This window comes from Triturus cristatus, chromosome 1_2 (assembly GCF_964204655.1).
Source record: "Triturus cristatus chromosome 1_2, aTriCri1.1, whole genome shotgun sequence".
Taxonomy (NCBI): domain Eukaryota; kingdom Metazoa; phylum Chordata; class Amphibia; order Caudata; family Salamandridae; genus Triturus; species Triturus cristatus.
The window spans coordinates 390,666,566-390,810,744 of NC_140580.1; the positions used below are offsets into that span (position 1 = coordinate 390,666,566).

General features: G+C 44.5%; 1 protein-coding gene across 2 annotated transcripts; it reads left to right on the forward strand.

The window, feature by feature from the left end:
- The first annotated feature begins 3,056 nt into the window (after positions 1 to 3,056).
- RPP30 (ribonuclease P/MRP subunit p30) lies at positions 3,057 to 120,618 on the forward strand. Of its 2 annotated transcripts, XM_085614965.1 has the most exons (11): positions 3,057 to 3,251; positions 33,727 to 33,782; positions 34,174 to 34,230; positions 47,148 to 47,222; positions 47,470 to 47,541; positions 60,800 to 60,889; positions 77,721 to 77,837; positions 79,234 to 79,263; positions 85,472 to 85,509; positions 88,002 to 88,081; positions 120,407 to 120,618. In XM_085614965.1, the coding sequence occupies exons 1-11, from the start codon at positions 3,170 to 3,172 to the stop codon at positions 120,517 to 120,519; spliced, it is 810 nt and encodes a 269-aa protein (XP_085471091.1). In that variant the 5' UTR covers positions 3,057 to 3,169; the 3' UTR covers positions 120,520 to 120,618. The 2 variants fall into 2 exon arrangements, with proteins under 2 accessions (XP_085471091.1, XP_085471092.1); XM_085614966.1 differs by lacking the exon at positions 47,148 to 47,222.
- The last annotated feature ends 23,561 nt before the right edge of the window (positions 120,619 to 144,179 follow it).

Below are 144,179 nucleotides of genomic sequence, written 5' to 3' on the forward strand. Positions count from 1 at the left end.
TCACGTTGATCAGGGCCGCCAGAAACAGGTTTTGTGGATTTCCTGCCTTATCTAGGGTGTGGGTAACACTGCTTGGTCCTAACCTATTGGGAGTCCACGCGCAGCTAGGACAGACAAGTTCTTCAGTTAGAGGAGAGGATTGAGTCTGATGGCTTTGACTGCCGACTTTGGAGCTGGGAAACCAAGGTCCGAGCCTGGGGCTCACTTAATCTCCCTGTTTTTGGGGCAAAAAAATGAATGTTTCCTTGTCTAACGTGCCCGGTGCTCATGTAAAGCGCTCCAATACCATTGGGTCGAGGTCGCACTATATAAAATCTGCACAGTAGAAAAATTAAAAAACATACCCGGGGAACAGTGCAATGAGCATTTCCTTATGGGGCAAGGCGGAGCAGAGATACCTTGTCAAAGGTGATCAAATGCTTGACTGCTGGAGGAGAACCTGCATAGTGGCTGGTGCTGGACACTTCTGGGACGCTCACGGGTACAGACGGGCTTGCCGCGTGCCTACTGCTCACGTCCGTGCCACGGCTCGCTTTGTAGGCATAAGGGCTGGACGACTAGAGTGCACACTAGCCAAGATGGCGCCGCTAAAAAGTCTCTGACCGGAAGAGGAGGAAAGCAGATACCCTCACTTCCCTTGTCAAGTACCCTGACTTTGAAAGGTACGCTCATGTCAATGTTACAATACAACAGTCACCGGGGGTGACCATTCCTAGCACGAATCCTCAGCAACAGTAGAAGGACTGTGACCATAACTGACAACACAAGTTCCGATCCGTACAGCCAATGGTCTCGGAAGCGGAACGTGTTTGCAAAATAAACGGGAATCAGCGGTGACGGCCCCGAAGCACTAAAATTAACAGACAGCGACGGGTGGAAGGTGGTGGGGGGGCGGCATGGGGATCTTAAGTGACAGCAACAGGCGCTTAAGCACAGAAAAATACAAGAAGCTGCCAAAATTGTGCAAGAAGGGTCCCGCAAGTGGTGCAAGCAAATCTGGCACCGTTGCAGGAAAGCATGTCGAGCCTACAGTAGGAGAAACTCATGAAAGAAAGTAGTGCTCCCAGACTATAAACATAACCTACCGTTTAACAACAGAAGTTAAAGGGCAAGTCCTCATGGAAGGTTTCAAATGAAGACAAGGCAGCACTAAGGAGGGACTAACAAGCCTATTAACGAACCAGAAGCCAGCATTTATCAAGGACAATGACACAAGCCAATTAAAATATGGGTGGAGAGTGGGCGGAGCTTCAAGTCCCCACCTGAATACAGCATGCCTCTCAGAGCAGCGCATGGGCTCGACCTAAAACGAGCATTGGCAATGCAATAGGTCTCGCATTTACAAGAGTTTGAGCTATTGGCAATACAATAGCTTAAACTCTTTAAACTCTCGCAAATGCGAGACCTATTGCATTGCAAATATTTGTTTACTAGCGCCCATACGACGCTTTCACATTTAAGGAGGCCGCGCCCCTTTCTTTAGAAAAGCAAAAGCCGCGTCTAAAGAAAGGGGCGTGGCCAACATTAAAGTGAAACTGCGGCATGCGGCGCATTGACAAAAAAAGGCATCTGTTTGTCAAGTTGACAAATAGATAATTTTTTTTGTAAAAGCACCTAGGCCGCGCTTTCACTTTAATAGCGGAGCGCACCCTTCGTTAGACACAGCTTGTCAAAAGAAAGGGGCATAGGCTCCATGAATGTGAAAGCACCGCACGGGTGCTAGTAAACAAAACAGAATAAAAAAATTAAAGTACGCACGTCTGCTATACTTAACCCCTTCGCTGCGGCGCGAATTCCGCCGCAGCGCTGGGGGGGTTTGGAGGAGGGGGGGGTCGACGGCGCCGCTGTGCTCATGACGAAACCACGCCATCATGAGTCACGGGTGAGCTGTGCTCATGACGGCGTGGTTCCGTCACGACTCCACCCACTGCGCTAATCGCCCGCACAGGCGGGGAATTAGCGCCGCGTGGGAGGAGCGGCCGCCAACGGCCGCAGCATGACGGAACCACTCCGTCATGAGCACAGCGCACCCGTGGCTCATGACGGAGTGGTTCCGTCATGAGCGAGGAAGGGGTTAAACGAAACCACCATTAGTAGGTCAAATGAAGAAAGAAAGAAATGCGGCCACTATAGTTAAACAGGACCGCCATTACTAAGTAAAATACAAGCGGGTGGCGTGCTGCGACACAGTGGCTGAAATAGGAGCAAATCATTAGACTAAATAGAGCTCACCGCCAAGATAAAACAGACCTTGTCACTAGACAAGTAAAAGATCCAGTCCACATGGGAGATAACAAATGCTGACAAGGCGGTACCAAGGAGAGACTAACAAGCCTAATAACCACTGGGAAGCCAGCCTTTACGAAGGCCATTGACACAGCCAATTAAAAATTATGGGCTGGGCTTTCAATGCATTTTACTGTTCCTATTGTGAAGCGCTCTGACACCTTCGGGTAAAGTCCGCGCTATATAAAAACGCATAAAATAAATAAATACAAATAAAAAGCCATACTCCACTACTGCATGTCTCACAGCAGCCATGCGCTGCCCAGGCTCGCCGATGCGCTGCCCATACTCGACCTAAAAAGATGTTTATATCACCGCCACCGTACCCACGCCTACAAAACGCACGAAGCCGACGTCAGTTAAAGTGACTGTTTCCTCGAACATACTCTATTTCGAGTGTATTTAAGCGCATCAATTATACGTTCGGACAAGATGCCTTAACTTTCATAACAGACTATCAGCGTAAAGAACTGGGAGTCGCTTTATTGTACATTTGAGTGTAAATGTTCAAGCTACTTTTATGTTAAGTGACTGTTCTTTCCTATACTGCACGGCGCACAATGTTGAATCAGTTACATTGCATATATTTGTGTCTAAACATTTATCTTATAAACATATGATAAAGATTTCATTTGTTTACATATTTTTCTCGTACTTTTTCTGATCTCATATAGGTCTACAACACAGAAAAATTTCCAAGATGGCCACCAAACTATTCGTCTTCTTGCGGGAATCACGGGGGCGTGTCCCTTTCAAAAGCGCATGTGCGATGTGGACCAAGGAAGTTGGGTTCGAATTAGCTTTCGAATCTACGGATTACTCTACAGCGCAAGCGTGGCACTGTGCATTCTGGGCGTTGTGGTTGGTTTCTCTGTAGATCAGCATGGCCGTGTTTGCAGATTTGAACATTTTGCGTGTGTCTGATCTGAAGTGTCTCCAGAGGCTGGTGGAGACAGCGGCGCACCGTGAGTACCGATCATGAGTTACAGCATAACCGTGTTCCAATCCTTAAAGGGCCCACGGTCTCTCAGTGGTGTTCGTACACATATCTTCCAAATTACGAGTTATTTTTTCTGCAAATAACAGTATGATTTTGCAGAACAATGTTGCTGTATTTGTTCCTAAAAGCACACCCTTTGGGAGGATTGTCGAAAATTTGGCATGTAATATATGCCTGTTCGCTGGCTAAATTGTGAAATGGTCTGTGGTGCAATCTTACATTCCTGGCAGTGGCTGTACAGTATCCTGTCAACCAGCGGTCTTGCCAATGAAGGTAAAGTAAGATGTTTTAGAAGGTGAGCCCATTAAATAAATGCATGTAGAATGAGCAGTGTTTGGGTGGTGATATATGTGTTGGAAAAGACAATGACCATATTGACTGACGTCTATGGAAGCATTTTCCTTTTCACAAGTAATAAGCGCTATATAATGCAGATTTTCCACAGTTTTAATGTATAGAAAATCATGATTTTATTAAAGGCACTGAGGCTAATATTATGCATAGTTCCTTTATTACTACTCAAACAGCAGCAACATCACATGGAATTAGAATACGAATAAACACTCTAGAACACTGAACATGCTTATATCCCCTGAACAGGCAGCCATCTTCCTCTTTGTAGCTGCGAAGACCCAAGGGGCATATTAACAAGCAAGGCGATAAAATTATCGCCGCTTTAGCGGCAGAAAACTGCCGCTAAAACGGCGATAATGGGCTTGATAATATGCTCTATGGAATTCCATTTGAAGCCCATGTTAAATGTGAAGGATGTCTAACATGGGCTTCAATTGGAATTCCATAAAGCATATTATCAAGCCCATTATCGCCATTTTAGCGGCGATAATGTTATCGCCTGGCTTGTTAATATGCCCCCAAGTCCCCTAAAACATACTCCTTCTTCTTCAAAATTCTTCCGTCTTTAACGCCAAATCTCTTCTTCTTTGTTAACCTATAAAACAAACAAACTTATTAACAATCATGGGAGGGCACAGTGGAGGGATAATATTAGCCTCCGTGCCTTTAATAAAATCATGATTTTCTATACATTAAAACTGTGGAAAATCTGCATTTTATAGCATGTTCAAGGTTCTTCTAAAATCGAATCCAACACATTTTCCACAGGCTTAAAGTAAAATTTTCTGAAAGTATTATCATTAGACCAATCAGCCGATCTCATAATATCATTCAAACTAAATCCTCTCATGAATGCCTTACTCGCCATAGCTCCTCTTACTGAATGAGCTCCAAAAACACTAATATCCACACCAGCCTTAATTATCACTCCCCTTATCCACCTTGCTAAAGTGGGTGTTGATACAGCCTTATAAGGTCTAACATATGAAATTAGTAATTGTGAACAGTTTTCTGATCTCAAACCCAAGGTTCTTTTCTCATATTCCTGTAAACAACTTACCACACATAAAACTCTATCCCCCTCAAAAAGAGGATAAAAACTTGTTTTAGACATAGTCTTTGTTCTTTTCCTAATCTCAAAACAAACCCCTTCTGGCTGAAAAAACCTTGAATTCACCTCCAAAGCTCTTACATCAGAAACTTTCCTAAAATAAACTAGACACAAAAGCATAACCAATTCCCATGATAAGAGTTTCAAATCTAGACTAGAATTTGTTCCCCAACTCCCTTAATACTACTGAAACATCCCAAAGTGATGAATACTTTGCCCTTGGAGGATGCATAATACGCACATTTTTAACAAGTCTTTTAATCAAAGCATGCTGACCAACAGGAATTCCATTTACCAATGCATGACCTGCTAAAATCGCCGACCTGCTTGAATTTACTGTACTATACGCCAAACCCTCTTCAAACTGTTCTGACAAATAATCTGCCACCTCTACCACAGGTGCCGATATGGGATCCAAACCCCTCTTAATACACCAATCATTCCATTTTCTCCATGCTGAACCATATGACCTTAAAGTCCCTCTTGACCAGGATTTAGAAACAAGATTCTCTGCTCTCTTTGATAATCCATGCATCTGCCATATTCTCCTGAAATCAACCAAGCTATTAACCGTAACTGCCCTGACACCACCATTTCGTGAACATTCCCCTGAACATCTAGTAGAATTTCCCTTATGTTTGGCAAGACTACAGGATCCTCCACCAGAAGATCCATTACATCCAGAAACCACACCTGAGCTCTCCAAAAAGGGGTTATCAGTATCAACTCTGCTTGCTCCCTCCTGACCTTGTTCAGGACTCTCTGGATCATTGAAAAAGGAGGAAACGCATAATTCCTTCCCTCTTTCCATATCTGTAGAAATGCATCCACCCCTTTTGCCTCTGGATCTGGTCTCCAACTGTAGAAATCATTCAACTGAGCATTCAATCTGTCTGCAAAAAGATCCACCTTCAGCGGACCCCATAACCTTTCCAAACTCAGAAAAACTTCTCTCTTCAGTCTCCAATTGCTTATATCCCTCAGGTATCTTGATTACCAATCCGCTTCTACGTTGTTCAGCCCTGGTATAAACTGTGCCTGAACCTTTATCTCCCTTTCCAAGCAAAACTCCCAAAACTCCTTCGCTAGCTCTGCCAACCCCCTTGACCGTGCTCCCCCCATTTTGTTCACATACCGAACTGCTGACAAATTGTCCATTTTCAAAAGTACACAACACTTCACCTGATCTTGTACAAAACTCTTTATCGCAAAAGATCCTGCCAGGAGCTCCAAGATATTTATATGCATCTTTCCTTCTTCCTTCGACCACTGCCCCCCCCCCCCCGTTGCAACCATTCCACACCTTGCACCCCATCCGTGCATGCTCGCATCCGACTCTATCTCTATCTCTGGCATCTCCCCAAAAATTGCCCTTCCGTTCCAAGCATCCAAGCTCATTATCCACCAATCCAACTCTTCCTGAGTTTCCTGATTCATTCTCACTTTCTGTGAATATCTCGCATCCTTCCTTAAATGGTATGCCTTGAACCTCTGTAATGCACGATAATGCAGAGGAGCTGGGAAAATTGCCTGAACATATATCCTCCTCCAAAACTTGCTCCATAGGGTCTTGAGCCTCTTCCAAAATTGCTTCTGGTGAAGCCTTGTCCTCGGCCGGAAACCGACCCCGCGTTCGCCCTGCCGTTCCAAAAACCTTTCTAATGTCTTTCTGGACCTTTTGTAAGCTATTGAAGGTGCCTACATATCTGGCCATGTCCTTCACGAAATCATCTCCGAAAAGTAAGCCTTCGCTTTCCTCACCCAACTCCTTGCCACCCAATTCTGCAAGCTTTGGGTCTATTTTAAAAAGTATACTCTTTCTCCTTTCCAAGCACAAAGCTGCATTCGCGTTTCCAAGTAAACAGATCGCCCTTTGCAGCCACTGGCACATCTCAATTACATCCACACCAGTGTTACTGCTATGTGCTTCCTCACACATATCAAATACCTTTGTCAGCGGGCCCAAGACGTCCAAAAGCCTGTCTTGGCAACCTTTTAAACCCTTGTCGAGTCCTCTCCTTGGGTCCCTACCACCTTTATTTATAAAGGCCAGCATCTTCTGATCTAATTCAGGTGTATATGCCACCTTACTATTTAGACTAGGCCTTGGGCACTCTGAACGTAGCCTTGTTCTTACCTCTTTAGGTATCTCCCTCCTAATCCAAAATGTTATATACTTGGCTACATGATCAGCCGGAGTCCACTGTGGTGATAATGGATGCTGAATCAACAGCGGATCAAACATATCCTCCCCTTGAGGATCCACAAATTCTCCTATTTCCATTTTAATTTCCTTTTCATCATATTTCCTTTTCTTTATAGGGACCTCTTCAACATCGGAATCCTCCAGGCTAGAACTACAAGTTAGTTCCACATCACCTGAAGATGAACTCGAATCACAGGACACCGCACTGTGTTTCCTCTTTTGCGCCTTTATAGCGCTTATTTTGGCCTTTATAGCCTTTTCCTTTCGAACCTTATGTTCATCACCAATTATTTTCTTACTTTTTTTCTACATTTTTCCTTTTCTCCTTCTTTTTTCCACTAACACCAAACCTTCCTGCCACAACCTCGACATCCTCAGTCGTCCAATAATTCTCTTCCTCACCACTTTTTTGTCTATTATCTCTTTTCCTTAAACTTTTCTCAAAAGTATCCTCTATTTTTTTATCAATTGATGCTGACAACTCATCAAATATTATCTCCATATAGGACTTCATCTTTTCCTCCATATTTCCATCTGCACTTTCCATTTTAATTTATTATTTCCAAATAATTTCACCAATCAAATAAATATCCTTCTATTTATATTCCTCCCTCAGAAACTCCCAAATTTACACCTCACAATCAACTCCTAACCTCTCTGACCAAAACTCGACCTTCGCGTGTGAAAAAAACTATCACACTCTGACAGAAACTGTCATCACTTTACTATTCCGACTTCCCTAAATATGGCCGAAGTATCTCCTTTGATTTCCACTGCTCATTCCCCAAGCTCTCAAAATGGCCGCCGTACGTTGCGCTTGTACGGCGGCACCAATTAACCAATTCCTCATTTCTTTACTAAACAAACGCGATCTTGCGCAACCTGCAATGCGCTTGAGCGCCGTAACTCTGCACGCACTGATGCGCGCACAGCCACACTCACCTCGATTCCTCTCGTGCTCAGCCCTTCTGTGCTCGCGCACGTAACGGACTCCTCTTCTTCAAAAACGGTAACCTTTCTCAACACTAAGCCTACCTTCCATGTATCTGCGTACAAACATCCTCATTAATTTAAACTTATTCTGATCCTCTCCCTCCATGCCTCATACACGCTTAATTACCCAACATATTCTTTCATCAAAACGCTCTGTTTTTTTTAATGAAATAACCCTCTAGGCTCACCTCACAACTTAAAACTTTATACTGATATCTGTAAACTTAACATTACTATTCAATATCCCAAATCTTCTATTCTCTTAATAATACAGCTCACGCAAATGTACTTATCTTGTTGTTCGAGCAGCAACAAAAGAGGAAGATGGCTGCCTGTTCAGGGGATATAAGCATGTTCAGTGTTCTAGAGTGTTTATTCGTATTCTAATTCCATGTGATGTTGCTGCTGTTTGAGTAGTAATAAAGGAACTATGCATAATATTGGCCTCCGGGCCTTGCTATAAAAATACAATTACAATACAACACACCATGAGTGAAAAGAGTTTTATGCCATTTCCCTGGCATCCTGGAGACCATCAAGATTGTTCTGTTTTGGTATCCCCCGAGTTTTTCTGAAAAGTGTCTACCAGCTAGCACTTTGTTTATTATGGTACATCACTGTGCATATACACAGGGCACGAGCTGAGGGCACACGCGGGTGGACGGCGTCCAAACACTATTTTTACAGGGTGAATGCCGTCCACCCTGCCAAGAATTTGAGCCCCAATTGAATAATGTGCTGATCTTGGCCCGGTGTAATTTGCAAACACCGGAACACTTTCAGTAGCGCCTGCACGTTGTCTGCTTTCCATCTGCAGTGTGCAGGCGGGGACAGGGCTTTCTTATTTAAGACTCTTGCAAGGCCCATAGCAAAGGCCGAATTTGAGGGGTCATTAGGCCTTTTTTTGTGAGTCTCTTGGCTGGGAGCAGTCAGGAGCCTCACGCCTAGATGAAAATGAAGCGGCGGGCAAACAAAGGTTAGTAAGCACTTCACACATACTTAAGAAAGGCTGCTTTTCACTTTGATTTCACTTTGTTCAGTCCCTGTTTAGGAGATATGCATGCACTGTAAGAATGTCAGATGTGTCGGGCTTTCCCAGTATTTACACACAGCAAATTGCATCTAAATAGAGCTTACTACACCCGAGGAGGCCTTGAAATAATTTAAGTACCACTCTTTTTTTTTTTTTTTCTTGTGGAGCCCCATCATCCCAATGCAGGGTGTCTGTGTTTTACATCAACACGCACATATTACATGTACAATACATTATATAAGTTTGTAAATGAATGCACAGGATGTGTTACATAAAACTGGGGGATTGTGAGGTGTAGAAGTCACATAGCTTCCATAGCTCACTGTGCTATATTCTCGCAATGCGCTCAAACATACACATGATAGAATTGCTAAACATATTTTAATTTTTTACTTAACAGAGTTTTATATAGCGCAAACTCGACCCAAATCGGGTATCAGAGCGCTGTACATAGCACCAGTTGCATTACACGAGGAAACATTCATTTTTTAGGTCTCGCCTGGCGTAGGCTGCACGCATGCGCAGTCTCGCTGGCAAGATTTAATGAGATGTGGTATTTTCTGTATGGGGCATTAAGCCCCGCCCCTCTTTTCCATTGGCTGGCGTCACCGTTTATGCTAAACAGTGGCCAGCCATTGGAAAAGAGGTGTCGGTGATGTCTTTGTTCGGCTTTCTGAGCCGTCCCATTTGGACGGCCTCGCCTGCTTTCCTTCTGCTGCAAAAGGTTTCTTATCTTTATGGGGCCAAACACATGGCCCCATAAAGATCAGAAAGAAAGCAGGCCGTCCAAGTGAGACGGCAGAAAAAAAGCCGACCGCTTACAGACTTGTTTTTCATTGGCAGCGCTGTCCACACGCTTGTTTTTAATTTTTTGTTTAGCTTTTTTTCTGTCACCCCCAAAGCTGAAGCTGGACATGTGCAGGGCCGACAGCATTCTCTTCTGACAGGCCTCACCAGGTAATAAGTAGGGCAAAACATGTTCTGCAGTGCGAATTTTGACAACAAAACTTTTGCGAACCTTTAGTTCTCACACACGTGCATGGCAGCGGCAGAGGAGGACTTGGAGAAGGGGAACGCACACTTGGAAGGGATGAAGGGGGGTGGGGTGGGAGAAGAAAACTTGTCACCACTTTGACTTGCCATCCCCCAGGTCCTCGCCGACATGTCATAACAGAGCTGCCATTTTATGGCGCTGTCCGCAGCTTTCCCAGCCATGGCGCTGCCAGCGATCTTTGTCTGACGCCACCGGGCCAAGATCAAACACCTAGTCAAGGACCCCCCCCCCCGCCGCTGCCTTGCAGGCCGTTTGCCTGTCAAGCCGCATCAGGGGGTGAGCGCCGCCGGGAGCACGGACCCATCCCCTCGGGTGCTTGTTCACAGGGCTGGCGGTGCGCTGTGTGCACGGTGGAGGCCAGAGTTAAGGATCTCGCAAGTGGGCGGCAAACGGCTTCCCAGGCTGTGCAGGATAAAAGTTATTTGCATGGTTCTCGTCCGTCGTGTGTTGTGTGACGTTTGAGCCGATCAGGGATGGGGGAGGGGTGTAATCACACAGAATTAATATCTCCCTCTCCCTCATCCCACTCCCTCTTAAAACAAAGACATAAGAGTTTCAGTGCCACGGCGGGGGCACGGTTCAGATGTCACTGCACGCACACACAGGAGGAACACACAGGTAGCGGTTGCAGCTGGAGCCGAGGAGCTGAGTGCTCCTCACTGAAGGCCCGCAGCGGCACATTGAGGCACTTGCACTCTCCCTCCGTGGCACAAAACCCGAGGGCAGGCCAGCCGCAGCGGGGAGGCGCTCACCCAGGTGGTTGTGCAAGGACACCAGCCCTCCTTCTATCTGTCTGTCTGTCTTTTGTGTCCATTTATGTTGCTGTGTGTCTGTCAGTTTATACCTGCTGTCATACTTCTCAGCCTGTTTGTGTATCATTATGCCTGTTTGCTCTGTCTGTCAGTCGGCAGTCTCCATCACTCTACACTTGCCATTGGCGTTTGTTTTGTTATATATGTAGCATGCTTTTGCAAGCGGCCGTTCTCTTTGTAAACACATGTATATGGTCCACAGACAGGTGTAATCCCGGGCGATGTTCACCACGGCGCTGGTTTGCACAACTCTCTTAGAAACTAAAGTACCGTATTGTGTTTCACATCTACCAATCCGACTCTACATCAAATTGTAAAACCGTTATTTTGCCAAACTGTTTTCTCACGAGAAGCCTTTCGCAATAAGACACATTTCTCTTCTGCTTGGATCGTGAAAAGATTGTGCTTAAATCGCCATTCAAGCTTCTGTGTGGTATATCACACGTACTGTTTTTCCCACTAGGATATTTCAGAAGGACCCTGTCCTGCTAATACATTTATTACAGATGACGGTCCCCCTGGTGCTTAGCCCTGACAGCTGTTTGTTTAGTGCTCTTCGCTTTGATGCACGTACGTGCATGCAAGGCACCCGCAGCAGGCTAGTGCAATGCACGCACAGCAAGCTGGTCAGTAGAATTTACGATTTAAATAGAGGTCGATTCAACATGGCTTCTGGTGTTATTAAAGCATCGCTCAAGGCAGACCTGGAGCAACACTGGCAGACCGATCTAATGACACAGCCATGCACTGTCGGGCTGGGGCTTCTATTGTCGGACTAACAGAACATGTATGGTTTCTCTAGAAAGTGTTACCATTGATAATGGCCTTTTCATTGGTTATGCAGCATTGGGAAATTATCTAATGGCAATGTCTACTAGATCACCCCTTACTGCTGTTTGGGTTAATATTGTAAAACATTCAGAAGTAGAATTCGTAAATTCGTTGCTTAGAACTGTAGTGAGCTAATAGTGAATAATTAAATCTCCACCTACCAACATTTTGCCCAACTACATCATATTATGCACTGGTGATAAATGGGGCGAGGTTGGAGACGTTGCATAGTGCCGATTTTAGATTTAATCAAATTATCAATTAGAATTTAAAAAGAAAAGTAATCAAAGCTGGTCTGAAATCCATGAACAGGCAAGACGAACATGTATTTCCTTACTCCCAGATTACTAAATCTCTGCGAGTGAGAGCGTTTTCTACTTTCAACTGCACACCTGAAAGCTTTGGTCATGACTATATTTACATTTAGAATTGCAGTGTAAAAGGGGGCCTACGTTTGATTGTAGTCTCCTGCTAAAATCAGATAATCTCAGGTGCAAAATGAGGAATTTAATTGAACTGCATCATGTACATACGAGACGATGGATGCAATTTGCAGGTGAGTAAAAACATACCCCGGGGCCACTGGAACTGTGCAGGGCTTTCCGCATAATTATATTAATCATTATTGGATCAAGAGCTGGTAAAAACCCGGCAACATGTGTTGGTGCACAGTGGAAGGCCCTTTGCAAAGGATGTCTAGTCACCTTTCTGTTGTTTATTGCTATATTTGGTTTAAACTATGCCCAGGGAGAGTTAAGAAGTTTTAAAAATGACAAAGTAATGGAGTAATACCTTCAATTCGAGCCAAATCAAGTTTGTTTTCATGGTTAAATGGTTGGTTAAAAGCATTGCGTACCATTGAAACCAAATCAAGGACATTCGGAATGTTAAAACTGCTCAAAACAGTTAAAAAAAACTATTTACATTTTTAACATTAAACGGTGCATTCTAGGTTTGTGCAAAATATCCTGCAATTAAAATACTATTACATAAAAAGTAATTTCAAATTAAGCAAGAATTTGTTTTCATCCTGACCGAGGGGCCAGAGTGCTCATGGTTTATATTCGTATCGTAACTTAAGGTGCAAGTCCGTGGTGCAGCTAAAGGTATAAATCTAGCTAGCTTGAAGTACCTGATCATGTGTTTTGACCTATAGATATGTTACATTTTACTCTGGGCCCTACATTTTTTTTATTTTTAGTAATTTCTTTAAATAGCGGCATTAAAAACTTTATCCCCTTGCAAGCTAGGGGTACAGACGTGCCACTTAACCAAGTAGGCACCACTTCCCTGCATGAGCCTATTTCCAGGTTTCTGAGGATTAGTTTTAGGAGAATTTTCCTTTTTGTGCCAAGGGTACTGGAGAAACAGAAGATGTGGGCTAGTGACTCTTGATTATATCAGCAAAGTTGGATTTTGTGACTGATGTTTCCAAACGGGAATAAGATCTTTTGTCTCCATGTTGCCAAAATGAAATAACTAATAACATGAACTGGTGCTTTAATACCATCTAAAAAATGCGCTGCCAGGTACTTCTGGGGGTGTAAGTTGTTATAAGAGTTTTTCACTGGCCAGGCGTGTCACCTTCACACAAATATATTCTTATCTATTTGGCGAGATGAGATCCGAGTTGACATATTTAGTGCTTCATTAAATGCAGATTTTCAAATGCTTGCTGCCCAGGCTTCTTGCATACCTAGATCATAAATGGCCTGATTTAGATGATTTCCCCAAAAGCCTTTTAAGTTGCTGTTACTCAATTTCCAGCCAGCATAGAATGTTAATGGATCGCCTTTCAGAAGCTTGTAGTCTCCGGCACAGTTTGATAAACGTGCTCTTACACTGGCATGCTTGATTGTTCACGCCAAACTCAAGGCGTACTTGGGCTGATGAAGCTCACTTTGGGATATTAAACAAAGATTTATAAACTTTTGTTTGGATTTTGTTAAGAGTGGCTATTTCCCGACCATGCATAATTCCATACCATAGGACAACATTGGCGCTAGCCGAGCAGACATTACCGTGAGCAGTTGGGTGAATGACGGACAGATCAGTTTCTATTATAATGTTTTGAACCCATAAATTAGCGACTGTGCTTTTGCCTATATAGCATCTAGTTAGTATTTGCAGGTCATATGGAGTAATGCTATCAGAAAATGTGCTGTATTATGCTGCATACCTTGCCTTTCCTTGCTGCATAATTTAGTCAACCCTGTTGTATAATTTGGTCCTCAACTGCCACATAATTCCAGTGGCCCTGAAAATACTTCTAGCTGGCTATGTGGCACCATAGGATGAATGCCACTGCTGATATATGTTGCGATGTGTAGGCTAGGACTTGGAAGCCTCAAAAGGTTGACTCAGCTTTACATATGGGATATAGTACCCTTTAACCTGTATTATATGGATATTGCAAGTCATCAAGGAGTTCCATGACCATATTGAGGAACGAAGCTGAAGGCTGAGTTCCTTTATAAGGTTATGGAACTTTGAGGTGACTTACAATATCCTTATCAGGTACGGCCGGGAGTTCTTTTTTCCTTAAAATACAAGGTCACAACTTCACCTTTACCACAAACCACTTAAATCCTTGGTGCGTAGTGTGAGAAGTTGGCCTGGTATATGCTGTCCACTTATTAAAGTGGGCACCTTGCACCAGTCCAAACAACCCATATAGTGATTTAAGAGGTCAAAGATAACCTTAGAAAGCTACCCAAGTGGTAGCTGTGGAGAGCAACCTTCAGGCTTAGCCTTGAAGGAATGTTAAGCAGCTTGTTTTACCAGAATGCAATCTTGTTGGTTTGGTTACATGAAAGGAGAACCAGACAGTAGTTATAACAAGCATTTGCAATGCAATTGGTCTCGCATTTACCAAGTTTAAGCTATTGGCATTGTAAATGACCATGCCTTTTATTTATGTTTTAAAAACGAAAACACAAATAAAAGGCATTGTTATTTGCAATGTCAATTGCTCAAAATCGCGTAACTGCGAGACCTAATGCATTGCAAATGCTTATTTTGTTAGGCACGGGGATATTAAGTGATTTGCCCAGAATCACAGGATGCTCAGTGTCATTGCCGAGACTCAAACCCAGTTCACTGGATTCCGGGTTGACGGCCCTAGCCGTTAGGCCAAGTCCTCTCCCCACATATATGTGCAGGCTTTAGATCTGATGCCACTTCTTGTGATGTCACTTCCTGTAAAGTTGTGGCTTGTGATGCCACTTTCTACGATGTCAATTCCTGTGATGCCATGTGTGATGTTGCATGCCGTAATGTCTAACTAGGTTAGTCCTCCCACTTCTTTTTTTAAGACGCGTGCCCTACATATTCACTCCCAAGCTGCGCATTTGCTAAGTGACTTTTTGTCATGTTCGATAGGACTCTCTACCAAACCCTGGTTGTTTAGGTAACAGACACCGCCATACATGTAAGAAGACCCACATACATCAAATGCTTTACATTCTGGTTTCTGTAAACATGTATCTCTAAAGATAACATTGAAACAAGAAAAGAATGACTGATCTGTCACTTGTAAATGAGGTAAGTCGTCGGTTAAATGGGAACCTTCAGATAGTAAAACACCAAACGTCCTCTGACAGTGTTCGCCCTGCCCCCCTGAACTTTCGTGGTAGAATTTACCCAGACACTGAAGGCTCATGGTACAGTGTGATGCATAGCGATTACTATTCCTGATGAGGGACAGAAGGGCTTAGGTATAGGTAGCACTTTTCTCCATGGGAGCCCAGTGTAAGTAATTTAGTCATGCACAAGGCTTACAGTTTGTTATGCTGTGTCAGGCATTTCGTAATATACAATTCATAAAAATGTATTGTGCAGTCCCTTTATAGATTGAGGTTAAAGTTGTGTGTGTTTAGTTAAATGGGATGTTTCGTGCTATTGGGAAGTTTTACATGATAATGTTTTTATTGCATTGGAATTTATATTGCTCCTTCCACCCCTGGAGGTGCTGAAGTGCTTTGCGGAGAGGTAGCATGCTACTCCATGGGATACTTATAACCCTTGATTCATTTGTCATAAATACTGAATTACAGTTAGCAATGTTGTTTGTCACACAGTTGTCATAATTTGTAAGTAGTTTGTCATACCGAAGCAACATGAGCAGCACATAGCACGCATGGGTTAGAGGGAGCCATACAACGCTATTGGGCCCATGAGTGAGTGACAGAGGAACTGTTGATTCATAATGAGATGTAACATCGTTAGGTTTATTGTTACGAATGTTGATACTAGTTGTTTTCTGGGTTGTACACGAGGAATATTTTTGTAGGTCATAAAGATTGTGGGTATTTTTGCTCTAATTGGTGTTACTTGCCGTCGTTGCATGAGCAGACATTCTAGCCGAAGTCCCTAACATGGGAATCGTTAAGGGAGTGTGACCCCCTTACTTCAGTCACCATTAACAAGAGGATGCCTGGACGAGTCAGCCTAGTGACCATTTCAGGAAACTGCAATGCTTAGACCAGAAACATTTCTTCACAAATACAATTAGCTAATGCTAGTGACTATCGTTTAAGAAGCATTTCAAAACATAGCATATGTAAGGAAGTGTTTTTGTAGCAGCTAATCACTTTTAAATAGTCCATTGTCAACATTTACACCCAAAAATAATGTCCATGTTCACATATCACAATCCAAAACGTACACTAAAAACGACTTTTGTGCAAGGAAAAACGCATGTATAATCTCAAAATGTTACGCACAAAAATGGATTTAGCAATCAAAGGTATTACTGCTTTTTTCAGTGCAACCAGATGAACAGCAATAGTCACCCAGTCCACACAGGGAGCAGGGAAAACCCAGAAGAGGTTTGAAAGCAAACTGATAATACTGCAGAATGTGCTCAGGAATGCACCAGATGCATCTGTTGTGAAAACCCAAGTATGTCCCAGCAATCAAAAAAAAGGAAGAAACATTTCTTCTTTGATTCATAGAATATTTGGTGGTCTGATAGTATCTTGAGGGCGACCAATTGTCTGGTCAATAAGGCCCATAGTGGGGACAGATACTGATGTCCAGTAGTCCACTGGCTATTTGATAGAGGCAGTGGCTGGTCAGGTTTAATTACTTCATGAATGTCCCTCTGTGGTCAGCCAGACCTATGTTTAAAAAGCCCACTTGTTGTAGTCCAATCTTTCCTGTCCTTGGGGCACCCTATTGGACACCGAGTATCCAGCTAGAAAACTGGACTAGACTGAGGTGTTTAGAAGGTTGGGACACTTAGGAGGGTGATTCAAACAGTTCTGGAATGAGAACGACTACCTCCATCCATTAGACAGGACTCTATCTCAGGTGTTAAAGTCATGATTCCCAGAGGTGTGTGGGAGAAGTGAGTAAAGGCATACCTTGGGCACAGGGAGGGTTGGGGACACTGCAGGCTCACCCTACTCGGTGTTACAACTTCTCCTGAATCCCAAATGGTGTTGTGCTCGGTGTTGCTTTTCCTGAGCAGTTGGCACTGTGAGCTTGTGCATCCGCGGCTCTCTTAGTTTACTATGATGACTCCACTTTGTTCCTTCCAGTCATCTTGGACCCACTGTGCAATCCAGGCAAAATCATTCCTCCCAATTGGCACAGTCCAGTTCCTTTCCAGACATGTAGCTCTCCTTCTCCAAATGGCTCACAGCAAGTCACCTCTGCAGGTTGGCCTCCCGGACCTCATATCTCATCTGGGAAGGAAAGTGGCAAGGCAGCAGAATTTCCACTCCTGGTTCATCTGTCTCCTTTCCTGCACTGGAGTGTAGGATTGCAGTGTTTGTCGTGGCCAGCTAGGTGGAGTTAGAACACTTTCAGTCAGTCCACAAAAAGGGGTCTGTTTACCCTACAAAATGTGTAACCTGCTTTCCAGTAAATGTCCCGCTTTCACATGTAAGATCACTGAAAACCTCCATGTTCTTTTACTGTCAATGTTTTTTGTGTATTTGGGCTGTTGGCCGTAATTTATGGCACATGTTGTTTGCGGTCATAACCACAACTAGCAATTTATAGTAGTTTTATGCATCTTGTTTTTAAGTCAATTTCTTAGTTTTTTGTGATGTGTTGCAGCGGAAGCTTTCTACTCCGATTCCACCCAGCTATCCTACAGGGCCCATACGGCCACACATATAGGATATTTACTCCAATTCTATACTTCACCTCTTCTGAGGCAATAGTCCTCTGAGGCAATAGTCCTCTGATGGATCCTTCTTCATCTTATTGAGAGGCGAGAGTTCGAAATGTCCCACTGTTAGCAATCCAATGAGGACCATCAATTGGTAGCCAACTCGCAAATACAAACCAATAGCTCTACTGTGGCCACACAGAACAAGAGCAAACAAACCAGATGTTTTGAAAATAATCTATGACTCTCCCTATTGTGCATTTAGGAATCCGATAATTGTAGGCAATGTTTCTGTGGAAAGAACATTAGGACACAATAAAAGACTCGAACCATTTTAGATACTTTGGTTATTGTATTAAAGATCCAAAATCAATGCATATAAGTAATATTTCAAGAAGCTCAGTCATAAGTCTTACAGCTCAAAATATAAAATCACCATATAGTCAAAGTAAATATATTGTTCGAGATTCCTACCACTAACAAAGGCAGGAGGATGGTTCACAATGGCCAAGGGGATCAAGTTAAAGTTCACTAGGAAAAAGTCCAGGGGCATGGGCTACGGGGGAAGGAGCACAAATCAGGAAAGTTCAAGCATGGTCTCTCACCAAACTGCTTCAAATCGTCCAAAAGGCAAGTTCATCAGTATGGGCAAAAAGGCAAAGGGCTCGATAGAAAAAGTCCAGCAGACAGGCAGGAGACAAGGAGGGAGGGAATGAAGAAAACCAGCACTCCCTCCTCCTAGGAAGGTCAATTTCCATAGTCTAAATTGTCCATGGAGACATTAATAGTCACCTTACGAGGGTCTGATCATTCTTTCATTCTCCAGGTACAAATTTATACTTCTGCATACTTTCCCATGCTCATCATGAGAACCGACTATCAATTCTGTCCTCATAGGTTAGTTGACAAAGCACCTATTTACTTTGTTGCTCTCCATGGATATAGTCCGGAGGTCAGGTTCCCATCATTCATACACAAAGAACTGCTGTAAGGAAGTCTCTTGTCGCTTGAAGAATGTCGTATGAACCAGAACAAATAAATCAAAGTTTGAGTAAATGTATCTAAAATGAATTGCACAAGGCTATGAAATAATGCAGCCTAAGGAGAAAATCAATTCAAATGCTTTCTGAAGTTTATATTTCTTATTTAGTAAAATAAACTCCTAAATAAGTTCAAGCATAACAAAATAAACCACACATATCCTTTATGAGCATTTTGTAAGGTTGTCAGTGATTGTTACACAAAAACGTTTAACTCTCATTGTGGCCTACTACCACAATTTCAAAAAGTATCAACATGTAAACTATTTTGAAAAATCATTAAAATAAAAATTGTTTCTATGATAAAAAATATCTTTATAATGTTAGGCCCTTATACTAAAAGTTTCAATCATATAGTACATTGCATGCATGAATTGCACCATTGTCTAGTTTATGGCACTGTACAATGAAGTTAATAGAAATCCTAAGTTTCATTATTAATTTTCATGACCTCTGTTAAGAATATAAGATAATCAGTTGTTAAACATCTTAAATTTACTATTTGATTAATTCCACTGTTTCTCCCTAGTCGAGCACACTTTTATGGTGCTGTTACTTCAACTTTTCACTGTTTCAGTGTTGTTTTTCTAGACATGTACAAAGTGCACCTTTGTTTTTCATTGTCAAGATTGGTTTATGTGTTGTGTAAAGCATAATCCGCTTTTATGCTGCATCAGTTGTAATTAATATCAAACTCTGGTCAGGCCCTGTGTCCACCCAGAAATAGACAACCCCCAACACACGGCCTTTGGCAATGGACAATGTGTGTTAGGGCCACGTGTTCCTTCCCCACTATGCACAGCCTTTAGTTTGGTGTATGAGGGGAAGTATTCCCAGAGCACTGTACAGACTATGAACAACTGGAGGGTAAATTTGTCCTCTCCACCGCTAGCTCTAAAAGGATGTAGTTGTACAATTTGGAACCTTGGAGTGAGTAAAACAATTAGATCTTTTAGTTTATAGTCCATGTTTACCAGCACCACATTCAGTGCACATATGCAAGGATATATTCTGAAGGTTCTAGGAATAAAATAGATACTTGTCTTAGTAGGTTAAACACCTGCCACTGATATATGTAGTGTGCAGAGATAAGTTTAAATGGAGCAAGAGAGACGCAGCCCTCCGTTCTTTTGCAGCCGGCAAGCTGAGCTCCAGTAATTTGGGCAATGGTACCACCAGTTATGTGCAGCATTTAGAAACGTCATGTGTGTTGCATGAAATGCTATATTAAAAAATAGTTGTTATTGTTCTCTTTTATCCTTAGAGGACTGACTACACCCTTTATGCCTTCACCTTTTCTGATGTCGCCCCCCTTCTTGCCGCTGTACTTCCAATATGTGGGTTCCTCGAGTATCATTTTTTTCTCTCAGTAGTGGTAGGCTCTCGTTTAAATGCTTAGCTTCTCTCTGTTTCACTTTTCTCCAGCCGTCCCACACTATACTGTTGTAAATAGAGCAGTAACACACTTGTAATCTCTTCCCATGCAAGGTTTGTAATTGAAGTGCAAGCACACGTTTGCCAGGCTGTGAGAATATTTGAGCTGCAGTTGCATGACCACACTGCACTGCCATCCTGGTTAATGGGTAGCTAGGAAGGAATATGTGATGTTACAACGCGTGGTGTTACCACGCAGTAGGTAACAACGCGGTCATTACATCGTCCGCATTGTTACCACGCATGGCATTACATCGCAAGTCGTTTCAACGACTTGCTCTAAATGGCGCGCTGGATTTAGGAATAGTATAAATTACTATTCCTACTCCAGTTAGCGCAACATCAGGGAAGGTGTTAGATTTAAAATCCAACACATTCCCTGGTGTTGCACGCCACCTAGCGCAAGTCGTTGAAACGACTTGCGATGTAATACCATGCGTGATAACAACGCGGACGATGTAACGTCCACGTTATTATCAATCCGCATGGTATTACCAGCGTTGTAAACACTGTCTCCCCTAGGAAGCATAGAAGCCTCTTTGTACTCTTACAGCTTTATGCTGACATATGAGGGCAGTGTGGCAAACGGCAGAGAACTGAGCAGCTCAACTTGGGCAGAGACATTAGAAATGGTGATAAAGCGTATCTGTTTTGTTGCAGCCACACAAGCTGACAAACTGATGTTAGTAAAGCTTTAACAGAGGAAGTGCTGTTTGTGTATCTTTTTCTACCACTCTTTAACTTCAAAGTGAACATAAACAAGAAGTTGAAGTGTAACTGTCTGTTTGCGCATGAGTTTTACTGCATGTCAAAGTTGATCAACTGAGGATGCTAAAAACTAAAATCTCCTAAAATAATAATTTGCAGTTACGTCTTCCTTTGTCCCCAAGCTTACTCCGATTAGTGAAAAAGCATAGGAGACGCGTATACCGTGCTCTCCTGTTCCATCCAATCACAAATGTCCATTTTCTATTGATGATTGTATGACAGGGCTCTGGACAATTCTAAATGAAGCACATGAGATTACATTGAGTGTAAAGGTGTTAGATAAATTAAAGTAAAAACAATATTTCCCATGTTATTCATTCTGCATAGTATGTCTCAGAAAGGCCTGATATGACAGACTGAATTTTTGACACAGGGGCTTGATGATGGAAAGGTAGGTGAGAAGAAATGAAGGTGGAGAGGAAGAAATACAGGGGTGGAATGGTGGTTAGAAGGAATTTAGAAAGAAGGGAAGAAATCCACATGAAGAAAGAAATGGCAGGAGCAGGAAAAGAAGAAATGCGGAAAGAAAAAAGAGAGAACAAAGAAGGAAAGAACGGGAAGGCCAAAAGGATGAAAGTGTTAAGGAAAGAGAGCAAAGAAATAAAAGTGAGAGAAAGGAGGAAATGAAAAGAACTTCGTATTTACCCTTGTAACTAGTAGAAGTGAGAAATGTTTTCCACAAACTAGATGTTCTTTGGGCACTGGTACAGTTGCCCCTTGATGGAGGCCTGGCAGTTAATGTTACATTTTTAAACAATTAAAGTAGTAAAATGAATGCAAATTACCAATAAAAGTGCACAATTTGCATTTCCTTTTATCTTTCAGCTAGTAGAGTTTTGCATGCATCTAAAGGTGTCTGTGCTTTACACCTTCTCTGTGGCACATCTCTGTGCCCCCCTTCCTTCACACTATAAAATAATGCTGCCCTTTTTCAGGCATTGAACAAGGCTCATTGCCAAAGTGAGGTGCCACTTGAGGCTTTTCAGTGAACCTCAGGGTTTAGAAACCTGCTTTGCTTCATAATGAGTTTGTGTAGATAGTTCCTAGATGTTGTGAGCGCGCTTTATGCTTCTCTGTGAGCGATATTATGACAGACGTTGCTTGCCCACCCATGCATGCTCCACAGAGGCCTGAGCATGCCCCATAGAGGACCAGATCATACCCCATAGAGGGAACACCTCATCAGTCTGTCTGTCATAAGCTTTCTACAAGATTCTGACATGGCAAGTGAACTCACCAATGATGCATAATAAAATGCTAGAGAAACACTTGAATTGTGTGCTGCCTAGATGTGTGTACGGAGGACCCAACACTACCTCCTTTTTACTGCTTCAGCTTTGCTAGAATCATTTCGTAACTTACAACCAGTCCCTGAGCTAAATCAGTGCTTCTGCCACTGTGGGTATTCAACGTGCAAACATGTAATGATGTTTGCAGTTAGTATCAACTGTCATCTTTAGTACTTTAAGTGTTCTTGTGAATACTTGTGTTCTGCCTGAGATCAGTTACACCCCTTTGCCCCTGCCCAAAAGGCTTGCTGCTGTGTGTGGTACGGTTAAGAGTGCGGTATGGTACGTTGTGGTGAAAGAGTAGTATAACTCAGCCATGATTTTAGAACACTGGATACACAGAACAGGGTACTTGGCATGTTTGACAAGTCCATCTTTTTCCTGCCACATTCTAAAGGAAATTAATCTTCACAAGTATCCTGTTAGTAACCAGACTATACCCAATTGAGGCCCCTGTCTACCTTTGTGCTCACAAGTGATCTCACCTTATTCAAACCTTCCCTTATCTTCCGTATCCCACATCAGTTGAGTCCCTCCATGATGCTTCACACACAAGATGTAACCAGCATTAACAAAGCCAATAGGTCTCGCCTTATGGACCTGTTGGCGTTGCAATTTTTTTGCCATGTGGCTGCTATACAGTATGGCATAAAAAAAAAAAGGGAATGAAGTGGTGCCATTTTGTAGGTGTCCGCATGCGTTTAACATGCATGCTCGCTCTCACTAGAGGACACTTTAGTATACTAAGTAAAAAAAAAATTAAATTAGAGAACAGAGTTTTTAAAATGAAGCGTCAAAGCACTTTAAAATATGAATATATGAGCGGGTTGTTTTGGGGGAGGGGTGTAGGGGTGAATCAACATAGGTGAGTGAAGAAGCAGCAAGAAGAAGATAACGCAGGAAAAAAGAAAAATGGAACATGAGTGGCAGAAGCACATGGGCAATAAAGCAACAAAAGTGTGCGTAGGCAAAAGAAACACATAGGGAAAGAGAGCGAGAGGAGGAGAAAAGCTCACAAGGAGACAGCTTGAAAGCATATACACTCTCATGGAGTGGTTAAACGAAAAGAAAAAAAGGTAGTTCTCTAAAAGTAAGCAGAGAAAGCATAGAAGCCTGCCAGTTGAAGAAATGGTAAAGACGCTGTGCTCCTCGGAAGATATAAACACAAGATCGACAAAGCAATAGCTAATAAGAAGCAGCCACATGAGTGACAGGAAAGCCAACCAATGGTAAGCAATTGCGTGGTTCCAAGCCCAGGAATGTTTTTGCTAAGCCCACAATACGCCTTTTGCTACCAGACATCTTGCATTGTCTGAAAGACTCAACCTAAAATAACCTTTGTATTTCAACTCTAGGTATTAAAGATCATTACTTAATTATTGTTGAACAACTTCTACTTCATGCACTGCATGATTTCTTCATCCTGGTATGTGTGTACTTTCATTAATCTGTTTTTTGCCTAGTAGTTATTTAGGGCAGGACATAAGGGATTCGTAATAGGTTGAGTATGCACTTGTTATCCTCAGACATGTTGCCTCTTTTGAGACTAGCCTTTTATGTGGTACCCAAATGCCTCCTGCTGGAGTTGAGGGGCCTTGAGGAAGGGTGACCGTGGTTGTATTGTCTCTTTTCAAGGTGTGAGAGTTCACCTTGAATCACCTTTGTGGGGCACATGAAAGCCCATATGATCATCATAGTGTGTGAAATTGGTTGGCTGGTTTAAAATTATCCCTGGAGTCTGATTTGTGTGTGCTTCTGAATTAACTCAAGGTATGATAGGAAGCAGTACTGTGGAAATGTGCTTTTTAATGAGCTCATCGATGCAGGGGTCACCCTTCTCTGTCCACGGGTTCATAGACCAACAAAATAGAGATTGGCACTGAAGCTGGAATTCAAATAACAAGTTTATAATCACTCATGAGGGAGACTACGTCCATACAGCACTCAAGTGCTGCCTGAGGTAGTACATTGAATACACAGACCATGGTGCTTATATACAGAGTTTGTTCCAGAGTAAGCATGTACTTACAAATAGAAGGTACAAGCATACACAGGAATAACTACCGACAAACATGGGCAGATGGGAGATCACTTAGTCAGCAAAGTGGGAGGGGGAACAGAGCTGTTTACATCAACAGAAAACAGCTGACAGTTCTATCTTTAGCAAGGTGCATTCTAGCAGCTACAGGCCTTTTCTCAGCACGTTCATTGCTTTGACTGTGCAGAAGGAGTTAAATGAGGCTGATGACTCTAGTAGAATAGAAAGGCAAACAACAGTGAAGACGGAAGAATTACAAAGCTAACAAAATTTCCACAGACGACCCTTTTTAGCATCAGCTGAAGACATCTTCTTATACTTCTAAAGGAATATGGAAAATATCATTAACGTCAATCTGCATCATTTCAATAATTTCTTGATCACTTGCTAGTTGGGCATTTACATTCTTAACTTTGTTTAGTCGGTATACACGAGGTGCAAGTAGAAACACATAAGGAACAAAGCATTGGGCCACATTGAATACATAGGCAACAAGTGAAAAGAATCGCAAAAAGTACACATAGGGCTGACAATAATTTCCAGCCCCATACAGTAAACATGTTCCATAGCCGTCCAGTCAAAGTCCATGTCCCTGAATCCTGGTGGATTTCAGTGGCTATTTTGTGCATCTTGGAAATTGCATCAAAAACAAAAGGGGCGTGGTCAGGGATATAACTACAGCAGCTACTCCCGATGATGCGACATGCTCCACCACGATCAGCAAGGATGACATCAAGGACCATCCCATTTTGGAGCGTCACAATTCTCGCAATTTGTAGTTCTTCTGTGATATTTCCAAGCGCCACTGCTGTCTGATTGCTTACAGCCTCTACAACACGTGTTAAACGCCTGATCTTTCTGGTATTTAAGGCCATACCAACAAAGAAGAATAGTCCCAAATTAAAGTCAATATACTGCTGTAGTGCATTATCAGTTTGATCCACCTCATCATTATTTATTGTCATCTTGAATCTATTTTTGAAAAATGTCATTATACAGTTTATAGTCTTTATGGTAGGATGCAGGTGCCAAAAACACAGGTGGAAGCAAAAAGGACACATAGCAGATGCCGGACCAACCAATGGGTAGATGATAATAACTTTTACTTCCGCAAATGAAATAAGTATTGTGTGAGGACAAAAAACTGCTATTGTTCATTCCAGTAATATTTAACACTAAAGTACAGTCACTTTTTCCCACGGGAATATTGCCAATACTGCTCACACAGAGATTCCCTCGAGTTCTAGTAACAGCAATAACAGGAGGCCCATTTCCCTTGATTGTTCGAGTGCTAGGTGAAACATAGCGCGCTGAGGAATTTCCTCGACGATACTCCTCTATTTCCCACACAGTTCCTTTATCTTGTTGATCACCTTCCTCATCAGGGTAACAAACTTTATTCAACTGGGCATTTAGTCCTCCTACATCAGCATAAGTAATATTAACAACTTCAGAAGCCCACAGCAATGCAAACCAGGCTCTGCACGAGCCATTATGTGAAAACGGCAAGGGAATAAAAGGCGTTACTCCCTTTTTTCTGATGAGCTGGCATCATTCCACATACCCAGCAGTTGGTAACGTTCGTATCATTGTGTGTATGGTGCAACATTTGAATGAAAGTGTTATTGAGGTAGGACATTCTGTGCTTCTGCTCATGATAAGAAAGAGTAAAGTAGTGGTGTTCAACAGGGACAGGAGTACTAGCAGTCAGTAGATTTCGGACAGGGGCTACTTCCTCTACAACCCATGTTAATCGCAACAATAATAATAGTCAAAGTCCAGTAGCAATTATTGTTCTTTTGCTACAAACTCTTGCAGCAGTTCGTTTCTTCTCCTTAGGCATAGTCATTTCATCGACAAACAACAAAACAGATGGTGCCCTAAGGTTCTGGGCAGGCGTTGATTTCTTCACTAACATTGAGACGAATAGTCACTAAAAGACTACCCCCTTTGAAGTCAGTCTTTAACCAACCAGGACAGTGACTCAAACAGTCTTTTTCAGCAACAAAGTGTCTTTCTTCCAGGGTCGCTGCTGATATCGGGATGTACCAGGAATCGTGTGGTCCGGGAAGACTTTCTCAGATCCTTCAGGTGACACAGCTTGTCCTTTCTCTGTGACCAGGATATCGCGGTGATCTGCCAACGCAGCTGGGCTCACTAGGTCTTGCAACACTTTTCGTCAGTGTGTCGCATGGATTCAGTTTTTCCGGTTCGTCACTCGAACTGCAGTCCTGGTAGCCAGTAGTACCTGCTCTGGTCCTCGTCACCTCGGTGCTAGGGAACTGGTCCTCTGGAAGGACTTTATCATAACGTAATCCCCAGGGCGCAAGCAGTGGCCCTCACCTTGCGACCTGTCTGGAAGAGTCTCCCGAACCTGTTGATAAATAGAAGACAAACTGTCAGTCAACTGAGACAAATAGTCATTCATCAATACATAGGGTACATCATGTATAGGGCATGGCTTAGGAACCCCCCAAATATTCATTGGCCTTTAAAGATGTGGAAGCCTGTATTTTAGCCAATTTCAATTTCAGAGTGGAGTTGTAACGTTCCACCAGTCCTGCTGATTGTGGGTGAAAAACATCATGAAACTTCTGCTTAGTTCCCAATCCTTTCATGAGATGCTCAAAACAAGTTGCCCAATAAAATGGGGTCTGTTGTCACTCCACAAAATTCGACAAATGCCGAATCGGGGGGGGGGGGGGGGAACTCCTTTCCTTTCAGAGCACCTTTTTTGTCATAAGAGCTGTATTATCTTTCGTAGCGTATGCCTCCACCCATTTACTAAAGGCACAAACCATTACCAAGACATACTTCAGGTTGTTACAGCGCTCAAGCTGGATGTAATCCATTTGCAGGACCTCAAAAGGTGCAGTAGGTATTGCAAACCCTCCTGTTGGAGTTCGTGTTTCTGTTCCAGGATTATACTGGAGACAGATCAGACCGGACTAGACTATTTCCTTAGCCGTACCGACAATCTCTGGATGATCCCAAACTTGCATAAATTGCTTTGCTTTACTATTGAGGATGCTCCAACCTGTGCCGGTCCATGTGCCATGTGAATCATGGGGTGTAAATAGGCTGTGGGTAACTTCCATGTTGTCATTTCTTTATTCCTCCAACAGCCCTCATCATCCAATGCTCCCTCCTTAGACCATTGGTCTAATTCATCAACAGAGGCAGATTGTTGCATGTCCAGCACCTCTTGCCTGGCATCATGCCAACGTTCAGCCTGTGATTTAACTACATACATAGATGTGGTACTTCGCTGCATTGCGGTTTCTCGAGCTGTATAATCCGTAAAGGCATTGCTTGCTCCTATGTTATCGGTCACTTTCTTGTGTGCGCTACATCTAACAATCGCCACTTTCTTAGGATAGGTCAAGGAAGTAAGGAGATTATGTACTAATTACCCATGCACTATTTTTGTCCCATGTGAAGTGAGAAAGCCTCTTTCTATCCAAAGCTGCCCGAAGTTATGAGCCACGCCGATGGCGTATTGGCTATGAGTGTAAATGTTAACAAGCCACTCTGTACTAAGCTCACATGCTCTTGTCAGTGCTATCAACTCAGCTGCTTCAGCTGACTTCTGTGGGATACGAGCTGTCTCAACTACTGTTTGAAGTGTTGTAATTGCATAAGCAGCAGATGTAGTGCCATCAGTCATTTTCAGGCAGGATCCATCAACCCACAATTCCCCATCAACACTAGAAAGAGGTGTATCTTGTAGGTCAACACAACCCTTTGTGTGTTCTTCAGTAAGGGATATACAATCACGTCGCTCTTGTGACTGAGACTGGGTAGCTGGAAGTGGCAATAATGTAGCAGGATTCAGAGTCCAACATCTTTTCAACGTGATTTGAGGGGCCAAAAGTGTCAATTCATATCCTGTCAAGAGAGCACTAGTCAGATGCTGTGTCTTTGTTTGATTTAGCAAGGCATCGGCTGAATGAGGTTCTAACACAAACAATCTATGTGACAAGACTATTCCCTCACTCTGACGTATGAACACAGCTGCTGCCGCTCGAAAACAACCAGGCAGCGCGCGGGCAACTGGATCAAGGACATCTGAAAAATATGCACAGTGACGCTGTTTATCACTGTGTATCTGTGTTAAAACCGAGAGGGCACAACCTTCCCTCTCATGTGATCTGGTGTAAGTGCACGCCCCTCCTTAGACTGGAGGTGACCTAAATAGGTAACCTGCTGTCTACAAAATTGTAACTTCTTCTGAGAGACTTTGTGATGATGAGAGGCAAGAAATGACAATAATGACCGTGTTCCTTCTTAACACTGGTCAGGGGTATCGGCAGCCAACAAGATATCATCGACATATTGAATAAGAGCCACCCCTTTTGGTACAGGAAAATAATCAAGCTGCCTTTTCAATGCCTGACTATAAATCCTAGGGCTCTCTGTATACCCTTGTGGAGCACTACAGAATCTGAATGATCTATTATTCAAAGTGAAGCCGAACAAATAACTGCTGTCATGGTGAATAGGTATTGAGAAAAAATAATTTTTCAAATCTGACACTAAATGTAGTGGCAGTAGGAGGAACCATAGTAAGAAGTGTTGCGATGTCAGAGACTACCAGGTATTGGGGCACTACGATTTTATTAACCTCTCGTAAATCAATAATGAATCTAAATTTTAGTGTCAGTGTCTCTTTTCAAAATAGGAAGGATAGGGCTGTAACAAATGTTATAAGGGACTTCTTCCACAACCCCCACCTTGATCAAATCCTGAACAATGTGCTTCAATGCTTCCTCGCCTTTTCAAGATATTTTATATTGGGGTAATCGAGGCAAGGAAGCACCTTCCTTCACTTGAATATGCACTGGTGGAATAACCATTTGTCCCACATCGGTATCTGATGTAGCCCATAAAGTACTAGGTAATGATGCCAAAGCGATATCTTCTTTAATGAGACAAGACCTGTCAACCATTGGATAGTTATCATTTAAGATAACACGCACACCTTCTGGGGAACAACGTATTGTAGCACGAAAATGTTTAAGCGTATCGATACCCACAATGTTATCCGGCGCGGTAGGGGAAAGCAAAAATGGACATCCTGCAGATAATTTATCAAGACAAAATGCAAGCGGCTGTGATAGTGGGCTAGATGTAGGTGTCCCATCGAATCCTATCGATGTTATCATTGCGCCAGACAGGTGAGCCCTAGGAACCAATTTTTTAGACAGAGCACTACGAGTAGCTCCTGTATCAACCAGAAACCGATCAGTAGAGCCAAAAACATTTGCATCAACATAATGACCTTTCTGATCTACTGTGACCTCAACCGGTTCCTTTCCCCATCCTAGGCATTCCTATGCATAATTAGAATCCGCAAGACCAGTGGCCGAATAATCAGAAATTTGATATTGATTTCGTCTATCAAAGGTATTTGAATAATTTGGTCCGCGTTCAACTGCCTCAAACCTGGAACGAGTTCCTATTCCCCTATTTCTTGAATTCCCTGGCCATCCTCTCATACTTCCTGTACCCCGTTAATACTGCTGACCTCGCAAAAGGGGGCTCTCAGAATGCCAATGTCCAATCTCTTTACAATAAGCACACTGATCATAAGACAAAGTTGATTGAGAAAAAGGGGGTACACCAGGTGTATATACTGCACGTCCGCCTCTACCACCACCTCTGAATGGTGGACCATATACTTGAACCAACACAACTTTTGTTTTTAACTCCTTTACCTTCTTATCTTCCTTGCCCTTTGCTTCCAATTCCTGACGCTCATAATACTGGCCCATAGTCAAAAGGGAGACTGGGGAAGACTTAGTCCATGAACTCTTACTCGCCTTTAGACGACTAGCTATTTCTGGCAACATGTTAGCGACAAATTGGTCGACGAACAGATGCTTACTCGTGTCATCTGTCAAGGACTGCCCACTGAAGTCATGGAATGTCTCTTCAAATCGTGTAAAGAAATCAGAAACTGACTCGTCCACTTTCTGTTTACAAGACGCTAACTTAGTCCAATCTATTTTCTTAGGGGGTATGAGAGTTTTCAACTTAGTCACAATAGCTTTGGGAAGATTAATATCTCCTGTTGTAGTTTCTGTGCAGGCTTTCTAGCTGCATCCATTTCTTCTAAATGCACCCAAGTATCGCCATATGCTACATTATCATCTATTTTACGAATTGTTCTCCACATATCAGGGGGCAAAATAAGTCCAAAAAATGTATTGATATCTGGCAAGGTCATAGTGCAGGAGCTAATAGCTCCCTCCACTTCCTCATAGAAAGCGGACATATTTTTCCGCGGGTCGGGCAAAGCAGCCTTAAGAGCCATAACATCTGCTCTACTCCAAGGAGCATAGACCCAATTATAGACAAAATATCCCTTTGCATCATCTGAATCTTTATCAGCACTTGTTCCCGCACCCTTCGGTGTAACATACAGAGTCGCGGCTTCACGCATCGGTTTCACAGTAACCACAGTATTACTCGGGTCATTGTCCCCAAAACCTCTTCTTTTTGCACTGGGGCCTGAACTGTTTGTTTAGTTTTAACTTTACTAGCTGATTTTTGCTCCGCTTTTAAACGTAGTGTATCATGTCTTAATTTAACCACTCGCCTAATTAAATCAGGTATCTTTGAAAAAGGTAAAGTTCCATCATTTAATTGTTTATAATCAGAATTGATATCAGTGGGCTCTAAATTTTTAGAAACGTTCCTAAAACCAAGTATTACTTCCCAAGGGAATTTCTCTGCAAAATATAACTGCTCTAAATCCTTCCACTGCTGAATCATCGCTACAAGGTCTGGAGCAGAAGTAGTCCCAATAGCTTCTTTGCGAGCAGTGGGTCTAATAGTGTTTCAACAGTCAAAGTAGAGTGAGTCTGCCGCCCATCTTGCTTATCTAAGTCTTTATCGTCTGAGGAAAGATGTTCTTCAGAAAGATCATTTTCAGGGGCAGAGGGAAACCTATACGGGGGCGGAGGTCGATCTTACAAGATGGAATCATCCTGAGGTTTATTAAGTATGGGATAAATGGGGCGCCTAACAGGGTACCTCTAAACGCCTCTCTTTTTCTTTTATTGCCTTGATCTATTTATTTTTTAATTCTAACGCTTTTTGATATATCGTTTTTCGCTGTTCTTTTTCTGCTATAGCTTCTTCTTTCCTCACTCTCTCTTGCACTTCTTTCTCCCACATTCGTACACAATCAAACATATCTTGTCAACTTTTTCTCTTGAATAAACACTGCTCTACATATTGAATCTTTTTCAAATCAAAGGACCCATTCACAGGCCATCGTAAATCGGGATCCTTTTTCGTATATTTATTACACAGTGTACTATACATTATGGAAGAAATACCGTATTTAATAAAGATATATCTATTAGGTGACCCCTCTGGGGGAGCCAGCTGACTTTTTTCTAAATCCATATTGGTACCACCAAGACAGCAAAACAGCCTGTGGAGTGTGCTGGAAACAGGCATGCTACCAGGTATTGACAGTTATATCTTTAACCAGGTGCATTCTAGCAGCTACAGGCCTTTTCTCAGCATGCACATTGCTTTGGCTCACTACAGAAAGAGTTAACTAAGGCTGATGACTCAAGCAGAATAGAAAGGCAAGCAACAGTGAAGACGGAAGAATTACATAGCTAACAAAATGGATGCCACTAACAAGATGGCTTCAGCGTATGGTAACGGAAATTATTTCCGATTTCCACAGTACATGTAGTTATTCTGTGTCTGCTTGTGTCAGGCAGTTAGGATTTAGATGGAGTAAGATTGTTTTAGATGAAAGAGCAAGAATGTGAGATGGCGGGAGTACATTTGACAGGCTGTATTCAGCAGGATCTGAAGATAAGACACTGTTGGCAAACCATCTGTTCAGAGATCCATGCCAAGAACATCATGGGTGGCCAGCCAAAGCGCAGGACCCCACGGTGGACTCCTTTCTCCTCCTTTGAGGCCAGCTGGAACTTTTGAGTCCCTCTTGCCATTGTAGCTGACCGTGGAAGCTTTATTTCAAGCAGCGTGACAAACACTGTGATGAGTGCAGCTCGCACTCTACATATGCCTAAGCAGAGACATTGTTTAACCTGGGAGAGTGTTACCCCTTTCTTCAGTTTTGGACAAATGGATCTGTGCACCTGGCCCTCATTTTAGTGAAGGTACCAAGTTTGGTTTTCTTCTGACAAGTCGTTCTTTACATAGGTGGCATCTGATCAATGCTGGCTGTCCTGAGCAAAGTATCTATTCATCTTTTGTTTTGTATTTATTTTAATGTACTTGTCTCTGTGGGGTGTTCAGTGAGACTTTTCGCTCTCATCATTTGTAGGGCAAGGATTGTCTTTAGCGCTACTCTGTTCCCAGCGTGCGGTCGACCTCCGTTACTCATCCCTTTAAAACGGACTATGAAATTTTCATTTGAGATATAGCACTACAAATATTGAGAGGTGAATTAAAACGTCATCCACTCTGTAAAATAATTTAAATTATTGTTCAAAAACATATCACAGCATGGAAACGTTTTCAGCACGTTTGCAACCCTTTAGTCATGGGTTTTTACTTCTCTTGCACATAATTTATTCTCCCAGTGGAAAGGGTACCTGGCGCACGGTCAACTGTTTAAAAGTCCATAAAACCATATCTATATCTAAAGTTGGTGTGTGGACCTGAATATAAACAGATTTATAGCAAGGATAGCTAAGCTGCTAGAAAAGTCAAGCTGGAGACTCAGAGAAGGCCGAAGACATGGATGAACGTTGAGAATTGGTTTAAAGTTAGCTCAGTCGTGCGTCCAGCTTGGAGCACCCAGAGTGACTGAAGAATGCTTCTGGATGCAAGTGTTGCAGTTCTGCTGGCTGTCGGGGTGTGCTCGTGCAACTGGGAAACCCATAGAGATGAGAAAGTAGGCCCCTCCTACAACAAACCTGTCTGCATGCTGTGATCTATATCCTCGTATGAGATCTTTACCTTTAAAACATATTTAGCACTGTCCTGTGCATGTTTACATTTTGGTTTATGTGTAATGCTCTGTCAATGCTAAGTGTTTCCGATGTATTTAGGCAGTCCAACAAAACTGTTTGCACTTGCGTAACCAGTGGTAAATCTACTTTTTGAGTGTGGTGAGGTAGGCACTACTAGCAAGGTGTTGGACTATGTATTCGCCTCGCTCCTCCTTGTTAACATTTTAGCCTGCTTCAGATATTAATACAATCATGCTTACATCAGTATTGGTAATGCTTTTAAATCAAGTTACATGGAACCTAAGTTCAGAACTTTGAAGCTAACTTCTGTGGTTTAATTATTCTTGTATGTATATTGACTCACGAGGTTTTAATCTAAATATCGCTCTTTCTTGTTTTTCATAGTCGGATATTCAACTGTTGCCATCAATCATGTCGCTGATTTCCAAGAGAAGAAAGTGGTATGTCCATGCAATATAATTTAGAACTTTTCACAAGGCTCCAATGTATAGAAAACAAGAAATAGCTCCCATACAATAATATTTTCCGTTCACTGATTTGGTAATAGCTGCCAATGGGTTAAACCTATAATGGGGATCCTCTAGTCTTGAAATGGCAGTCTAACTTGAAATTTTTATTGAAATTGTAATCAGTTTGTTTTTGCCAAGTTGTCCATGCTCAAAATGCAATCATTTCTTTGGTTCATCTTGTGCAGAAATGTAAAATCAGTTTTTGTTTGTGCAGAGAAATAAAGATCGTGCCCTCAAGTCCCTGATAGCACCCATAAAACCAAATTAGATTTTGCTTACCACTGTACAGATAAAATACTCAGACTTAAACTTTCTGTTTCAGGAAATTAGTAAACCATTATCCTCCTCAGAAATCTTTACAACCTTGCCAATTGTACAGGTAAGTTCAGACCAAAGTAACATTTTTATATTCAAATCTCTAAACAGCATCTATATGCGCTCTCGTTGGAGCAGATTGAGATGTTTTTGGAGCATGTCCATTGATAAATTGTAGCCCCTGTTGGTTTATTGATCATGATTCTAATGACACAGAGATTTATGTATACTGCAAACCAGCAAACTAAATCACCTCTAGGCATTTACTGGTGGCATGAAGTACATATTCCTTTTTTTTTCTTCTGTTTTTATTTTTATTTGATTGCAAAATTGAATGTTGCAAACAGTTACCAGGGAAAGCCTTCAGGAGTTGTATCGCCTTAGCGACTTACTAAAAACATCAACCTATATCCATACAGAATCACTTATGGAATCAGTCTCTTGTGGGTGGTCAAAAGAGGGATCTGGTGCTCAGTTAGTTATTGCACACAATATCTGACACATTAGTACGGTTGCAATGCTCTCGGAGGTAGGGAGATTCACCCCATTTCCAAATGAAGATATCACTGTCAATACCATATCTTCGCCTCGAGCACACACTTTATAAAACGTTTCAGTACACAAAAGGATGTCCAGAATCACAATCGTATTTCCAAGTTGTTTTTAATGGTTCAGCCTTTCGATCACTTCTTTCTTTCTAGCCTCAAAGCCAACACGTAGTTCGTCGGTAATGGGGAATACCCCACGACTTCCCTAAGGGCTGTATAATTAAAAAGAATATCTGTATCTTGTTGCTGGTTTTACTTCAGTCCCGGATAAAATCAGTAAAATCAGTCCTTCCACTGTATGTCCTAAACCGTCCTTCAATAAAATGCTTTTCTGCAATCACTTAGAATTGTGCTAGAGGGGTCACGTATTTCCTGAGAACACCATCTTATTCTGCACTTCTCTGTGTAAAGTTTTGTAAATAGATATGGAATCTTATCTTCAGCCGAATCAAAAGTATATTGACTCCAATCTAGAGGCAACAATTAAGCAAACATTTATGAGATTCTGCTTATTATATATCCAACTGGAAGAATGTGAAGGCCCTTGGACCTTTAAATTAAGGTCTCCTGCATGTAGACTTTGCAATTATCAAAATTAATCTTTAAATCGTATTATCTGTCTCTGCCCTGGGCTGAGTGATATCCATAGAAAATTTTTGTTACCTTTCTTCAGACGGTTATGTTTACACACTTTGACAAAGGCTATCATAGCTTGCTTTCAGTTACACTCAAACTCCTTTATCGGGACACTGACACGATATTTGGACGTAATTTACGAAAGACTAAAAGCAAATGCCAGTATAACTAATGAGTGGGCAAATGGAACATCTTACATTTTATGTGCCTTAGAAGGCAGGACATATTTTTATTTTTATTAGTCATGATCCATATGAATGATCTGTACTTGAGTAATTAGTTCATCCTTTCATCTTGTTCTTCTCCTTATGCTTGTTTTACATATTGTCAGGGCCGCTGGAATTATGCAACAGGAGAGGGCCCATATATGCGGTAGGGTTAAGTAAATTATGTGGCAAGAAAAAAGATTATGTAACAGATTTTGTGATAGTATTACTTTATTATTTTGTCATTTGTAAACTTGTTAGCATTGTCTGGAGTTGGTTGCATCTCATTAGTAAGATAGTAACAGTCAAATATAGCAATAAAGAACTGAAAAGTGACCAGTGGGCCTTAAACTGCGCGGCAACATGTCACTGCGTTTTTAGTGAGTTTTGAACAGTTTGAGCTAGAAACAAAATGGTTTTTGGCTAAAATCCGCCGATTATGCATTGTGTGGCAAATGTGGTCAATCTATAATTTATGCGAAAATCGCAGCAGCCTTACAATCGCATAATTCCAGTAGCCCTGCATATGGTATATTGTAACAAATTAAAACATTTATACAATACATATTTTACTACTAAAAGAATGTCTTGTCACAGAAGATGGCGTGGTGGGCATGTCCTATTCTGATTTCCTAAACTGCAAAACTGATGCTAATTTTTTGAGATTCCATACATTCTGATAATGTATATGGATGTTAGTATTGCAAATGCTAATGACGCCTATCAAATGTATTTTTCCGCTGACATTTAGTGCAATTTGTTTTTAGATGCATTAGTTAGGTAGACAGATGGTCTTTGGACATCTAAAGGAAGCCAGTGAGTCGTTTCTTTCAAAACGTCACTTTGCAGCACTCTAAATTTGTTGAAGATGGGAGATTTATCATTTCCGTATTTCACCTGCTTATGACCAACGATTTACTGTGTAGAGGAGGCTGCGAATCAAAGTGTTTTGTTTTCAATTATTTTTTTGAGTAATTTGAGTTGGCTCATGACAGCTCACGATTTAATAAAAGCTCATACAAATTTCCAGTATTTGGATTTGTTTCTTCTTGATTGAGAGGCTCCTTCAATTATGTCTTTCTTTTCGTTTAAAAATGTGTTACAGCTCGTGCTGAGCTCTAAATTCCTTTTAGTTTTTGTGCACTTGTTCCTCTCTTCTTTACTTGCCCTTTCTTCTTGATGAAGTTGACTTCTACGAACACATGGCCTATTGATTGTGTCAGTCTCTCACATCTTAGCAAAAGTATGTTTTAGTGAGACACTGAGTCTGAACAAGGTCTAAAGGTTTGAAGATACCAACCGGTTTGATAACTGGTCTCTGATAACCATGATATTCCATTTTACGTAACATAATCACAAGTAATATAAGAGTGTAGCGCACCTACATGAAAATGGTTTTTATTCACTAAAAATGACACCCTACACTGCCCTCATGTATGCAGGAAACTCCTTTTAATGAGTCGAAATGTAAGCAATGTCAGATGCAGTATTTGGACAATGCTGTGTGTAGGAGATGCAAAATTGTTTCTTGTGGCGGAGGTACTATCATGGGTGTCTAGCAAGGCATTACTTGAAGTGTCTGCGATTACATAGGTTAACAGGCTCCCAAAGAGTGTCTCTGCCTTTTTGTCGGATCCGAAGGTATACAAGATGGTGCTTTTGGGGGCCAGAATGTTACTTGAGGGTTTGGGTGGTGGGTGAAGGCAATTGCTGCAAAATATGAAACTTTTAGTGGATAGGAAGTCACTGTTTGCTTTTAGGAAGGATGATAAATAACCCTAGTTGTGCACGATTCTTGGAGAAAATGAAGAAGACTGGAGTGAAGATGATTAAAAAAGAAAATAAATGATACTGAAAGTCACTTTTTTAATTATAAAAATGGAGTACAGGTGAGGTCATCTCCTTTAAGTTGATTCACCAACTGGGAATCTATATATACTCTCAGCATAGTGGAAGAAGGTAGAAGCGACCTTGGTGTACCTAACAGCATCTCAAAGCAATGTAGGAAAGAGAAGAGTGAGTGTATGTATGCATAAAATATGAAAATTGAGTGCACCTCTAATACAGACTCCCTGTCGGGGACCTCGAATAGCTTTAGCCAAGCTGAATGAAAACTGAAATAACTGTAGAAGTCTGACTGGAAGGGACTTTAATTGTGATTTTTTAAAAAAAAAATATTTTTATTGGGTTTATCAACAACACATAAAACAAACACCACTTGTTTAGTGCAAGGCATGGCATACAAAGGTTACGAGGTACCGGAGCAATGACAATACAGGTGTCACAGAGAGGAATAAACAGCCCAATGACATCACCCCATCGTTTCCTTCCCCGCCCATCTCCAGCGGTGGAGCCATTAGTCCTGGTCACTGAGATCCGAGTCCGCTGCATCCGGTGGGGGCTCACAGATATTTCCCCTGTAAACATTCCATCCACCCCAGACCTGGGACCATTTCTTGGGGCACCCTCTATGAACATACACAGTTTTTTCGGTCACCATTACAAGGTCCATATCTCTTTAATTGTGATTTTTGAACCTAACCGTGTGATTCTGGGCATACCTGAGGCCCCCCCCCTTTTTTTGTTTGTTATTAGGTCTAGCCTAAGCAAGGCTTGCGCTGTCTCTTCAAAACATCCTGTATTCAGGATATGGGCATAAAGCTCCACCCACTTTCCGCCCATCTTTTTATTTGGCTCATGTCACTGTCCTTTGTAATTGGTGGCTTTTCATTGGTCAATAGGCTTAGAAGTCCCTGCTTAGTACCACCTTCTCTATTCTTGTAACCTCCCATGAGAACACCCCGTCCTGTTACATGTGTTTTTACTATGCACATTTTATTTACAGCCTCCGAGCACTATTTTCTTAAATGGCTTTCTCCTGCCTGCTGTTGCTGGCAGGACACGCTCTCCCACAACACTTTTTTTTTCCGTTGCTCATAAGACCCCGATAGCCTCCTCCGTGCACTTCCCCCTCGCGCTCCTGCTCCATGCAGTTCCCCCTCCCACTCCGTGCACTTCCTCCCCTCCCATTGCCATGTTTTTTGTACATCGGGAATTCACTCGATCTGATAACTATATTTATATTTTTTTATTATATTTGTTATGCGTTTAAATATTTTTGATACCGTCTCCATGTGTTTTGTAGAGCCGACGCAGAGACTCGAACCTGGATCCCCAGGCAGACAGTCAGCAGCTTTACTTGTTAGGCCATGTAGTTGGTTTGTTTTTCATATCTTGGGGGCTAGAGGTAAAACCGAAGCACTGCTTTTTTTCGAAAGAGAAAGGCTTGGATAATTGCCAATCAAAGAACTGTGCTGGGTTTGTAGCTTGGGCTGAGAAACTAATTGGTATGTCTTGTGGGTGGGGTTTTGGAGTCGCTGGGAGGAAAACTGCTGCCTGTGAGAGGTACCGTGTGGTGTTAGTGGTGAGGGCCAGTGTGGGTAGACCAGGGACACTTCTCTTCGGCGACAGTCCTAAGGCAGTCATAGGAGACTTTCAGTAAATGAGAGCAGGCTGGCAGGCCGAACGATAGGAGAGCGGGTGGGGCGAGAGTGTCTAACATTAAAGAAACAAATAATGCAGGACAGGACGCTTCACTTAACGAAACCCAGTACCTCAACCAGTCTATCACAGTATTCTAAAGATACTAGACTTGTTATGCGTTACCCCTTTTAGCAGGCTGCCTTCTCCAGTTCATGGTATTTGTTAGTTTGTTTTTAGCACTGTCATAATGGCCTCGGAATCCCAACGTGGTAATGGTTTTGGATTTAAAGCTTATGGAAGGTATCCTACACAGCAAGGGGCTATGGTAGTGCTCCAAACAGAATCAGTTTGCACACTACTCCAATATTTACTGTGCACAAATGGTGAGCCCCCTTCCTGATTAATCTCCTCCAGGAGAGTTTGAGCTATTGGGATTGTAAATGGCAATGCCTTTTATTTGTGTTTTTTAAACCTGCAAGCAGTGCATAAACACGCACTTTGTACTTATAGTTGTTGCTTACGAGAAGCAAGGCTGGCAGTAATTGCGACTATTTTACTGCCAGCCTTGCTTCTCGTAAGCAAAGAGTATAAGTTAAAGTGCGTGTTTACACACCGCTAGCAGGTTTTCAAAACACATAAATAAAAGGTATTGTCATTTACAATGCTAATAGCTCAAACTCTCACAAATGTAAGACCTAATGCATTGCAAATGCTTGTTTTTGTTTAAGGCATCAGTAGCCTCAGACAGTCTGAGGGAAGGGCACACCCTTTTGTGATGCTCCGTAAATTATAGTTTGCCTCAGCTATCTATTTGATAACGTCTGATGGTATCATACAATAACTGGTGTTCATCCTGTGTAGCCTTGTCAATATATTTCACAGCAGCTGGTGTATGCCCTCAGCTGCTCTTCATACTTAATTTCAGGTATCAGCTTGTTGATTTTGTTTGAAATTTGCGAGATGTGCTGATGCGCTCAAAGCTTGCACTCTTTGCCTAACGTAAAGGTTTGTGCTATTCAGAGCTGTGAATTACCGACAACGTGAGAACGGCTGAACGATTTATACGGATGTTATAAAACATGTTACATAAGGGGAGCATCTTAAACCACAATAAATTGGCAGTACTGTTCTGACTCGTGTTTTTGAACACTGCTTTATTACCCCCAGGTCCCTACGTCCTCGACACCTTCATTACAAATGAGATTTACTATCTCACCGACAGAAAAAAAGGACAAAGGAATGCTGGACCTACCCTCCCCCTCCCACTGGGAGTACATAAGGCGTACCGGTCCCAGCATTCCTCCTGTTCTTTTTTTCTGTCATACTGACAGTGGTATGGACGTGGCAGGAGCGGGGGCCCTCCTGCCTTTTGCTGGTTACTTACGCGGAGGCTGCTGGTCGGTCCTTCGTCAGAGGCCTCTCCCTACCTGCCGGGCCTGGGGGGAGTGGCACGGGCTTCTCGTTGGTTGTTTCTGCCGTGCGGCGGTGGTGATACCGCGTTGGCTTTCCTCTGGCCCGATAGCCTCCTGGCCTGCCGGGCTTGCTAGGGGGCGCGGCCGGTTTGCTGCTCCCGGATTGGCTGCAGCTTCTTTCCCCTTCCGGTTTTCGGCCTGCCTGACTTCCAGTTTTGACGGCGGGATGGGAGTCTGGCGCCTCGATGTTCCCGGCTGTGGGCTGCTCGTTATGAACGGGCTAGTGGGGTGAGTACCGCATAGCGGTTTTGTGCTGTGGGGTTTCTTTGTTTTTGACTGTGCTTCTTGCATTCCGCTGCCATGGGGATACGTTCGAGGAAGAGGCATTATCGGGAGAGGTCTTTCTCTTCTTCTTCTTCTTCGTCTGCTGCTTCCAGGTCTCCTTCCCCTGCCAGGGGGAAGGAGCATCACTTGAGAGGAGCTTTGGCTCAGCCCACATGTTAGAAACCAGGAGTACATGTTTTAATTGGGCAGACGTTGTGTGGTTCCACAAAAATAACTGCTTGCCCTCCACACAGCTGCGTTTATTTTGTTTATTTATTCAGCCTATGCTTGAACTTCAGGGGGACACACACACGGACACACACACACACACACACATGCCCCCCCCCCCCCATTGAAATACTATTAAAATGTTTTTGATAATTGATTCTGTTTTCCTCTGGAAGCAGCACGGATGGGATGGGGGCAGTCATTAACATACATGGATTGTTAGGTCTGGCTTGACAGTGCAACCGTCACTTGACCTTTTAACATACATCAACATTATTCTACAGTTCTTCGCTTCCACACAAATATATATTTATTACCATGCTGTTCACTTATAATGTTTTACATTACCATACAACATTCCTGTAAAGCAAGACCTATTGGCATTGCCAATGCTTGTTTTTTCTTTCAAGTGCCCCCGCCCCTTCCATCCGATGCACCCCGCTCTATCAGAGCACATAAGTGATATGCATGTTTGCCATAATCACTATGAATATATTTCTGAAAGTTGCCCTCAACTCGTATCAAAGATCAGAAACTCCTCTTCTTTGAAAGTCATACACGTGCATCCTAACCATGTTTAATCTCCTCAAGCTCCTCTTCTATCCCTCACCAGCCATCTGCATGAGCTCAACCCCCCCCACAAACAAATGACCACCCTTAACTCCTAATAATTTAATTTACCATCAAGAAACTGGAAAGAATGCATAAAATGGTTTGCCTGAGTGCACAAGACTAATTCACAATAAATAACTAATAATAACTGACAAAAACCAAGAACTCTGGGCTAACCACTGACCTTGGGTTAGTGCGCTACCTGGCTCAAATCGCTTCAATGCCTCGCCAGGGGTGATATGTGGTATATAAATACAATTAGAATTACACATTCAGTGATTTCTCAGTATTCAAAAGTAGGAGGCAGTGCTGTTAGATTGCCATATTCTGCTTGCTGCATGACTAAAAGGTAAGGAATCTAGGCTAGAACTCTATTCTCCATGCTCATCCCTTACTTTAAAGTGAACATTGGCTGTAGGTTGTGCAGAAATACATTACAATAAATATTTCCTATTTTACTGGAAAGAATAGGTATTTTTGTTTTATTTGTGTAAAGATAAGCATGCCAGTACCAACACCTTTCAAAACACAAGGGGGAGAGGATACAGACTATTGAATGGGTGCTCAAAACCCAGCATGGGTACGATGACCGGCTGTCAATCTTCTGTTGTGGAATTTGCAGGTTTAGATGGAGCAACCTAGTGAGTGGGGTGGTCGACCATTGAAATAGGTTCTCCACATCTCTAGGCTAGGTGGGAATGGAAGGCGGAACATCTTAGAAAAGGGGGATACCAGACAGCGTGCTGGCATTAGACGGCTGGCCGGTGCACTGGTTTTTGCAGATGGTTGGATTGAGGAAATAAATAGGCTTGAGATATCTTTGACATGTAACATGACCAATGGGGCCAGTATGGTAGTTGGAAAGGTCCTTGGAAAAACGTCCACTCTTTCCTTTGCAGCATGAAATTGTGGTATTCCTTTTGTCACCTATTTTCTCTCTTACTTTGAACTCTTTGTGCTGCCACTCTAGGTCTGACTTTACTGTTCAGTGGTCTCTACACATTGCTACTCTTTCTTTAAAATATTCATAGAGTGGGCTTTGGAGCATTACTCGCTGTGATCCTCATGGTGCATCATTCCACCTCCAGGAAGTGCTTCCGTTGCATGAGAGACTATTTCACATCTGAAAACCACCACACTGTCACAATCATCACATTATCGACATATGTACGTTATACACAGACAAATCATTTGTAATATTTTTCCATAGTCTTTTTTTTCATATTCTTGACAAAACCCATAGGCCAGACTTTAATGTTATGAACGACGTAAACAGCATTCGTGAGTCCCTGGGTTTAAATCCATTGATATCTATTTATTTATAATATTTTGTTGTCCTATATAGCGGGAACTCGACCCAAAGGTGTCCATGTGCTTTACATGAGTACCAGTTGTGTTACAGACGGACACATTCATTTTTCCGTTCAATAAAACCAGACCTTCTGGCTTAGCCAGAGTTTCACTGATTTGTTCTGTCTGCCGTCTCATGTCTTTGCTCGTTCTCCCCATCATGTCGTCCCATTTTCCTTTCGTGACTACCACTGTTGTTAGTTCCTTCTATTTGACTCTCCTCAGAATTGCTCTTTCATAACTCACTCAAGTGTGGAATTGGTATTGGAAGCAATGCTGTCTCACCTTTAATGTGTTGGAAGTGCTCAGTTTGACAAATGGCGTGGTATATGTGTAGAAGCGGGGTCAAACTGCAGGTTAGAAATGGTGTGTTATGCAACTGTGATTCTGCGCAAAGTTCCAATTCAGCAGTTTGGGGACCTGCATAAAGCCATCCATCTAAAGTTTTACTCTTAAATGCTTCATTGTAACCTAGGGGCTTGTTGGGGAGTAATGTTGGATGAATTGTAACAGAGCACCAGCCCACTAGTAGGTAGGTCGGTTGTGTACAAGGTTGATACTGCTTGTAAGGTGAATATACTGAACAAAAGATACGCACGAAAATCGAAATCCAGCTGACACTTATACATTTAAAAAATAAATAGCCGCTGATTGTGATGAACCAATAGAGCAGGTGCCACAATGTGTCTTCTCTGGTGAGAGTGATGGAGATTTCAAACTCCACAGTTCACCTTGGGAGGGGGGGGGATTTAAGATTTTTAGGTCTCGCTGGCGTTGCAACACGAAGCGCTGCCGCCAACGAGACTTATTGTTGCCGTGTTTGCTCCCAAGGGAGACAGACCAGGGCACGCGCAGAAATCTGGGTCTGTGGACGCGCTTGCGCAGACGCACACACACACACACGCGCGCGCACACACTCCGCCACTGCCGACCCCCCTCACCGCATCCCCGGCTGCTTAACGCGCGCGCGCACACACCTCGCGCCGGCGCCCGCAGCCCTCCTCCTCCCTGCCCGCAGCACCTTCGCAACTGCCAGGTCAGGAATGCGCCTGCAGGCTGTTTAGGTTCGTAGGAGGGCAGGTACCTAATTCATGGTGTGTAGGAGGAAAGGGACTCTGGACAGACAATGGGAGTGGCAGGTGGGGACAGTATCACACTTCCATGCGCCCCTCTGTTTTACACGTAAAAGTTTGGAGCCTTCCAAGTCGTAAATACCAGTGTACTGGCGCAGCCATCCATAGCCGCACTTTCAACTCGCCGGTTCTAATCTAGTGACTCGTTGGATAATTTAGTGCGTGCAACCGCTCAAAAATTATAACTACACACTGTGCTGTGAGACACTGCGTTTAAGTGTTCACTTGTTCATGTGCCAGTTGCTAGTTCTTATAGCAGAGCATCCCGAAACCCACTCTATCTCTTCCCTCCTTTTACCGTGGGACATGTTCCCGGTCTCGCTACGGCTGTATCCACAACAGTAGCCATCCTCTCCCCCGAAGTATTCCAGGATACTGGGGCCCGAGCCCCCTTGGCCGGCCATGACAGACGGGCGGTGTCTCTCAGCTGTAGCTTCAACACCCAATGGGAGCTAACGCTCTGCGCATGTGCGAGAAACCCGGCTACCAAGTCGCTTGCGGGCATTCACTGATAACACTAAACTCATCTAGAAAAGTAAGCCTTCCGTTCTAGGTATTGACCTCATCTGGCTGGCGCACGGGCAAAATTCACGTTCCCGACAATATTAGTATTAACGTCGTGGCATCATCCATCCTGGGTTAGAATTTCCAATGCAATATATAGATAAGATTCGTATTGTTTATCCTACGCAACACATAGGCAGCCTTTCTTCACGTTATTGCCCAAAGTGTGGGTTCCGATTGCTGCGTCTCGTTAAACGCAAACACCATTCTGACATGGCCGCCAGTCTTCCACGAGATGAGGCTATTGCTGCGTCCGGTTTTCACGAACGAGCGAAAATATATTTATAGACATAGAAAACAGACTGTGTATACTAGGCCAGTTCTCAGGTGATCACATCCTTGGAAAAATAGACTACGTCCACCTAAAAATGTAACTGTGGATGAAGGCCTGCACATAGTTTTAAGCCAGGCAATAACCTAGAACTCTCGATTTTATATTTTTTTAGGTCTAGCTTGAGCCAAAACCTTTTTTTAATGATGTAATTAAGACCTTTTGATTTTACTAAAAGCATTTGTATGATATATTTACTTTTACGTTCTCCCAGTCCTCTTAATATATTGGTCTATTGTGTCATTCAATCTTTTTTCACCATTTCAGCATGTAGCAAGGGACAATAGGTCAGCTCACTTCCACTGTTGGCTAATTTAACTTCAAGTGATGTAAACTGCCCTGACAACTTTCCCAGGCCCATGCCTGATGCTATACATGCCAATAAAATAGAATATTCAGGTGAAGACTCCTGATTTTTCAAGCCAAAAATGGCTTTATTTGACTGTTTCCCGCCTGAACTTGCCTCTACTTCAATAAAAGTCAATGGGAGAAAAACATTATACCAATTATGTTTTTTAGGTTGAGCAACCGAGACCTCTTCTATATACTTTAGTATATACTTGTATATTACTATATACTTATATGTGTATGTACTTTGTGGGCTCTGGAGATCATCCCTAGGACTTGTCTGCTTCCGCTTGGGACTTTTTTGTATGTTCAACTGCCTCTATTTAATTTGTCTTAATAAAAAAGGACCAGTAGAGGTCATTAGAATACCACAATTGCTTTCTGCTGAAGGACTTTCTTTTCTTAAATTTTTCTGGCAACTGCCTCTATTTTACTTTCTTGATAGACGACCAGCAGAGGTCAGTAAAATACCACAATCACTTTACCATTCTCTAGATTCCAGTCCATAGAAATTGTCTTCCACGAGCACCGGTAGACAATAATATTTTTTTCAAATCTTGTATTTTCAGTGATATGACCACCAAAGGCCCTGATTTTATATTAAAAACAGAGCTTTGGACTATTCCATTTTCTGCTGAAAGGCAATATTTCTCTCCATGTGTTCCTATACCTGGCATGTCACGCAGCTTGGTGTTTACTTTCAACCATGTTAAAGAACAGTAGATGTTTCAGCACCCAGGCTAATGTGCTGCATAGCTAAATACATATAAGGTCCCAAAGGCGAGACCGATTGCATTGCAAATGCTTGTTTTTAACTGGTTTTGATTCCTTTTTAATCTTCATCTTCAATTTGTGTCCCTAATTGTTTTGTTTTTGCTTGACCTGTTGGATTGGCGATTATAATAATGTGGACTCTTAATGGCTGCCGCCCATCTTGTTAGTCTGCAGCCGTCTAGCCGCAAATTTATAAAGCTCCCATTCTCTGCAGTACCTTAAAGCAATGTAATCGATCTTAGAGTAAACTCAATCTGAAATGCTTTAAAAAAACGTTATGCATGTTGCAACCTTTGGAATTAGATTGTACCACCATGAACGGTGGTGCACATGTCTGAAGCATGAACGGCAGCAGAAAACGTCAAGCATGGTAAACAACTGGAAACTAGGGAGAACTCCACCAGATCATTACTGACACCCTCTCCAGACCCGAACTTGTCACCTACAATTTGTTGATTTTGAGGTGTGTTAGTCTTAGTTTAATGGAAGTAAAACAAGACTATAAAACCCAGAATTCATCAAGCTGTTCTACAAAAGCCACGACTGGAAACGGCGTCCATAATGACGTGGAAGGAGGTGGTCATTCTACTGTGAACAGATCTCTGGCACTGTTCTGTAGCATATATCTTATACTTTGTGTGAGTAATAACCACTTTTGTATGTAATATTCTCTTTTCCCAGGAGTCGCTGGGGTTACAAGATGCATTCAATTCCCAGGCTTTACTATTGCAGCTTTGCCCAGCATGTCTCTTCTCCGTTCTATCCTCGTGTGTTAATACACTAATTTCCTTTTTCTTGCCATAACCGATTCTTTAATAATTACTCCACAGACTAGACTAGAGTTGGAGTATTAAAATATGAATTTCCCTATCCTGCCTGGCCTTTAAATGTCCACTGTTGCAGCCAGCAAGCAAATTCAATTCTTAGAATTTATGTATGGAGCTATAGTAAAAAAGGGGATTGACGGCCCTTTTAAGAATGTATTATGTAAGTAGCGGAGATTTTAATTTGATTTATTTTCTTTGCTTATAGGGGAAATCCAAGCCAATTAAAATTGTTAGCAGGTTGACGATTATAGCTACCGACCCTTCTCATATCAACGCATTAGTAAGTTTTCCTATTTTTCTGTTTTACCTAGGTCCGTAATACAAAACAGTTACTGTTGTTTCTCTGAGACCGCCCAATGACAATAAGTGTTACTTATTGAAAATGGCCACAAAGTGTACTTGCCTAATTGCAGACCTGTGTACATTACTGATTTAACCATTTTGACTGTTAATTAAAATGTCATATGTTATGTAGTTGTTCTGCAAATGTATTTTTGCTGTCAGTAATAATGTATATTTCCCAACAGAGAGTCTCATCGGGCGTAATCAAATTGTATGACCTGGTGGCAGTTTTTCCAAAGACAGAGAAACTGTTTCATGTAAGTTTTGCCTAACAAAAAGTGTAAAATCCTCATGTATCAATTAAGATGTTGACGTAAGCCAGCAGTTCTACTGATATATGTGTACTCGGAGCGAAATGTTGTCAACTCACATCTAGCATTTCTGCGCCACCTTCCCAAGGATTAGTTAAGAGTTGCATTATCATTTTAATCCCGTTAATTACAACAAGAAATACTAGGGTGCAACTTTTTTTCCCTTTCATTTGCACCTCTACACTATGGAAATTTAATCGATATTTGGAATATTTAGAAGCTGAAAAATCATATGTGAGTGATTTTTGCAATTGCTACCAATTTATTTGGGACTCGTACTGGAATCTTACCCAGTATTTGGAACCTTTCAGATGATTAGAAACCTATTTGTGTATTAGGCAGTGAACTTTTATGTATTAAAATAGCTCGACCAACATTTAGGAGTCAATGAGGTCTAGCTTCTGCTGGCATTTCTTTCCTGTTAATGTTTATAGCAAATGTAACAGACACCGTCCTATTTCACCAATGCAAGAACTTATAGCATTTGCCTTTAAACCCTTTCCTGGCCTAATCTTGTCCATCTGTCTGTCCATAACCACAGCTGCATTCCAACCGCTAGGTGGTAATTTATTCAATGGGTGAGTAATAATCCTATGCCTTGGTCCATAAATACACACACATTTGGATCATCTTATGTTCAACCTGATTTGAAAAAGACTTTGTTTACCTCACCTTTAAGGATATTTCTAAATATCATGAGCAAAGAGAAACATCTGCTCATCCCGGTGTCATGTTACTCGTAATCAATAGTGCATTCTCAGTGGGATTCATTATCTCCCTTGGCGCACTATTGGACTACGCTACGCACTACCACCCCACAAACAAGAGGAATGTTATCTTCTTCTGGGTATTTTACCTAAGGTAAAGGGTTATTGTTTAAACATCATGCTATTTCAAGTTACTCCCATATGTCACCATATCTTCTTATGGTTGAATTGTCTCTGGTTTCAAATGTATCTTGTTTTTTACTTTTACATTGTAGCGTGTTAAATGTGTTAAGTGTAAAGCACCCAAATACTCTATTGATACAGCAGGCGCACCAGATACACATTTATATCTAGTTTACGGCAACAAGATTCCTCATCACAATATTGGAGGATCTATGGAAGATGGAAGTGATGTTATGTACTTAGCTGAAATAATAGTATAAGGTAACCACCTCAAATTTAAAAAGATAATTACACTCTGTTCCTCACTGTTTGTCCGCAACACTGGCATTAGAAGGCGGACTATCATGGTTTGTGGACTCTTCCAACAGGTACTTTTGTCTTTGAGGTATCTTTGTGAATCGCCTGGGTGCTCAGCATTGCTTCTGAAGACATACCTCCTCAGTAATTTAGGGATAACCTGGTGCATGTAGCAGCTGCAGCTATAAATCACTGACTGCACCAGAAAAATATATATATTTATATTTCCACTTTTACTCCAAATCATCAAACCACTGAAATTCACCAGGTATTCTTAGCAGCACAAGCAACAACTTGTACCACAATCCATGGCACCATGGTGTTCTCTTGGCTGCTGTTTTATTTGCTTCTTTACCTTTGCCAAATTGTTGTTTTGGGCATGACTGGTGGCATGAGTTATGGCATGTGTTGTGTGCTTACCATTACTGGTGAATTTTTATGGTATGAAGAGTTTTAGCCAGAAGGAGTAGTTTCTTTTCTGTAACTCCAGTTCTGTAGTAGGGGTATCTCTGTTATAGTCATAATCTAGTGAATAGTCCCGCCCATGTGCGTGGACCCCGGAGCAATAAAAAATAATCTCTAAAGGTGACAAATCATGCAGACCTGCATACACCTTTAAGAGAGAATTTAATTTAAAGACAGATAATGCAGCCTATACCCACAGGCTACACTGTCCAGTACTTCAACTAGAATTCCACCAACATCCACAAACAGCACTGCCTGTCTAGTTTTTCTCCACATAGGAAAAAACCCTGCCTCTACCAGCAAAAGCCTCTGGAATGATAGAGAGGAAAGAGTGGACAGACAAGCCCCATAGGCTGCCATTATGTGGCTTAAAACAGGATACTGTGCCTTTTAAGAAAACTTTCCATATTTCCAGAACTTTCCCCAGTATCCCAGAATGCCCAGCAGGTCCCATTTACTTTCAGTTCTTTTTGAAGGCGTAGCACGCCAGACCTGTAGCATTCTTCATATGAATAAATATCTCTCCACCGGGGAGGAGAGCGGGCGCTTATGACTATAACAGAGATACCCCTACTACAGAACTGGAGTTACAGAAAAGAAACTACTCCTTCTGTAGTAGGGGATCTCTGTGTATAGTCATAATCTAGTGAATAGAATGGCAAGCCCATCCCCACACAACAACAGCGGTGGAGAACAAACAAGACAAACCCACTACTGTGCGAACAAATTTCGCAGCGAAGCCTGCCCAACCTGAGCATCTGCCCTGGCATCCGAGTCCAGACAGTAATGCGCAGCAAAGGTATGGCGCCGACTTCCAAGTGGCCGCCTTGCAGATTTCCGCAATAGGAACATTACGCAGCAAAGCCGTCGTGGCAGCTTTGCCCCTGGTGGAATGAGCCTTAGGTTTACCCCCTAAGGTCTTATTAGCCTTTTGATAACACAATTGTATGCAGAACACAATCCACCTAGAAATGGACTGCTTAGAGGTCGCAAGACCCGTCCTGACTGATCCATAATTAACAAACAATTGGTCAGACCTACGAATATCCTTGGTCTTATCCAGATAAAATTTCAACACCCTCCGAACATCCAGGGAATGGAGAGACCTTTCCGCTGGCGAAGAGGGATTCTGAAAGAACGTAGGTAAAGTTATGATCTGGTTGACATGAAAATCAGAGATAACCTTAGGAAGAAATTTAGGGTGAGTACGCATCACAACCTTAGCAGCATGAAATACAGTATAAGGTTCTTGACAACATAATGCCTGAAGTTCACTCACTCTGCGGGCCGATGTAATGGCCACTAGGAACGCCGCCTTCCAGGATAGGTGCTGCAATGAAGCCTTGTGAATGGGTTCAAAAGGCTCCTTCATCAGTCTGGACAGCACCACATTCAAGTCCCAGGAAGGCGAGGGAAGTCTGATGGGAGGAAACACTTTCTTCAAGCCTTATAAAAAAACCTTGACCACAGGGATCTGAAAGAAGGAAGTCTGTGAAGGGCATTTCCTGTAAGCAGTCAAAGCAGCCAGATGAACCTTAATGGAATGGAAATTAAGGCCAGACTGCGCCAGATGTAAAAGGTATGGAAGGATGACATCTTCCTTACATGTCGTCGGATAAAAGTTCTTGGACTTACACCAGATACAGAACCTCTTCCACTTGTAAGCATAGGATGTCCTAGTGGAAGGTCGTTTAGACTCCTTCAGTATGTCCATACAATCGTCTGGTAGATTCAGATGGCCATATTGCACCATTTCAGGAGCCATGCCGCCAAACTCAAAGACGAGAGGTTGGGGTGCACCATCCGCCCCCCGAACTTCGTGAGAAGGTCCGGCCTGCACGGCAACCGCATGTGAGGAAGGAGAGACCGGTGAAGTAGGTCCGTGAACCACCACTGCCTGGGCCACTCCGGGGCGATCAGGATCATCCGCGCCCTGGACTGGGACAGCTTGATGAGCACCGCTGGAATCAGGGGAATGGGTGGAAAAGCGTACAGAAAGCTGTTCGACCAATCGATCCATAGCGCATTCCCCAGCGTCCCCCGCTGGTAGTACCTGGATGCGAAGTCTCGGCATTTGCTGTTTTCGGCGGTGGCGAACAGATCTACGTCTGGAGTCCCCCACCTTGCGAAGACTTCTCCTAGTACTTCGTCGTTTATGACCCATTCGTGGTTTTCCTGAATCAGCCTGCTCAAGGCGTCCGCCTGAGCATTCTGCACCCCTGGCAGATGCGTGGCTGTAATCGTCAGTCCTCGGGCCAGCAGCCAGCGCCAGATCGCCTGCGCCTCCTGCGACAGAGTGCGCGATCTCGACCCCCCCTGCTTGTTGAGGTAATACATCGTGGTTGTATTGTCCGTCTGTATCAGCAGCGAGTTGGTCTGGAAGGACGGAAGGAAGGCCTTCAATGCCAGGAAGACAGACCCGAGTTCCAGGAAATTGATGTGGTACGTCGATTCCAAAGGAGACCACTTTCCTTGAATCTGCAAGTCCCCGGAATGCGCTCCCCAGCCCTGGAGAGAAGCATCCGTCACGACACTCGTCGTGGGAATGTCCTTGTGGAAGGGAACCCCCTTGAGGAGGTTTTCCGCCGAACACCACCACTTCAGAGACTGAAGAGCATGCAGCGACAGTCGTATCTTGTCGTCCCAAGAGCCTGTCCTCTGATCCCACTGATCCTCCAAGCACTCCTGCAGTGGTCTCATGTGTAGCCGTGCGTGAGGCGTGAGGAAGATACAGGAGGCCATCGATCCCAGTAGAGAAGACACCTTCCTCACTGTCGTCGATGGAGCAGTCCTGAGGTCCTGAGCCTTCCGAAGGAGTGATAACCGTCTCTCCTCCGAAGGAGACACGCTTGCTGACCGCGTATCGATGGAGGCTCCCAGGTACTGTATGCACTGGACCGGAGTCGTGACCGAGTTGGACATGTTGACGTGTAACCCCAGCTTGTGCAAGAGAGCGCACGTCCATCGGAAGTGATCTTGCGCCTCCGAGAAGGATGAAGCCTTGATCAGCCAATCGTCCAGATACGGGTAGACAAACACCTTGTTCCTCCGCAGGTGTGCCGCCACCACCGCCATGCACTTCGAGAAGGTCCTGGGCGCAGACTTTAGCCCGAATGGCAGTACTGTGTATTGATAGTGATTGGCGCCAACTTGGAATCGCAGGAACTTCCTGTGCTTCTGTGCTATGGGCACATGGAAGTACGCATCCTGTAGATCTATGGCACAGAGCCAGTCTCCCCGTTGCAGCTGAGGGTAAATCTGGTGCAACGATAGCATGCGAAACTTCTCTCTGCGAATCCATTTGTTTGCCTGTCGCAAATCCAGAATGGGCCTGAACTCGTTCTTGTACTTCTTGCGAACGAGGAAGAACCGAGAGTACAGACCTCTTCCCCTTTGAGACAGAGGTACCTCTTCTACCGCCTTTTTTCTCAACAAGATGTCTGCCTCCGCCTGGAGCTCTCTCAGCTGGAATCGAGAGCTGACCGGCGGAATCGCTGGAGGCGGGCTGATAAACCGAAGACTGTATCCATTGCAAACAATATTCAGCACCCACTTGTCCTGAGTAATTTTTCTCCACTCTGCCGGAAAAAATTGAATGCTTCCCCCCACTGGAGTGGGTAACGGTTGAGGGGGAAGTAGCCGCTCAGGGCCCTTGGTAGTGGTAGTAGCCTGCTGGCCTCCTCTACCCCTCTGGCGCTTCTGGAAGGGCTTGCGGAACTGCTGCTGTTGTTGCTGCTGCTGTCCCGAACCCTGCCCACGCCCTCTGCCCGAAGATCCGAACCGCCTCTGGAACGGGCGCTTCTTCTTCTCGGCCTTCTCCAACCCGACGGCCGTCAGGGTTTCCGCCTCCGCCTTCATGCGGGCCATCTCATCATCCACATGTTTCCCGAACAGGGTTTCCCCTGAGAAGGGCAGGTTGGCCACTCTTTGCTGCGCCTCTGGCTTGAGGGACGTCAGCCGCCTCTGTTGGACGCCATGACAGTAGGCGTGGGCGGCCAACAAGGATACATCCGCCGCCGTGCCGATCACCTGATTAGAAACCAGCATGCCTTCGCGCACTGTTTCCAAGAAGTCCTCCTTCTTGTCCCGGGGCAGCAGGTCCGCATACTGCTGCAGGGACTCCCACAGGGCCCGGTCGTAACGGCCCAACAAAGCCCCTGCACTCGCCGCCTTCATGGTGGTGGCGGCGGTCCCACACACCTTCCTGCCCGCAGAATCCAGCCAGCGGCTTTCTTTGTCAGGCGGGACCGTCGATGAAGGGGCGGTCGCATGTTGTTTCCTCGCCGCCGTCATGATGACCGAATCCGGCTTCGGGTCCACCCTCAAAAAGGTAGGGTCCGACTCCGGGGCCCTATACTTTTTCATAAGCCTGGAGGGTGCGGCCTTCGTCACCGCGGGAGTGAGGAACAGCTCCAACGCGGGTTCCACCAGTCCTGGTACAAGAGGCAGTAGAGAGCGAGACAGATGTTTCTTATGAAGTGTCTCGAATATCACGGACGTCGTGGGTGTTGGAACCGTCACCGTGATACCCAACTTCGCTGCCCCTCTCAACAGCACCTCTTGGAAAGAGACCAAATCGTCCACCGGAGACACCCTAGTCCCCGGCGAGTCCGACAGCGTCGGGGAAAAGTCTCTGGTCGAGGATCGCGTGTGCGACCTGGACCTGTGCCTCCTACGGCGTCATCCTGAGTCCGACGATGACCGTCCATGGCTCCGTGATCTTCTCCTCCTGAGAGAGCGGGAGCGCGACCTCTTCAGCTTCGGTCTGCCCGCCGGTCTAGCCGGTCCCGGCGACCGCGGGCGTCGTGGCTTCGGAGTCCCCTGCGGCGGAGTCGGGTACCTCGGAAGGGAAACCGACCGCGGGGGAACCGCCGGCAGCCCCAATGGAGTGCGTGGCAACGACCGAGGTGGGGGCGGCGGAGGCAGTGTCCGCGGCTGTGGAGGCGGTGGTGGCGGTGGAGGTGGTGGCGGAGGTGGTGTTGGCGGTGGTGGTGGAGGCGGAGTCGGAGGTGGTGGGAGAGGAGGCGGTGACGTAGGCATCCGAGGAGGCATATACACCACAGAGTACACCGATCCCGATGACTCTCTCTTCCTCGACGTCGATCTTCGCCTCGACGGCGACCTTCGCCTCGACGGCGATCTGTGCCTCGACGGCGATCTGTGCCTCGACGGCGATCTGCGCCTCGACGGCGATCTTCTTGACCTCGACGTCGATCTCCTCTTCGACGGCGACGTCGACCGTCTCCTCTTCACCGACGGCGAACGGCGATCTCCCCTCGACGGCGAGCGCCGACGCCGGGTCCGATCTCGACGCCGACTGCTGGACGGCACCGTAGACGGCGTCGTCGCCAAAGATGCCGATGTAGTCGACGGCGGCCTATTCAGGTCCCTCGACCGTCGACGCCGCTTCTCCCCAGAGCCCTGGGGAGACGGCGAACAGATGGTGGTCATCCTCCTCGACGTCGACGCCCTCGACGTCGACGGGGAGTGGGAGCGCTTACTGGTCTTCCTGCCCCTGGGGAGCCCCCCAGAGGCCTCAGTATGGGCCAAATCAGCCCCTCCAGACCCACCTGGTGCCTTCAGCCGTCTCTCCTCCAGGACTTGAAGCCTGATTTTCATTCTGTCCCTCAGGGTCCTGGCTGAGAACGAGTGGCAGATATCGCAGTCTTCAGGCACGTGGGACTGGGGAAGGCAACCTATACACACCTCGTGTGGATCAGTTTTAGCCTTCTTTCTACCACATTCCGGGCACTTGTCGAACAAGCCAGGCATGTTGACAGTACCAGCTACTAAGCACTTGAAAAAGTGACAAAAATTGACAAAAAACTACAATAAACCCTTGAAAAGGGGAGAGCTCAATGCTCCAGGGTCCTGCTAGCAGGAGCCGGAAAAAAGAACTGAAAGTAAATGGGACCTGCTGGGCATTCTGGGATACTGGGGAAAGTTCTGGAAATCTGGAAAGTTTTCTTAAAGGCACAGTATCCTGTTTTAAGCCACATAATGGCAGCCTATGGGGCTTGTCTGTCCACTCCTTCCTCTCTATCATTCCAGAGGCTTTTGCTGGTAGAGGCAGGGTTTTTTCCTATGTGGAGAAAAACTAGACAGGCAGTGCGGTTTGTGGATGTTGGTGGAATTCTAGTTGAAGTACTGGACAGTGTAGCCTGTGGGTATAGGCTGCATTATCTGTCTTTAAATTAAATTCTCTCTTAAAGGTGTATGCAGGTCTGCATGATTTGTCACCTTTAGAGATTATTTTTTATTGCTCCGGTGTCCACGCACATGGGCGGGACTATTCACTAGATTATGACTATACACAGAGATCCCCTACTACAGAACCATAACTTTTTAAGTGTATTTGTTGCCAGTGAATTTATTGTTTCATGATTGTTAACCCATGCTGCGCACAGCATATGGACACGCCTTTCCCTTACCCTCCCCCCCCCCCCCCGGCTGCCCAACCCAAGCTGCACACAGTCCTGTGCCCAGTCCGCCATGGCCATCCAACTCTCCACTGCACACGGCCTGCCTTGTACCCATTATGTGTTGTGCACACACTTCAGGGAGGTTCTGTTCCCAACCACCTTCAGCTGTGTGAGCGGGGGTTGATGGCAGGGTTTCCCTGGCCTTGAACTGGGCCTAATCTGCTAGCTTCCAAATTTAATGTAGAATTATTGAACATCACCAAAGTTAATAGTAAATGAAGCTCTAGTTTGCCACTTCCTTCCCCACCAATGCGAATCTGCTCAAAATTTGACATAACCAACAGTAAGCGAAACCTGGTAAGGATGAGCCAAATCTTTTGCAGATTCATCAAACGATGCCAAAATTATTAGCAGAGAAATACTTATTTCAGCTTTCTTTAAATCTTTCCTCCCTTGACGGGCAGGCATGAAATTGAGAAAAGCAATATTAGGCTAAGCATGCTAAGTCCCTGCCAAATTTTGTACAGCTCATTCACTCCCCTCTGATTAATCTGCACAAAATCTGAAATGCCTGCTCTGTGTGTAACTTTCTAACTGTCTGCCATGTTTGATGCAGATTTATCAAACAGTGGTAAAGTTATAAGCATTTGAAAATTGTATTCTCACCCCACCTTCCGTTAACTTTGCCCCCCTATGGTGGATTGGCACAAAAGATAACATACCATTCAAAAACCAAACCTTCCAAGTTTGTGCTAAATTCTGTGCAGATTTATCACACAGTGTCAATGGTATTAGCATATAAGCACTCTACAACTCCCCCTTTTGACTCTGCCTCCCCACCCCCCATTGTCAGATCTGCACAAACTTAAATATACTGAAAGGGGTTAAATATGCTAAGTCCCTGCCAAATTGTGAGCAGGCCAATCAAAAGGTATTACATTTAGTAGTCCATCAAAAATATTTTCTTCCCACTTCCCTTTAACTTTCACCCTCCCACATCCCGTTGGATTGTTAAAAAATAGGCCTGCCCAGGGTTTCACTTGATGACTATTAGCCAAACTTGAAACGGATTGATCAAACAGCACCAAAGCTATAAGCAAATTAATATTTTATTAGCCCCCGCTTTTAATGTTTTTTTGTGTGCAAATTCGTGCACGGGGTAAAAAATTATACGGTAAAAAGTGCAGCAGAGCCATAACTACACAGTCACGACTGCCACTATGTAAATCATATGTGTAATTGTGTGTTGTCTTTGGCAGATTCTTTAGATCATTTCGTCATTGCCCCAGGGACGCTAACCTGAAACTTCACTTTGAAATTCCAGAAGCCAGCTGAAAGCTAGTCTTAATCATCACAAAATGCTCAGCCTGAGGATGAGAATTTCCCCTCCATTCTGGATGACCTATTCACACCAAATGCTATTTTTAAGTCTTTCATGCAAAAATATCGCCATTTAGAAAAACAGTTGCAGTCGGGTGTTTTCTGACTGACCGATCCAAGGCAGATCAGATGATGCCAATAGATCCAAGACACCATGGGGTGTTTCTTACTTTATAAAAAAATTAACATAACAAGTAAGGCTGATTGTTTTCATGCAGCATCCTCTTAAACATCCAGTAACCAGATAATAAAGGATGTCGAGCAGGCTTTCATCTACTGTTATTCATCCTGGTACTCCATTCTGATGTAAATCAGGGCCAGCTCCTATACTTCCCTATAAACGTCTACTATCGGGAAAGGCCAGCAGGGCATAGAGCCATTTCTTTAAGGACCCCTGTATTGGAGGAGCTGAGAGGCCAAAATGGCAGTTGAAATCCGCAAGGGCTCTGAGCTGAAGAATCGTCTCGGCTAAAGAGATCCGTCCTGGGAGTACAAGACGTGGGCAAGGGGCAGCACTACCATTGGAAGAAAATTGACCCAAGTGGTTGTGATTTCGGTTGTTGAGGACACAAAGAAGGTCAGTTGGGAAATACCATGTGAGGGGACCGTGATTGGCTCTTCATGCCTACGGGATCCTTACACGCTGAAAACGTTAAACCCAAGTAAATATGAAAAGGTGGACACTGCAGGACACAGAAAGGTGAAGCCACCAAGGGGAAGAGTAAGCCACAGGGGAAAGCACTTATTAGCCTAGAAGTCATGTGAGGATCATCCAGCATAAGAGTAACTGGAAGAACTAGAGGGAACTCCACTCCTTCTGGAAACTCTTTACTGAGGAAGGCTTACCAACACAGATAGTGCTGCAAAAAGCTGAGAGCACAGAGATGATGATGCCGTAATTCAAAAGTCCTTGGTGGGTTAAGTATGACTGGGAACGCTGCACAGACGAGTAAGGTCCAGGATACCCAGTGGTAAAGTATTACTATATTGCAGCGCAACTTCAGATAATAGAGAGAATGGTTCCTGAGGTGTTCAGGCAGACATTGGATGCACATGGACAGAACTCTTGCTTTTACAACATTGTGGATATGTTGTGGGTGCCCAAAAACAGAAGGCCATGGTGGTTATACTTTAGCCAATCTGGACGCTAGGCTAACTTTAAGGCATGGAAATGGGGAGAAGGCATAATTTTAGAAGACCTATTGGAAAAAGGAAGAATTGGGATCTTTGAGAGCTTCAAATGAGCCCACAGGCCAGAGGAACATAAGTAGTTCAGATTCTGTCAACTGAAACACATTACTCTCCACACAGCGCGGTCAATAAAGATCAAATCCGTTTTGAGAAGTTAATCACTACTCTCACAGGCACCAAGAGAGAGGTGTCTAAAATATAGAAATTGGTCAATCACTTACAAGACCATTTAGACAGTTAGCTATATGGAAAAGTGGGGAAAATGATTGGGAGGACAGTAATGTATGTGATTAAGAAGTGCTAAAGTGACTGTGTGTACCTGTCTTCAAATACTAGAGGTGTAATGCTCTCTGTAGCATTGCATGGAATAAAGAATTCCCCTTTTTAGACAAACATGAATTTCTTTCGATTTTTGTATACACTAGCTGTCTTCAAGTAACATTTGACTTTCCTTCCAGTTGTGAAGAGATTCACAAATGCGCAATGAATCAGTAGCATATTGGAAATCCTGGACTAAAGGCATGATTGGGTGGTATATGACACCAGGCAAAATAAACAAGATGTTACCAGGGAACTTGAGTGGCTGTTGGAGGAAGTGCAGGATGTGGGGGACCACATATACACAGGGAGGGAGAAGTGCCCTACGGAGAAAACATTTGAAACGGGTCCTAGTAGCCTCAAAATACATTATGGGATTCCCTGTGCCGATGGTTTCATCATTGACAGTACTGAGGCTGAAGTCTGAGACTTGAGAGATGTCACAAAAGTGGTGGATACTGCTAGTCCAAATGAGTTTGAGCTGGAATGTTTTTTGGAAACAACTGTCTGCATGATGAACAACCGGCTAACTAGGCTGTGGGAAGCAATGATAATGTAGAAGTTCTTCATCCACTTAAATAGAGAGGGGTAGCGTGCTAGCTGTTAGGCAGCCACTGCTGGACTTCAGGGAAGTGACATAATGCTGTAGATATGAGAATGAATCAATTGAACAGGTAACCCTGATAATGTATATAACCAAGTAGTAAGGACCTGACTTGACATCAAGCAAAAGGAGGTGTTCGTCCCATGGAGGGAGGTGGATGAACTGAGGAAGGAGTCCAATTCACGACTCTAGAAAAGAGCTATATGGTGTTCTGTCCTACAATTGGGAACAATGTAAGGCATGTGTAATGTTGAAAGTTGAACTGTGACCAATTGGCGCTGTCAGACTTCCCAAGTGTTTACCTCTGCATCCCTGGTGTTAGACCCTCTCTGTACCCCTCTCCCACTGGCATAAAAATGAGTGGTGGGTGGCTGATGTTTACTCTAAGGAACCTGTAATTCATGCCTTTCATGAAATGTGCACATTAAGCATAGTATATATGCATGAGGGATAATAGCCTATGCAGGTTCATGCAAGCACAAATGCATCCTGGAAATAAAATTGCAATATCTTTGCAATGGAAACAATGGTTTATAAATGCACACCACACAAATACATTACTATATAAACTTTAGTCAGTATTTATGTATGTTTTTATCGCACACTTCTCCAATGACTGGAAATTGCCCTATCCTATCTGCACCAATGGAAGTTCAGCTTTTGGCAATTATATGCATCTATAACTGCTAAGGAAGGTAAAGTGTCCAAGACCAGCTATTCTTCTCCTCTTGACTTCTGTGGACCCCCATTGAATCACAACTGGAAGCCGGGGACCCCCACCTAAGAAATTCTTTCAATTTGAACCTCAAAACAATGCACATAAAAACAGAAACAAGTAAATATCAAACCTATATACAAATTATGAAATATTTAATTTGATCCTCGAACAGAAAAAAGTGAAAATTCACGTTTTAATGGGAATGTTGACGCTTTTCAAAATGTAGCTCTATTTCTAAGAGGCGAAACAATACCCTAAATTCTAGCGTATCACTTTTTTGCTTCTAATGCGTGCTTTTTTTTTTTTAGAAATACCGGTGCTGCTTCAACTACTGCCAATAATGTTCCATACTAGATTCTGATGACTGTACTCGCAGCTGCTTCTCTAACTCAAGCGAAGGATAGCAATTGAATTTATAGATTCATGTTTGTATATGTACATATTTATTCTGCTAATAATTTTCTAAACTGTTGCGGACCCTCTAAGTATGTGTCACGTACCCCACGAAGTCCCCAGACAACAGGCTAAGAACCACTTCCAAGACAATTCTGATAATAGAATGTAATAACAGCGGCAGTTGCTTTAATAATTGTTATAAGGATATTCCTTGAAGATTAGTACTTGATTTAAAAACCATAAATAAATCCTTTAAATTGTTAAAGTAATGCAGACGTGAATCACCTTATTCTTTTTTTCGTGTGAAGAGTTAACTTTTGCTCTGCTTACAGGCGATGAGAAGCAAGGCACAATTAGACATTTTCTGGAAAACATTTTACTAAATATAATTTGCAGGTATTACTAACTGAAATGTGGGATTTGCAGCTATGCCTGAAACCATCCTATTTTACATTTCATAAATATAAAATTGGTAAAAATATTTGAAGTTTTATTGATCTCTTCTTGTCTTTGCAAAATAAAGACTGCTTGCACAGCGCTGGATGTGGACCTGATCTGCATCAATGCACTGGAGAAACAGCCCTTCTACTTCCGAAGACCTCCTATTAATGCAGTAAGTTGACGGTTTAAACATATTGAAAAAAATGATAGTCAGCACATTATGTTTACTGAAATTTTTACTTTTTCTAAACTGTCCACTTTGAAGGAATATTTGTCTTGATTTTTACCATTTAAAAATCATACTTTCTTATTTTACAGATATTAAATGATTGTGTTTTATTTTTGACAATGCTACTTTCTCTTAGTTTGTCATTGTGCCATGTTTGAAGTCATACCTTCTACATTGGCCGCGTTGTCTTTTTAGCACTGGTTTCAAAGCACCACCACATATGGTTATCCTGCTGATCTTTATTCATTTCTGACAAACGAGTCGATTCATATTTGTAGTAGAGCTCTGGAAATGGGGATGAGATGTGTGGCAAACAGTGCTCTTTACCAATCTCATCTGTGGTGTGGAAATACTTAAGTGCAGAGAGAATTCTAGTGGTCTTAAGGAAGTCAAATGATATTTGAAGACACCTAGTGTGGAGAGAAATCGAAAGAAAGACTTGTTTGTCTATTAGGTTCATCCTTTGCTCCATGCAATGCTAGAGAGAGAGCATTAGCCCTCCAGTACTTGAAAGCAGGTACTCTATCATTTCGCTACTTCATACTCGAACAGCTTTGGGCTTAGTCTCCAACCTGGTTTGTCAGTGGCTAAGGTGAACTATCAGGGGCAGCTTCTCCACTAAGGCGGAGGAGCGCCGCCCCACTGCTCTGTGAGCAGGTGAAAAAGGAAAAATAAAATAACGAATTATTATTATTTTATTTTTCCTTTCTTGCTCAACTGGTTGGGGCGGGGCTTGGCTGTGTCCGAGGAGCAGGGGGAGGAGTGGTGGCACTCTGTATGTGTGCATGACAGCTTGGGCAGCCGTCTTGGGCCAGCCAAACAGTCATGCGCACTTAGTATGTTCTCCACCAGGCTGTGTTGCACAGCCTCGTTGGAGAACATGCCCAGGCTCCCATTCCCCCTCTGAGCGCCCAACCACTGCGCTCAGACCAATCATAATGTGGCTATGAGCGTTGTGAATGGCTAAGGGAGTCTGGAAGCCTAGGTGCTTCTTGTTCTTGCTTCCCACCCTGGAGTCCTGGAAGCGGGTGAAGAGGACAGTGAAGATGATGATCACCCCAATGGTCAACTACCTGTCAAATATGCTCCCTCTAATACTCAGACGAATTCCATCGCAAAATAGAGAAGATGCTAAATAATTTCATCTGGCGAGACAAAAAAGCGAGGATAAGCCTTAAAAAACTAAGACCAGATAAAAAACTAGGGGGCCTAAACCTGGCAGGCTTCAAAACTTTCCAAACTGCATTTTTAGCGAAACAGGGGAGCTACTGGATCCTGCCCAGCCAGGACTACACACCGGTCTGGCTTGGACTTGAGAGAGCCATACTAAACAACCTTGAACCATTAGATCTCCTAACAGCTAATAAACAGATACTAGCAGCAAACCCAATACTCAAAAACACGAGAAATGCCCTACTAAAAGTAGATCAAAGGATGGAACACAGCATAAAAAACTCAAGATGAGAATCACTGTGGGCAAACGCAAGGATAAAATACAGAGGCAAACCGCTATCTATTTACTCACGGAAAAAATGGGTATCTCCCACCCTGTCCAGCTAGAAGAGGGAGGTAACCCCTCCACTTTCAGAATGCTAAAAAACAAACATAACTTACCAGACCTAGGATTGTACAATTTCCTTAAAATCAAAACCGCCCTGACCAAAGCGAAACTCTATAATGTCAAGCCCTCAATCATCCACTACATGACTAACCTCAACAGAATAGGCCACCAGGTATCACACCTTTATAGACTACTACGACCCAGCTCAGCTAAACTTAATGAAAAGACACTCACTTACTGGGAGTCTCAACTCGGAGGCACACTCAGCGAGAAAGGGATCCAGATGCTATGGACCTCCCTTACGCAAAACAACCCACTACAATATTCACACCCATGGGAACACAGTGGGTTCAACCTATCTTCCTAGCAGCCAGCTCTTGCTCAAACCTGAGTTGACCACGCCTACTAGTACATGCTTCTCCCTTTTAAAATGTGAACCACTGGTGTTCCTGACTCTGCCTAGCATGTGGTGAAGGTATGTTTTGGTTTTTATAAAGTTTCCGCATAGCTCAGAGCGCTGAACATAGTGATATTGGAGTGATTAATTCATAACTCAAGTATTCAGTAACGTGCTGAAGTGGAAGGAGAGATCATTAGAGGGCAATTTTTTACATTTTTAAGTTTAAGGCTGGAGGACCCTAGAGGTCCCTATTAATGATTGATGAGTTGCTACTTGAAGAAATTAGTTTCCGGCTACATTTCAAACTGGAGAAATGAAGGAGCGATCAACTGAAGACAAATGCTTCCCAAGTAGTTCACTTTCGTATTCTATGACAATACTCCTTGTCATAATGAGTAATTAATTTCTATTTGACATTGAATTTTATTTACTGTTTTTTTAAAACCATAACTCTTATGTACTGTAGAAGAAAAATAAACCTAATGAATTTCAAATGAGGCTCCAGTAACAGGAAAATTCCCCCATTTTTAACATATAACCACATTAGGAAAAAGAGAGGAATGCTTCAGGCTGAAATGCATGAGCAGACATTATGTGATGGTTGAAACTGCAGGTCAGTTTGAACTGTATTTAACACAGGAAATGCCTGCTATGCACATATGATTGATAACTTATTTTCTTTTAAATTTATTCCCCCAGCTTTTAGAAAGTTGGCATAAATTGTCAGAACCTGCAATGTGCACATGTGATAAAGCTGCCACACTTGACCCTTTAAATGTTGTTTTTAATTGCCCTCATTTGAGACACAAGTACATTTGTCTACTCCTATCAATCAGTCGGTACTTGTACAGTGCTGCTTATCATCCAAGAGGGAATCCAGACGCTGTGCTGAGGTGTCAAAGAGCCAGGTCTTGAGTCCCTTCCTGAAGTGCTTCAATGAGGGCGACGTGCAGATGTGGAGGGGAAGGGAATAGAGTGTTCCATGATTTGGCAGCGAGGTGGGAGAAGGAGCGCACTTCAGTGCGGGTAACGGCAGATGCTTGGTATCTTTGCGAGGGTGAGGTGAGCAGAGGTAAATGCAAAAACAACAGTTGATGGACAGAATGTAGAACAATGTCATACATTCACCCCAGTACAGAGATCTGGGCCTAAATCCATCGTTTTTTTCCTCACCATGCCTTTCCAGTTTGAACCCAGCCATATGCAAATCAGTCTTGACCCTGTGCCTCATGGGAACAGTCCAGCCCGAACTGCCAAGCCAAGTCCTCCCTGGACTGGAAACAAGCATCCTAGGACCGGTTTCGGGGTTTCACCCCTCTTCAGCCTGGATAGCTTGATTCCAGTGGCATGGAGAGCACGGGACCCACGTCTGGGCATACCCTTCCCACTCGGGGTGACAAATGCAAAAACAACAGTTGATTTACAGATTACAGAACAATGTCATACATTCACCCCAGTACAGAGATCTGGGCCTAAATCCATCGTTTTTTTGCTCACCATGCCTTTCCAGTTTGAACCCAGCCATATGCAATTCAGTCTTGACCCTGTGCCTCATGGGAATAGTCCAGCCCGAACTGCCAAGCCAAGTCCTCCCTGGACTGGAAACAAGCATCCTAGGACTGGTTTCGGGGTTTCACCCCTCTTCAGCCAGGATAGCTTGATTCCAGTGGCATGGAGAGCACGGGACCCACATCTGGGCATACCCTTCCCACTCGGGGTGACAAATGCAAAAACAACAGTTGATGGACAGAATGCAGAACAATGTCATACATTCACCTCATGGCATTGGCCATGTCTGAACTGGGGTGGCGTGGTGAGCAAAATAACGATGGATTAAACCCAGATCTGTGACTGGGGGTGAATGTTTTGCCAATGTGCAACATTCCGTCCATCATCTTGTGCGTTTTGAGGTGAGCAGAGGTTCCTGGGAGGAAGGTGGAAATTCAGGTGGTGGTGCATGTAGGTGGGTCTGTGGTTGTGGAGGGTTTTGTAGGTGTGGATCAGGAGCTTTAATTGGCAACTTTTCTGGACGGGAGCCAGGGGAGATCTTTTAAGTGCTGGGCGATGTGGGTCCTCTTAGGCACGTTGACGATCAGTGTGCTGCGTTCTGGATCTTCTGGAATCCTGATGAGTTTGGTGGTGGTGCCTGCATAAAGTGTATTGCCATAGTCCAGCCAGCTGTTGATGAGAGCCTTTGTCACAGTTTTCCTGGTGCTGATGGGGAGCCACTTGGATACTTTGCGGAGCGAGTGGGAGCAGGCTGAGGAGATATCGTTGACCTGATGTTCACTGTCCAGGATGATGCCGAGGTTGTGGATGTGGTCTTTCAGGGTGGGGGTGGGTCTGAGTTCCGTTGGCCACCAAGAGTCATTCCAGAGGGAGGTGTGTCTGCCATAGATCAGTACTTCCATTTTCTGCTTGTTGAGCTACAGGCATTTGTTGTTCAATTAGGCTGAGACATTCTTCATACAGCTGTGGAAGTTGGTCTTCGTCAAAGTGGGGTCTGCTGAGAGCAAGAGGCCAGGCTGGGTGTCGTAGGAGACAATGATTATGTCCTGGGTTGTGACGATGTCTGCGAGTGGTGTTATATAGATGTTGAAGAGGGTTGGAATAAGCCTTGAGGGACGCTACATTTGATGTTCTTGGGTTGAGAGGTGAACGGTGGAAGACAGATCCTGTGGGTGTAACCCGTGAGAAAGTATGCCATCCATTTGAGCATGTCACCTGTGATTCCAATCTGGTGCATTCGGTCAGTGAGTGTGTGGTAGGAGACTGTGTTGAAGGCTGCAGAGAGGTTGAACAGGATCATGGTGACTGATACTCCTCTGTCGAGTAGGGTGCAGATGTCATCTGTTGCAACGAACAGGGCTGTCTGGGTTCTGTGATTGGCTCTGAATCCTGATTCGGAAGGGTCCAGCAGGTTGTTTCTCTCCAGGTGTTTGGTGAGTTGGAGGTTGATGGCAATTTCCAAGAATTTGGCTGGAAACTAGAGCAGTGAGATGGGCCGGTAGTACTGGAGCTCGCTGTGATCTGCAGAGTGCTTCTTGAGGGGTGTGGGGGTCCTGACCTCTGTCTGTTTCTAGGCATCTGGAATGGTGGCTGTGGTGACAGGTGTTGAGGATGGTGGTGAGTTTGTGGATCAAAGTTTCTGTTTATGGTTTCCATCTTGTTGTGGAAGTGGTTGACGAGTGTATCGCAGTGTTCTGTGAGGTGGGGATCGTGTTTCCGGTGGCTGACTGGCAGGTGAACTCACTGACTATGATGAAGAGTTCTTTGGTTTGGTTGGTGCTGGTCTCGATTCAGTGTTTCAGGGACTCCTTTTTAATGGCTTTGAGCTGGCGATAGTATTCGTAGAGGGCCGACTTGAAGGTGGCTCGGTTTGTGTTGTTCCAGCTGGCTCGTTTGGTGAATCTGTGAGTTTGAATTTTAAGCAAGCTAGTCCCGCTTTGTTGTATTCTCAATTTTTAGATAATTGTACAATCTGCTTTTATGTATCCTGGTTCTTAGCAGGAGTGTTTCACTTAACTTGATGAAAATTATCAATTTAATTCTGTATTTTTATACACTCTTATGATTTACATGGATAAATCGAATAAAGAGAGTTTGATTGGATTTGATTCAACATAGAACCACAGTAACTTTTGTCAGTCATAGTTGCACTTGTTCTTTTCAAAAGGTAAATACATGTTTGTTAGACCTGGCATCCTTGGTGTGGTTTCCCCTGACTTTTTGCCTTCTGACCTCCTGTTTTGCTGGCTTTAGGATTCTGGGCACTTTACTACTCCTAACCAGTGCTGAAGTGCGTATGCTCTGTACTCTAAATATGGTAACATTGGCTTATCCACAATTAACTTATTTAATTTACCTTTAAGTCACTAGTAAAGTGCACTACATGTGCCTGGGCCTGGTAATGAAATGCTACTAGTGGGCTTGCAGCACTGATTGTGATCCCCACCTCTGTTGCCCTTTAAACATATCTCAGGCATGCCATTGCAGAGCCTGTGTGTGTGTGTGCAGTTTTAAACTGTCATTTCAACCTGGCAAGTTAACCCTCTTTCCAGGTCCAAACTCTCCTTTTTAGGTCTTGCTGAGTGTGCGCGCATGCGCTGCTCAGAGAGAATTTAGTAGGTGAGTTTTTAAAGTGCTGCTGGCTGGCGACAAGCTTGCGTTCACGCGAGCGTGCACACGCGAACCGCCTGCCTTCAGCGCCCCTCCCCCCACCTTTGCGCTCTTTATTTACTTTACTTATAATGTCGTTGCATCAAAGCTGACGCTTTTACTTTTTTTCTCTTTATTTACTTTACTCATGTCGGCACCCACGCTTTAGCTTTACACATCATAAGCTAAAGCAGGGGCCGCAATTACTTCAAGAGTAAAGAAACAGAGAAAATAATTTTTTCTATTTCTTTACTTTTTAACCATTCGCGGCACTCGCACTTTAGCTTACTTAAGATGTTTAACGCTAAAGGTGAGTGCCGCCATTGTAACAAAAGTAAATAAATAGGAAAAAAAGTGGCGGCCATAATTTATTTTCTAATTGTTTACTTTTCTTACAATGGTGGCACTCGCGCTTTAGCGTTAAACATCTTAAGCTAAAGCGCAGGTGCCGCAAATGGTTCAAAAGTAAAGAATTAGTAAAAAAAAATTCTCTATTTTTACTTTTGAAGCAATTGCAACACCCGCGCTTTAGTTTAAAGCACGGGTTCCGCTATTGATTTCCAATGTCTGTGTGCTCTGCAGACATTGCTCTAAGTCTCGTTTTAATCCTGCATTGTCTTGGTTTTTACGCTGAGGTTACTGCAGGAATTTCATTCAGTATATATAAGATTTTACTTTGAAAAAACAACATCATTGTGTTGCCACAAAGCACTCCCAAACCTTCTTTCGTGTTCCATAGTCATTGGTCCCAGGACTACGCCTCCTGCAAATGTCCTTAAATGCGCAGACTGTCAAGAGCTTCTCTGCGTCCCCTGCATATTTCTGTTAATGCACAGTCAACGACAGGTCTGAGAACTCTGCACATCTCCGTTAATGCACAGACTGTCGAGATGGGCTGCGCCCACTGCATATCTTCGTAACGCACAGACTTTGTAGCTGCTGGTCTGTGCCGCTGAAGATTTCTGTTAATGCACAGACTTTGTTGCCTGATGGTCTTCATCACCTGCAGACATCCGTTGATGCCGAATTTGTCACCTCCGGTCTGCGTCCCCTGTGGAGCTCTGTTATTGCAGTCTCGGTCACCATTTGGTGTGCATCCACAGTCGAGCTGCATCAGTGTCTGGCCTCTGCTACCATTTGCCCAGCGCCCCTGCAGATCTCCAGTAACGCACATTGCCTGTTACCTCTACCTTGCTACCCCTGCAGAGTTCCGTTATAGCACCGTCTCTTTAGAGCTTGCTGTGAGTCCCCGGTAGAGCTCCATTAATACCCAGTTTCTGTCACAGCTTGCCTGTCCCGGCAGATCTACGTTAATGCCCAATCTCTGTCACCACTACCTTCCGCCTCCCTGCAGCCTTCAGTTAGTGTCCAGTTTGTCACCTGCTAACAATATAGATTTATGCATTTACCCCACTCTAATTAGATTCCCGAGGTATGAATAAGCGCTCTTCTTCATCTGCACCCCCCTGTACTGCTGAAGTATTCCGCTTTATCATACCTCTCTTTCACCTACTGAACCATACCATAGTCTGATGCATTTAAACACTGCTCATACACATGCACAATATTTGTTCTCCTGTCACTCATAGCGCAGTGAGCAGGGACACACGTGTGGGCATGCCCATCTCACCAATTCTGCCATTCTAAGCGCTGTAAGGGTACCGAGTTTGCTGACCCCATAATCATAGCCTAAGCTTTCAGTTTGTGACTCGTAAATCATCTCCTATGTCCACAGCAAGTGTCTTGCTTGCTTAGCCATCTGGTTGCCTTTCCAGCTGCTAAATTCCTCGAGTTGTCAAAATTATGCACACTGCCGGTCCGTCCTTCCTGATGACCAAAAAGACCATAGCTCTACCTCGAGGGCAGAGGGGTTATAGAGGAAGTGTCTAAGACAACAGCATAGGCACCTTCCTTCAGAGATTGCTCACCTTCGCTATTTGCTGGATACTTTTGTCAGATGTTTCAGATATCCTGTCTGCAAGTGGCCTTGATTCTGTGTCCTAGCCGAGTGCAGACAGAGAAGCTCCTGCAGGGAAATACTTCTTTGCTGAAAACAGTATCTTAGGCGCTATATTTGTGGGTGTCCACTGGCGCAGGGGCAGTTGGATTTTTAGACCCTCACGCCTCACCAGCCCCCACAGGACAGGGAACTGCTGCTGTGTGAAAAACATTTTCTGAAGCACTACCTTTGTGGGTGTTCACCGGTGCAGGAACTGATAGAGATTTATAGCCCTTTGCCTGCAGGGAGAGGATGCGGTCGTGAAACAGTAACATTTGTGGGCGTCCACTGGTGGCGAGTGATACACATTCAGAGTCCCAGATGGTAGAGATCCTGCTGTATGGTAGGCGCTACATTAGTGGGCGTTCACTGGTGCAGGCCTCATTAGTGTTTATAGCCCATTGCCTGCAAAGAGATGCTGCAGTGCTAAAAGCCGTATCCAAGGTGCAACATTTGTGGATGTCCACCGAGGCAAGTACTAATAAATGGTTAGCCCTTTTCCTGCAGAGATGGTGCTGTGCTAAAGCTGGTCCACTCTACTTTACTTCAGACCCGGCCTCTGCTTCACTCCACTCTGCTTTACTCCGCTCCAGGCCACTCTGCTTTGCTCCATGCCACTCTACTTTACTCTACTTTACTCAATGCCACTCTGCTTTACTCCAAGCCACTCTGCTTTACTCAATCCCGCTCCACTCCACTTTGCTTTACTCCACTCCCCTCAGCTCAACGCCATTCTCCTTTACTCCACGCCACTCTGCTTTACTCCAATCAGTGTCAGTCTGCTTTACTCCACTCTGCTTTACTCCACGCCACTCTTATTTACTCCACGCCACTCTTCTTTACTCTGTGCCACTCTTTTTTACTCTGCGCCACTCTTTTTTACTCTGCGCCACTCTTCTTTACTCTGCGCCACTCTTCTTTACTCTGCGCCACTCTTCTTTACTCTGCGCCACTCTTCTTTACTCTGCGCCACTCTTCTTTACTCTGCGCCACTCTTCTTTACTCTGCGCCACTCTTCTTTACTCTGCGCCACTCTTCTTTACTCTGTGCCACTCTTCTTTACTCTGCGCCACTCTTCTTTACTCCGCACCACTCTGCTTTACTCCATGTCTTTCTGTTATGTACAACTTCACTCGACGCCACTCCACGCAGCGCCACTCTGCACCACTCCACACAACGCCGCTCTACTCAACTGCACTCCACTCTACGCAATGCCGACCCACTCTGCGCAACTGCACTTCACTCTGCACCACACCACTCCACACATCGTCTATCAATGCAGCGCCACCCACGCAATGCCACTTCTTGCACTGCCACTCCACACAACACCACTCCACACTACCCCACTCTGTCGTATGCAACACCACTCCAACCAACTGCACTCCACACAATGCTACACAACTGCACTCCACTTTATGCCACTCAACTCAACGCCACAGACCTGAAGCTTAGATCCTACCTATTTCTTCTTTTTCATCACCAAACAGGTAAAGCTATCTACACAGTTTAACACCACACAATTCAACTCCACACATTTGCAATCCACACCACATCATTTTACATCAAACTGCATAATACAATTCAACCACACAATTGCACAACACACTACATACATCTAATCCACACCACACAATTCCACATCGTGCCTCACACTTCAACAGCACACCATATAATTAAACTCCACTACATAGCACTCCACAACACAAAATAACATTCCACATAATTACACTCCATAGCACACACTCCCACTCCACATAATTCCAGTACACTCAATACCACATATTTACTATCCATATAATTCCACTGCACACTATTCCATATAACTCCACAAATCCAATCCATGCCGCACCACACAATTTCATGCCACACAATTACACAGCTAAGTAATCCAGTCCGACACACACAATTCCACTACACACCACAAACATTCCATAACACATAAGGAATAAACATTGCCATTTACAATGACAATAGCTCAAACTCAAACAAACGCGAAACCTATTGCATTTTTAATGCTTGTTAATACATATCACCCTTAAAGGAGGCCTTAGGTAGCACAAAGGGCAGGGTGCAGTGTATTTAAAAGGCTGGACATGTATTTTTAAGTTTTACATTTCCTGGTAGTGAAATCCGATTGGGACAAGATAGTAAAATCAAATTTGGTGTCTCTGGGCTCACAACTTAAAAATACAACTTCTGGTGAAGTTGTTTTTAAAATTGCAGATCTGAAAATAACACTTTTAGAAAGTTGCCATTTTCTTAATTAAACCATTTGGTGCCTTCTGCCTGTCCGTAGAATAAACGTCTGGGGTGTGTGACAACTGGTTTCTGCATTCCTTCTAGACAACCACTTGAAAAAGCAGAGTAGGTGTGACTGAACAACCATCTACATGTTGACGGGCCATCCTGAGACAGGAGGAGAGGTAGGAGTTGACATTTGCACCTGAATAAGGCTGTATCTGACCCTGACACAAAGGGTTGCATGCCCCCTTTTGTTTGGTTTCTGGGGCCAGGGCAGGAAAAGCAGTGTCTTGTGCACTTAAAAGACTCTCTTTGAAGTCTCCTAACTTCAGTGGCCAAATTGGGTATAAGTACCCTACACCATGAAAGAAGAACTCTGCTGGAACCTAGGAGATTGTGCTAGGAAGAAGAGCTGCTGTGCTGCAGGAGGCACTTTGCTAACTGCTTTGCTGTGTTGCCTGCTGATTTGTGTGCTGTTGAAGGGACTGTCACTTTGATACCTGCTTTGCTGCGTTTGCCTGCTGCTTCTTGCATGAAAGTGAGAAGGATTGGACCTGCTTTCTACATCTTTGAGCCCAAGTTTCTCCAAGGGCTTGCTGACTTGCACCCTGTTTTGAAGTCTCAGGGCCATCAATGACTTCCTTCAACTCTGCAACAGCACCTGTGCTCTTCCATCTGTGAGTCCTGCCCTGCCAAGTGGCGCCAACCCAGTCCTAGGCCTTAAAAGGGGATTTATGTTGTCCAGAACCATTAAAACCGACTCAGTGATGACTTTGCGCTGATCGGAACAGACGCATTTCCCTTTGACACAGACGCAGAAGATGATCGACACTGCCTCGACAGACATCGTGGTTCAACTTCGACGCAGTGCATGCATCATGAAGGCATTCAATACTGATTTCTTCCTTAACTGCGCGGATCATTGCCGATGCTTAGCCTCCATCCATGGGATTTATGTTGTCCTGAACCATTAAAACCGACACAGTGATGCCTTTGCGCTGATCTGAACCGACGCATTGCCCGAAGGACAGCACGGTTCAACTTCGACGCAGTGCATGCATCATAAAGGGATTCAATACTGAAGCATTCCTCTACTGCGCGGATTGGTACCGATGCTTTGCCTCCATCCATGGGATTGATGCCGACGTTGCACCTCCTCGACTCCTCGCATTGTCTTTGATACCAACACTTGCTCCATAGAAGGTACTTTTCAGAGGGCCCTGCATGGGTCCTGTAGTCAGCCTGCATACAATTGCGGTCAGTCTGAAACTTTGTGTTTCCCCCAGTCTATTGCGGTCTCAACTAACCTCTAAGTGCTATTAACTTTAAAGCATTATATTGCAGTTTATTCTTTCAAAATCCATATTCCAGGTTCTACTTTTTTGAGGTAATAATATTTATTCAGTTTTTGTTCAAAACAACTTACAGCAGTGTATTACACATAATAAAGTTCATGTTTTTGTACATTACAATTTGCATTTTTGTGCCCACTTGGTGGGGAGCGAACTATTGTGTACAATGCTACAGTCAGTTAACAACATCATTAATTCACCTCAGGATTTGTCAACATATATTTCGTTTCAAGGCTGCACCAAATCATAATACAAATAACATAAAACCACCGAACTAGTCTTTCTGTTCTATAGTTACTATAAATATGGTACCACTTGATGTGCCGCTTATTGATGATGCAATCTGCGGGGCGTATGTTACGATGTTTTCTTCGATGATGATAGAGTAGTGGGACAGTTGCCTGCTGTAGATACCGTTTTTTGACTAGGTGTGGCTGGGCCTGGTCTAAGGTGTGAGCCAACTAAGACCTTTCGCCATGCGCTCATGTTCATACCATAGCGCTTCCCTTGTGCGCCCCCCAGAGATATCTCAAGTTCTGCTTAATAGATTTTTGTTGTTTTGGTCTTCTTTTACTCTGATAAATATTCTCTTTTTCTAAACTGATGTGTGTTTTTGTGGTGTTTTGACTGTGTTACTCTATTTTGTTTCGCACAAATACTTTACACATTGCCTCTTAAATTAAGCCTGACTGCTCTGTGCCAAGCTACCAGAGGGGGAGCATAGGTTAATTTAGGTTGTGCATCGGACTTACTCTGACGAGGATTGTAGTCCCTACTTGGACAAGATACAAACCTCTGCCAACTAGAGACTCTATTTCTAACAGTGTTTTCTTCTCTATCATTAACAAATTAATTTAAAAATAACTAAAATGTAAATCAAGAAAAGAGAACACCATAAAACAAAAAAACTATTTTGAGAAACAAACTCATTGTCACACACTGGCCTACTGGTTTTTCCTCAGTCACACATACACACCACACTGCTTGCTCCCTGTCATCTAAGTATATATTACAATAGCCCCAGACGGAATTTTCCATATGGCTACTAAATACCCTGGTCTAATTATACTGAGAAATGAATCATCTGATTTGTGAGGCTTATGTACAAAGCATATCAAGTGTTGAGCAATGTTGTTTCGATTTTTTTGCCTAACTCCTGCCCTTCTTCATGACATCAGTCTAGGTTTGCTTCTTTATCTCTCATCCAATGACACAATATGCAGACAGTATTGAGGAACACATACTTCAATACTGATTTGCTTGTACTATTAAAATGGATCTTAAATGTGTGTTCTCACATATTTTATGTAGATAACAAATTAAACCAAACGGACCTTTCCATTGTGGATGATATTCAACTAATCCAAGCAGATTATATATTTAAATTGAATACGCTTTTAATTTATCTGTACTGCAATAAACTGCATTTTTTTTATTCCTCATGTAATGTAAATTTTACTGAGATGCTGTTTTTGTGGACTTTTATGGTTCCTTAAACGAAATAAAGTTGTTTTTGAACTTTGTGCACGTTTCTATCAGTCAGATAGATATAAATGCCTTCTTAATCTATTTGCAATACTCCAAGTAACTCCTTCATCAAACTATTCTTCTCTGAACTGATCTCCTTGATAACTACATTAATTACAAAATGTGTGCATAGTTCGGCTTTTATTTACTTCTTAGTCCAAGTTCTCTGTGTAAATATCCTCCTGTATTGCTGAGCACTGGTTAAAATGATTTGTAGGATTGAGCCAAATCTGTAGTAGCAAAACGTGACCTGGCATTGGTGTGTATCATAAGGAGGCTGTTTCCCTGTTTTCCTGTTCATTGAGTTCTGGTCTGGAATTGTCTTAGCTTTATATGCTCCATTAGTTTTCTGAGGCCGTGAATTTTTCAGCCAGTAAGGTGGAGTGCTGGTTGTAATTGCCTGTTGGGCGGCAGAGAAGGTTTGTTTTGAACAGTCTTGCCGAAATGCCTTCATGATTTTGTTGGAAGCATGGCTTAGTTGCAGAGCTTAACTTGAGGCAGTGGTTGCAGGTGGGGCCCACTGGCGCTCATTTATGGAGACCATCCCTTATTTTCCCTCACCAGGCGTTGATCCAGATCAAGAAAAAGAGAAACGCAACAGGTTGAAAGAAGAAGCAAGAGAAAGATGGAAAATTAGTGAGAAAGAGAGAAACCAGAGATGAAAAAAATAACTTCAAGATTGAGATAAAGAGGCAGTTAGCGGCTGTTGGAGGATTATGTATTAAAATCAAAACTGCACAACCTTTGTATGCTACGCCACGACATTTAAAAGTGCCAGAGACTTCTGAACAACACTTTGACTATGCAGTCCATAGGCGCTAGGTGGGTATTGAGGACTCCAGCAGGTCTGGTAGTTCCACTGTCTAGATAGGGGAGAATCGCAGGTATGTCAGCGGTTCTGAAGTTGGCTCTGTGCAGTATGGTTTAGATTGTATTACCAGCCTTGGGCATATAATTGATGCCAGCCATGTTGCATTGTGAATATAGAATTATTTGTATCTCTTTTCATTCAAAGTGATGTGCCAGTAATCAGGTTTAAATAGTTTTTGTTTTTTGTTTGAGAGCTACTAAAAAGCCATTGTTGTACTGACTGTGTTCACTTGTTTTGCGTTCAAATGATCCTTGTGTACTGTGGAACAACATGTATGATATCTTTTTCTAGGAAGATTTCCAAATGAATCCTATGGGGCTTTTACTCATCCTAATCATGTATTTGCTATGCAGTCTCTGGGCTTTTTTGCCCTTCCCCAGAAATTTTTTAGAAACTGCCAATAGCGATAATTAGATCTGGCCTTATAAGAACGTCTGCAAATATCTTTTGTATTAATCTAGAAACATACACAGTTCACCGTATTGACATCGTCGCAAACAGTGCATTATTTTTTACATTTACCAACACCGACGTGGATGGTGTCACCTTGATAATATTGTTCCACTAGTAACAATTTAACGAAGAAAAATCCTCTTATTTTGTGTTCACAAAATGATGCGTTTTGCTGAAGACGAGCTCCTTAACTAGCTGGCCCCTTTATTCGGTCTGGCGTTATCCAAGAACATTAGAATTTTTAAGAATTCTATGTATTCTATCCATATAGGAGCTTTCAGCCAGCCGTCTTGAGTCACTGGTTCATTATTGTGACATTCACATTTTACTTCTAGAATAGGTCAGCCCTGTTCAAGCCATTGGCACATTCACTGTGAGTGATGGCATTCTTCCTTTTCACAAGGAACACGTCCACATACCCAGTAGTTCCCTTAAGCAGCAGGACGTACCATGGCAAAGTGTGCTTTCCGAAACCAAAATAATATTTTTGTTGTCAGCCAATGTTTTTTTTTTCCTTTTTAGGTCTCGCCTGACCCAGCGCATGCGCTGGTCTGGCGAGACTTATTGAGAGGGCTCCAAAAAGTGCTACCAGGCCAGCCTAGAGCTACAGTGCATGTGCGCGGGCGCCGCGCTTGACCGCGATTACTTTCGCTGCCACTTTTGATGATTGATCGCGATCACTTTTGCAGCCGCGTTATGCAACTGTTGCATGGCTAAACACTTATAAGGTCCCAAAGGCGAGACCTATTGGATATGCCAATGCTTGTTTCTTTTTCTTGTCATGGGCCCGGCATCTTCTATAACAGTAATATTATGCAAAAACTGCAACAAAACGAGCATTAACAAAGCAAAAAGACTGGCGGCCAGCAACCTATCTATTGACTTTGCAAATCCTCCTGAGTAAGAACATATTGTTGCATATTTTAGTCATTTGATTTTATTGCCATTGCTTAATTTTGCAGGATTGTATTGGTGATCCTATGGTTATGATTCTACACCAGGGCCACATTACACATAAGGCGCACTTTTCTTCATTGCGCCGGGCGCACCTTTAAAAAGGTGTGCCCGGTGCAATGAAGGAAAGTGCACCACATTATGGGGAATGCGCGGCACCCAGGGCTGCTGCGAACTCGTGTTGCCCTGGGGCAGCGCATTACGTGAAATACAGAGCAGCTGCTTTACAGCCACTCTGTCTTTAAAGGGGAATAGAAATCCCATTGCAGGCAGGTGCAGTCCGTGACTGCACCCGCCTGCAAGGGGATATCTGATGGGGGTCCATGGGACCCCCTTTACCGCCTGCAGAGGACTGGTCTCAGGGGGCGAACTGACAGTGCACCACCTTTTATATGCCCCACTCTCAGTGCGCCTCCTAAGGGCTTCTTTGCCTCTGCGTCGGTAATATGGCGCAGAGACAAAGGGATTACCTCATTTGGATGTGGCACGCCCCCATGCAATTGAGGGAACGCCCCCTTGAATATGGTATTACAGAAGGGGCCCCACAAGCGTCTGCAGCCCCTTCTCTAATACCAAAGTGCCCCGGGGGCGTGCAAAGCGGGCACAAATGCCTGTTGCGCCCCCCCCCCCCCCCCCTGGGCCCTTCTTGTAATACTGCCCCACATAAATGTTCCTGCTTTCACATGTGAGTATGCAGTGAGTCAAAGCCAGTGCTCCGGTCACATGATTACATCAGAAATGTAACATACAGAGAAAACAATCAGGAACCCAAACATTTTGAAAACCTGGAGAAGGATTAGGGTAGGTTAAATACACTCGTGTATCCTGTATAAATATTTGTTACACATATTTAGATGTATATAAAATAAATGTGAATATAAATTAAAAAGAAGGGAATCATTGAAAATAAAAGGATGGGGCTGGACTGTTGTCACATACAATATATATATATATATATATATATATATATATATATATTTTTTTTTTTTAAGAATCTTACTTTTAAAGTATATATGTATTAAAAACAAAGTTTCGGAAAAAATATATCAATGGAATTGTATTAATGAAAACATGTTAAATATAAATTAAGGTAGCTTCCAGATATTAATCACCTTGATATTAATAACCCAATTTAAAACCAGAAACTGGAGGAGGGATTCTCATATCGAGTACTATGTTGCATTACACCACTGTTCTGAATTGCTTTCTTAACTTGTCTTTTGCTTTAATTGTATTTCTTCGTTTTGTTTCTGTTCAGGCAATAGAAAGAGGTCTTTTCTTTGAACTTGTTTACACACCTGCAATAAAAGACTCGACAATGAGAAGATACACAATTTCAAATGCACTTGGTTTGATGCAAGTCTGCAAAGGAAAGGTAAGTTATGGATCGGGTGTATAATTGAGTTACTGGCGATTGTATTTTTGACTCTGTAGACTCCAAAGCGGGGGACTGTTTCCACGTAAAATAACATTCACATTGTTTACCTGGGTTATATTTTCCGGACGGTCTACACGTAATGGTTCCTCGACTGCTGATAAATCGGTTAAGTGCTTGGAATTCCTGGTGTATAGGCATTTTAGTGAATGTGAAAAGTAAAGAAAGACTGCACCTTCAACTGATTGGCTGCTCCTAAAGTGACATCCTCCCAATCTTCTATGCAAATCCAAAAGCATTCTCACCCTCCCTCTCAGAGATCAACTTGGGGACAGGAGTACCACTGAGCTGAAACTGCCTGTCCTGCTATTTAGAAGCCTTCAAATATGAAACCTATTAGTGACTTTTGAATTCACAAATATATATTAAAACACATCTAGCATGTTAAACATGCTAAGGCTTGTAGTTGTGCGTGTGGTCTGCGTTTTGAAATATATGTAAATCAAAAGATGAGCTAACAAAACAGGCAAATTTCATATTTTTAAATTAGTACTCTTTTGTTTCTGTATCATTTTTTTACCAGTACCATGAATATATTTTTTTCCAAATGGCTACGGGCTACACGTGTAAATTGAGGCATGGTAACGTGAAACATGTAAATTCATGCTTGGTAACATGACACGTGTCAAGAACACTTTGGAGCTTTTTGATTATTTCCAAAAATCCCCAGATGCACATATGGAAGGAGAATGTATCCACTGGCATCCACCAGAAAGCTTTTGTTTCTTTCGCACAGCCTGCTGGTGATGGTAAGGGCACTGTGGGGGTAACAGAGCAGTCAGAGTGTTTGGAGGCATTGCTTCTCACTTGCAGGAGAATGGTTGTGGTATGATGTCTCACGGAAGAGCTCATGATCACCTAGCAACATTTGTCGAGAAACGCTCCTTGTGCCGGTATGGCCAATGTCCCTGCCTAGAGGCCACACCCACCACCACACTAATATCATCTCCTCCTTCCCCATCTTAACAGCATCATTGCCAGCTGGCTGCTGGGTTTCCAAAGCTTTCCTATCCCTAATCTTGTATTGTAAGCCGGTTTCTCAGAGATGGGACTCCTGAAGGTATTCGGTTACAGAAGAAATCTTTTCTGTGGAACAAAGAATCCTAGGTAAGTATTTAAGGGCGTGTCAAATAGTCATCTGCTGCACACCAGTGCCTGCTCATCTCAACCATTATCACACAGGGCAACACCTATCTAGGAGTGCTATCTTCCCCATTTTTTGTAATCTGGAGATCTTTTTAGAAAGGCCATGATGAACTAAATGCATTTGTTTTTCTTTTAGCTTTATTGTATTATTGTGTCAGATGATTTTCTAATTTATCTTTTGATTCTGTAGAATGTCATAATAGCGAGTTCTGCTGAAAAAGTAAGTATATTATATTTATTTGCTTGCTGTATTGAACTTATTTTTGTGAAAACGTTTTCATTTAAGTAAATTATGTTAAAGTGAAGACCAGGTTTATCTAAATCTTGAGGGAACTAGTTTTTTTTATTTTCAGCATCACAGAAGTACACTCACATTTACTTGCTTATATTTCATTCTTATTGCTCTAGAAAGACTTTTTAGAGAGTTTATTTGAACCCTGCTATTGCTAGCATTTCACTTGAATGTTTAACTTTATTGATGTAATCCAAAAGAGGTCCATAAGTAGGTTGTAGATAATAGGTTTATTGAGCTTGGGTACAGGATGGTAAGTAGGATAATAGTTTCGACAGTTCAGCCACCAATTAATAATTTAACAACCAAGTACATTGGAAGTACACACCATTTGATAACATTGATACGAAAGAGAAATATACAATTTACAAATAACAATTGCAATTTGAAAGAACTAAATACCAAATCACTTAACATTACACCACTGTGATATTATGCAGGACTGGGAGAAAGGAGGATCTGCTGAGGTGTAATTCCCTCACCACTCGCCCCCTTCTGCACACCTATTACACCTATCCACACATATCACACCTGACAGAACAAGACATCTCAGGTATAACACAGCACAGGGTACACGACCCTTGATTGCACTCCTTGGTAAAATAACAGTACTGGGTACACGACCCCTCAGCACACCCCTAGGCAAAACACAGCTCAGGGTACACAACCATTGAACGCACACCTAGGTAAAATAACAGTACAGGGTACACGACGCCTCAACATACCCTAGGCAAAACCTAGGACAGGGTACATGACCCGTGGAAGAGGTGTAGCGCAGCGGCTAGGGTGCCTGACTCCGGACCATGGGGTTCACGGTTCGATCCCCGGCGCCGGCGGCAGGTTAGCCCAGCACCATGTGATTCTGGGCAATAGCTTGCTTACTCTTCCCCAGGGCCCCCAGCGCCGGGACACCTCTCCGAAGGTAGCTGTACGCTTTACAAATACTGGTATTTAATTTCATTTCCAATGCACACCTAGGTAAAATAACAGTACAGGGTACACAACGCCTCAACACACCCCTAGGCAAAACATAGCACAGGGTACACGACCCTTCAAATCACACCTAGGTAAAATAACAGTACAGGGTACATGACCCCTCAACACACCCCTAGGCAAACGCACTACATGGTACATGACCCCTCAACACATACCTAGGTAAGTCAACAGCACAGGGTACACAACCCCGAAACGCACCCCTAGGTAAAACACAGGACAGGGTACACAGCCCTCAATGAAACAATTCCACTAAGGCAAAGCCACACACTTCTAAGACCAGACACCCAATCATTGCACAATACACATGGGATAATGATAGCCTCATTAGATCAGCACAACATACCCAGAACCACACCCAATAAGAATATGGCGTACAAGATAGCAAACTAAGCACCGCACATGATAGCACATGGCATAAGCAAAAATACACCCAGCAAGAAGGAAAATGACTATATAACAGCGAGCAAGCATAGCACACAGTAGCACATTGATAGATAGCAACTCGGAGCAGAAAATAAAAACTTATATGCATGCTATACGTCTGCATCACCTAAGATAACACAATAGAGGTGAAAAACATTAAACATTTCTCCATATCGTAGTTCTGTATTATCTCTGATGCAACTTTGGTGAGCGATATCTCACCCGACCCATTGCAAAAATAGCACCAAAATGACTTTGCAGACGAGTAGCTCCAGACGGCCACAGCACTTTACTCCTCCAATCAGTGTATTGTTGTGCACAAAATCACAGCAGTGCACATTTGTTCCCCTTCCATTGCAGCATAGAGCCCAGCGATGCACGCTGTACGAGTCACCGAAGAGCGGAACATTTGAAGTAAAATAGTCTTCGTAACGTTGCGTGCAAATAGGTGTGCGAGTCACCGAGGCAAACAAGTGACCAGCATAACTAACAAGGATAGTTAGTTGCAATAGATATTTTACCTAGGTAAAATGGCCACAAGCCTTGTTGTAGGACTGCCCGAGGTTGGGAAGGATTTAATGTCCTCCACGTTGGCAGTTGTACATAAGATTGAATGGGGAGATAGGGCTTGTATGAGTTAGTGAGGGCGTACTGATGATGCGGCACGTAGTAGAGTTGTAGCTCTTCCCACCATCAGCTCGCTCTCCATAAGACCGATAGTCCCGAGACAACGGCTTGTGCAGCAAACAGACGAGTGTGCGCTCTCCCTAACATCGCAGGACAGCACAACGTCGCGCGACAACTTGCACTCAAAGATGCAAACCTACCTCTGCTGAAGGGCTTCACACGACACCAGCGAGAATGGTAAAGTGTGCGGCCCCGGCAATTCTGTTAGTCTCGCAGCCCGCGGCCCATTGAAATACCTCGTGGAATAACTGCTAATGGCCCGCACTTCCCCAATAATCTTTAATGGGCCACTCACTGTTAACCACCTTGCTGATGTCCCAAACAGTCTGCCACTGGATGACGCCACTGGCTCCTGCAAAGCGCCTCCCCAAGCAGAGATTTTCAAAGCGCTCGCGGTCACACCACATCCGTAGTGCCTGTTCAAATACACAGCCAGTTTCTGCAGATGAAGCCAGTTCATTAAATGTGAACTCCTCAATTACACATTTTAATTTGTAATAGTACAACAGGGCAAACAGAAACCAGGCATCATGTTGTATCCATAAATTCATAAAATCCTTTGATGTAAGAAAGATTAAGCGCCCCGGGCAGCTGTCCACGTGGTACAGGGCACTGGTGGGGCTAGCAAGTGCATTCTTTTTCTTCTAGCATCAAGCTTCTTTACCTCAAGTTTCCTCAGTAGTTTGCCATTTTTCAGGACACGTAGGTTATTTCTCCAAATCTTCCCCATTGATGAAATCCAAAAGAAGTCCAAAGGTAGCCATGAACTAGGTTAAAGGTAAGAGGTTTATTATGCTTAGTTACAGGATGGTAAGTAGGATAATAAGATCAGTAGTTCAGACCCACCAGGAGCAGCATCCTTGCTGCTCAGCCCACACACTCCAACTGTCTCTCTCTCCACTCCATTCAGGCATTCAAGCATTCCGCTACCTCATCAGGCATCCTAACATTCCAGACGCACATCACATTCTTACTGGCTGAGCAGCAGGGAACAGGTAGCTAAAGGAAAGGATGTAAAGCAACATTACAAGTTGAAACCATTATGTTAATAAAACACTTTAGAATGAAATCTCTATGGGCTGTTACATGCTCATCTTGGTGAATAAAATCTAACATTAACATCACATCAACCGTAGTGTTTTAATTTAATCAGTAATGTTTCTTTCCCCTTTCATGCTCAACTTATTAATCTTTTCCTAAACTCCGTGTGAGACCAGTTATGTCTTTAAGAACGATTTTTTACATTTTCCATTGATATTCATAACAGAAAGACCTCATACTTTATATTAATGATCACAAAGATGTCACTTTGAGGTGTCCTTGCAATATAACATTTTTACTGTTTTGCAGGGAGGTGCAGAATTAGTGTGGCATGTTCGCTATGTAGCAAACCTCCTGGAGTAAATTGACAAAGATGTGAAACACAAGTGGTCCCTGCTCTGCTTTTTGACAAAAACACATAAATGTTTTCATCCTCTTATGTTTAGAATACATGTTGCACAACATGTGGTTGCAGATTAGTAATGTAAGATGTGCAATAATAAAGTCCACAAGATATTGACTTCCACACTTTTGTCAAGGATATTGCTTTTTCTTTCACTGACATTTGTGCCTCAGTTCTCTTTCTCTCATTACTTTCTGTTTCAGATGTAGCTCCTTCTGTGCCCTTGTAGTTGCTGTTTGTCCCTCTGTGTCACTTATCTCATTAGTGTTAGAAGACTCTTGTGCCCTCTATCTCAAGCTTCTAAGAACCTTCCTCATCCCCTACTTATGCTTCTGAGTATATTTCTAACTCCATCATCAGTCTGTTTCTAACTCTAGCATCAACACCTCCAGCTCTTTGTCTTTGAGGTCTCTCCTCTTGCTTTCTCTTTATGCTCGGTGACTGAGCTAGGGCTCTCTCTTTTTCTCTCCTCTGTCCTGAAGATATAGGTCAACTCCTCCTTTAATCTTTTTCACAAAGATGTCTGATGCTTTTCTCCTGTTACTGTTTCTGAGGTGTCTCAACTCTTTCTTTTGTTGTCACGTTGGGCTCTTGAGCTCCCACATATCTCTGTCTCTTGACATTGGATTACAAAGAAAACAGTGAGAGTGGTCATTGCTTCCAGCCCTCCCCTTTCAGCCATATCACATGATGAGTAATGGCCATAGGAGTATAGAGGGAGAGAGTGTGAGGGACAAATGGGTCAGGCTGCTCATCACCCCCTTTCTTTCTGCAACTGCAAAGAAGTTGACCTTTATCACCCACGCCACCTATCCCAATCCCCAGTGCCAGTTTGTGATCCTCTTTTAATTACTGGGAAGAATGAAACAGTATATTAGAGGAGCTACACTACTCCTCATGTGCCCTGCCCACGCAGGCAATACATTCCAGGTTTGGGAGGGAAAATGGGAAGGAAGAGAAAGTGCGGTAGAGGAATGCCACCACATCCACATTCTCTCTAGTCTTCAGGGAGAGAAGTTGGTGACACCTCATATCTGACCAGGGTAACAATCGCAGTGAAATCCTGGCTTCTGCTCATTTGAAGCAAAAACCAAAGGAAATGATGGACGGAGTGTTGAACATTGCAAGCACTCACCCCCAGTCAACTGATCTGGGTTTAATCCATCATCGTTCTTTAGCCCACTCTGCCACCCCAGTTCAGACATGGCCATATGCAAATCAGTCTGACCCTGTGCCTCATGGGAACAGTCCAGCCCGAACTGCCAAGCCATGTCTTCCCTGGACCGGAAACAAGCTTCCTAGGACCGGTTTCTGGCATTTCAGCCGTCTTCAGCCAGGCTTGCTTCAATCCAGTGGCAAAGTGAGCAAGGGACTCACGTCTGAGCATACCCTGCCAACTTATGGCGAACAAAGCAAAAACCAAAGGAAATGATGGACGGAGTGTTGAACATTGCAAGCACTCACCCCCAGTCAACTGATCTGGGTTTAATCCATCATCGTTCTTTAGCCCACTCTGTCTGAACTGGGGTGGCAGAGTGGGCTAAAGAACGGTGATGGATCAAACCCAGATCTGTTGACTGGGTGTGAGTGATTGATTGGTTCTGATGCTCCGTCCATCACCACCCCCTTTTGTACTGCTTTCTGCTCCTTTGAACCCATGAAGATATAACCATGCATAATCACAAGTCACAAAACGTGATTCTGCACTCTTAACTGTATTCTTAGCATCTGTCCTCACTTACCAATACATGATGCTTTTGGTCACCTGGGTGGGAAAACAGTTTTTTGTCCAAAATATACTTCTGCTCAAATCCATAAACTGGACATGCCATTTGGATGTGTTATTGTGTCCTTATAGCCATTTTAAACCTTTCCAGGCATTGGTTCCTGATCCCCCGCCCATGCTTCTGTGGAAGGAAAAGGTCTTGGATGTGCTGGGAAACCCTTTCCACACCTGCACCATTTCTTCTTTTGACAGCAACAAAGAGCACATTAAGGGCTGGAGATCGGGACGTAGGATGGGATGGGACCGCTCTCTTTCCTACTTCTTGATTCTTCCCATTCTCCTGCGAGAGGACTCATCAGCCTTGCCTCCCAATCACACCCCGTGAACACAGGCACACTAACTTCAGCAGTGTAGTACGTTTAAACATGTTTCCGGCAGCAAATGTCTCAATTCAAAAGCCTAAAATCTACAAATGAACCATCGCATACTATCATGTCGTTGGGTGCACTTTCACTATCCTTGCCATCCACATGGCAAGTCCACATAATGATTAGAAACAGCTAAGCAAGTATTTGCTTTCAATATAATGCTATAAATAAGTGAAAACATAGCTATTATCAAAACCTATGATTACCGTAGGCCACATTTCGATGCTTTTTGACTGCCATTTTATAATTATTCCGCAATTGAATTTGTATGAATCTGTCCTGTACCGTACGTATTTTTGAGTCAATGAAGAGTGCTATTTATATTACATACTGTTTCACTGCATAATATAAAACCATAGAACCATTTACACATTAATGTCTTTTGTATTCTATGTTTTTGCTAATATTTGATATTGTTTTTTCTCCATTTAGCCTCTAGATCTAAGGGGACCATATGATGTTGCTACATTGTATCCTTCTTCGTACAATGAAAATGGCAAAAATAAACTTCACTAGGTATGCAGCAAGATTAACCAGTCCAACAGATACTTTCTCCCGGTTGTTCACAAATTTGACATTTTCTTGCCTTACAGCTGGAATTCAAGTAATTTTAAATAGTTTTCCTAAATTAGCCCAAGGTTAACCACTCAACTCTATGGCTACACACCAGACTCCCTCGCTGACGAGTGCAACATCTCCGATGGTTCTCGGCACACCTGCAGCCAGGACACTATCCGATTGGATTCAATGAGTGCAGAAAAGAAGAAACAAAGTCACATGCCTTCTCCAACTATGCACCTAGGATCTTTAATAATGTTCCCGTATTCATTTGGACTACCTCAACTCTACTCCAATTTAGGAAAAAACTGAAGACCTCACAACGCAGTAGCAGCCCACAAACCAGCTACTACTCCTATAACAAGTTGTCTATGTCCTTGCCCCTGTAGACTATCCACTGCCTTTTGACTAGGTTTGCGCTATTTAAATACCACATTCGTTAGTTCATACATACTTCGTAGTGACGCATGATGTCTTTCTAGATTCTGCAGTTATTCTAGGTTCTTCCTTCTTGGCAAATGCATTGCAAGGCAAATCTGTTACCGATAACACCAAGGGGGTTTCAATAAACTCCTAGAAATGGATTTAGAAGGTGCAGATCGAGGTATGTATATTTAAAAAAGGCAAAAACTTTGAATTTCCTTTGACGCACAGTCCACATTATGATTAAGACCTGGCAGGTGTATGGCACTACAAATCTCTGCCTTTATCTGGATTTCTCTCCAAATGTATGTATGTGCTGGTATTTATATGGCAGAAACCTATCTAGAAGGCAAACCAGGGTGCTGAACAGAGGGAAGATGATTATAGTGACTCACGGTGAGCCCTGCTGAACTTGATGTTGAAGTCACTGACAATGTGTGATTAAGGGTGATGATTTTGATGGAGCTACATAAAGGTTTTGCAAATGTGACATTATAAGAAAGCTTCCTTTATAAAGAGGAAGTAGTGCAAGACGTTCATGGTCAGTGTGCACATGACATGAGCTGAATGGCTCCTTTTACACTAGGTCTGATCTTCTTACCTGTTGGAAGTACTTTATGGTATGTGCATAGCAGTCTACTAGCCAGGTCTAAGCGATACATGGCCAGTTAGGACTCTTATTAATGAGTAGATCGCAGACCTGGTGCCAGTTTTTCAACAGCGTACTAGCAATGATGACCATCCCATTAAAGAATTCAAGGAAGTGCAGGATAGTGGCAATAAGGTGTAAGGGACCCAACTCTGCATGAAAACTAAAAAGTTAAATAAATCGCCTGCGTCATTTTGTAGGCACCGCAGGCACGACCTTTAGGCTTTACTAGTGCTTGTTTTCGAAACGTTATTGGCTACTTTAACATGAATGCCGACCCGCAGTCACTTGATAAAGAATGTAAAAAACATTTATACATGTTTTTTGTAATGCTTCATCAGCAGACACAGTTTGTGTTCCTAAAACCACATAGAGCCAGAATCGCAAAAAAACATAAAGCTACTGCCATAGATTTCCTTTTTTGTTTTGAGTAACCTATGCTTTAGTCTCTCTATGGTTGAGGTTTTTTTGGGTGGTAATTTGGTATTTCGAAAGGTTCACAAGTGTACTCTTAGGAAGCTGTGACAGTCCGATTTCCTTGACTTACTGCTGTGACTTGGCAAGGGTATACTGGGAACTGAGAAGGTATTTCTTTCTTGGGGATGGAGAAACACCCTGGTCCCTGCACTTCCACCAATGTTGGGGGTGTCGCTTGTTGATTGCCACACTGAAAGGACATTTGGAGGTAAATCTCCCATCGTTTCCAGGGTGAAAATGTGTCCAGAGATAAAGGTTGTGTTTTTTGGTATGCACAAACTCTCATGGCATTCATGTCCTAAAACCTCTGCTTCCGATTTACTCGCACAAAACAATTTGTAGGATTGATTTTAAATTTTTTTTACATGTGCAGAATTACCTTTTGTGAATGCTAGATGTGGTTTTATACCTGTTTTAAAAAAATATACAGTAAGGCTAAACTTATAGGTGCAAAAAACTTTGTGATTCGAACCCTTGTGGTTTTCCCCTGCCTTTAAGTTTTTCAAGTGCTCCCCTTCTTTCAAGTGCATATGTGCTTTCAGATCTGCCCGACACCTCACACATATACTATTAAAAATGAAGAGCTTGATGCCAGAGAGTTTGTCGGCAAAGACTGGCCAAACTAAGACTCAGACAAGGCTCTTAAGCTACACTTAACTAAACGCGTTAGATGTAAATTAGGGGCTTTCTATGTTTAAAACCTGTTTGACTGAAGTTTGCCGCTTTCAGTAATTGGATTTGATTTACAAATGTTTTTTTTTGTTGTTCTTTGGAGTTATTAGCTAGTGACTACACAAAATGGGAACATGTTTTATCACCCAGTTTATTTTGTAATCCTTAATAAAGTTGCTGTAGAGGTTTGCTCTTTGGTCTCTCGGACGGTGAAGCCAAAGCCGCTGTTTCTACGCACTGTCGATCTGCACTTCTTCACGGAGGTGAGTTTGGAGACCCTTACTTTGGTGTTTTCTGCCTTTTCGTCTGGGGGTTGCAAATGCTGCCTTTTATTTTAAAAATACAATTGTTGCTGTTTGTCCACAAATAATAGCTTAATTATGTTTCAGTAACGGTGCCAAGATTTATCATGTAAGCTAAGTTTTAATGATTTAAAATGATTGCGAGATTACTAAATCTAATAGAAATTTAGCCTTGTGATTTATTCTGTGTTTGCACATGGAGACATTGAAAGAGATCAGTTAAGACGTGTGTGACATACCTTTCACCTGGTTCCCAACAGTGTAACCTCAATCTTCACATGATTTTGTGCACACTGTCATTGCTGGATATTGAAATTAAATCCCATGATTTATTATGATTAGTTTTGTAAAATTATTTTGATAAGCTTTTCCTAGCTGAGATATATAGACAAGAATATGATTTACGAAATTGAGAGATTTGCAAGGTTATTTGCTCATACCCAGTGACTTAATGAATGAAAAACTTGACAATGCACGCTTTTACAGAATAACCAGTTCAGGTTGTTTAAACACTACATATGTACTAACTATTTGATTACCATCAGGGCAATGTAAACTCTAGAACAGATTTTATTTTTTATGTATGTGATGTTTAGTATACATCGGTGATGCACCAGTAAGACTTGGATGTGTGGCTTCCAAAACAGTGCAGAAACTAATTAGGGAAGCTCTGACTATCTACCAACCCATCATCTCAGGACTATGAAATCCAACTTATCTGAAAATAGAAGAAGGTCTTGAATCCGGTTTGCTTTTAGCTGCGTTCCTTTGCAGTAACAAGTGATTATAAAGTATGTATGTCTGTGTCCCTGTGCCTGATTTTGCCTTCGTGGCATTCCCGTTTACTGTACTTTTACGAACGTGTTAGTGCATCCTTTTTGGCCACAAAACTTCAAATAAGAACAAACCTTGGTGTTTTCGCACTTGCAGCCTGTTTTGTGCCACACAAGCCTACCTTCTAAATTGGTGAAATTTAAAGACCACAACAATGTGCTCGAATCACCCGTTCTGTGACACAGCCCAACCCAACGTCTCCGGTTTTCAGAGGCTTTATTCTCTCCATTCCTACCATTCGCAAAGTGCCTACAGAAGGCAAGTCATACCTCGCCTCCAAGGCCTGCAGTTGCCTTTCTTTGATGCTCACTTTCAAGCTTTCAGCAGGGGAAATGGGCAGCCATCCTTGCATCATGACGAAACCTTCTCAACTGCCCATTACAGAACACCCCCAACATTCTAAATTCCCTGAGAATATGGAATAGTCATTGTTAGGATGGAAAAGTACCACACGTGGTGACGGGCGTGTAACCCTGTTGCAAGTGTCCCAACTGCAATGATGTCTGGATCCCTGATGCCAATTTTTCTTTTTTGCCATGGGCGACCACGGATCAGGCTTGTACTCCTTGTCATAGGCCTCTCCACAGATTGTGATCTTTTCAGACTGGTAGGGGCACCCAAAGCACTACCCTTTGCTAAGAGTTAAGCAGCACGAGCGCAGTGTTGGCAGCATACCATGTAGTGATCAATAGAAGTAAACAGGCCTTTTTAGGTTGAGCCTATAGCAGCGCTCATGCGCTGCAATAGGAAAATGACCTCTTGGAGCTCACCACAACTTTTCACACGCTTCTGCGTGTGTTTTTTTGTAGGGCTGACAGCCTATTGGACTTTGCGTGCGTCTTTCTAAGAAAGACAGCATGCAATTGGGTAAAGGGGAGCGCATGTCCCGCCTTTCCCAACAAATGTTACCGCCCATGGCCTATTGCTTGCGGTTACCCACAGCAGCGGCATCTGTTTCTCCTTATGACCATTTGTTTATAATTAGCGCGTTCGCCTCCCTGCCGTGCTCGCTTGCCGCTGCTCCTCTCTCGTTTTGTCTAGCTTTTGCCAGTTCGTGCATCAGCTGCATTCCATACAGCGCGCATGCGCACGCACCACTCCCGGACTTGTTTTATTCCTCTTCCCTTCACCTCATTGGGCAGCGCGTGGGCTTTATTTATTCTAAAAAGTGCCCTGTTGTTCTTTTGTGTTTGCTCAAAGTTGGCTGTCATCTGAACGTTACGGCCACCCCATCATCAGCCGCCATCCAGGGGGAAATGAGCAGAGGAAACGCTATCTGAAAACAGGAAGCAGGCTAAGCAGAGGATGTGTCCCTGTGAAGGGCACCCGCGCGCGCAGATGTTGCTAGCTGGGACCAGCAAAGACTTCTACGTGCACCCCGCTCCAGAACAAAATACTTCTGTTTATCTGAAGTTTAAACACAAAGAAGAGCAAATGGAATATCTCCCCGTGGCCCTCTTGTCTGTCCCCTGCCGTTCTGACCTTGTCTATTGAAATAGGCGGCCTTCAGCATTCGGGGTAAAGCATTCTGACTGGATCTGACCAATGGCGGCGCTCGGCTCGTGCTGATCGTCGTGGTATTGTTTTTACAATCCGCCCAGTCTTATCTGATTGGTGTCAGACTCGCGTTTGGTGTTTGAGCAATGTCTATTGAATATCTGCCCAAGATAACACGGCATGGTCCAGTTATGAAGCTCCATTAGAAGCCGGGACTCCTTGTTCCGAGGCTGAGTGAGTGAATGAGTGAGACCAGTTGATACAGCTGAGCGCACAGCATGACCGCTCTGCCCCCCCCAGCAGATTTGGGAGTGGGTGTATTGCGTGTTGCGCCTGGAGAAGCTAGCAAGATAGCTAGAAGATTGCATTTCTGCTCAGGTGGAGGCGCTGTGCAGTGCACTCTCCTGGGTTCTTGTTCTTTGTGGAGACATCTTAAAGTATATCCAAAGTAGCCATTTCGCAGCGCTTCTCAGTCCCCTCCAGTTCAATCTGCACTCATGGGCTGCAACCCCCTCTTCCCTTCTATGGTACGCGTTGTATCGGCCCCCCTCCCTCACAGCAGCGCGTCTGATAATTATTCTATGGCACCAGAAACCAAATTTCCTCTTGGTGCTTAAGTACTGAATGTTATTGGTTTCTCAGCCACAGGAGGATGAAAGGCCGAGTTAACCCCGCTAGTGTGCCAATCTGCAGATTAACACAAAAGCCTCAGCAGCAAATTCTAAACCCCTGACTTTCATTACCAGTTTAGATGGGAGGATACGTAACATGAGCCTGCCCGTTCGCGCTGTGATGTGCAGTGGAAAAGGCGTTTTTACACTGATTGGTGCAAATATCTGTGCGTCGGAGGCGCTGTATAAACCGGCAGATCCCCTTAACAAGTGTGGAATGAAGGAGGGAGGCCCTGCCCCGTGATCTAGTAGAACATAATAGAAGTGCACGCGCCTCTTCTCCTACTGCAATGCCCCGAAAAAAGTTTTCTTAGCCAGTCATTAGGTCGAGTGTTGAGTGTGTGGGCATGCTGATAGGGGATAATCTGCTGCATGTCTAAACTTATAAGGTCCCAAAGGCAAGACCTATTGGCTATGCCAATGCTTGTTACCTGTTGAGTGTGACCTACAGGCTCACTCATGTAAAATTCCGCTGCCGTGTGCTTAGCTCTCCCTTGGTCTATATTGGGGGGGGGAGGGGGTCTAAGGCCTGCCAGACTTACAGCTAGCTGGGTGACAAGAAATCACCCAAGGATTCCAAGACCACCTTCCCTGGAGCACCAGTGCCTGCCTGCTTGCCAAGACAAGTGTACCTGTGAGGAAGGGAAGAGGGCTGGAGGGAGATAGGTTCAGTGGGAGAGCTGGCGATTGGATTTCTGAAGTGAGGTGGGAGGAGACCGCTTTTGCGCCTATCCGGTCGTAACCCTTGTACAGAAGGAAGTCCGTGACCCTGTATGCCAGATTGGGACGCCATGAAGATTGCTGCCATGCTGAGCAGGCCGTAGCCCATGTGCAAAGTAAAGTCGGCAACCTATATGCAAGATGGGGCTGCGGGGCAAAAAGCAATAAGCATTGTCTGGTCGAGACAGTCGTCAAGAGGGAGAGGCTGCCACAGTAACCTGTGTGGGCCTAAGCCCCGACTGAGGATCTGCACCAGGAGCATCGGATATCCCCCATGCCCTCTGCTTCCTCCTCCCTCCCCCACTTTTGGGGAGGATCCAAGGAAAACGTACCATCACCAGAGGAGTAAAGACACCAGGGTCCCTTTCCTGCAGGGACATGTGTAATACTCACCAGGGACTACCTCTGCAGTAGTGAAGGGGGCGCACTCTGAGACTCCGGTGAGAACTTGCCTGCAATGTAAAGCTTTGGCATTACAACTCTTTTGACTTTAATAAGACTTTAATGAGTCAGACTCCTGAGACATGGGCAACTAGTTGGGCTTAACCCGAATGTCTCCTATAGTGAATGGGGAATAATCAGTACCGCTAGGGAGCAGGGAGTGGGACTCAGAACCCTTCTATTAAAATGCTAGAGCTCTGACCTCGGGGGACTTTGTGTATTGTTTGTGAATGCCATATTTTACTTTTTGTTGGTATATAAATACTCCTTTTTTCAAAAAACTAATTTCAATTGACAATCGTTTATTGCTGCTACTGAACATATTTTGAGCTATGAGCCTATGTTCACCCCACTGTGGCTTATAAGTCCATAGTAAAGTAGTACTACATGTACTCGGGCCTGTAAACTAAATGCTACTAGTGGACCTGCAGCACTGATTGTGCCACCCACTTAAGTAGGCCTTTCAAACATGTCTACAGCTAGGCATTGCAGCCAGTGTGTGCAATTTTAAAAGGCCATTTCGACATGGCAAAATAAACCTTTTGCCAGACCTACACCTTTTCAATACATATATCACCCCAGGATAGGCCCTAAACCGTGTATAGGGTAGGGTCCACTGTATTTAAAAAGTTGGCCATGTACTTTTAACCTTTACATGTCCTGTAGTGAAACACACATTTGTTTCTCACTACTGCAAAGCCTACCTCTCCCATACAATAATTTTGAGTTAGCTTATTACATTTAATAAGTGATAACTTTTAATTGAGAGCAATTAAGGAAGTCGAGTTCGCTCTCTAAAGAATTGTAATTTAAAACCCTCTGTTATGCTAAAGTTGGATTTTAAGTAACAATCCTGAAAATATCACCTTTTAAAAGTTGCTAAATAGGGGGGTTGGGCAATTTATAAATCGTACAACAGTGATTACCCTTGCTGATAATTATTTTGGCCACACAGTTTTTGACACTGATAATGTTTTTCATTTCCTTAACCTCCTAGTTATTTCTATAAACCTTTAATTATTTCAGACAATAAATATGTACACACTTCTTATTCTTTGGTCAACATCACACTTGTGTCAGTGTTAAGCCCACATACTTAAAATAACAAGGGACATAATTCATACATAAAATTAATATCAAAACACAATACATTAAGCACAATTTCATTATACCGGTCATCAATTCAAGAAATAGATGGAGTTGTCCCCAAAAAGAGAACTCCTTATTTTTGCACAATTAGAGGGGTTGTAACACCTTTTTATTTAGATAGAGCTAATCTTCCAATGATTCCTTTTGGACAGCATTTGTGTGGTTATGAATTAACACCAACTCCCTTATGCAATAAGGTTAATACGTTTCGAAGTCCCCTTATTATGGGTTATCCTCTGGACCAAGACTGGTTTCTGGACTGATGCTGGTATAAAATTACTAAATGAATAAATGGAAACATTTTTGTAAACTATGTCATCTCAGATAAGGGCTGTGTCTTGTTTTCAGTTATCTGGTATTTACCACTCCTTTTTTCTCAAAATGGCTTCAAGGCATTCATGGGCATTTACATTCATCTCTCGCCTTATTTTCACATTTTAGTTAGCAACAACTGTCCTTTACATGAATAAACAAGCATTTGCAATGCAACAGGTCTCGCATCAGTTGGAGATAGAGCTTTTAGCGTTGCAAATAATAATGCAACACCAACAGCCCTAATTTTCAGTAATGGGAAACCTAACTATGCCACTATGATCCCATTATAAAATGAAAACTACAAGACCCAAAAACGTAAAGCTTTAAGACTTGTACAGAAGGAGTGGCTCTGGGAAGCTTAAAAGTTCTGGAAAAGAAGGGAGTGTGTAGGGGCGGTGGGGTCTGTCTGGTTAATCAGCAAACGAAGAAGAGAAAGGGCTATCTGAGATCTTTATTTAACAACAAATCCAGCTCTGTTTTTCATGTTTGCACAACTGGAATTTGGTAAAATTACTCACCGTTTGAACACACTCATATCCCTCGCACAGGAACACGTCGCCGCGCTCTGAAACGTCATTGTCAGTGCCCTCTTTCTCCCAATTCCGTCTTTGTTTCGGCTTCTGTTCTTCGAACTGAAAAAATGAAGCGCGCGCTGAGAGTCTGTAAAACAGAGAGGAGACGCCATGCGCGTGCACATCGCCTGTCCGTGCGCGCACATGGTTTGTCTCCCTTCGCTAGCAGAACCAACAACAATAGGCTCGCCAAGGCGAAAGCAGCGCATGCGCTGCGTTCGCTAGGCGAGACCTAAAAAAGTGTATACAATAAAAAACGTCCTCAGTTTTCTTTTGTTCTTGCAATGCTGGCAACTTGTTTCTGCCTATTCCAGTGGTTGTTTGTTAAAGCTTCTTTTTGAGGGGGCATAAACAATCGGAGGGTGAAGGTTGGGAACTAGTACCTGTATTATAACACTAGCAGCGGCCAGACGCTAGGGGAGAATCAACAGATGCCAGATCCCTAGAGCAGGCTGAGGTGGTGCTGAGGGATGCTGACGCGGTAGTGGTGGTGGTGGTGGTGGTGACTGGTGCGGAGACGATGCTGAGGTGATGCTGAATGATACTCCGGTCTTGCTGAGTGATGATGATGATGATGTGGTGGTGTACTAGTGCAAAGGTGATGCTGTGGTGGGGCTGAGTGATGCTGTGGTGGGGCTGAGTGATGCTGTGGTGGCGCTGAGTGATGCTGTGGTGGCGCGGAGTGATTCCGTGGTGGTCCTAAGTGAAGCTGTGGTGGCGGTGAGTTCATTACACTGTGCTTAAAAACTGTTGTGTAAGGGAAGCTGATTTCCGTGTGAAGCGCTATAATGCCCTTGGTTCAAGGTTGCGCTATAATTATGCGGGACAGGCAAGCGGGTGTGGCCTAATGTAATCGGACAATATCAGGTGAAGCACTACGTATTCACAGCTCAGGGAGTGCTTCTTCTTATGACAAATCTCCTAATATCACACCCGTTGCGGCTAGGGGTGCGGATGCTAGAACTGGGTAATTAGGTTAGAATCTTGGCTCAGGCGCAGCATCTTGTGATTCCGTGCAAATCGCTTTGTTACACTGTGCTTAAAAACTGTTGTGTAAGGGGAGCTGATTTCTATGTGAAGCGCGATAATGCCCTTGGTTCAAGTTTGCGCTATAATTATGCGGGACAGGCAAGTGGGTGTGGCCTAATGTAATCGGACAATATTAGGTGAAAGCACTACGTATTCACAGCTCAGGGAGTGCTTCTTCTTATGACAAACTGTCTGGTTAATCAGCAAACGAAGAAGAGAAAGGGCTCGTCTGAGATCCGAGCACAGAAAAGCGAATGAGGGTAATGCGCACTTTATTTAACAACAAATCCAGTTCTGTTTTTCATGTTTGCACAACTGGAATTAGGTAAAATTACTCACCGTTTGAACACACTCATATCCCTCGCACGGGAACACGTCGCCGCACTGAAACCTCATTGTCAGTGCCCTCTTTCCCCAATTCCGTCTTTGTTTTGGTTCTGTTCTTCGAACTGAAAAAATGAAGCGCACGCTGAGAGCCTGTAAAACAGAGAGGAGACATCATGCGCGTGCACATCGCCTGTCCGTGCGCGCACATGGTTTGTCTCCCTTCGCTAGCCAAACCAACAACAATAGTCTCGCCAAGGCGAAAGCAGCGCATGCACTGCGTTCGCTAGGCGAGACCTAAAAAGAGATAACATTTGAGTACCAACTTAGTTTAGATTCAATTAATGTATGTTTGAGACGTTTAGTTTTCTGCACATATATATTGTTAAGAATGTGCTTACTTTGAACTTTGCCATGCCGTGCCACAGTGTGTATTGTTCATTTTCAGCTTGAACTCAGTTGCCTCTCTTATGCAGCCTTTCCCGACTTCAATCTGTAGCTTTGTGCTAAACTGAAAAAAATATGAAAACATTTGTTTCCTTTTAATCTTTATAAGTAAATGTCAGTGCATTGGCAGGCACTTCTTTCATTCTGCTGCCTGTCTGTTTACATAACGCTTTTTCCTACTTTTGGTCTGTGGCTTCAAGCTTGACACAGAGAAAGTATACACAGTATTTGTTTGTTCTTCTCTGAATGGGAAGGTTTCAGTTTATGGGCTAAAAGCAGTTTGTAACCTGAGCTCCATTAGTTATCAGTCGAAAAATCCTGTTTCATTGTTACAATGCTGCGAATCATGGCACTTTTCTTCCACATTAGCGCAAGTCAGCTTACAAAGTTGAAATGGAAATTCCTCTTCAAACAAATTCACCTTGCATTTTTATTTACTTTCCATTCAATTAAAACTTTTCCGTCTGCTCTCCAGCTGGACTCCTCATCTGCAGCGTTATTTGTCCTGTGATCGCTGAATGCATTTAAAATATTGGCCGTTGGGATAGACTTGAACCACCTTCTGAATTGTATATTTTCTTTTTGGTCAGCCTTACAATCGGTGTAGTTCAGACATCTCGTTTAATGCTATAGTTGTAGTATTAAAATGCAAGATTAAATATGCTTCCCTTTGTTGAAGAACTGTCCCTAAATGTCGGTCTCTTAAATTGGGCTCGACTACCATTAGGACTGGCCATTTAAAATATTTTTCAGTGTGTACCATTAATAGACAGTGACTGACTATTGGTGCCGTTATTGCCTTTGTTTTTATCCAGGATTAGTTCTCTGAATTCCTGACTGGTCTCTTCAACGTATATTTTATTTTTTTTATAAATCTTTTTATTAACATACGTTGGCATCATAAATTCGTTACAGAGGAAGTTGCCAAAATCATACATCATGGAGACAATAGGTGAGAGCTAAGGACAATCTTTCATTATAGGGAAGGTCTACGGGGAAAGGGCATCGTCATATTCAAGATTACAAAGCGGTTTGCATATATCGCAATGGTAGGAGTTCCACAGGCCCCTTATGCAAGTCAATTTTTTGGGGCAGCCCCTAGCCACATAAACTGTCTTCTCCCTGTGCATGCACCAGTCCAGGTCTTTTTCCCAGGCCTCCATTGTAGGTGGGTGGGATGCACCCCAGAGCTGCGCGATATTTCTTTTTGCAAGCAATAAACCCAGAGTGACTATTGCGTCAGAGAAACATTCAAGTCTGTAGGCTCCCACACATTAAGGGGGCACCTGCGGGCTTCAGGGTGAAGGTGTGAGGTCAGTACTGCATTGAGAATATTGTGTACCTTCTGCCAATAGGGACATATGAGGTCACATTCCCATATAATTTGCATGAATGTTCCTAATTGGCCGCAACCCCTTCGAACCACCGCCCCCCCGGTCAGCTCTTCCCATCTGCACCAGCCGGGGTCCAGTCATGTAAATCCTGTGAAGGATTTTTAACAGCACCAATCTGAGTCGCGCTGGAATGGCAACCACTCTGGGGGAAGATATTGCCTCCTGCCATTCTTCATCATCCATCTCAATGCCATCCCCACCCATCTATCCTGCTGTGTTTGGAGAGGATTTTCCATGTTATTTATCAACTTTTTGTATATCAAGGAGATAGCTTTTTCAGGAAGGTGGCCGTCTAGTAGACTATCCTCCAATGGGGAAGACTCGGGAAGTATGGTACCTGCGGCAGGAGGGATCGTAATGCATGTCAGGCTTGTGTGTAGCAAAAGTGTTCTGTGTCTGTTAGATCAAATTGCTGTTGCAAAGTGGCAAAGGATTTAATTTCGTTCTTACCCCAAAGGTCTTTGATGTGCGAGATTCCGATAAGGTCCCACTTGTCAAACCCTTCTGATTTTCATAGGTTACCGCTGCTCGGAGTCCTATAAAGGAGTCCCCAGTGTCAGCCGGCGATCCCAGCCGAGGCATTTGATGGCGGCATGCCATACATGGACCGAGTGTTTGGTGGGGCCAGTCAATCTGGTACACTCCGGTTTGGATTAAAACGTATATTTATTTTTGATACAATTGAAAAAATGCAGTGTGCCTCCATTTGTTATTCCACATCCTAAAATCTGTGCCTTCTACCATTTGGCTGCATGCCACTCATGTTCCACACTTATGGTATCCTTCCATTGTGGCCATATTCCGGTGTTGCCTCAAGTTCATTTTAACTGTTTCTGGAGGGGTATATTCTCTGACCAAGTGTCTACCAATGCTGGCATTCTTCTTTAGTGCATACAGTGGTCATGCACAGCCACGTTCTGAACTTTGTTAGGTCTCAGTTTCTCATAATAATTTTCTTAAAGTTGTTTATTTGGGGACAGTATGTGGACACACAGACTAGCGTTTCCAGTATTGGTTTTTCCTTCTTTTCTAGGAGGCACTGTCTTGGCGTATTCCATTCTCGCTGGAGTGAGTGTATTAGGAGTTTTTTCGGATACCCTTTTTCTTGTAGGGTAGCAGCATTCTCAAATTAATCCTCTTCTTTTGTACTATTGCGTCTTATCCTTAAAAACTGCTCTCAGGGCAAATTTTCTCTAAGATTTCGAGGGTGAAAACTTCTGAAGTGTAAGCCGTTGTTTGTATCTGTTGGCTTCTGATAGTGTTGTCATTAGTTGGCCTTTAACCACTTAGCTGCCAGGCCTTTTCCCCCTCCTGTGCCACGCCCTTTTTTTGGCTATTTGGGGTAGTGCGCGCTGAGGCCCCTGTAACTTTTTGACCACATAAGGTATCCACGCCAAATGTGCGTCATTTTCTTCCAACATCATGGGGCTTCTGAAGGTTCTCAGGGTTTGTGGATTCCCCTGGAGGGGTCACAGAAATGAGCCAAAATACAGCAAAATTTAGTTTTTTGGGGGGAAAATGGGAAAAACGGGCTGCAAATGAAAGCTTCTGGGTTTTTCCCTGCAAGTGTTATCAAAAAAGGGTTTGTGGGGCTGAAATCACCATTTTCCCAGCTTTTAGGGGATACCAGATTTTTGTCAGAAACCCAACATTTTTTACACAGTTTTGGCATTTTTCTGGGACATAGCCTATTTTTGCTATTTTTTGTGCTTTTGACCTTCTTCCAGTTAATGGTAGAAATGGGTACAAAAGCAATAATGGATCCTGGAAAGCTATACATTTTAGAGAAGTAGACAAAATTCTGAATTCAGCAAGGGGTCCTTTGTGTAGATCCGTCAAGGTTTTTTTATAGAAACTAACAGTTAAATATAGGATAAATTGAAAATTTGAATTACCCTAAGTCTCTCGATAAAAATGGTACCTCACTTGTAGGGGTAGGCATAGTGCCCACGACAGGAAATGGCTCAAAACCCAACGTGAACACACCACATTTTCACAATGCAAAATTACCCTTTTTTAGCAAAGTGCCTAGCTGTAGTTTTTTAACCCTAGCTCTGCCGGCACCTAGGGAAACCTAACAAACCTATACATTTTTGAAAACTAGACACCCAGGGGAATCCAGGATGGGGTGACTTGACTGCCTCCCACCAGGTTCTGTTACCCAGAATCCCTTGCAAACCTCACAAATTGCCAAAAAAAACACATTTTCCCCATATTTCTGTGGTGGAAAGTTCTGGAATCTACTTGGATCCCCAAATTTCCACCCACCCAGTGTTCCCCAAAGTCTTCCGAGAAAAATGGTACCTCACTTGTGTGGGTCGGCCTAGTGCCCGCGACAGGAAACGGCGCAAAACGCAACGTGGACACACCTCAATTTCGCTGTGAAAAATGACCCTTTTTTGGCAAAGTGCCTAGCTGTAGTTTTTGAACCATAGCTCTGCCGGCACCTAGGGAAACCTAGCAAACCTATACATTTTTGAAAACTAGACACCCAGGGGAATCCAGGATGGGGTGACTTGACTGCCTCCCACCAGGTTCTGTTACCCAGAATCCCTTGCAAAACCTAAAAAATTGCCAAAAAAACCGCATTCTCCATACATTTCTCTGGTGGAAAGTTCTGGAATCTGCGTGGATCCACAAATTTCCACCCACCCCGCGTTCCCCAAAGTCTTCCGAGAAAAATGGTACCTCACTTGTGTGGGTCAGCCTAGTGCCCGCGACAGGAAACGTCGCAAAACATAACGTGGACACACCTCAATTTTGTAGCGAAAAATTACCCTTTTTTGGCAAAGTGCCTAGCTGTAGTTTTTTAACCATAGCTCTGCCGGCACCTAGGGAAACCTAGCAAGCCAATACATTTTTGAAAACTAGACACCCTGGGGATTCCAGGGAGGTATGGCTTGCGTGGATCCCCCAACGTTTCCTAACCCAGAATGCCCTGCAAACCTCAAATTTTGCTGAAAAAAATCTCCTTTTTCACACATTTTTGTGTGGGAAAGTTGTGGCATCACCGTGCTGACACAAATTTCCTACCACCCAGCGTTCCCCCGGGTCTCCCGATAAAAACGGTGCCTCACTCGTGTGGGAGGCCCAAGTACCCACGACAGGCAAGGGCCCAAAACGTAGTGAGGCGACATGAAAATTGCCTATCTCAAAACGACCTGGTTTTGCAAGGGGGGTCACTTGGGTTTTTGGCCCGGTGCTCGGCGGCCACCTAGGGAAACCTACCAAACCCACACATTTCTGAAAACTAGACACCCGGGGGATTCCAGGGAGGTATGGCTTGCATGGATTCCCCCAACATTTCCTTACCCAGAATGCCCTGCAAACCTCAAATTTAGCTGAAAAAATCACCTTTTTGACACATTTTTGTGTGGGAAAGTTGTGGCATCACCGGGCTGACACAAATTTCCTACCACCCAGCGTTCCCCCGGGTCTCCCGATAACAACGGTGCCTCACTCGTGTGGGAGGCCCAAGTACATGCGACAGGCAAGGGCCCACAACGTAGTGAGGCGACATGAAAATTGCCTGTCTCAAAACGACCTGGTTTTGCAAGGGGGTCACTTGGGTTTTGGCCTGGAGCTCGTCGGCCACCTAGGGAAACCCACCAAACCCACACATTTCTGAAAACTAGACATCGGGGGATTCCAGGGAAGTATGGCTTGCGTGGATCCCCCAACGTTTCCTTACCCAGAATGCCCTGCAAACCTCAAATCTAGCTGAAAAAAATCAGGCTGTAATGGTGGCGGGTGGGTGGGGGCATTGGCGTGCCTGTTTCGGGCAGCCCCCACCCTAAAAAAAAAAAACGAATCCCTGGTATTTAGTGGGCTTTCTGCCCCTCCCCCCGAAGGGGCAGATTAGGGGCCAATGCCAGAAAGACTGTAGTAATTGGGGGGTGGGGTGGGGGCATGGGCCTGCCCGTTTTGGGCAGCCCCCAGCTCTGTTTTTTTTTTTTTTTATTATTCCCTGGTGCCTAGTGGGCTTTTTGCCCCCCTGAGGGAGCAGATTGGGGGCCGATGCACCATCTGCCCCCCAGGGGGGGCAGAAAGGCTGTAATGGTGGCGGGGTGTGGGGGCATTGGCGTGCCCGTTTCGGGCAGCCCACACCCTAAAAACAATTGCGCGAAAAAAATCCCTGGCGTCAAGTGGGCTATCTGCCCCTCCCGAAGGGGCAGATTAGGGGCCAATGCCCCATCTGCCCCCAAGGGGGGGCAGAAAGGCTGTAATGGTGGCGGGTGGGTGGGGGCATTGGTGTGCCCGTTTCGGGCAACCCCCACCCTAAAAATAATCTAAAAATCAATCCCTGGTGTTTAGTGGGCTTTCTGCCCCACCGAAGGGGCAGATTGGGGGCCAATGCCCCATCTGCCCCACGGGGGGGGCAGAAAGACTGTAATAATTGGGTGGGGGCATGGGCCTGCCCGTTTTGGGCAGCCCCCACCTCTGTTTTTTTTTTTTTTTTATTCCCTGGTGCCTAGTGGGCTTTTTGCCCCCCCCCCCGGGGGGGCCGATGCCCCATCTGCCCCCCCGGGGGGGCAGAAAGGCTGTAATGGTGGCGGGTGGGCGGGGGCATTGGCGTGCCCGTTGCGGGCAGCCCCCACCCTAAAAAAAAACTAAAAACAAATCCCTGGTATTTAGTGGGCTTTCTGCCCCCCCCGAAGGGGCAGATTAGGGGCCAATGCCCCATAGTAATTGGGGGGTGGGGTGGGGTGGGGGCATGGGCCTGCCCGTTTTGGGCAGCCCCCACCCCTATTTTTATTTCTAAAAAAATTCCCTGGTGTCTAGTGGGCTTTTTGCCCCCCCCCCCCGGGGGCAGATTGGGGGCTAATGCCCCCATCTGCCCCCCAGGGGGGGCAAAAAGACTAAATTGCAACAAAATAACCAGGGGGGAGCAAAGGCCCTTGCCCAAGGGGCCGCTCCCCCCTCCCTGGTGTCTAGTGGGTGGATCCCTGCTTGGGGATCGCCCTCCTGTGGCGATCCCCAAGCAGGGATCCACTGGGGACCATTGGAAAGGGGAGATTCTCCCCTTTCCAACGATACCTCTCCCGTCTTTCTACGGGCTCAGGGGGCTGAGATAGCCCCCTGAGCACGCCTCTTGGCTCATTTCAGTTTCACTTTCACTGTAATGACGCGCCGATCGTCATTACAGTGAAAGGGAGGGGGGCCTCGGGAGCTGGGGAAGCTCTTCCCCAGGTCCCGAGGCTATTTTCACTAAAAGGGAATCCCTCTGGTGCCCGCACCAGAGGGATTCCCCAAGGAATGCCTCATGACGAGCAGGACTCGTCATGGGCACAGCGCGACTGTGCTCCATGACGAGTCCAGCTCGTCATGGGCACTGGAGGGGTTAATTACTTTCACTTGTACGTCTATAAATGTGAGAGTATTTTAATGTTTTGACATGCTAAATTTGATTTCTGGGACTCTAGTGTTCAAACAACTATGGAGTTGTTTAAGGGTTTCTTCATCATCAGTCCATATGCCCCAGATGTTGTCAATAAGTCTGAGCCATTTTGTTACGTTATGTTTTGAAAAGTGTTGTTGTATATAAATTTGTCCTCACAGAGTGCCACATACAATACAGCTATTTCCGGTGCAAAACAACTACCTATGGTGGTCCCCTTTATTTGAAAGATGAAGCCTGTGTGTATATAAGGAAACTGACAAATGTGACCAACCACTGTCTACTAGAATCAAATTGGAACCCTTCAATTTTATTGATGAAATGCATTGCATCCCTTGGATATGATGGTACCTCCTTAATGCATGGTTTTAAAAAGTATCTACATATTGGGAGATTGGTCCCAAAACTGAGTCCCACCCTGAGACGATCGGTCGTTGTGGGGGATTCTTTTCATTTTTGTGCATCTTCGGTAGGAAGTACATGACTGGGATTCCTGGATTCACTTTTTCAAAAATTCTAATTCTTTTAGGCCAATGTAATCTCTCTCAAATGCTTCTTGTAAAATGTCAAATTTCTCCTTGGATGTTCTTAGTCAGATCTGCCGATATTTTGCAGTAAAATTCTAGGTCTGATATTTGTCTGTGCCCCTCCTTGATGTAGTTTTCCTTTGACCAAATCACCACTGCACAATCTTTATCCGCCTGTTTAATAATTGTTTTGTCAGTTTTGAGATCTTGCAGTGCTTTTTGTTTGTTTAATTTTCTTTTTACAAAAATCTTTTTATTTTTCCACATTGATCTATGGCGGAAAATACTACTTATTTAAATACTACTACTTCTTTTGGAATTGTATTTTGTGGTGGGTTGGAGTTTGATTTGTTACATAGACCTGATGATGGTTCTGCACGGTGGTATTCGCGGTTGGAAAAGAAAACATTTACGCAAATTTTTCTTAAAAAATTTGAGAGTCAGTTTTTAACTTTCATAGTCCATGTGTACTGAAGGTACAAATGATAGCCCTAGTCCCATAATAGATGTTTCTTCAGAAGTAAGAATCCTTGGTGACAAATTGATGTTTTTGTTGGTTTTTGTAATACTGTCGTCTTTTGCGCATTTTCCATGGTTGATTTATAGCTCTGTATCTTCCTCTTGATCTTTGTTCGCGACTCCCTAAAAAAAGTCTCGGTAAGTGAATCTAGACTAAGATGGTACTCCAGTTTTATCTCTTTTTCTTCATGAAAAGGACAGTGGCTGCTAGCTAAAATTTTAAAATAAGGCGAGAGACTAATGAAAAATCCCATGAATGGCTTGAAGTGCTTGAAGCCATTTTGAGAAAAAAGGAGATGTAAATGCCAGTAATAACTGAAAATAAGACACAGCCCTTATCTGAAATGACAGTTTTTCATGATTTTACACAAGCATCAGTCCAGAAACCAGTCTTGGTCCTGAGGATTACGCAAAATAAGGGGAATTTGAAATGTATTAACCTTGTTGCACAAGGGAGTTGGTGGTAATTCATAACCACACAAATGCTGTCCTAAAAGGATTATTGGAAGATTAGCGCTATCTAAATCAAAAGGTACTACAACCCCTCTAATTGTGCTAAAATAAGGAGTTCTCTTTTTGGGGACAACTCCATCTATTTCTTGAATTGATGACCAGTATAATGCATTTGTGTTTAATGTATTGTGTTTTGATATTAATTTTATGTATGATTTATGTCCCTTGTTATTTTACATATGTGGGCTTAACACATTGACAAAAGTGTGGCAGTGTTGTCCAAAGAATATGGAAAGTGTACATGTTTACTGTCTAAAATAACTAAAGGTTTATGGAAATAACTTTAAGGCCAAGATAATTAAAAACTTGATAATTGTCGAAATGTGTGGACAAAATAATTATCAGCAAGGGTAATTGTTGTATTATTTTTAGAAAGTTTGCATTTTCTTATCCCAACCATTTGGTGCTTGTATCCTGTGGTCACATGACTCTACCTTGCTGGTAGTAAGACAAAGGGGAATATTTGTAAGCAAGGGCCATCTCTGTTAGGATGAAGGGGGGGGATGTCACCTACCACACTTGCACATGACAGAAGCTGCCTCAGCACACTTACAAAGTGTTTCACACTAGTCTTTTGTGTCCCCAGACAAGCTCGGGCCAGGGCATGGAGTAAGGAAATTCCAGACACCTCTGTAGGGGGAGGATGGTTCTCCCACTTCAGATTGGGCACCAGGTATAAGTAGTGAACTGTCCAACCCAACTCTTCAAATCACTTCTGAACCTGTGGACTCTGCCAGGAGGACTGCCCAGTTGTGTAGTCTGCCCTGCTGACCTGCTTGCTGACCAAAGACTGCTTTGGTGCCCAAGGCCTACTTTGCTGCACTATAATGCTTCTGCTCTACCGGAAAATTCCATGTTGCCCAAAAATATCCTTATAAATCAATGTTGTGAAGTGTGTCCTCCATGCCCATAATTCTCTCCAGGTGTTTTCCATTATTGATTGACTTATGATACTTTAACAGGCACAAAAATCGACCATAATTTTCTTCGATCCACTACACACCTAGAGAATCCTTTAGATGTACTCTTTTACACACACTACTCTATTGAGGTTGAGCTCATCCACCTATTCCTCATTGGGCGTGATGAAATTTACTTTGTTCCCTATACTAGACTTGCATACCTTACCAAAATGTCCCTTACGCTTACAGCAGTTGCAAGTTTTATCTGTGGCTGGGCACCTTTTGAAGTTTCCCATGTGATGGACGCTTTCATAATGGAAACATGAATTTGTAGTTTTTGTCTTAAATTGCATATTCACTTTTGTTGTAATGTGCCCCTTTTATAAGATTAATTCCAGAAACAGACTCTATATTCCTACATGTATTTGCATTCAGTTCACTACGCCCTCTAATCTCCTGCACTATTTCTCAGACTGTTCAATGTCCTTAGCAATGTTCACTGTAGCATTCAGTGTCATTTGGTAGCCCGTCCATAGTCTCTCCTGGACTTTCTTTACTTTTTTGTCAACATGCACTTGGTTGTTTCGAAATCACATTGGCAAAGTTCCAAATGCTGCGACACAGTCCTCAATGGCTTCATCTTTACTTTGTACTTTATGATAAAATGTAAATCTCTCCGAGACATGACACAACTTACGTTAGGGCTGTCTCTCTGATGTAATGTCCTCAAATGCATACATTTTGCCCGGATGTTCTAAAGGTGGAAGATTATTTAATTCCTCTAGTCCCTTGCCACTCAAGCAGTCTTTGAATAGGGATAATTTCCTGTGTGGAAAGCATTTCTCACCTTCTAAAACATCTACATATGCTAAAAATACTGGGTACTACAATTTCCAGTCCAGCGGGGGTTATCCAGCAACCTGAAGAATACATGGTGGTGTTTTATACTGTCCATCCTCATTAATAACGTAACAGAAGAAAGGTACATTGGATAATAGAGAAACGTAAAGTACCACAAAAAGAGAACTAATATGCAGTTATCTATCTATCGTTTTTGGCCTCTTTTACAAATAAAAAAATGAAGAAAAACTCATTTTATACCCTTGATGATTTGTGGCTTTAGAGTTGTAGGCCGTGGATCAATATACGTTAGAAGCTCATAACTTGAAATGGCTTTGATGACTGCTGATCTCAGTACGTGCTCAATTTATTCTTAAACGTCTCACGTACGTGTGTGTGTGTGTGTATGTATCACCAGCATTCAACTGCAGGTCTCTTTCTTACCCTTCATCACTTCTGCTTAAACACTTTATTGTTTTCCCATTGCTACTATTCTAGCGCACCTGCGAAATTATCAAAAGGCCAATCGCTCTTGTGCTTCAGTTTTCAATGGCAGCTACTTTTGCCCATCCACAAGTCAATCCAAAAGGCTGAGAAACAACCTTGGTTGCCTGCTCCAGTGAAACTTTATTTTAAGCACACTACATATTATGCAAATCCTTTTTCTTAAACACCACATAGGAATGTTGTATTATGGTAGTGGCTTAGCTTGTCACAATGTGTTCTGCAATGATCCAGCAATGTTAGCTAGCAACAACTGCAACGCTGCGTGGTTTGACCTGCTCCTGTTTGCCACCAGTGTAAAGAAGCTTGGACACACTGGTAAGTGTACTTGAATAATGTGTTTCCAAACCAGCACGAGCAAATGTGTAGTAGTTTTTGCATCGTTTAAACTTTCTCAACCACCTGTTACAGAATTCCCCCAGGAGTCTCAGTTCCTCAATATCTGATAGACACTTCTAGCCGCAGATTCCGTACCTTAGAATTGCCCCAGGCATCACACTGGATCTGGGTATTTTTAATGAGGAGTACCCCTGCATGCTGGTAGGGGTTGTTTGGTCACATGTGGAGTGTCTGGGGCTAGAAGTGTAGTGTGTGGTGCCTATATAGGCGCCAACTCTGCGTGCTGACGTCAGTTGTTTTCTTTGTGCTCCAATCAGTGCAGATCAGAAGAGCTACCCCCAGTCTTTTTTTACTGACCATTTTTTAGGTCTCGCCTGACCCAGCGCATGCGCTGGTCTGGCGAGACTTTTTGTGAGGGCTCCAAAAAGTGCTACCATGGCCCGCCTAGAGCTACAGTGCATGTGCGCGGGCGCGCTTGCGCCGTGTTTGATCGCTATTACTTTCACGGCCGCACGGCCGCTTTGATGTTTGATCAAGATCACTTTCACTTTCACAGCCGCTTTGATGTTCTCCGTGAGCCATCCTGTTTATTTCTTCTATGTAGTAATGGTGGTACCCGTGCTTTAGCTTAAACATCTTAGGCTCAAGTCTGGTGCTGAGATTGCTTCAATAGTAAAGAAATAGACAATTCTTTACTTTTGAAGCAATCTCGGCACCCGACTTTAGCTTAAGATGTTTAAGCTAAAGCACTGGTGCCGCCATTACTACAGAGTAGTAATAAACTGAAACAAGCATTGGCATAGCCAATAGGTCTCGCTTTTGGGACCTTATAAGTATTTAGTTATGCAACTGTTGCATGGCTAAACACTTAATAAGGTCCCAAAGGCGAGACCTATTGGCTATGCCAATGCTTGTCTAATTTTTGTAGTGATTTTTTGTGAGACTTGTCTTCTAGTGTGTCAGGTATGTCCACTAGGGAAGCTGGATTCAAGCCATGTGGCACCTGTTATCAACAAATGTTGACAGACCCACGTTCAGTACATCTCGAATGCCAGGAGCGTGGCTCCGAAAATCTGTGCTGATTGCCACGCCATGTACCCCAAGGGAGCGGTCCCTCAAGCTCCTCGATGTGTGACGCTGTGACGGTCTCGATCGAGAGGTAGGTTCCGAGATCAGTCAGGGAGCTATTCTTTGTCAAAGTCGTCAGGAAATTTGGGTAAGTCTCACAAGAGGAAGAAGAGGAAGAAATCGAAGAGGTATTCAACTTCACCATGTCCATCGAAGTCTTCCAACGAAATGAGGGAGCATCAGCATTCAGGCTCTGTGGTAGAATCTGCACCTGGGCTGTCTCCGCGCCTCCCAGAATTTCCAGGGGCAGCGTGACCTTCTCCCAGCTGCGTGAGTTCTGTGAGGCCATGCACCTCCTATTTGGTGGCCCATCCCCGCTAGAGCGCTTACGGGCCCTGTGGTCTCGGGAGGGGCCCCCATTAGTCTTCCGTCTGCAGATATGCCCTCAGCCCCGGTTCGGTCCCATGGATCAGAAATAGCGCCTATCGTACCACCTCAACCTTCCCCGACACCTGCTCTAATGCCAATGCCCACTGGCGCCGTCTTCTCCATCATCCTCTCTGACATGGAGCCGAAGCGGCGCCATCCCACGCCAATTCTAGCACCGTCCCATGCCGATTCCAGCGCCGTCCCATGCCTATTACAGCACTGACCTGGGGCAGATCTTCAGAGCGGAGCCATTGCCGTATTGCTGTGGCACTGTACTTAGTGATGACAGGGAGGGGGCCGCTGGATCCTTATGAATGCCAGCCATTAGGCTGACCGTAAGGACAAAACCTGGTATGAGGATCTGGCGGATGCATCTCCAGACCCTGGTTTGCTCTCTTCCCCAACTATGGCTACGGAGGAGGGTACCTCATTTACAATGGTGGTGAGAAGGGCGGCTGATGTCCTGGGCCTTCACCTCCCTTCCATGACTGTTAAATGAACGTCTTGATGTAGGTGCTTCAACGGGGAGTCACCCAATCTGAACCACTTCTCCCTTTTAACGAAGCCCTCTCAAACGTCCTACTTGGGATCTGGACCAAGCCCTGCACATGCTGTCCTATGCATAGGACAATTGCCCGCTGCCATCGCCCTGCCACATGAGACCCAAGTTTTCTCACTTAGCACCCCGCCCTGGAGAGCTTGACGGTTAAAGCTTCCACTTCCAGAACAAATCCTGGCGCATTACCTACCACTTCACTGGACAGGGAATCCAAGAGGCTGGATAGCTGTGGAAAGAGTATGGTCTCTTCTGCCAGACTGGCACTACGCTCATTGAACATCACATGTCTTTTGAGCTGATACTCCCATACAATCTGGGACTCGTTTGCGCAGGTGCTGCCTATGGTCCTGGAGGAGGCCCAAGCCATGCACTCTTAAGCTGTTGCTGATAGAAGGGATGTAGCTAAGTTCGCCATTTGATGTGGGCTCGACACCACAGACTCGAGTGATTTAGTTGATGGCCCTTCTGTTCCACGCATGGTTGAGAACCATTGGCTTTTCGAGGGATGTTCAATCCTACGCTCATGGACATGCTCTTTGATGGCTCCCGTCTCTTCGGAGAGATGGTGGACTCTACACTAGAGCGCTTCAAGGACAGCAGGGCTACCTCCAGGTCCTTGGGCCTTTCAATGGCCGCTCGCCAACCCCAATCTACCTTATGTTCCTTTCATGACCACGGAAAGGGTTTCCAGCCACGTCTGTACCCGCCCAGCCACCATGGCCAGCAAGCTTCCCAGCACTTGTGTGGCCTAGGACACAGTACCCACATCTGCTGTGGGTCAGGTAGACCGAGGTTGAGCCAGCCCACCACCCCCTCTACAGCCGCTGCCTCCAACCCTCTTTAGTTTGCCCTCTGACCATCATGGACATCCGAGTGGGGTGTGGCAGGATACATCATCACCTGCATCACTGGAGATCAATAACATCTGAATGCTTGTTTCTTCTGGTTGTTCAAAAGGATTACTCCCTCATCTTTTTGACTGCCCATGCATCCATGCCATGTACTTGCAACAGGATGACGGAGGACCACATATCCTTACCACGCCAGGAAGTGGAAGCTGCCTTGGTCAAGGGAGCCATAGAGAGATTGCTGGTATTAGAAGTAGGTCCTGGTTGTTATTCCTGCTACTTTCTGGTGCCCAAAATGCCTGGAGGCCTTTGAACTATCCTAGACCTGCACTTTCTCAATTTCTTCCTGAGAAAAGAGAAATTCAAAATGCTCACGCTCTCTCAAGTTCTGTCTGCCCTGGACCATGGAGACTGGATGATGGCGTTGAACTTGCAGGACGCACACTTGCACATCCCCGTCCTACCTGCCCACAGGTGCTACTTGCAGTTCATGGGGGGTCACAAGCAGAAGTCACACCTGACTACCTGTCAGACACTCCCTTTCACCTGAGCTGTTCTGGACACAGTGCAAACTCAGACCTATCCTCCTTAGCTGTGAGTCCAGAATATTTCAGCCTCTATCCTGGATTTCAGTGAGACTGAGTCTGAGGCTGCTGGGCCCCATGGTGTCCTGCTTGTGACGCATGCCTGTTGGCTTATGCAGGCTCTGCAGTGGGACCTGACATCCAGTCGGCGCAGCATCAGGGGAATCTCTCCTACATGGTCCAGAACTTTGAGGGAACGGCAAAAGATCTGCAGTGGTGGCTGACGCACCGCGATACGGTCAGCAACAGACCCCTCTCCCTTCCCCAACCAGATCTAAATGTACTGACAGACACATCATTCCTTGGCTGGGACGGTCAACTGGATGCGGTGAAGATCAGAGGACTCTGTCTCCGGCAGAATCTGAGATTCACATCAACCTGATGGAGCTTTCCCTATATGCGGACGACACTATCCTGTATGTCCGGGAACCACACCTGAATCTAACTCTCCTGAAACGGGAGATTATCCGATTTGGCCGGTTTTCGGGGATGGGCATCAACTGGCACAAGTCAATCATATTCCCGCTTACAGCGAGCACAGTCCCATGGGATTGCGAATTCCCGCTAGAATGGTGTCGCGACTCGGTGAAATACCTAGGTGTCCATATTCATTTGGACACGGCTCAGATAAGCCGTTTGAACTATGGCCAGACCTTCCAAAAACTTGAGGCACAAGTGGACAGCTGGCTGAAATTACCATTATATCTGGCTGGCAGGGTGGCTATCCTAAAAATAGTGGTTCTTCCCAATTTTTTATATCTTTTTAATAATATCCCTGTGCCCCTGCCGGACACCTTTTTTTTTTTTTTTGCAATCTACATTCACTCTTGATCCGACTGGTTTGGGGTGGAAAAAGGCCCCGCGTCCGCTGGTCTATTCTGACCCTGCCATATGATAAAGGGGGCTTTAATGTTTCAGATCTACAATTGTACTATTTGGTTGCACAGTGCCGTTATGCACACACTTGGTTCCACCCTGATGCTCATATCCCTTTGTTGAAACCAGAGGCTGACCTAGTTCTCCCTGACAAGCTGCGTGAGGTGTTGCCGGGTGGTTTTCCGCAGGACAGGAGTGACATCCAAACGGTTTCCACGACTACTTGGGCATGGGAAAAGTTGAGGAGGCGGACAGGGGCAGCAATTCTGTATTCCTCTGCATTACCATTACCCAATGCTAGATGGTTCCCGATTACAGGAGAGGGCACAATGAGGCGTACGTTAGCTGCCTCGGACATAGTGAAAATGGGTGACCTGTTTCCTGGGGGACATGTTTTCTCCCTAGACGAAGACGACAGATTCTCTGATTTGCAATTTCCTGACCCGCTTCAACATGTCCAGAATGATATCCGCGTTGCGCGCTGTTTCCCACGTATCCTATGGAGCCTGAGTTGTTCCCCCCACTAAGTTTGATCCTTGGAAACACAAGCGGCGCACGCCTAATTTCCAAACTGTACAGGACTTGTGCTCAGATGCTCCCTGTGGATGACTCCAAGCTTAGGCTGGAGTGGGAAACGGACACGGGAGGGCCAATCTCAGATAAACAATGGGCAAAGTGCTGTGAGGCTACCAGGGACATCTCACTCAACAGTTGGCATAAGTTATTACATTTGAAATGCCTTCGTCGCGCCAATTTTACACCTGCCATGGCCCATAAGATTGACGCTTCCAAGCCACACACTTGTTTAAAATGTGCTTCCCCGCATGCTGACTTCCTGCATTTGGCCTGGTCTTACCTCGACTACACACCTACTAGGCAGCAGTGCATGAGACCCTGGGGAAGATTATTGGTATCCCACTTGTCCCCCTCCCTGAAATAGCCCTCCTGGGGTATACAGTCCAGATTCCCAAGAAAGTTACGAAGTTGGCCTCCCTTGGGCTGCTGTTGGCAAAGAGGGAGGTGGCTATTCATTGGGGCAGAAAGACGTCCCCTAAACTGCAGGATTGGATGACTAGCCTGACGTGCTGCAACACTCAGGCGGAAATACATGCCAGCATCCTGCCATCGTCATCCCACCCCAGAGACATCTGGGGTCCACTGAGGGCACATCTGGATGCAGCCAAGCAGATTTCAAACTCACAGGCAGGCAGTTGCATTGTGCCCGAGGGGGTGGGCTGAAGATGAGGCCCGGAGACACACCGCTATAGGATGTGGCGGTGTGGGACAGAGGGGTGGGGTAGTGCTCAGTGCGATTGCAAGACATGGACAGCCTTAAGTGTGCCAACTTGGATTGGGGGTTGCGGGAGGGGGTCACAGGGGAGGTTTGGGGGTTAGTGTCGACTGAGATGTTACAATTTTTTCTGATTGATATGATGTCCACTATTGCGCTACAACTGTCAGGAACGTCTTGGCATGTATATGACGACTTTTTTTTGCAATGCACTGTGAATTATTTCCTTTATTTGAAAATAAAGTGTTAAAAAAAACCTGATGGAGCTTTGGGCGATCGGGCTGCCATTGAAAGCCTTTCTATATATCCTCCAAGGGGAGCCTATCGCAGGTGTTCATGGACAACACCACCGTTTTGTTCTACTGCAACTATCAGGGCAGGTGGTATGCTGGTCCCTTTGTCAAGAGGCCCTGGGTCTCTGGACATGGCTGAAATGTCAGGGCATTTCCCTGGCAGTTAAAAATCTTACGGGTGCTCTGAAAGCCAGGGCAGACAAACTTAGCCATTGAGGCCTAGTGGTTCACAAGTGGCGTCTCCATCCGGAGGTGGTAAATGGTCTCTTCCAAAAGTGGGCAGAGTCTTGGTTAGACCACCACAGAGAACGTGATGTCAGCAGTTCTGCGCACAGGAGGATCCAAGGCAGCTCTCTCTCTGAGACACTTTTTGTCTCAAGTGGAGCTACAGAATCCTATAAACATTTCCTCCAATATTATTCCTGCCCAGAGTTCTCAAGAAGATCAGGAATGGCCAGGCTCAAGGTATTCATGTGGCGCCGTATTGAGCACGGAAAGTCTGGTACCATGAGCTGTTCAGCGTATCCATCGGGCCTCTGATCAGGCTGGGAGGATCCTGTTGCAGGGGAGGGTTCTGCACCCAGACCAATAAACAATCAGCCTTCATGTGTGGAGATTGATCTGTGACAGTTGACAGCCTTTGACCTTCTGTCCAAAGTTTGTAATGTGATTTTGGCAGCTAGGTGTCCCTCTACTAAAACAGTGTATGCCTGTCGTTGGGCCAAGTTTGTGGCGTGGTGTGCAGAAAATCAGATTGACCCTCTATCTGCTCATCTTTCTCAGGTTCTGTTTCATTGAAGGGTTACTTGTCTGTCATATCAGCATTTCTACGGTTGCCAGATCAGCCTTCTCTTTTCAAGTCCCCTATTCTAAGTAGGTTTCTGAGAGGTCTTCAACATTTGTTCCTTGTAGTCCCCTTCATTATGCCTCATCGGGACCTCAACCTGCTTCTTACTTTCCTGATGTGATCTCCCTTCGAACCGCTCTAAATCTGTCCAATCAGACTGCTTACCATCAAAACAGCCTTTCTCGCGACAATAACAGCTGCCAGCAGGGTTAACGAGTTGCAGGTGGGTTTGGCACATCATTCTTTTATAACTTTGTACCCGAACAAGTTGATCCTCCGAATTCGTGAATCCTTCCTACCGAAGGTAGGGACCCCATTCATGTAGGCCAGTCTATCACCCTGCCTATCTTTTATGCTCCACCTTATCCCTCTAAAAAAGAGGAGTGACTAAAAAGTCTCTCCTAAAATGAGCTTTGTTGGTCTTGCTTGACTGCACAAAAGAGTTCTGGGTGAAGGATCAACTCTTTGGGGGTATGTCGGAGCCCAGAAAGAGAAGGCAGTGCAGAAACAGACCATCTCTCAATGGATCGAGCTCTGCATCCAAATGTGCTCTGCGTAGGCTAAGAAGTAAACCTGTGAGTGCTCGCATGCTCATTCCACTGGGGCCAACGCTGCAACTACTGCATTAGCATGCTTAGTTCCGGTCCGGGACATCTGTCAGGATACAACATGGGCATCTTTGCACACGCTTACCAAGCACCACTGCCTGGAGAGTACGGTCTGTCGGGACGGGCACTTTGCCAGTTCTGTCCTGCAGGACTTCTTAGTGTGAATTCATTTCACAGGCCTACCTCTGGAGAAGGTTTTGCATGGGTATCTCACCAAAGAAAACAGGCAGCCGACCATAGATTGCCGCACCTATCCCATGTTCCAACAAGCATTGACATAGCCAATAGGTCTGGCCTTTGGGACCTTATAAGTATTTAGTTATGCAGCACAATATCATTGGTACAACAGCATCAACTGTTGCATGGCTAAACACTTATAAGGTCCCAAAGGCGAGACCTATTGGCTATGCCAATGTTTGTTCATCCTTAAAGCCCTGTTCGTCGTTAGGTGGTACAATTGCTCCAAATACCGTGTTTTCCATTGGTCTATGGAATGGCATGATTTCGTATGAAGAATGTAACTAACCCTCTGTGCTCGGATAATCTGATCATTGAGTTTTAGGGCTGATAAGCTCAAAAACAAACGACGACTGCCATAGTTTTAAAATCACACAAGGTTTGTTTTGAGACTTCCTCATGATAAAGCAAATCAACAGAAATATTGGGAACATGCCCATGTCAGCAAGGATTCACTATTCCTCACTGAATTTGCCCCATGATGGCTAACAGGGTGGTTTATTTTTGAAGCACAAAACCGGAACTATTTCTCACTCACACTTTTCTAAATAAGAGCAATTCTTTCATGATTCTTAACGTAACGTGAAACCATGTAGACTGATTCTAAGATGAGGGATATAGTTTTGAGGTCGCTGGAATCCTAAAAGAACTGCGTGATTTCTGCTCTTTGCAAAGTATGGCTAACATTTGGCAAGTGAACAAACATAGTATAGTGTTTTGGAAGTAGAGTAATGAATGCGAACACAGTAGTACTTAAATGTTGTTTTAAGTAAGAGGCTGGTGCAACTCCTAGATAGGCAGAAATGCTCAAGGAAAATAACTGTTAAAAAAAAAAATTATTTTGAAAACACCAATGTCCTGTGCCTTGAATACAGCGGCGCGGTATTTCTGGAAAGTAACTTACAGCTGAGACAGAAGTTTAAGCGGGCACGCGTCCTGGGCAAAAGAGAGAGCGCCCAAAATACATCCTTTATTTCAAGCACCGTCAGGTTTATAAAGGGCGGAGCTTCCGGGATGACAACACTAGAGTGAAAAGATCCCTGCTGAAGCTTGGGAAAAGAGACCGCCATTAGAGAATAGTAGTGGTGCGCTCACCCGCACGACGGCAAAAGTTGTCCGACTTGGGTCTGGCCTTCCAAGAACATTGCGGATTTTAGTTCTCAGGTGGCTGGCATCCTGGTAGGGTGAGTCCAGTGTAAAAGCCCGCAGGCTCCGCTGTGGGAAACTACTCTGCTCCTCTACAACTAAGTGAGGCGAGGGAACCAAGAGATGGGCGACTGGAAAACCTGGCAGTTTTTAGCACATTACTTTAGTAAGCATCCAAATCCCAGGGGGTGATTCTATATTCAAGGCGTGTGATCAGGGAGAATCGTGACAGTGAGAAGGAAAGGGCGCATGCATGGGGGAAGGAGGGGCTAGGGTGTGAGAGGGAACGGCGAGGCGGAAGTAGAGGGAAGATGTCGGGGAGGGTGGATTGTTAGGAGGACAGATGGTCGGAAGAGAGTGGAGATAAAAGTATAGAAATGAGGATTAAATGAAAGAGTGGGCGAGAAGAGAGAGGGAGAGTGAGGACAGAGAAGTGAGGACGAGAGAGAAAAGAAACGTGTGTGTCTGTCTGTCTGTGTGTGTCTGTCCGCGTCCGCCCTGGCAAAAGAAGGCTGGCGAGTGGTATGCGGTGCGCGCAGGCAAAGGAAAGCCATGGGGCTGAAAGCTGGCGGGTGCACGCTCGTGTGAATGCTGGCTTGACGCCAGCCAGCAGCACTTTGAAAAGTCACCTACTAAATGTCTCTCTGAGCAGCGCATGCGCGCTGACTCAGCGACACCTAAAAGGTAGATGTCAACAATTCAATTTCCATTTGCGTGCACTCACTAAACTCGCCTTCTGCCAAGGTGCAACCTTTAAAACAATAAAGTAATAAAAGATAGAGGTGCACCACATTAGTAGTATCATATGAATAAAAAGGCCTGTTCAAAATCTAGAATGTATTCAATTCTTCACTTCTTTTCTTAAAAACGTCACAATTTTACAGTGAAGACGGCCAACACGTTTATCCATAGAGATAGACTTTTTCAGGGCACATTCAATTTCATTATTCAATTCCCCAATCCGGATATGTAAAAAAAGAAATCTCCACTCAGTCCTGCTGTGTTGACTGTTACATTATCCAATCCTCTACAACTGTCGATCTATTTCCGCTAATCCTCCTATAAAAGTTCCTGCCATATGTGGGATTTGGGCCAATTCCCCTTGTATTGGCACTTCAGCTGCACAAACCCATCCCGCGAAATGAAACAAGATTTCCAATAAGGATTAGCAGAAATTGATCGACCACACTTGTGGAGGATTGGATAATATTACGAGATTTGGTGTGAGCAACGGGTTGGATTGATACAGACCACCCATATGGTGAACTCAGCAGGACTGCCATAGGCTTGCCATTTGCTGGCTCCCACGTTGCTCCGTTATTCCTTCTCCCCATTTGTCCGTGGCATACGTTCATCATGCCTATTCCCATCTTTAGTCCTCCCCGAGAGTAGGGACCAAGTACTACTATTCATACACAGTGGCCATTTTAGGAAATTTTTTCAGGACTTTATATATTTGGTTTTACAGCACTGTAGAGAGTGCTCGTGCTTTTCTCACTAAGCCGGACTTGCCGCACTACAGGACATGCCGCACTACAGGACATGCCGCACAGGTTAGTTGGAGCAAACGTGTGTCAGTTACACTCTTGTTTTATTTTGTCTCCAGGGTGTCACGCCGTGCATGACTACCCGCACCATTGCTAAAATAAACTCGAGAGGAGCCTCTTCACACACAAATCGAACAGCTTTATCAATATAAACTAATACATGTCATTACCAACATTATTATTTTTTTATTGGTCTCAGGGGTGATCACACCATGCCTGATTTCACCACAAACAAACAGAAATAAAACTTCTAATCCCCATAGCCCCTTAACCCACCCCCCAGCCCCAGTCATGCTGTCTATTACCATTTAAGAAACAATTCTACTACTGCAACATGAAGTGAATCATAACCTCCATTGCGGATGTCGCATGCAGCAGAGCTCCTGCATCCTCCTTAGCTTCCACACAATAGCAAAGCTGAGCTGATGTGGCCATCCCTTTCAGAAGAGGACTACCAGGTGACGTCCCAAGCCTGGAGTTCATTAACTGATTATTAGGTGCACTCTTAAAGAGGTGCTGCGGAGGCAGTCTCTTCATCACGCACTCCACACGTGGTTCTACATTAATATCCATGGTAAATGGGTGACAAATAATACTCTCATGGCCGAAATGAAAATTACTTAAAAAGACACTGTTTGCAAGTCTGTCAGAGGAGGGCTGTGATTTACCCGTTGCCTGTTGTGGAGCATATGCAAGGATGAGCTGGAAGGGGGTGAGTTGTGGCCTCTAGACTCCAGGAATGATTTGGAAGTTTGGCCTCAACATGGAGCAAGTCAAGGTGCAGATACCCGTGGCCAACACTCAGGAGCCACTTCAGATAATGCCTACCTTGTACCATGTTAGCCAGCCTGTCCTACCTGGGCTCATTGTTTGTCCCCGGGTGTATCTGGTGATGATCTCTGGTCGCCATATGAACCCCCCACCCACCCCAAACTCTAGCTCTGCAGCCAGTGCTCATGCCCTAATGGGCATCTCTGCTTCCGAGGACTCCAGAAAGGACCTTTCCGGAGGTGCTGTAGGCCCATTAGGCCTCCTGCTTGCCACATCATAGCTCCGAAAAATATGTGACTAGAACTCGCAGCATACCAGTGACCGGAAAAGCTATCCATGCTCATCCGGTTCTTGGGTAGTGTTCCATTGCACGTTGTGACTTACATACTAGTGCTGGCAGTAATGGACAACTTCTCGTCTGACGTTTACTGGCAGGGGGTTCAGGGAAGATGGACCCCGGCCTCATCATGGAGTAAGTCAAAGTGAGCATAGCCAAGGCCAACACTCGGAAGCTGTTGTAGGTGAACATAGCGATAGCGTGGGTTAGCGTGTGTAAAGTGAGAAGCAGCAGCCGCTCAGTACATCAGACCATGTGTGGGCGTTATGGAGGGGATGCTCTTTGTGGCTGTGCGAACGTCTTGACTCCTTTTGTTACTCATTATGCTGATGCTGTTTGTGTCTGTAAAAAGGTGTTGGCTGCTTCTGTTACTCATTCAGTGTTGGCATCATTCCTATCCACACACCTACTGCTGAAAAAGGGGGTACTTTGGTTCACGGGGGTTTACTTGTGGTTTGTTCTTTTCCCACCTCCCCTCTCCCCGTAGCTCCCTCCTATGGGCTCCTGATTTCCTGCTGCTTCTTGTTTACACTTCCGAACAAAAAGGTTTATAAAGTTTCCAGTTTCATAACGGTCCCAAATAAAAAAAGACCGCACTCATCCGTTGCGGCATGCACAATTATTTTTAGGTATTTGCTAGCCTTTGACAACAGCCTACATGCTAAATGGTTGATTCTCTACCACAATGCCCCACGCCATCTCTATAATTAAGCACTTGCATTGCCGAGACCGATTGACTATGCCAATGTCTGTTTATAATTTAAGTCTCTGTATCTCGAATTATACACTGCCCTCACTCAAAAGATTCTTTAACCATGCAAAACCAGATCCTAACTGGTTGTTGAAGCAATCCTGTTGGCTCTCCCGCTTTGACATACATTTTGGCAGCGTCTGTACATCTTTCAGCAGTTGTCTTGGAGCACTGGTCTCTGGATTTGATCTACGCTCATTAAACAGTGCATATAAAAAATGCGCAGTTTTTAAAATTTGATTTTTTAGTTTTTATGGAAATGAGAATTCTGTTTTGAATTCCACCCAGAAACACCAGGTCTGCACAGTTGTTCGCAGATATTAAAATACGGTTGTTCGACTGATTTGAAATCTTCCCCAAACCGTTTGCCGTTGAAATGACTTAACCACGATTGCCTCGTACTTATGAGTGTTTCACTAACTGAGCAGTGTATTTCCTGGAGAGGACGGTGTCTTATGTCACCTCACTCTTTGAGTGTATTTCATTCAAATCAAAGCCCTAAAAACTGCACACCAGTATACAAATTTCAAAACACGTCATACTTCACATTCATATTAAATATTTGACAGTGTCCCAGACCAACACTCTCATCACAGTATTTCATGGTAACTATTCAGCCCAAGGGTATGTGTTCCATTACAAACGCCATATATTAAAACAAACTTTGGTAATGAATATGAGCCGAGTTCAGAGTAGGGCAGTTAGACATGCGCCAAAAAGTGGGGGGGGATGTCCGGTCAGCTCTAATTAGAGTGCCACTGAACTGTCACTACGAGGACGGCACGTCTGCCACTCTTTGAACACCGTTTTCTTTGCCCTTATCTTTACAAAACACATTACAGATTTCGCCTCTTGTCTAATTTAATTATAATTTGGTCTTTGGTGTGACTTCAGAACACAAAGCACTGATCTGAATTCTAGCAAAGCTGATTTAACTTTTCATCGTCCGAGGTCGATGAGTTAAATACCACTCAAGTTGAGGATTAACACGTTGACGAATGTGCTAGGAGACCGAGGTGGCAAACGCAATATAATAAAGTTACTACACATCACAATGTCCTCTTCATTGGCGTACTCTAAATGATTTGCAAAATGTCTAATTATCCTATTGGCTCCTTTTTATTTTAATGTTGTTGTTTGAATGTTTTCATTGCTACAGAAACACGACAAACTGCATTCGGTATAGTGTACACAAAGAAAAAGCCTACTCGAGAGCAAGATAAAGATGAAAGTATTCCGGTTTCCAAAAGAGCTAAGACAGAGGCAGAGTGATGTCAAGAAATATTTGTGTTGTACATATTTTTCTTACTACTTCGTTTGTGGAAAAGCAAATACATTTCCTTAAAAAATAAATAAAAAGAAGTGCTCTCATTTTATGTTGACTTGTTTTTATTGAGCAGGCAGTCGATCGATTGTATGAAAAGTGAAGCTATTGTGTTCTTTCTGATTGATGCCTTCCCAGCACCACACTGATCTGGAAACTTCTTCCCCAGTGATTGCTCTCCAGCATTGCGAGGCGTTGCTATGTGCTCCAGCTGTGACTTCTCCCGCCGGATATGATGGGACTGCGGTGCGGTGTGCAAGTGTCAATTGGCATGACAGTGCAGATTCCTGGTGCTTTCGCCATACCCGATCGAGGCATCCTTCAAGGAACCGAGATAGCATTTGTGACAAATATAGCACATACGTTTGCATGCCTTCAGATCTTAATTAGTCACAGTACTTAATTCGTAGGGGAACAGTGATGGTTGGGAGGAATCCTTGCGTACATTGTGCATGCACTAGAAATATAGGGGCTTATTTTGACTCTGGCTGATGTTGAATACTCCGTCAGGATGGCAGATGACATTGCCTCCATCATTCCGGGATCCTGCGCCTGCCAAGTCTAGACTTGTTCACTAACCCTGCGGACAACTCTCAACATTGAGAGGAGCTGCCATCTCTTCAGGTTCTGTCAATTTTGTAAATGTTTGCTGCCCATCAAACTTTTACAGAGATTTTTTTTTTTTTAAACAAACTCCCAAAGATGGAATTTATTTGAAAAATGAAAAACTAATGACCCCCTCAACTTGTGAGTTTTCTCTTGTGATGTGGTGGTTATTTATTTTTTGTACATTGCCCCTCTCTTTATTTTTTGAATATTGCCCCTCACTTTATTTTTTGTATATTGCCCGTCACCGGCAAGTAAAGTAAAACCTGCTGGTGACAGCTTAAAACAAGCCATTGGACCGCCCATTGTGAATTGATTGGGAACTCTGATGGCTAACCTCTGGCGGCCCATACTCTGACGGGGAGATGAAGTGGTATGTTGGCGACAGAGCTCAGTCATCAACATCATTTCAGTCTTCCTGCCTGTGAACCTGGTAGATGGCCCATAAGTTTGCCGGAGACAGCCATCCTGCTGCTATAATCTCTGCATTTATTGTATTCCGACTGAGGACTTTTGTATTGTATTAGAAGGAAATTGTTCTCTGATCTTTTGAATAACTAATAAGCCTTGAGAAAGCCTTGGTCTCACTGATCTCCTGGGGCGAAACAGGTGTCGACTGTTGCACTTCCAGAGTACAAACAAAAATCACTTCCGGAATAATAAGGATGTAACTAATAATTCTATAAAGACAACACAAGACAATTGCCTTTTTCAAAAACCACCGAATCCAAAAGGAAACCTTTTGCATGGTTGAAATCCTCTTTATTACTTAAAGAGAAGCATATGCTCAAACCCTCACTGTACGGTTATGGATACGAGGCTTGAAAGGTCCAGTGCCTCGAGCCAAGCTCCTCCATAAACTACTAACTTATGCAGGCAATTCTATCCAGGACCAGTGTTAGAGACGGGGATCTCTGGTTGGCGCAAGGTTGCCCTTGTGTCAAGAAGGAACCCTCTCCTCTATGTCAGGGCGCAGGATAACCCCTCGTGAATGACCCTTGCTCACCCTCTAGGTGCGTGGCGTGAGCAGCCAAGGCGATTCCTCAGGCGTTGTTGGTTAAGCACTTACAATCGCACACACAGTAAATACATCAATCCCCCCAGAAACGGACACCAGACTTGGATATGTAGAAAAATACGCTTCTTTATGTAAAAATAGGTATATATATCTCAGCAGACTTATCACAAGACCAATAACGTTTTCGCTATGCCACCAGGTTGTAAAGCAGGCAAATGTTCTTTGTTCGTAGCTTCAAATGGATACTTTGTAGTCTCTTGCAAATGTTACTTGTGGTTCCAGTACTTACAGAGATCGACTCCTGCGAACGGGGAAATAAGGCGTTGCGGGCCCCGAGCCCGATACTGGAACTTCAGTGATGTGGAGAGTCGGCACAGGTCGGTGCGACTCTCGGCTTGGGAAGTGGTCTTGGGTCCTCGATCAGCGGGTGTGGGCAGGTAGGCAGGCGCGGCCAGCGACCCTCAGCACGGCGGTGCAGGGGGGGTCTCCACAGCGGGGGCGGCGCGGCCTGAGGTGTCCGGGGATAGCGAAGCGGGGTCACAGGGCACGGTCAGTGCAGCTGGCTGACCCGGCGTAGATCACAGTCGTCGGACGGTTTCCGGCGGGAGGGGTGATAGCGCGTTCAGCGCGCTCCAGTGGCAGGCGGTGACAGGGGCGCAGGCGGCCTAGCCCGGGGACAGAGAGCGGCTCCGGACGGAGCGGGGCTCTCACGGGGTTTGCGGCAGGCGAGCTCCTGAGTGTCACGGCCCTAGGAGGGGCGTTGAGGGGCGCAGTCTCTTTCCAGCGGGATGCACACACGGCTCGAATCGGAGGACGAGCAAAAGCACAGAGAACCCACTGGTCCTGGGGTTCAGTTCAGGGGGCAAGCTCAGATCAAGCCCTTGGAGAATGTTTAAAGCACAAAGCAGCAAAGTCTTTTCAGTAGTCTCTTCCTCTCCTTTCTCAGCAAGGCAAGCAGCAGGCCAGCTCCTCCGGCGTCTTCTTCTCCTTCTAGTCGGGCAGAGGTTCTTTGTGGTAAAACAGGATTCTGATTTCTTAGGAGCCAGGCTCCTACTTTTATACCGTGATTCTTTTGTTCTTTAGCGCCAGGGGGCCTTGGCCTGGCTCAGTCCAGTTCTGGAGCACTTTGTTATGGTGACTCTGCTCTTTCCTTTCAGTAGCAGGGCAGAGACATCAGCCGCTCCACAGGGGGCGGCGCCGGCTTTGTGGTGGCAGAGCACAGGTCTATTCAAGAGTCAAGGTGTACTCCTCCCACCCATCCTGGTGTCATCTCTCTGCCCACCACCTGGCAGCCAACCTGTCTCTGGGGATTCCCCAACCCTGCTCCTTACTGTTGCTAGGCAGAACACACACACGCAGCAGAGGCGGACTGAAATGGCCAGGTCAGTAAATAGTAACTTTCTAAAAGTAGCATTTACAAACCCAGGATATTAAAATAAACTTGACTACAAGAAGTATTTTATTATTCTGAGTTCAGGCATACTAAACTTGACATTCTACCATGCTCTCTGAGTCCACTGGGGTCACAGCGTGTAGTGACTCCAGCAGCCCATTCTGGCCTATGGAGAGCAGGTAGCCTTCAATAGTGAAAAACGAAAATGGCTGTAATTCACTACTAAGACATGCCACACACATCAGGGCATGTCCTACCTTATGCCTACAATGCACCCTGCCCTTGGGCCTACCAGAGGGGTGGCTAATATGTAGGTAAGGGAAGGTTTAGGGACCGGCAAGTGGGGGCACTTGCGCAGTCAGCGCGACGGTCCCAGACCGCGCACAGGGTCTGCAGTGGCAGACCTTAGACACATTTTACTAGGCCGCTTCTGTGGGTGGCACAACCAGTGCTGCAAGCCCACCAGCAGCATTCGCATTTACAAGCCCTGGCACTCCTGGTGCACTTTACTAGGGGCTGATAGTAAACCGAATAAGCCAAACATGGACACCAATCAATGTATACATTTTACCATAGGGAGAGCATATGCACCTTAGCACTGATCAGCAGTGGTAAGGTGCCCAGAGTCATAAAACAGCCAACAACAGGTCAGAAAAAAAACTGGAGGAAGGCAAAAAGTTTAGGGATGACCCTGCAAAAAGGGCCAAGTCCAACACAACCCCCTTCCAGCCAAAACGCAGGGTAGACCAATCACCACCGTGATGGTCTTCCCTGCTTGGGGCGATAGAACAAGGACCTGGCCCGCAACTGCAGGGGCAGACTCCAGTTCTAGGCCAATATGAACCTATTGGACTCACTCTGTCCATACTCTCAGGGCCCACCAAGCCAATCCATGGGGAACCCTTCTCCTCACCTGTGGACACCACCTGTGCAGCACCTAACCTTAACTGGCCCACAGGTGTGTCCCAACAGACAGACAGCAAAATGCTACAGTGGCCACTGACAGTAGTCAGGGATGAGACCCAGGCCGTATGCCTCTCAGGGCTCTCAATCCTCTGTGGCGCCAGGGAGCGGGGGGCAGTAGCCCCAGGTGCTTGGCACCCTTTGTCCATTCTCCCCCTTGTCAGGTCAGGTATGACATCCTGGCACTGACCCACCAGCCCCAGGACTGTACCCGGCGGCTGGACCCAAGACTGGGGTGGCCTCTCCCACACCCGGTCCTTCTCCTTGGGGCTCTGTACCCTCCCACCTGGAGTGGTACCCCCTTCCAGAATTGCCAGGGCACCTGGGGCAGGTGTCTTGCGCAATTCGCCCACCAGTTCAGGTGTTCTATCCTGCAACTGGGCACCCTGAACCTGGCCCTCCAACCTAGGGTCTAGACCCTTCAGTTGAGCTGGGGTCAGAGGCGAGGACTTCCTCCCTCTGCACCCCCTTCCAGAGTACTGCCCACTCCCAACTGGCGTGGTACCCCCAGAAGCAACATGGGTCAGGACACTGATTACAGTAGTCCCACCCTCCAGGTCAGACAACACCTGAACCTGGCTTCCCAACCCTGGGACCAACCCATGCGGTTGAACGCTCGCCTGGCGCACTAGGACTTCCCGGGGAGCACGCATGCCCCCCCTGAGGGTGACACACAACTCATGTGTCGTGTGACAGTCTGCCTGGCGCTGATCTCCCGACCCCTGTCCATCTGACAGTGCATGGAGATCCCCCAGGACAGAAGTGGTGTCACCATGGTCACTCACGGGGGACGCAGCCCTTCTGGCTGGCCCCTGACCCACTCGTTCTTCCACTGGGGACTCTTTCCCCCTCTCACCCCTCAATCTGGACCTCTGCACCCTCCCAACTGGAGCGGTACTGCCAGACACCAGAACTGATGGAGGCCTGCTTACAGACACTCCCAGCTCACCAGACACTAGGGGATCCCCCTCAACGGGCGGCCCATCAGGACAGCCTAGGTTCGCCGCCTGGTGTTCCCTTAAAGAACCATCCAGGCTCTGAGACTGGGTTTCGGGAACCTGGGGGCACGCAGCCCCACACTCACTCCTTCTCCACTGAGACAGGACGTGAGCCCCTACACCCCTCCCACTACCATGGGACCTAGCTGGGCTACTCTGCACCACTTCCACCACTCTGGGTTGGAAGATACCTGAGCCACTCCCCACAGGGTCACTCCCCAATGCCTCTCCAGACCCTCTGGAATCCACCAAAAGGTCTGTCTCCAATGTGGGCTCTCTGCGGTCAGAGAACTCACCCTCACACAGGTGTTGGCATAGCTCTGGAAAACAGGGACTTACAATATGCTCTCCCACAATTGGATCACCCAGCCCCCTAGCAGGGTTAACCAAACTATCCTTCACCTTACCATCCAGTGCCTCACACACGTACTCCACACCACTCTCCTGATACTGGCAAGACAGTATCTGACTGTCTCTGTCCCACAACCCACACTCTTCTGGGCGGTCTTCACACTCACCCACCAGGACTTCAATTTTGGGGGAACCCCTCTCCCTGTACCTCTCAGCTAGAGTCAGTAGAGTGTCCCTCCCTCCACTAGGACTATGAACCCCTGCGCAAGTTACCCTATTCCCTTCAGGGATACTGCGCACTACTGGAGCTACCTCATGCCCTTGAACCTCCTGGTGTATGTTAACCCCCTCCTTCAAGTCAGGCACCACATCTCTGGGTGTGCGTACTACTCTCTCAGCACTGTGAAACTCAATATTGCTGCCACCAGAGGGAGAGCGGTCTAAACTCTTGATCTTGAGATCCAACTCCCTCATTTTTAGGTCATGATCCATTTGGCGTTGTTGTGCCTCCAGGGCCAACTTCTGCTTTTCCATTTCCATTTGTCCTGCCAACTTTGCCATCTCCATTGTATGCGCCCTGTCTGCTGCCCTGTCTGCCAGCTCCTCTGGCGACCGGACTCTGCTGGGCTCCCCCAGGTTGTCGGGTGGAACGATGTCCCCCGCATTCTGTGGATCTCTTGACTCCTTCCAGGCTCTCAACGCCTTGGTGTACTGGACCCTTCTCTTGAATCCAGCATGGGGAACTCTGAATTTTACACTGTAGCCTTTCAATTGCTCTATCGTGTAGCCTTCCAGTCCCTCCCAATCCACCTCATCCATTCCAGAAATCACAGAGAGTGCTCTTCCAGCGGAGAGTGAGCCAGGCATGGTTGCAACAATGGCAGATGTCTCAACAAAGTTCAAAAATGAAAACCTGTGGCTGCGTTACTTGGTCTGCTCTCTCTATCTGGTGATTAATAATTCACTGTATGCAAATTATAAATGCAAATCCGAAATCCCACCGCTGCCACCAATGTTAGAGACGGGGATCTCTGGTTGGTGCAAGGTTGCCCTTGTGTCAAGCAGGAACCCTCTCCTCTATGTCAGGGCGCAGGATAACCCCTCGTGAATGACCCTTGCTCACCCTCTAGGTGCGTGGCGTGAGCAGCCAAGACGATTCCTCAGGCGTTGTTGGTTAAGCACTTACAATCGCACACACAGTAAATACATCAATCCCCCCAGAAACGGACACCAGACTTGGATATGTAGAAAAATACGCTTCTTTATGTAAAAATAGGTATATATATCTCAGCAGACTTATCACAAGACCAATAATGTTTTCGCTATGCCACCAGGTTGTAAAGCAGGCAAATGTTCTTTGTTCGTAGCTTCAAATGGATACTTTGTAGTCTCTTGCAAATGTTACTTGTGGTTCCAGTACTTACAGAGATCGACTCCTGCGAACGGGGAAATAAGGCGTTGCGGGCCCCGAGCCCGATACTGGAACTTCAGTGATGTGGAGAGTCGGCACAGGTCGGTGCGACTCTCGGCTTGGGAAGTGGTCTTGGGTCCTCGATCAGCGGGTGTGGGCAGGTAGGCAGGCGCGGCCAGCGACCCTCAGCACGGCGGTGCAGGGGGGGTCTCCACAGCGGGGGCGGCGCGGCCTGAGGTGTCCGGGGATAGCGAAGCGGGGTCACAGGGCACGGTCAGTGCAGCTGGCTGACCCGGCGTAGATCACAGTCGTCGGACGGTTTCCGGCGGGAGGGGTGATAGCGCGTTCAGTGCGCTCCAGTGGCAGGCGGTGACAGGGGCGCAGGCGGCCTAGCCCGGGGACAGAGAGCGGCTCCGGACGGAGCGGGGCTCTCACGGGGTTTGCGGCAGGCGAGCTCCTGAGTGTCACGGCCCTAGGAGGGGCGTTGAGGGGCGCAGTCTCTTTCCAGCGGGATGCACACACGGCTCGAATCGGAGGACGAGCAAAAGCACAGAGAACCCACTGGTCCTGGGGTTCAGTTCAGGGGGCAAGCTCAGATAAAGCCCTTGGAGAATGTTTAAAGCACAAAGCAGCAAAGTCTTTTCAGTATTCTCTTCCTCTCCTTTCTCAGCAAGGCAAGCAGCAGGCCAGCTCCTCCGGCGTCTTCTTCTCCTTCTAGTCGGGCAGAGGTTCTTTGTGGTAAAACAGGATTCTGATTTCTTAGGAGCCAGGCTCCTACTTTTATACCGTGATTCTTTTGTTCTTTAGCGCCAGGGGGCCTGGGCCTGGCTCAGTCCAGTTCTGGAGCACTTTGTTATGGTGACTCTGCTCTTTCCTTTCAGTAGCAGGGCAGAGACATCAGCCGCTCCACAGGGGGCGGCGCCGGCTTTGTGGTGGCAGAGCACAGGTCTATTCAAGAGTCAAGGTGTACTCCTCCCACCCATCCTGGTGTCATCTCTCTACCCACCACCTGGCAGCCAACCTGTCTCTGGGGATTCCCCAACCCTGCTCCTTACTGTTGCTAGGCAGAACACACACACGCAGCAGAGGCGGACTGAAATGGCCAGGTCAGTAAATAGTAACTTTCTAAAAGTAGCATTTACAAACCCAGGATATTAAAATAAACTTGACTACAAGAAGTATTTTATTATTCTGAGTTCAGGCATACTAAACTTGACATTCTACCATGCTCTTCGAGTCTACTGGGGTCACAGCGTGTAGTGACTCCAGCAGCCCATTCTGGCCTATGGAGAGCAGGTAGCCTTCAATAGTGAAAAACGAAAATGGCTGTAATTCACTACTAAGACATGCCACACACATCAGGGCATGTCCTACCTTATGCCTACAATGCACCCTGCCCTTGGGCCTACCAGAGGGGTGGCTAATATGTAGGTAAGGGAAGGTTTAGGGACCGGCAAGTGGGGGCACTTGCGCAGTCAGCGCGACGGTCCCAGACCGCGCACAGGGTCTGCAGTGGCAGACCTTAGACACATTTTACTAGGCCGCTTCTGTGGGTGGCACAACCAGTGCTGCAAGCCCACCAGCAGCATTCGCATTTACAAGCCCTGGCACTCCTGGTGCACTTTACTAGGGGCTGATAGTAAACCGAATAAGCCAAACATGGACACCAATCAATGTATACATTTTACCATAGGGAGAGCATATGCACCTTAGCACTGATCAGCAGTGGTAAGGTGCCCAGAGTCATAAAACAGCCAACAACAGGTCAGAAAAAAAACTGGAGGAAGGCAAAAAGTTTAGGGATGACCCTGCAAAAAGGGCCAAGTCCAACAACCAGGATCCCTGGATCTTCTCTGCACCTTTAAATATTGAGATGAAGTGGAATTTTGGCGACAGAGCTCAGTCATCAAGATAAATTCAGTCTGCCTGCCTGTAAACCTCATAGATGGCCCATAAGTTTGCCGGAGAGGGCACTCCGTTGACATTGCAGCTTAACCCCTGAGCTTGGAGACTTAATACCATACTCCTAAGCAAGTTTTGTTTCTGAAGAGCTGCAGAGTGCAAATAACAGACACAAGAGCTTGGACTGGTGCGTTACACCCAGATAGGTGATACAAACGCAGCTGTACTTTCACCTAACATCTGACTGAGTGTATAAGCGTTTGGTCAAATATCAACTACATCTGTATAGTCGAAATAATGTATATAAAATCAACACTTAATGTTGTAAATCATAAGGTGAAGAATTGTGAAAGGCCACACAATTGAGTTTGGCTACAGTTGGGAATTAAAAATTCCTCGCACCAAGCAGAGCCTCGCCTACATCGTCTGCAGCAGCGAAAAGACCAAATATCCCACTACCGTGGAGGAGATTTGTGAGGGACTATACTAGGGAGACTGGAAGATCTGTAGGCACTTTCACTGAGAGCCACAACACCTTTGGCTGTGAAAGACTGCCAAATAAAGCACTGCACAGGGTAAGGTTCATAACTAAATGAAAAATGAGGATAAAGATGTAATCCAAACCATCCCATTTTTTCCATTTGTAAGTTCTTCTTTACCAAGGGTGGAAGCGCTTCGCAGAGTACTCAGAAGAGCTGCTATGATAAAGGGCTGGTGTCTGCGTGACGGCTAAAGGTGAGGGCACATCACCTGAAATCTGAACAACTTGCTGAACGAGCTGGGGGGTGAACCTTCGGTTTAGCACCTACAAGGCTGCCTGCTCAGAGAAGGAAGGAGAGTACCAGTGCCAGCTGTATTTCCGGTCTATGAAGCCCCTAACTTGCAACAGGTGCTGTAACAGGTGTTAGTAGTCCTCTTGCCTCCCTATGTCAATCGTGGTGTGAATTAAATGAGTTATCTACAATCCCGTGCAACAGTGTGCCATCTTGCATCCCTAAAGCATGGCCAATGGGACTTCTGCCAGTACCTCAATATGCAGTGCAACTTGCAAAAATCAACAAGGCTGCCTAGTGTAACATCTGCCTTATGGCTCAGAAGCACCTGCTGACCAGGCCTTCTCCACTGTTTGCCCCCAGTGTCTCTAGTGAGCAGCGAGGGTGCTGTCCCATTCCTTCCCCTGCTGATGAAGAATCTAATGGTGGGACCCTGAAGCACGCACAACCCATCTCTGCACCAAGCTGTGTCCCAGTGAACAGGTAACATGGGACCTGAGATTAAAAGCAGAGCTCACATGGTGCCAGCTATATCTGCTTCCTTCAAGCCATCTCCAGTGACTAGCTGATATCACACGGTGGCACAAAAGAAGAGTTAAAAATCACTTCTCAGAGAGGATTTCCAGTTCCTGTTGGAGGCCCCGCCTAAGAGGTGTCCATTACTGGATGTTAAACCTCCCCAGGACATTAGTGGCAAGCTTAGAAGGTGTTTTGTTCTATAGTGGAGGGGTTGGGGGAGGTGGCTTAAAGTGCCACTGGCTGTACTCTGCATTAAGTTCTGACCCTTCCGAGGCCCTGCCCCTCCTTGCGCACACACATTTTCTTTTTAAGTTGGCAAGTCTACAAAATAGTGATTAGTGTATCTTGAATTCCTAAAGATAAGCCTGCCATTAGGAGGATAATGATTGCCAGTGTGAACTTCTTTGCTCAAGCGCTGAAAAATCTGTCCGACAGGTTGCCCAACATGGTATCTGTTTACACAGCCTAAGAGTGAGCTTGCACCTGTGCCTGATTATCGCCCATGGCCTTTTATCTTTGCTAAGACTGTAGATATTGGGGGCACCAAATAAACTTGGATAAGCCACTCTATCTGGTGTGAAATGTGCCTAAAGCCTGTAGATGGCATGCAGCTGAACAGCCATTAATGTGTGTTTTATTTGATAGTTTGTCTGTGCCATTGCTGTGATATTGATTGCCAAACCTGTAGAACCTTTCTTTGTTTTTTTTTGTTTGTCATGACCACTGTACATGCACAATGTAAGGGTGATCACATAAGGGTCTCCAGCCATTTTGGGAAGGGGTGGGGGAGGATCTTGATTTGACATGTGACTTAATTAAAATTGACTTCAACTCTACACGTGGCCAATCACTCGTCAGCCCTTTTACTGAAAGGCCACAACCTCAGCATTGCTAATAAAATTCACAAAGTGGTCATCAGTTAGTTTTCCCTAAATTCCAGCATATATCCCTAATAATAATTCTGTAATGATTACAATTCACAAGGGATGAATAGCAGCTCAGTGGGTTCAGATTCGTTATATGGTGTGCCTCACTGTGTGCAGTACCTCCTAAATGCTTTGCATCAACAGGCTCTTTTTGACAAACATGAGCGTCAGCTGCCCTTTGACTGGTATCTTATATCCCCCCCCAGACAATCATTCGCCCCCAGATTTGAGGAGGCAGGAATATATTCTGTAATGTAAATTAATGACCATCCACTGCCAGAGGTAACGGATGCAGACAAGTGGTGACGGAAATGTGAGACAGCAGAGCAGACGACCGAACTCTAGAGAGAAATCTACACAACAGGAGTAACGTAGACAGAGTGAATGGTGGAGAAGTGGAGCTATGGAGGGAGAGAAGATACTTGAAAGAAGAAGGGGAAGTAGAAAAAGAGAAATTAGGCTAAATGAGGGTAAAGGAGGGACTAGCTGGAATGGGTAGATACAAGACACTGATAACCAGTGGATTGTGGGGCGCCCACTTGATTTCCTAGAGGGACAATTGCAGAATTGATAGAGATAGGAAGAATAGAGGAGCGAGCAGCCCTGGGTGGGCTCATTGGGTCTATTGGAGGGATATTCTGTGAGTAGGAGAGCAGTATGTGGAAGAAAGAGAGAAGGGGAGTTAGAAGCTCTCAGTTTTGTAGGCGGCCAAGAGAAGACCGAAGGCAAGCACTGGAATCATAGAGCGGGTAAAGAAGTTTGAAAGAAGGAACACCGGACAACGCCACAGGAGGGGTCGTGAGAGGTGTGAGTTAATAGCAAGAGGCTGAGATGTTGAGAGTGAAGAGAAAGGTTTTGATTAGGTGATAATAGATGAAGCGATATATATTGTTAAGGAGAGGACAGTAACCAGTAGCAATGGAGGAGGGTTCTGTAGCGAAGGTAGATTGACATTCGAGTGGGAGAATTTGAGGCTGTGATGAGAGGGGAAAATGAAAGAGAGAAGGAAGATGGTTTCAGTACATGCGGCTGAAATCTTTGAAAGAGTATGTGAGAGATGAAAGTAGATTTGTGAAAGCGCGAGGCCTAGATCGAGCAAATACTGGTAATGACAATGACAAAGGGGGGTAGAGAAAAGTCGGCCGGAGGAAGAATTATTCGGAGTTACAGACTAGAGAGGAAGAAAACATGGACTACACAGATCCAGAGGTGGCAAAGAGTAGTAAAAGAGATTAAGGAATGACCTTGTTAGTCAAAGGGGAACAGAAACTTCTGGAAAGGATTATAAACCTGTATATGGGTCTGACAAAGCCCTTGGTGTCGCACCTAATGTTGACTACAAAAGACAAAGAATACATAGATTTATTTAAATTCTTGCACAAAAAGATTAGGTCCAAAGAAGAACAAGGGGAACTAGCAATGCGACTACAGGTACCATCAGCAATAGACAACTGGACCACAGCATTCGCTACATGTGTGATAGAGCATTTTTACGCACTGTAGCTCTGGAAGTACATGCACGTAACATGACGTGCACGCCACTTTTGGGGGTACTGTGTGCTTATGGTATGATAAAGAATCGAGAGCCACGAAAGGGGAGCAAAAGATCACGGCTTCGGGTGAGTTCAGCAATGATTTATAGTTGCGTTTGCTAGCCAGATTGGAAGAGGGGGAAGTAAGGATCTTGAGGTAATAATCCCATGCTAAATGCCAATATTTATATGACAAAAAAGTATCGGAGCATACATAACGGTATGTCGGTTTTCAGTCTTCTCTTCCAATGAAACAAATCGACACAGAGAAGAATGGTGAATGATGATGGTGTCGTAGCATTAACATGTTAGGCTTCATGAACTAATTTATTGTTGAATTTTCTCTTAATCTTTTCTTATTCCAGATTACTTTTAACCATCATATCAAGGTTTAAAATAATAAGTAATGATACTATAAATGTAGAAAAAGCAGCTAAAAAGTAAGCACATGTGTGTTTACGTTTTAACGATCCCGGGTTTGGATCTCCTATCTCTCTAGAAAGGGTACTCATGTTTTCAGTTGAATTTTTTTGAGAATGCTTTATAATGTAGTATTTGCATGAAATATATTCTGTTGAGCTCTTGAGTGAGGTTTTCTTTGTTTTCTCTCACTGTTACAGTTCACAGGTTTCAGGTTCTGGCATAATCCGGTGTATATGTGTCTCTTCAATTGTTCACTAACCATTTCTTTTGTTTTTCATCTTTCAGCTTTGGAAAATGCCCTTTAATGCAACAGTCTCCCAAGGTGTTTTTTGTGAGTTTAAGTCCTTGAAGCAAAAAGCTTGATATGCCTTCTCCCAGTCATTGGCTGCTGCTAAATAAGTTCATTCAGGTGCAACATATCTTCAATTTGGTACTTTAGCTATTTTTGATTTTCTCACTATTGCTCCGTCATCATCTGTATCACTCTGTTCAGATTGACTCGAGACTTCTTACAGTTGGGGGTACTTTGCCTTCAGCCAAAATTTGCCTCAATCTATTAGTTCTTCTGGGCCAGCGGTCTCCACTTATCACTCGCTTTTCACTTGCAATGTTCACAACAGCTGGATCAACACTTTGCCCAGTCAGGTCCATTTCCCCGTGGCTCTTGTTACCTACTGGGACTGACTCTCTTGGACCCTCATTTGAATTGCTGCTTTGAGACTCAGTAGCTGGTGACCCCCTGTACTCTGTGTCTGACCGGAGTTGGACGTCGCACTGTAACCACTGGCACATCCACCACAGCCATCGTATTTTCAAGGGTAGCATGTACCCAATTAAGCAGACCACTACATTTGACAGCAGTTGTGGTAGCAAGATTCACTTGATAGGGCCCACCCCAACGAGGCTCCAAACACGATTTGCGCACGTGTTTCTTCACTAGGGCCCAGTCACTGGGACAAAAGTCATGGCCTTCTCCTGTTGAGGTGAGGTGGCAGCTTCCTCAACCTGCTGAGATACAGAACGGACCACATCTGCCAATCCTTTACAGTAATTGAGTACCAAATCATCATTTATATTAATTAGCTGATTGGCTGGGACTGTAGGCGGTCTCATATCCCTCTCCATTAGGATTTTGTGTGGGGGCAGTCCAGTTCTTCTGTCTGGGGTACTTCTCAAACTCCTCAATACCAAGGGCAAAGCATCAGGCCATTTTAGAGACGTGGACGCACACACCTTTGCCAGATGGGACTTTAGCGTTCCATTAACTGGTCGACCATTTCAGACGCCTCTGGTCTTCTGTCCAATTTGTAATGCTTCACAAACCATTCGCATCACCTCATTGTTAAAATGAGTCCCTCTATCGAATTCCAAAGAGGTCGGAAATCCAGACTTTGAGGCAAGTAAAAACCCTCACAACCTTACAAAAAGACTGTAGAAATATGACAGTAGCACAAAACGATGGCTTTCGCTGTAGAGAATATATATGCGCCTGGCACTGCTCCAAATAACAATGACATACTACTTAACAGCTACTTCTCAATACGTTTTGGAAATGTCTATTCTTCCCAGATTTACCTTTTTGTTTAACACCATCCCCTTAGCATTTAAGAAGGAGTGGTTTAAGAAGGTGCGTGGGGAGTTCACCAGCCTTATTTGGGGAAACAAAAGGTCTAAAATTGCCTGGAGGAAACTCAGAGAGGAAAAGGAATGTGGTGGCATAGCCAACCCAGACCTCTTTCAATACTATCATGCTTTCCATTTGAAGATCTTTCGACCGCTCTTGAAGGCCTCCTCCGCTTTATCACCACTTTTCAGAGCTCTCACAGCTGGCCCTCCAGATCAAATAGGCTTCTTTCTTTTCAAATTTGTTCACCCTAAAAAAAAATTTAAAGTTAGGCTTAAGGTTCTATTGAGCGCATGTAAGGTTTGGCACCAAATAAGATTATCTTTACAAATACCGTACTTTAGCAAATATGCACCTATTTGGGATTAACCCAGCACGCCAGCCTGCCTTCGGGAGTTACTTGCAACCCCCTTAAGGGATTGTGGCATACTCAGATGGGGCCAACTTCTAGAAGATGCTCAACTAATCTCTTGGCAGCGTATGCAGGCGATCTCCGAGGGTTTGTTATCTAAATTTAAAAACTATCGGTTAACGTGCTGGGCAAAAACGCTGGGAAAGGATGGTAAGGGGAATCAATTTTGGGAGTCCAAGATTTGTTCATGTCCCCTTCTGTAGAAAGAGGTGTCAGAATGGTACTGGATGTTGATCCAGGCCATAGTTGAGGTACAAGTCTTGTTGGTAGAGACTTGGAGGAGGGAACTGCCGGCTCATGACCTCAACTTGCTATGGCAAGTATCTATGTCTCATTTGTGGTTATATGTGAAGTCTGCCCCACTGAAGAAGAATCATCTTTTTACTGTTGAAAAAGGCCTACTGGACACCACGGAAACTTTCCAAATTGGGAACTTGGGCGGTGAAGTAGTGTCCCAAGTGTGGCGAGGTGAACGCAAATGAAGTTCAGATGTTTTGGCAGTGTCCCTCAATCTGGATCTTCTGACAGAAAGTGGGTATGACTTTATTAGGAATCTTGCGTCAAGAAATTAAGGTGAGCCTGACATTAGTCATTTTTGGGGTGATGCTAGATCGGAAGGATAACAGGGCTTTCCCAAAAGCACATAAAGCACTTGTATTTATCTTCATTTATTCTATTTCTTCTTGCACGTAAAGAGCTGTGCAATAGATGGATATTGCCCATCCATCCCATAGAGGCAGAGTGGGTACGATCAATACAAAAAATAGAGAATCATGATCGCGCTATAGTTAATAATAAGAGAACAAAGTTTTGGGAACTATAGGATAACTGGGTTAAAACTGCACACCATTGATCTGTTTTCTCTCCTTTCAGTATTTTTAAATTAATTTTTTTCATCACTCCCTGTTTATGGTTAATCACTGGTTCAATGATTAACAGCTTGATATACAGGTAGCTTGGCTGGGGGAGCTGTGTTCTCTCTCATCCTGGTTTGTGGTCCATCACTAGCACCTGTATAGAGGAGTCAGTGTCTTGCCGCAACCACATAAAAAACCATGGATGTGTAAACATCCCTCGTTAATGGAGAGACCGGGGCTTTTTCTCTGTGGCAGTTGTCTAGATTCTTCTGACAACTAAACAACAATTGACAAATGAGGACTTAATTTAAAAAAAAAAAAAATTAAAACAATGTTGCATGCAGAATTGAAAAATGTAGTATACTGAATTTGAAATTTGATGCAAAAATGCATTGCATAGCAAGTAAAGACCCCTTACTCTCTCCTTCGGCATTGAATTAGATGGTGTTCCCTACCCATTTCCTAGCTGGAAACATGCTCCTCACATTGACATGGGTAAACATGCAAACCTTTCTAAGGTGAGAAGCTGCAGGTCAGGAACATGTGAATACGCACAAACACCGGTAACCCTCAACATTGTGAACGGGTGCAGTGCTGAAACCGGGATTGCACAGTTTGTGGTGTGTCCACATTCAAATCCTTTTTGAAGAGGTTTCTACCTGTTTGCCTGCCTATACCATAATTACATAGGCTGTGGCAGGGCTGCTCCAAATACCAATGCCGTACTAGCTAACAGCTACTTCTAAATACATGGAAAACCAAAGCATCAACACAAACTCTAGTAATTTGTGAACCGCCCCAAACTTATTTTTTCCTTCAATTCCCCAAATAAATAGCCATGTTATATCTTAAAATCATCACTGTGTTGGTTAAAGTCCACAATCCTGGAAAGAATTTTCTCTTCAGACCTTTTCTTTTTTAAGTTTTAAAGAAAATGTTATTGAGATTTAAATATAACAGAATTGTAATAAAACATCATGGCTAAATTCAATTACAAAAGAATATTGTCCTACGGGAGGGGAGGAAAGGAAGAGGTAAGGGAAGGGAACAAAAAGGAAAAAGAGATTGTCAAATATTAGAACAAAATAGAAATGCAAAAAGCATAATTATTATTACTGTATAAAACGTATGCATAGGAAGTATAAAAGTACAATTGGGTATAAAGAGACTTCTCTAGTCATAACATATGAAATAGTTAGAAATACAAACATTTTATATGTATAGATGCTTAAAATCAACAAAAATATGTTCAAGGAGGATTGGGAACTTCCTCCGTACGAGGATTGTGTAATGGTAGAGAACGTGCAGCTTCATTTAAAAAGTTTGTGATTGGTACCCATAATATATCGCGTTTAATAGCAAGGGTAATGGGATATACATAGGCCCTGTCTAATCTATGGTGGTAACAAACCCCATACCACCAAGCCTGAAAAGAAATATTTGAGGCATCCTTCCAAGACTTAGTGATTTGTTGAAACGCCACAGCTATAAGCAAGTCAATAATGGGAGTGTCTGTAGTGGAGAAAGACCATATATCGGAAAGACTACCTAAGAAAATATGTGAAAGAGTAAAGGGGAAGTGTGTTGAAAAGATTTTATTGATCTGCCGCCACACGTCATTCCAGAATTTGTAAGTCACTGGGCATGTAAATAACATATGTTTAAGGTCTGCTAGTGGGGCTGAACACGTCCAACAGGTAGAAGGCACAGAGGGGACAATCACGTTCAATTTAGCAGGAGTGATTAAAAGCCTATTATAGATAAAAAATAACGTCTGGGTTGTATTAGCTGCTCGAGACGACTTCCTTATTTTGATCCAAATTTTCTGCCACATGGTAGGAGAGAAAGAGTCCTCTAAGTCTGTCTCCCAATCAGACTCTACTTTGGATTTGCCCTAAGTAGCAGGAGTTTCTCTCAATTTTCTATAGATTTGGGAAGCAGAAGAAGAGGCAAGTAAACAAGGGAGAGGAAGAGGAGAAGGGTTAGTGTGAGTGGTAGATGAGGAAAGGGAATCATAGCTACTCTGTGCAGCCACACGTATGAGATTATATTTCGGTTCAAAGGAAACTGGTAAAGAAAAACGAGATTGAAGAGTACTAAAAGAGACACACGTACCTTCATGAAAAAGTTGATGAGTCCAGTTAAGACCAAGATCTCTCCAGTCCTTCCAAAAGAGCGTCCTATTTTTTAATTTAATAAGAGGATTATACCATAGGAGGGAATGCAAGAAATGTGAGCGATCATCAGAACCGTCCACAAAAAGAGGGGAAAACGTTTTCCGAGAATTTTTAAGAATGGGAAGGGAAAAGCCCTTAGGAATGTGGGACAATGATATAAATTCTTCAAAGGTGAAAGGATGAAAGAAAGAGGACTCAACATCTACCCACAAAGGTTGAGAAAGGGCATCAGAATTATGATCAGATAAAAGGGAAACAGAATGTTGGAGAAAAAATGAGGTATGATACGTCGCAAAATCCGGAAAATTAACTCCACCTAACTGCTTAGGGCATTTGAGTCTGGCAAACAACATCCTAGGTTTCTTATGATGCCATAGGAATTTGGATAAGATGGAGTAAATATTTTTATAGGAGGATTTAGGTATATTGATTGGAAGATTGGACAAATAGAACAAAATTATCGGAACTAACATCATTTTAATAGAATCCAATCTACCCCACCAGGATAAAAACAAGGGATGCCACCGAGCTGTAGAATCCTTTAGAGTTGCTAATAAGTTTTTAAGGTGTTCTGCTTGGGTTTTCGGATCAGATAGAACCCGCTCATCAGAGCCTCACTAACCCAGCCAGAACGTTACCCCCTCCCTAGAACCTATTTACAATCCTACAACCACATATATCTATCACCTAAGGACAGGGGATTCCTACTATGCATACCAAGATCTCATAAGTGGCGGCCTCGCGGTCCCATACGAACCCAGACCTCTCTGCCCATACGACAGTATCACAAGTGGCGGCCTCGCGGTCCCATACGAACCCAGACCTCTCTACCCAGACGGCAGTCTCAGCACAATCGGCGGCCTCGCGATCCCATACGGATCCAGACCTCTCTGCCCATACGACAGTATCACAAGTGGCGGCCTCGCGGTCCCATACGAACCCAGACCTCTCTGCCCATACGACAGTATCACAAGTGGCGGCCTCGCGGTCCCATACGAACCCAGACCTCTCTACCCAGACGGCAGTCTCAGCACAATCGGCGGCCTCGCGATCCCATACGGATCCAGACCTCTCTGCCCATACGACAGTATCACAAGTGGCGGCCTCGCGGTCCCATACGAACCCAGACCTCTCTGCCCATACGACAGTATCACAAGTGGCGGCCTCGCGGTCCCATACGAACCCAGACCTCTCTACCCAGACGGCAGTCTCAGCACAATCGGCGGCCTCGCGATCCCATACGGATCCAGACCTCTCTGCCCATACGACAGTATCACAAGTGGCGGCCTCGCGGTCCCATACGAACCCAGACCTCTCTGCCCATACGACAGTATCACAAGTGGCGGCCTCGCGGTCCCATACGAACCCAGACCTCTCTACCCAGACGGCAGTCTCAGCACAATCGGCGGCCTCGCGATCCCCTACGAATCCAGACCTCTCTACCTAGACGGCAGTCTCATACGACAGTTCATCCTATGATCACCATAACATACAAAAAGGGAATCAGTCTCACTATTCATCAGATCACACAAGGATTGCCAGTTCGGGCATAGCCTGTTCTCAGGTTTGAGGGGCTCCTCTTTCCCTTATTCAGTTACCACTTACCTGATCAGGGTTAACATCTGTTCATGTAGCCGCAGCTGACTAGAAGAATAGGCTACCCTCTTATACAAGAACACACAGCATATGTTGGTTCACTACAAACTGGATACTTTATTACTCATTGCACATACAATCACATAACATTACGATATAACACATAACCTGCAAAGAAAAGTGAAAGATTAAGTTGTACACTCTAATAAGAAAGGGTCGACATCACCTTAGTAGTATGTAGCCTGCACTCAGTGGTCATCTAGGCTCCCTTCTCGTCTGTGCCTCGGCTCGCCTGGAATCACCCTTCTCCGAGTCACTGGGACCTCTTCCTTATCGGCTACTCTCTCCTCTCTGGTTATTCTGTTAGGAAAGCATCTGTCTCTCAGTTCTTCTCCGCCTTCAAGATGGCGTCTGTCTTCCCTGGAATAAGTAGTAGCTTTACTGCTAACGGCTAGATGCCGCCTACGGACTGCCCATGTAACTGCCTCAAACTTTCACTAATATAGAGGTGCATTTCCTAATGGAAAATTCCGGCCCGTAACCTGCCGCCCACCAAATTCTTGTACCTCCTCGTACCAAGGACACTTTCCCAGCCGGCCGGCCTGATGTAGTGTCTTCGGCATGAAGAAAAATACAATCCTTCGATAAGGGCCGGCCTGAACCGGTTCTCTCCAAGCGAATAACACCTCATAACTAAAACATTGCATTTGACCTAGAAGAATCCCAAGCTGCCGGAGCAGAAAGAAAGATGGAGTCCCTCCCGTTTGAGGCCTACCAGGCCGCAATTCAGCACGGCTCCATGAAATACCCTCACTACAGGACAGGTTATCCCTAATACTAACGAATCTATCCCCTAGGCTATATGTGCAAGCCCTGATCTATGGGGAAGAGCACAGAATCATGTCAAAGTGCCTAGTAAATAGGCTCCATTCACTACTCTAGCCCTTAGGCTTGAATGGTAAGAGACTGAAGTCATATTCAATCACTTGTTAACACAAGAAGGCCAGGAAAATCGAGCAGAACATTTCACCCTTGACTTCAGTCTATTATACATTCATTAAACAGAACTAACATCCGTGGAAGAATAATATGAAACAAAACTAACTGATCTATGTCTATTACCAGGTGTGCAGAATTGAAGTAGTGAAGGAATACACTGAATAAAGCAACAGATGGAAATCAAAATGCCAATAGTAATCAAAATACCTCCTAATATTTGACGTAACATATGTAAATCAGGTAACCAATTAAAGAGCCAGTCAAACCAGCCCTGGTCAATGTGTTTTCTAACTTCTTCTGTTAAGTCATGTAGCTTATTAATGTGAGCTCGAATGGATTGTGTATGATCCGACAAGTTAAAACAACAAAGACCCTCAAAATCAGAACAATCGTGTCCATGTTTAAGCAAAAGATAATCAATGGCCGCTCGATTTTGTAAGATAGCCCTTCGTTCACCCTGGGCGTCTAATAGCATGTCAGACAGGACTGTAGAAGTATTATTAATGGATTTCACCATCCAGCAGGCCATTTTCTCAATAGATTTTGCATTATAAACTGCCAAAGCAGGAACACCAATAATTGAAATAGCCAGGCTAAGGTATTCGGACTTAGAATATAAATGCAAAGATGAGTCACAATCCTCCTGTAACCTCACTGTATCTCGAATCACACGAGAGTTGGTATTCGGATGTGATGAAAACATGAGCAAGCTTAGTCTAGTAATGGCACAAGGGCCTCCAGAAATATTTGCGGGGACATATGGCCAGGAAGTATTACCACATGAGAAAAGCCATCCGGCAGGTAGTAACATCGTGCGATAATGACTGGGGGCAACTACCATACTCTTACAAGTCATGTTGTTCTGAACAGAAGTACATGTTTTCGGTGTCCTTTGAAAGCACAAAGTCCGTTCATGAGTGGTGAATGAGGTGGCACCTTTCAATTTTAAACGCATACATTCCGAAATTGCACTAGGATTACACGTAAGGAAGAAACACAAATCACCTTGTGTGATATTATAAGTAACTATTTGGGACTGGATGGGGGGTAGCGGATCTGACAGTTCAGTACACAAGGGGCAATACTGATGGGTAGCGAAATCGCCCAGAAGAACATTGGGGCGAGCGGTTGATATATTGAAAATATGAATCAGAGTCTCCAACGATGCAGGGACAGCAACCAAACAAGTTGCCAAAATGTTGTTTACTGATCTCATCGGTGTCAAGCAGAAATGAGGGGCGCTAGTCACCCGTTTCGCTAGTGAAGTCCAAAAGTTCGATGACGAATCCCATGCAGCAAAGGAACGCGACACTCGGGTTTTCAACTCATCCCGGGTTGATGGGATCCCTCCTCTCTCGTCGCACCAGCCCGAAAACAGTCCGACACCGACACATCCTGCAGCAACAGTCCAAAGAATGATCTGAAAGAGAATCAAATACAGGCATTATTCATTCTCGTAAGTAACATTTGTCAGCCGGGACTGCTTCCCAGCTATCTTTCCCTGGTCTCATAACTAAAATGGTATTATCTTGACCGGTTGCAATGACCTCTGCTTGTTCAGGGGGATTCTTAGGCGACTGCACCCAAACTCTGGCCCCAGGATTATCTGTGGAGCCAAAACCTTTCTGGCCTCGTACAGTTAGCAACGTTGGGGCAGTGCCTTTTACCATCTCACCACTGAAGACAGGCATTATTAGCAATTGAGCCACTCGGTCAGTTTTATGTATCAGTAAGTCAACCTCACTGCTATTCAGCAGGAGCACCTTAATCTCTCCCTGATAATCACTATCAATGATTCCTCCAAGCACCTGAATACCTTTTACAGCCAGCCCCGATCTAGGGGCAATTAATCCGAAATTTCCAGGTGGTATCTGAACACCAACACCTGTTTCAATGATGACTCGATCTTTACTTTTTATAATGGTGTCATCCATGGCATGCAAGTCTAAACCTGCCGACCCTGGGGTCGCTCTGCATGGAGCCAAAGCTCCGGGAGTAATCTCCCAGTACATCACAGTCTCTCTGATCTCGTTAGGTTTAGCATCAACATTCGGAGGAAACAAACGCATAAGTGGGGATTCAGCATTTAGAAAAGGACGGTTATTCAAAATCAATAGCGCTTGAGGCAAAAAATCTCGCCAATTCTTATACTTGTCATCTGTTAATTTGCGAAGTTGGTCTTTTAGCAGGCCATTCAACCTCTCCACAAGACCCGAGGCCTGTGGATAATATGGCATATGAAATATCCATTCAATATTGTTTTCCACACAGAATTCCTGTACCAATCTTCCACGAAAATGGGATGCATTATCAGATTGAATTTGGAATGGCACACCATAATACATCATAATCAATTCCAATGTTTTAATAGTATTCAATTGGGTAGCTTGCTTACAGGGAAGGGCCACCAACAGGCCACTGTATGTATCAACAATGGTGCAAACATATTGACAATTCTTACTCATAGGAAGTGGACCAATGTAATCAATCTGCCAAATTTGAGCGGGCAATTTCCCGCGATGTAAATGACCTTTAACAATTTGGGGCACTTTGCGCTGCCTGATATGCTGACAAATGGGACAATGTAGAATAACATTTTTAATTAAATCTAGGGGAATATAAATTCCTCGATCAGCAGCCCACCTGCTAGTGGCTTTCTCTCCAAAGTGTCCTGCTTTCTGGTGGGCCCATTTCGCCAATCCCGCAATATCAGAATCTTGCGTGTACACCACTGCCTCAGCAATTTTAGATTTCTCATCTGCAATATTATGAAAGAATTTGTCAAGAGAGTCTATCGGGGTATGAGCATCCACATGGAAGATTGTAACAGTACTCTGTGGGAGCATTTCCCAAATCTCCTGCCATAATTCTTTTCCCCACAATTCCTTGGAATGAATTTTCCAACTATGGGAATGCCAAGTCGGTAACCAAACTGCCAGTCCATTGGCAGTAGACCAAGAATCGGTAAAAATATGACATGTGCCAGGTAACTCTTGTTTCAGAACTTGATAAACAGCATAGAGTTCAGCAAATTGACTGCTCTTACCCTCACCAGTTGTACTCAGCAATTTTTGTGTGATCGGATTATAGGACACTGCCTTCCAATGCCGTTTCGTCCCTATGAACCT

Coding starts and splice junctions, on each gene's coding strand:
- RPP30 (XM_085614965.1), top strand. CDS start 3,170: ATGGCCGTGTTTGCAGATTTGAACATTTTGCGTGTGTCTGATCTGAAG. Junction 60,890..77,720: donor GAAGACCTCCTATTAATGCA/GTAAGTTGACGG, acceptor GTTTCTGTTCAG/GCAATAGAAAGAGGTCTTTT. Junction 85,510..88,001: donor CCATATGATGTTGCTACATT/GTATCCTTCTTC, acceptor AAGTTGCTGTAG/AGGTTTGCTCTTTGGTCTCT.